The sequence below is a fragment of the Watersipora subatra genome, chromosome 5 (genome assembly GCF_963576615.1).
Source record: "Watersipora subatra chromosome 5, tzWatSuba1.1, whole genome shotgun sequence".
NCBI classification, from domain to species: domain Eukaryota; kingdom Metazoa; phylum Bryozoa; class Gymnolaemata; order Cheilostomatida; family Watersiporidae; genus Watersipora; species Watersipora subatra.
The window spans coordinates 48,454,630-48,583,510 of NC_088712.1; the positions used below are offsets into that span (position 1 = coordinate 48,454,630).

General features: G+C 36.6%; 3 protein-coding genes and 1 non-coding gene across 4 annotated transcripts; 1 reads left to right on the forward strand and 3 right to left on the reverse strand.

Moving 5' to 3' along the window:
* The first annotated feature begins 348 nt into the window (after positions 1–348).
* Positions 349–29,871, forward strand: LOC137396488 (transforming growth factor beta receptor type 3-like). Its single transcript, XM_068082783.1, has 11 exons — positions 349–649; positions 18,579–18,743; positions 21,846–21,984; positions 22,374–22,528; positions 23,287–23,361; positions 24,978–25,045; positions 26,214–26,336; positions 26,539–26,636; positions 27,264–27,408; positions 28,240–28,362; positions 28,895–29,871. The coding sequence occupies exons 2-11, from the start codon at positions 18,686–18,688 to the stop codon at positions 29,273–29,275; spliced, it is 1,365 nt and encodes a 454-aa protein (XP_067938884.1). The 5' UTR covers positions 349–649; positions 18,579–18,685; the 3' UTR covers positions 29,276–29,871.
* An 11,227-nt stretch (positions 29,872–41,098) lies between these two features.
* LOC137396229 (uncharacterized) lies at positions 41,099–46,624 on the reverse strand. Its single transcript, XM_068082414.1, has 2 exons — positions 42,733–46,624; positions 41,099–42,187 (listed from the first exon to the last, which is right to left on the reverse strand). The coding sequence occupies exons 1-2, from the start codon at positions 46,605–46,607 to the stop codon at positions 42,016–42,018; spliced, it is 4,047 nt and encodes a 1,348-aa protein (XP_067938515.1). The 5' UTR covers positions 46,608–46,624; the 3' UTR covers positions 41,099–42,015.
* Positions 46,625–46,652: 28 nt separating this feature from the next.
* Positions 46,653–58,304, reverse strand: LOC137397432 (uncharacterized; the record flags this gene model as incomplete). The annotated part of the gene is made up of 9 exons (XM_068083721.1): positions 58,185–58,304; positions 57,598–57,812; positions 56,171–56,354; positions 55,680–55,868; positions 52,700–52,804; positions 52,214–52,369; positions 51,252–51,406; positions 50,172–50,312; positions 46,653–48,852 (listed from the first exon to the last, which is right to left on the reverse strand). Coding segments are annotated over exons 2-9 (3,261 nt in total), but the record flags the coding sequence as incomplete, so codon positions are not given.
* A 67,688-nt stretch (positions 58,305–125,992) lies between these two features.
* Trnak-uuu (transfer RNA lysine (anticodon UUU)) lies at positions 125,993–126,065 on the reverse strand. Its single transcript has one exon. It is a non-coding gene; the product is annotated as a tRNA-Lys (tRNA).
* Between the last annotated feature and the right edge of the window lie 2,816 nt (positions 126,066–128,881).

Below are 128,881 nucleotides of genomic sequence, written 5' to 3' on the forward strand. Positions count from 1 at the left end.
AGCTAGTGTCTTAACTACTGATCCATGGCTGCACTTTCTGTTAATAATGCAATGATGACTGAGCACGAGCTAAAGACAACGAATAAATAAATTTGCGCTTGATAACATACTTGTATGAACTGTTTTTTTCATTACGAAATTTTTTGCTTCCTTTTTAGCAAAATCCCTAAAAAAATTCATTTTGTACTAGAGTTGTCTTCTCTTGCAAATTATTTTGGCAAATTGCCATTGACGCCTGCGGTCTTATCCAATGAAACGTAGCTAATTGCTAGTGAATGGCCAATCAATGCCGGAGTAAACAACAACCCAATGACATCGGGCAATCTCAACAGCACAATAGCACTTTGTATAGTAATGAATACCTTCTAGATATTCTACCGCCTGCGCATGCCAGCTTTTACATTGCATAACAACATAGTATTTAGTCTTCACGCTCACCGAAAATCAGGCATAGATCCGTAGCATCCAGCTTCTTCCTATACGTATATGTGGAATAGCTGACGAACAGCAAGGAGTACTTTAGTATATACATATTATCGTTTTCTGTTAGCCCTAAAGCTCTAAAAATCCTCAGTCTGACAAGCCTGGAGAAGGGATTTGGAGAATTTCAACTTACTTGAAGATTTGGAGTTGAAATATCTAGCCAAAGGTATTATTTTATATTCGATTGAAAAGGTTTTTTTAATAGAGTTTTCACACGACTCTATGACATGCCAGATAATGTGAGAAGCAATAATGAGTGTATTCCCAGTAGTCCAGTATTGACCAGTAGTCAATGATGAGTGTTTTCCCTGCGGAGTGTGAGCAAGCAACAGTATGTCTATTTGCATTAAACTTCCTTGAAAAAAAGAAATTTCTCATGTTCTTCATTGGGTTATCCAAGTTTTGAAATTTCAATGCTAGATTAGTTATTTCTTTTCCGTATCGAGTGTTGATTTCTTTCCCCAAGTTTTGAGAAACCAGTTTTAACATACATTTAGAGTAAGCTGCAGCTTTAATGTACAACCCTCTTAGCTTCATTTTGGTGTGTTTTAGCAAACTCTATTTGAAATACTAAAAAGCAGCACTTCTCAGTGAGTCATTAAACAGTTTCTATTTGAGTTCCATTTATCGAAGAGATAACAAGTCTTATAGATTCTTAGCTAAAATTTCACTCACTAGAGTTCATTGAGCTGATAAGTGTGAATATTCTTACACAGCTGTTTTAATACATCATCCCTCTTGTAACAGCTGGTATGAAAGTAAAGATGGCAGGGGATGACTTGTAGCAGCTGTCTATTATGAAATGAATCGGAGCCTCCTATATGCTGTATTTATATATATATCGTTGTTGGTCATAACACTTGGAACAGGAACTTGTTTTTTGTTAGCGTTTATAAGTTACTAGGTCATAACAGGGCAACCAGTTAGTATTCCTAGTTGAATATGATGTATTTTAGATAACATAACCACCGTGATTGTGACATTGAGGGCTTATCTTTTTCAACTTTGTGCCTAAACTAGGAGAGTATAGGAGGCTTCTCCTATGAACTAATCATATCTCTAAGCTGCTAGTTTGGCTCATTACTTAGGCATTCGCGTTATGAAGAGAGTGTAAAGACGAATGTTCTATTTACACACAGCTGCAATCACCCACGAGCTATGCGCTGCGCGATTGTGCAAAATCGAATAGCGACATTTCAATATCTATTGTAATGTCCATAATGAGCTCGGCTTTGGTCAATGAGATCTATTCGTTTGAAAAATCAAACAATGTCATCCTAGTATATACGGTAAGGTTATATCTTAAGCGCATTTCAATCAGCAGGTCTAGTAACACTACCATTTGAGGTAGTTTTGTACTATTTCTGCCAGTATTCTTATTACAATGAGGAGAAATAGTTTTAGTACTAAAGAAGTATTCAACACATTATCAATAGTTAGTATAACAGTAGTAATTAGTAGTTACAAGCGGTGTTAGTAGTAGCATAAAGAAAGTAGTAGCCGGAGAATTTAAGTTTAAAGGATATTGAATATCCAAAAGCTATATAACAGTAAGTAGTGGATTTAGTGGTAGTAATGGAGGTGACAGATGAAGTGACATTGTAGTTGTATAAATGATAGTAACAGTTAAATTACTATCGTAGTAATAATAGCAGAAATCGTAGTAGTAATAGTAGTGGTAGTAGTTATAGTTGTTAATGTTACTGTTGTAGTTGCTGTAGTGGCTCATAGTACAGTGTTGTAGTTGCTGTAGTGGCTCATAGTACAGTGTTGTAGTTGCTGTAGTGGCTCATAGTACAGTGTTGTAGTTGCTGTAGTGGCTCATAGTACAGTGTTGTAGTTGCTGTAGTGGCTCATAGCACAAAGTGTAGCTCACAATCTTGCTCATTGTAAGATCACTTATGAGATGTTCTACATATTTATAATGTGAAACAAAGTGCAGGCTTTTAAAAAGTCTTTTTCCTAGGTATATGTTTAAATTGGGCAAAGTTGGCTGTTGCTAAATTTGAAAATTAAATGGCGTCGCAAGATTTTAAAGTGTGGAACTTAACTTGGAAGTTTTTATTGTTTTTAATAGTTAAAAACAAAAACCATCAAAGTTTCACCAAATAATGTTTTTCATCTAAGTTTTCATCGACATCAAGAAGGAGAAAATTTGACTGATTTTGTAATTTTCTAATATGCTCAAATTTAAACCTCTGCACAATATCTTAGCTTATTTTAATATAAAGTAACAGCGCAGAAACTGGACAGCTATACGTTTTATTGACTATCGAAATGTTACCATATCAATCAAAATGTTACCATATCAGCACAGTAGACCTGAGAAGGATGTGTTATCAGACTTGCAAGATTAACTTTCAACAAAGTTTTATGACATTGCAACATATAAACATAACTCGGCTGTTTTAGCTTACACATGGCAGTTATTATATAAGCTTGCTTCAGTGTATTCAAGAAAATCGATTCTAGTTGACCAATGTATGTTTACAGGTCTGAGATTAGTACTGGCCATTGAATAAGATCATGCCCTGGTGTGTAACATCTTACTTTCTGTTGCATAGACATCAACAGGTTACGTAGTTTATCAGCATAGAGAACCTCAATTACTATATTTTCATGACAGGGTTGATCCACAAGCTTGCGGCATCCACAAGATGGAAGCTGCAAGTTCAGCGGGTTGTTTTTACTCGCAAATCTTTTTAAAAAGTTTTATGCTTGCGAAGGATGGAAATGACATTTGCAAATGATGGGCAAGAAGATACTGCGCAAGCTGTTCCATTTTAAACATTTTTCAGATTTCAGTCATTTTTATTTCGATTTAAGAATTTCCAAATGCGCCGCTCTGCCATCTGGCGTAGAAAACGTATCTTTTTTAACAAAGCATTTTTTGATTTGTACCATACAACTGCCCATTGAAACACTAATCTCACGGTAACTCAACGTGCACACAACTCCAAATCCTCATCATTCGCACAGTGGAAACATAGTGAATGACACTTGGCTGAAAAAAATCAGATGTTACTAGGTACCAGATTGATTGTAAGAGCTCAAATAGAGAGATTCCTTGCATAATATTACTTGCCATGCTTCCTTTTATAGTCGTTTATATTCAGCCTTCTTCAACGCCTCTTTTAACAGTCCATTTGGTCTAAATGCATGAAATGACCCTGAATTTGTATAAAACATGCGATTCAACTCATTAGTAGAGCTTGCAAACACTCCTGGCAGCAAAGGTAGGCAGCAAGAGAAATAGAGGACGATAGCGGAAATATTGTAGGATAATAATGGAGCATGATTGGCACATTTTATTACCAGTATCATTGTTTCCTGCAGCAAATAGCCCGTTTGCACAATAATAGAATAATTAAATAAAAATCTAATAATCTCACAAAGAATGTGAGCTGCTCCTTTCCTGTTTCTCTCGGCAGCGCTACTTTTCCCACTAGGCATAACCCTGCCATAGCTGCCACTTTTTATGGCTAAGCGTTATTACTGATTGACAGCATTGAGAATAGCCCCTTACAATACACACTCGTTAGAAATCACTCATCACACAATAAACTCTAGGAATAGCAGTTTTACATAACCATTTCTCCTTGCGATGATGTACATAAGTTGTAAGTAGCACTTAACATCGTTTATTGTAAAGTGAAACTAACTATGTAAAGTGAAACTATGTAAAGAATACATGCATATTTTTGAAACTGTATTGCATCACCGCTCACGCTTCTGAGGACTGATTACTAGCTGCCTATGGCAGAGGCCTTCACCTGTATTGCGTTAGTTTATTAAGAGAAGAGCAAACTTATTGGATCATCATTTGTTTTGGCAACATTCAGTATCAGTCAAACTTTTTTCGCTCAATATTTTTAATCTTGTTAATTACATTTGATAGCTGCAAGTTAATTAGCATCACTTTATGAATAAGTTCTAGCTGATCTGATGTCATCATCATCATTCTTTTCTACTGGTTTACAGGTTTTTCTTTGCAAACCTCTGTGTGATTATTTAACACTAATTTAATATAATGCAATTGAGACAAATAAATAAAATAATCATATGAAATCTTTGTTTATTATATGCTATCAATAATATTAGTTTGTTTTAAGTAACATTGTTATTAGTTTTGTGTGTGCAGCTTAGGCTGTTTATCATGAAAGAGATCCATGCTTAGATATAGGTCACAAACTGTCAATCAAAAATAATTTTTTCGTGAGTAAATATTTCTATTAAATAAACAGGTGTTTAATCTAGATATTTGCGCGCGTGATTCTCCGAGGCTGCATCTCATGATAATTTCGTGCACGTGTGTCGCGTAACCGCTCATCCTTGCACGAGAAGCCCATTTATTTAATCAGATTAAAACTTGATGGCTGCAAATTAACTGTAACAATTAATAATACCAATTTTTCAAGACCTCTTCGAGATTCCTGCCTGGTAAAAATTAAAAAAACCTGACCAAATATAGTAACATTACGCTGAAATTTAAAAACTTGTTGGATGAAAAATATATTAAAAACCTTTAAACTCAAAGCTTAGTGCATGAATTATTTTGTCATTTTTTAAATTATGTATTTAAATTTTGACGGTTATAGCATTTGTAAGATTAACGGCTTATATACCCACTGACAAAGATACTCGCTTGACGGAGAATTGGCGCCAGCTCTATCAATGGCTCTAATGTCAGAACTCTATGTCTGTCTGAGCTTTCTTGATGAGGATGTGAAAGTCTGGGTGTATGATTGATGATGAAGGGTTTTGATTTCAATGTTCACATACACTAACATAAGAAGTACTTGACTTGAGTGATGGCTGACAGCGTAGTGCTACTGTAGTGCTACCAGGAAATCTGCAAAAAATAAATAGCAAATAATGAGCCGGAAATATAGTTTCTGTTTGGTACAAATTTATATTATCAGCATCTTAGCTACAGTAAACCACAATAATAATAATAACAATAATAATGATTCATCTGGTTGTTCATGAGATCACATGTCAGGGTCACACAGAGGTCAGATAGAGGCGAGAGGTGGCAGAAGGGGAAAATGTTTGAGAGATGAGAGGCAGAGCTAGATATAATCTAAGAGACAGTGAATGTATGAGGTGAGCAAGAAGGGTGTGTAAAGGAAAAGTTACGAAAGGTGGGTGAAGAGTAAATTACAACAAGTAGGGGAAGGGTGAGAGGCAGAGAATAGCTATTGGTAAAAAATGAGTCGAGAGGCTCTTATGGGCGAGAGCTGATAATGGGTGAGATGTGAAGTACAGAAGACGGTTGAGGTGTGAAAATTGAAAATAGAAATGGTAGAATAGGCGGAAGTGGGTTAGCTGTGAAAGGTGGCTTCGATGAAAAAGACAGAGAATATATGAGGTCTGAAAGATTTGATTCACAAAAGAGAGATACTAGTTTCAACTTCAGCTGCAAAACTTAAACAGTTCTACTCAAGTTTAAGTGCAAAGGCAGCTTTCCTAAGACACAACACTATTGATATTTCTCTAAGCTTGTAAGGGCACAACTCTTCGACAAACTTTGATATGAAACTGCATACAGGCGGTGAGCTAAAACTTTCTCAGCTGAACTGAGACTTGACGTTTCTAATGTTTTGTCTCCTTCTCAAAAAGTTGGTGATGATTATTCTAGTGTTTATGCTTGCTGACATTTTTTTGCAGAATTTTAGCAAGTTTCTGCTGCAGAAAAAATTTCCAGCACCCGAGACATGCGCGTAGCGCCCGCAACAATAGCAGTTATTGATTAGGATATTGTTGTATGTTTGCTAACCTGATATATCTACTCTAGCTTAGTCTTGCTCTTCAAACAATATTATTGCAGGGAAAAGCCTATTGCGCTAGTCCACACGCTAAACAAGGGCTGTACTGTGATCGTTCCCGTCTTAAAAAGTTTCCGCTAAGAACTGAAGCTAATGCTCCTATAACAAATCGCTTGTTCTATTTGAAGAGATTGGGCTAAAATGCACACATAAAAGATATCAGATTTCGTGAATTCAATGCAAACTAAGAGCTCTGTAGAAAGACTACCCACCATAGAACTGTAAATACATAAGGCTTAGAATTTGACCTGCTGTTTGATACTAGCAAATGTATTCAATGCGTGTTAGCAGTTGTAGCAGTTTGTAATAGTTTATTCATATTGTATATTACCATGTTCGCGAGATCAACTTGCAACAGAAATGTTATTGTAGAACATTTAGGTATACAACTTGCCTTTTATGCGAATCATGTTTCCGTCATGATTATATATGCATGAAGTTAGACCGAGAGAAACATAAGCTCAAGAACTCTCACTCATTCATATGGAGACGTTAGTTAGACAGCCCTATCTGTGTTGGTAAAATTTATGTAGAAGATTGGCTTTGGATATATTATCGAAAGGACAAAAACAAGAAAAACAATTTGTTCTTAATATTTTTACACGGCAGTTCATTAATGACACCTTTGGTTTAAAGAGTATGTTTTTGTTAACATACTTATTTTTATAATATATATTTATAATATATATTTATAATATACTATTATAATACTCTTTATAATATTTGTAATAAAGCGTAAAGCATACTCATCGACAACCAGATAGCCAATCATAAAATAGCTGTAAACTATAGAAAACAAGTATTACTTCTTTTACTCCTACAAAAAGAGTAATTTGGCACATATCTGTTAAAATCATACCAATCAAGTAACCAAAATATTTTTCTTGCTGGGAGTGGTAGTGCACTCTTGTAATCCAACTACTTGGAAGCTAGGTTTGGTGGTCAACTGCAGAAAAATAAGAAAAATCCCAAATTCAAAATACAGAAAATTACAGAATGCAAGTAAACATGAGCTTGGATGTTTCCAGTATGGGTTGAGATTCTCAACTTTGTTTCTCATGTATATTTATGTATGAGAAAAGTATATATAACGTATGTATACATATAATGAGATTATATGTATACATATATGGCATATACACATTAATGAATCTGACATAAATTTAATTAAAATATATTATGTATGTATAACCTTTTAATGGCATCAGTAGTCATCAACAAAATGATGTTTTTTATGCCAAAAAATAAAAAATGAAAAGACAGATATAAAAATAGTTGAGTGAGTTGAACAAAAGTGTTTTAAAAGTTAATAATTTAATTGTATTGTAGGAGAGTCAGGATTGTGAATTGTAGGTTGTAGTAACAGAAAGTTCATAAACTGGAACATATGATGGTGGATGTAGTATGTTGGTGTCACGGAATAAAAAACTTATTAGTTCAGAGCCAACAGAAGTCATTTTTAGATAGTAGAAATGTTGCAAATATTTGAGGCTACAAATATGTATTTCCTCACCCTTATGCAGTCTCTTTAAACCAGAGAGCCATTCGCTATTAAAAATTCAGCTCATTGCGATGCTCTAAACAGATGTTTTAAAAAACAAATAAAATTGGCCACCACACACAAATATAAATAATCTAAACATGAAACGTAGTACTTTTTAATTGTCAAGGCACAGAGGCTATTTAGTAGATCTGACTGATCATCAACAATTTAAGTTATTGTTACATAGCTTGTGCTCCAATGTTGTTGAGATACACAGCAATAGGTATTTTTTGAATTAGTGCCAGTGTTAATTAAACTATTTACTGTTTTCAGCGAGGCTGTCTTTGTTCCACAGTAGAACATAACTTTCCTATAATATACCACATCGCTAACACAATTCCGGCCCACAATGCATATTCCTCTTCCCACAATTCACATTCTTTGCCAAGATATGACATAGGTCTGTAGAGTAGGCTAATCTGTATTTGAATTGTTGTTTTTTGTGTAACTTTGGATTGATATCAGAAGCTTAGCTGAAGACGATGTGAAGTTGGCTTATATATTTTTAGGGGAGTATTAATTTTTTGTCGACAGATAATTAATCTATTGTTGATCGCTTTAGGTGAGCCTGGCGCTCCTCCTGTTTTGTTTTTGTTTTCATCTCTTTCATCTGAGCTCATTATAAAGCTGTTATTTTTGTCTAAGCTGATTTACTTGGGCAATGGTCGAAATAAGCCAGAAGTGGTTTATTGTTTATCATATAGAATACATTGTGATGTCAGTGGTAGAGGATTGATGACTTGTAATGACAATGGGGTAACCAAGTCTATATGGACTTGCTTTTGCTGGATACAATTCATCTCAACCATTCTCATGTTGAAAATGCCAGTTTTTGTAAAACTACAAATGATAAATCATTCTAACCAATGAAGCATAATTCTAACTATTGATTAATTTTATGCATGTGGCTTAATAGAAAAAAACTCTAAAATCTCACAATTCGGAAGGGAAAGGTACTCTATATTCCTTTCACTGAGAAGATTTGGGTAAACCATACTGACACCAGGTATTCTGCCTGCTTATGAACAAAGGTCTTTGGTGTGGTAGACAAAAAATAGTTTCCTTTACCACAAACCATTTCCACGTATAAAAAACATTACAGTGTTTCAAAAAGCATTTGACAAGCTTCACCTTCTATTCAAATAAATGCACATCTCTACTTCAAATATTACTTAAATATGAAATTAACAAAATAATCATATGAAATCTTTATTTATAATGTTATAGATAATATTAGTTTGTTTTAAATAACACTGTTATTGGTTTTGTATGCGCAGCTTAGGTTGTTTACCATGAAAGAGACCCATGCTTAAAATAGGTACCGCATTCACAAACTGTCAATCAAAAAATAATTTTTTGTAAATTAATACTTGTATTGGATGACCAGGTTTTTAACCTAGATATTTGCACGCGCGCGTGATTCTTCGAGTCTGCATCTCATGATAATTTCGTGCACGCGTGGCGCATAACTGTTCATCCTCGCACGGGAAACTCATTTATTTAAATGGGGGATTAAAACTTTATTCTTGCAACTTAGTATTTACTAAATAGTATTTCAGAAATTTGTTTTCTGTTTATATCAAAATTAATTATAATCTAGTTTGTTTCTTGTTATTCTATCTAATCTTGCTAAGTTATTTTTGCAAACTTTATATTCTTCACCCTAATAAAAACCATACATAGTTATAAAAGTAATAATTAAGGTACACATTTAACTTGATTTAAAGTTAATAAAAAACTAAATAAATAGATATTAATCTAATAGATTATTAGATTTTAGTTGCTCAAATACTATTGAAATTTTTCTGCGAATAAAAAAATTTCTATATTATTAGGACTTGAAAAATAAAAATCCAATTGCAAAAGCTTTCTGTATCTTCTGCATGTTTTTCTTGCTGTGTGCTAAACTGTGCTAAACTGTATGTGTGCTTCAATAGTTATTGCTCGGAAGGTATTAACCACCTGCAGTGATTAATCCACGTATGTAACTGGAATAATTCAGAAAAAAGTAAATACGATTTATTCTTGTCAGTTTTATGAAAGATAATCATGTTAAAATAATCTCTTTTCCAATTAAAAAGTCATTTGGTCTATTTCTGAGCCTAAAAGTGCTCAACTCGACGTATCATTAGCTGGTTCTAACCAATCGCTGCCTGTTTATATATTTTATGATAAGAGCGATTCTGGAGACCACAAACTCCGCGGGCCATTCTGCACTCCGTGAACTTAATAAAATATTTTCTCATGATTCAAGACTTGCTTGAATTAGCCAACATTTCTAAGAAGCCTTTTATATTGGCATTCTTACAATCAACTCGCATTACATTTAACAAAGACTATTTTGCAAACATCTACAGGCTCTCTTGGTCATTCCATGATCACCAATTATCTAGATCCCCTGCAGCCCTAATTTGTTGTTGCAAGCGAGGCAAAAATGTTAATTGATTAAAAATTGGTAGGCCAGGGAGTAAATTCAATATATATTGATGTTGATTAGAGTTTGGTGAGGGGAGGAGAGAAAGGAATTGATTTGTTATGACATCTCTAATGTAAATACATGAGGGTCTCTCAGGCTTTTGTAATCAAAGTGATTCATGTTTTCAGTTTCCTTGCTTATCCACCATCCACTCTGATTGGTTTACTGTTTTACATTTTACAGTTCATCACTACGTTTTATGACAAGATTAACTTGTTAATTGTTAAGGTTAACTTGTTAATCTGTGTCATCCACAAGATAAAATGGCAAAAATTTGCAAGTCAAGCGAGTTTTCACAAATTTTTACTGCATGTTTCATGCTTGCAAAAGATGGAAACAGATTGGGGATGCTGCGCAAGAAAATGCTGTGCAAGCTATTCCATTTTAAACATTTTCCACACTTGATTCAATCCTATTTCAATTTGAGCAGTTTAGAATGTGCCCCTATGACCTCCGGAGTAGAAATCACGATCTTTTTTAACAAAGCATTTTTTAATCGACATGTCCATTGAAAAACTTGTCGTACAGTAACTCAATGAGCTTACAACTCCAAATTCGCATCATCCGCATTATGGAAACATACATGTAGTGTCTGCTGGCATTTGATGATATTAACTGGATCTATAATTATGCAACTTTCATAGTATTAGCCTACCCACATATATCAGCTACCAGTATTATATATTCATTTACGGTATATATATTATTTCCTTTTGCGGTTCAAATTAATTAAATAGTTTATCAGATATTTTAATACTGAGTAATGATTGACTACATGTATCATATAAAAACACCATTTAATGCTTTGCACATAGCAATCACTGAATCATCAGATTTGAATGCATAAAATACTCAAAAACACTGTTTTTGTGAATATTAATGGAACAGCCAAAGCAGTAAAATGAACTTTTCTCACAAAGAGTCAAAACGAAACTATTTTGAACACGTAAGAGCTTACTTATAATAAGCCTGTTATAGCCTCAGCATCTAGCAACTCGTCTAAACGATAGTAAAATTTGAGGCAGCATTAGTCAAACTGGTTTTAAAAATTAACGGATTTTTTATTTGTTGATTTAATTAAATTTCAACATACACCGATTGGTTCGGTTGGATCAACCGGTATGTTGTTTTGTGGCTTAAAAGCTCCAAATGCAAAGCTTTTTAAAGGTGTTTCCATTTTGGAAATTTTTAAAGGTGAGTTAGAATTCTCAACGCATGATAACATACGGCGTTATCATATGATATGTCCATGAACTTTGAGCTATCCTACATGCCACTTTCAGCCATATGCAAAATACACAGCAATGATTCTATTAATGATGACTCTAATTAAAACCTTTTTAAAATACTCGAGAAGTTGTTGCAAAGCAAGTGTTTGACTATAGTAGCTTAAGACATTAGGATATTTATAAAAATCGCAAACCACAGGTTTTGATGATGCGCCCTAACAAATGCACTTAGTCATCTCTTAGTCATCATAAATAAGTGTTCCCAAACTCCACGACCTCTGCACCCTTTTGTACCTCAGTCACAGCGTAAGTTACTGTAACTAGTGCCCTAGCAGCCAGCAGGAAGGAGAGATCATCAGGTCTGCTGTTGCCCAGAGAATAAGTATGTGCACAATAAGTTTAGTAGATGAACAGTGAATGTTTGGAGCATGTGGTAGCAGGTAGTAGCAGGTGGTAGCAGGTGGGTGATGTAACCTGTTGTCGCAAGTTTGAATCCTGTATGATGCAACCTCTTCTCAACCAATCGTGACTCTTCGCTTGTTATAGCAAAGATTTTTCAGCTATTCACGCACTCCATTGTGTCCATTGTGCTTAGAAAACACGAAACACCATTAAGCTTACTCTATGCCATTATTATACATATTATTATATATACTATTATTTCACATATTATTATTTCACATATCATTACACATATTATTATTTCACATATTATTATACATATTATTATTACACATATTATTATTTCACATATTATTATACATATTATTATTACATATATTATTACACATATTATTATTACACATTTTATCCCATGTATTATTATTATTATACATTATTACATTATTGTTAGTCTCAGATCCTCTTTGGTTAGCACATATCTGCTCAAAAAATAAGTAAATATTTTATTTGATGCTGGCTAATCAAAATTCTAAGCTTTCTTCATGAATGGCAGAATTATTTATACCATAAATATTTGTCATTATTTTGGCAAGAAGGTGCTACATTTATAGTTTCCCCTTTTTACTCAATCAAAACCTGTTGTGATTACAAAGGAGAAGAAAACCCACACTTTAAACAACAAACCAAGAGAAACACTACTTTATTTCTCACATTAGACTAACCTCCAAAGGTTCAACAATTCTGACTTGAGTCAAATGACAAGCGAGAGCTATTAATTGTATCCCATACTATTTCTCTATGGAGTGTACCAAACTGATGCAACCTTGATCTCCTTGCGTAATAGCGTGCTAATGTCACCGCTGGGTCACAGTGATGCTAACTTTGATCTTTATTGTCATGGAAACTGTGTGACAGCTGGCGGATACAGTTACAGGATACTGCAGTTCTCTATGGTTATAATGACAACGAATGCAGGTGCTCATGATATGCATTTTCATTCAAGCATGGTTAAAACCTGATTAGCCTATTGACATCCCTTTAAATTAGACAGATTAGTTTTTATTTTCAGTCTGGTTGTGGGTAGGAAGTCCTGATAGACTTTTACTTACGTAAAATTACAGTCAAAGTGATAGCATTAACTCTCTTATTACCGGATTCACAAACTGGTACTTTATATCTAAAAACTTGTTGTTTTGCCGGCCGCCTAATTTCTCACCATGGCTGATTAGCTTTCCAACTTCTGCTTTTAGCTACTATGTTTTAAATTTCAGTGCAATACTGTAATAAATTTTATAATTGTCACCAAAGTAGATATTAAAGCATATGAACTTTGTTAGAAATCTATTAACATTAATCAAATAAAAACAAATGGTTCTTTTTTATAAAGGTTAAACTAAGCGTGACCAACAAAACGCATATCAAACAAATGCTCCTCTTAAAACCAGCTCAGACCTAGAACTTATCACTTACGTTGTATGAAATTAGAAACACAAGTTTTTGGTTTAAAACATAATTTTTGCCTTGAGTATACCTTTACCAATTTTTAGTGAGAGGCAACAATACAACCTACATCAATCGCTCAGTTTCAGCTATAATTATCTTTATAGAGTCAAAGTTGGAATGTTATATGGTTCTATAAATTAAATTTCTATCTATTTGATCAAATCAATCTCCTTTTGTCTAATAATTATGTTAGATAAAGAGTTGCTGTTTAAGGAAAGCATTTGTTATGCTTTTTTCTGGATACCAAATTTGGTCATGCAGCAACTCAACTCAGCTGCCTTTAAGTAGTTTGTAATAAACCTTCAATCAATTTTACTTGCATTTGAGGTACTAGCAAAAAATAATAAGTACTTTTTTGTTGAGGTCATTTCTATAAAATACTTGGATGATAAAATATTATTATCCACCGGGATCAGTTGGAGTACTATTTGGCTTCCAAGATGATAAATTAATGAATTATAAAACTTATAAATACTTTAGCAAAGTGAGAGGCTAAGTTCAAGTAGTTTACATCAGCAAATCATCTGCTACTCTGCACTACAATACAATATATTATATATATTATATATTATATGATATATATTATACAATACTTTATATAGCTAAAAGAACCAAATTTTTTATGGTCATGTAGCAAACGGCTCGGCAGAACTTCTGGCAGAAAGAGGATTACAGTGTGTAACAGCAATAAGGTCATTCAAAACAGAATCCACTGCATAAACAATGTTTTTTATAGAACTAAAATATTGGTTTGAGAAATCAAAATTTGGCAGCTAACAATAAATGTAGAATGTATCTTAAACAGGTTCCGCAATACCAAAAATAGTATTTCTCTATTTTCTTTTCTGTTTTAATCAAAACTAGTTATAATCTAGTTTTTTATTATTATTCTATTTAATCTTGCTAAGTTAGTTTTGCAAACTTTATAATCTTTATCCCAATGAGCACCATATATAATTATAAAAGTAATAATTTTACAATAAGATTTATATACCTGCAGTAGTTAGTTCTAAATTTTTTTACACAAAAACATTATTATTCATATTATTATTACATTATAATAAAACTTATTATTCATAATATTTCTGTTTACAAGTAAATAAAAATATGACTGTGACCAATTATTACATAACATCTTATCTCAGAAAGTTGATAAATTTAAAACAAAATAAATAGTGCTTAAGGAGGTTGGTTTACATCACTCAAGGAGCCAATTATGATCTCTCTAGCAAACTTACATCACTCAAGGAGCCAATTATTATCGCTCTAGCAAACTTACACCACTCAAGGAGCCAATTATGATCTCTCTAGCAAACTCGTTAAACTGAAGAGTTTAGTTCAATACACACGCAGCACTAACTGTGCGTAATGGTTCACCGATGTTCACCTTTAGATAATTGCTTGTGAACTAGTTGTAATGAATTGCCAATTTCAAACTGCAAACTTTGGATATAGCGAAAGTGACTGGTACAAGACTAGGATGCCTAAGGTGTTCTCAAGTGTTTGTCATAAGGAAGATAAGAATTTGATGCGATCCTGGTTATCCTATGATTGACCGCATTTTGCTAGAAAGTATAAAAGATCGGTTGAATTGACAGCTCATAGCAGGTGTGTGGTAGACCGCTAGTTTTTAGCAATGCAGTAGATGCTCTTTAATGACAACTACAACCAGCACAAGCAGGCCTTTCTTAGAAACTCAGACAAATGCTTGAAAATTATCTAAACCTCCGGTAGAGAAATTAAGGTTTTTCCAAATAAAAATATCAAAAAAATCATCGTACTACCGAAAGCCTAAAAATACTTCACTAACTATTTTTTGCATGAAGGTTTGGAGATAAGAATCATCAATTTTAAAATAATATTAATAATAACACTTTTGCCTTTCATGAGCCAACATTGGCCAATTCCTTGCTAATTACATGTCCTCTGACACAGTTTGTTTCAAAACAGCAAGTTATATATTTGGTTATAGCTGAATTAGATATGTACATGTGTACATTTACATGTACTCTGCCGGTGTGACGCCTTAGTACAAGGCTAAAAGGAGTGCACCCTTTACCTCACGCCTTGGTATAAACCATTGATGTTACTAAACAACAATTGGTAACGGCATGTGGTACAAATATGATATAGTAAACTTTGTAACATTGGTGCTTAATAATAGCAGTGTTCAGGCCAAGAAGCATCTAGAATGTTCAGTTCTTGAGATAATGATAGTTAATAGTTCTGAATTGCGCATGATGATAGTTTAATCAGCCGTAAGTGCCAGGAGTGTGACAACGTATAAGTGTGTATCAACGAGTGTCAGAAGAGTCAGATAGTGCAATGAGTGCCAGCCTGTGTCCAAAGTGTCAGGAAATTTGTGGTGTTAGTGCATGTCAAAAGTGTCAGCAAACATCAAGAGAGCCACAGTGCCAGCAAGTGTCAGAGAGTGTCAGAAAGGCCAGTGCATGTCAAAAATGTCAGTAAGCGTCAAGAGAGTCAGAGTGCCAGAAAGTGTCAGGAGGGTCAGCATATGAGTTGACTCAGCTAAAAGAGTCTATGCGAATGCATTCCATCAAATGAGCAGAAATGATATTGATTCAAGCCATAGGGAAGTCACATTCTGTTAATCTCTCTATTACAGTAGAGAACAAGTTATTGGCTAAACTGAACCACATTATTCTTCTACTGTCAGTGATCACGCAATCATATTTTGGAAAGAACATCTGTTACAAATGGTACTTACATTAATAAAAGTGGGCAACCAAGTAACAGAAATGGTGACTTAAAAAAAGGCACTGTTTAGAGTTCATCATCTGAAACATGAGAAGATAATCACACAACTGTAGTAAAACTGAGCCTTTCTGGTTACCTTCTGATAACACCAGTCACATCATCTTGTGAACATTTGTTTCACCAACTCATAAACATCCAGCCTGACAACTCACAACAGCCTTGTGAATATCAATTACACTCCTTTGTGAACATCAATCTCACCATCTCATGAGCACATCATTATTTAGCCTTGATGGATGCAATTGAAAATTTATTAGGCTCATGATGAATATTTCCAACCCGCAGTCAATGCCCATCCCTATGGCAATAATTGTTCGAGGCACAATACGCTACTGCGCGCTGCCTGATTTTGGTTTGTTGACCGAACAAACTAGGGCATCGGCAGCACTTATGGTCACATATTTTTCAGTGATTGGTTATTTATTGGCTCTCGGCAGCAGCTGCAACAGCAATCAATGCTGTTATTATCAGCACAGAGCAGCGCAAGAGAGACCTAAGAAAACACTTTAAAATAGCTATTCACTGAGGATTAGATATACTACGTAGTTTGAATTCATATCTATTTCAAAAATGTCTATAATTTGTTTAAAATAATTTTTTATTATTATATATCAAAAAAATATCTTGTCTAATTGTAAATGGCAAACATAAAACTTACCATTTATTAAATTCTCATCTCCATTAACGAGGACACTGAAACCATTTTTATCGCCACAAAGTACCAAAATGTTCAAGGTTTTTATGATGATTCGGTCAGATTGATGTAGATTTTTAACTTTTTTAGTACTATAAATTTGATTGCAGATGACATTTGGTGCAGGTTATGTTGAAAGGTTGGTGCAGTGAAAATAAGTAAGTGATATGCATGGCGACCACTCGCTGTCAAGTGCCACACTCGATATACTGCCATTTTTGTTGGCTGATCAAGTTTTTAGTGACACTCTTGGGTCAGTGCTCTTTATTATGTTTCTTTAAGGAACAATACGTGACCTGTTGAAAAGGCTTCTCGATCAGCTGCCGCAACTGACACCATCTACATTACAGTCCTTCAAGTTTAATTCACAAATGATGGTTATAATTTCCTACCTACTTCCACACTAACTCAACTTACATATCCACTAACTGCCCTATGAACTACTTCCATACGTTTCTCGATACAATATAGATCTTAGGCTATTTGTTTGCTAAGCCATCCAACGGAACAGTATCAGCATTCAGCAAGAAAAGAGGAAAGCTAAATACTTGTAGCCCCAGGTCATTTACCAAGAGTTTAGGGTTGATTGTAATGCCATCCGATAATTGCATGTCCAAAACAAAGGCCGCATTGATAAAGGGTAATGATTTCATCTTAAGTTAAGTGGGATATCTTACGAACTCCCATGGGTGGTAGAAAAATACCCTATTGATTGCTCTGTGCGCTATGAAGTCAACTCACTTGTATGAAGGTCTCGAGATGAACAGCGTTATTGTGCTGGGGCACTTGTTATCTCCTGCCAGACATCTGCTCTCCATTTACACCTGATGACAATTCGCTGCTGCGTAACCCGCACTGATGCAATGTTGTTCTACATTAATTGATAAGACACCGTGATCATATTTAGGCATGCTGCCCACATGTCGTGGTTACACTGACTTTTGGTATTGCGTGCAAAAATCTAGCACAAGTTTCCGGTACTTTTCAACGTATGCGAAGAATTTTCATAACTCAATTATATTTTGTTGTGTTATGTTATTGTATTATGATGCATATCTTTTAAAACATGACCTTGATTCTTTAAATGTTTCTCACTAAACCACTATATCTAGATATAATAAAATGGCTACCACAACCACCTGCTATCATCTGTCAAAGTGAATATTGTATCCGCCTTTTTCTGATCTCTTACTAAAATGACAGCGTAGGCGTTTAACTGTGTTGAGCTTAAAATAGACAAAGAGGATTCAAAAGCTTTTCCACTTTCAAATATTATTAAAGATTAGGTCAGAATAATGACAGATTGTTGTTCTGTTATATATTCGAGTAGCTAGCACACGCATCATAAGGGTGGCATCATACTACACCCTCACCACTTGATGATCTCATGCTATACCAAATATACAGGATGTTAGAAATCCGTGGGTTTGTCCGGTTGAAGTACATTCATGTCATAAAAAGTTCATTCTTGTATTGTAGCACAACATATAACAACCAGACACTGACTATAGCTAAGTTATCAGAAATAACCTCTACTTCCTAACATGTGACTTTTGGGTCTGCTAAACAGTAGTTTCAAGTTCCACAGGCTATATTATTTGCTATGACAAGTATATCTATGAATCATTTCGACTGTTTTTAGATTGTAAAGAGCGGATGAGTTTGAGAAGCAGAATGTGACAAAAGAGTTTCTACAAGCGCATTCTATTACCGGCTGATCTCAATTTGTTTCCCTAATCAAGTTCAGACATGAACAGTACTACAGCCCTACAGCTAGTCACGGTTATGGCCGCTGCTATACACATGGGTTAGTCTGCCTTCTCTTACTACGCAAATCCAGCAGTTGAGGCGTGTTAGTAAGTTTTTATTTCAGCGTATCTGTTGAGTTGTCTTCTCTTCGTGAATGACTATGCTCAAAAATACTTGAATAAATACGCTTGAAACATTATATGTTACTTTAAGAAGACTATTTAAACAAAATAAACTGTCTAAACAAGAAAGACATGCTTCTAAAATTTTTGAATTACGTCTTCCGTGGTGTCACGCTTTGTTTGAAATAGGAACACAAGAGTTTTATCAAAGATTTTCTGTGATAAAGAGACAGCATTTAATGTGAACTTTCACCTCCAAAACATTAAATAAGAGAGTTAAACATTATACAACATTTGTTTAACTAACTTTTGACAGAAAGCTTGAAAGCTGTGAAAAATATACATTTTTGCAATAAACATACTTGTAGGTTATGTAGGTAATAAACATATGTGTAGGGTGTGTAGGTAATAAACATACATGTAGGTTATGTAGGTAATAAACATTCATGTAGGTTATGACATAATAAGTAGTTTGGCCAACAGATCACTCACACTTTGGCATTTAGAAAACAGGTTTTATGTTATTTTGAGCTGAAATATTGAAGTGCAATCTAAAACAATTAAATTTACTTATTTTGATAATGACATCCTCCAGCTTGTGTTAACCTGTTCTTAGCTAGAAGTATTGCTAAAATTTAGGCAAAGATTTAGTAATCCACTTTACCAAAATTTGATAAAATGGATTACTAAAATCTTTTTTAGATAAATATTTTGAGGTAAAATTTGATAAGCTGCTTTACCAAAACCAGAAAAATGATAAAATCATAAAAAACAGTGATGTCAAATTTTTTACATTCTGTCTTTTTTATAAAATAATTTGTTGAGACGGATAACCAATTTATAGTGTATAAAATGTTTCAAATTAAGTAGGTGCTTATAAAACAGCTGACCTCTGTGTATATGGGCAATTCTATAAAAACAATATGTTAAGGTAGAAGTTCTGGCCTAAGCACCCTCATACGATGCCTGAGTTAACCATCTCTAACCATGATAAGAAAGACACTCAGAGCTCAATTTTTAGGTGTCAAATTCACCTGAACCATTGGTAACAAGGTAAATTACCAGCCCATTTTACTTCAGGCTTGCCATCATCCGTTCATGGTGTCAGTTGGTGAAAACTGGTGGTTGCAGGCAATGGGTTATGGGTTTGAGCTCTTCCAAGTGAAGGGTTTTAGGTTAGAGCTCTTTCAGGCAAAAGGTTAAGAGTTAGAGTTCTTCCAGGCAAAGGGTTGAATTATAGCCCTGTCAGGCATAGAATTAGGGTCAACCTTCAGGTGCCAAACATCTCTCCAAAAGAAGTAAGAAAGCGTTCAACTACAGTTGACATCAGGAACACCCTCAATTATTGTCACCAAATTTTAAGATAAACAACAAAATCTACCCACTCTGAAAACTAGCCAGCTCAAAGTAGCCATTATTTCATAATGATTAGCCACTGGACATCAGGCTTTGGGCTCTAGAATAAGTAGGAAAAGTTAAAAGTATATCTCCATGGTTACTTCTGCTTTATCTAAATAATCAGCTAATTTGTGCTTTACACGTATGACCTCTTCCTCCATTGGCATATCCATATAAAGTAAAACTGAATGCTGGAACCAAGCGAATATCTTGATGAGATCTTTGAGCGATTATCTCTCAATCTTTGGTCAAAAAGAATCATTAGCTTCTAAGCTGAGTTGTTGCGTCTATTTTTGGCAAACTTTGAGAAAAATGCATAGAGTTATGAAAATATGTTTGTACGATATTTATCTGCAATTTCACAAAAAGCAAAAGCGTTTGTAACATCCTGAATGTTTGCAGCTATAGTTTAGTGGTTGAAAATCAAACCCTAAATTTACAAAAACCAAGGGCAATTACCAGTTTCATCATTAGAAACAATACATGAACTAGAGATTTTATTGAAACTCAGATATGTAAACAATTTGATTTGGCATAAATATATCACTCTTTGTCGGTGACAGTAATGTACAGCAGCCAACAGCCATTTTACAATGAAAAGATTCTAGTATGCTTTGCTCACTTATTCGTGTCATTGCAATTATAGTCAAATGTATTTGATTCAAGGCTCAATGACAATACCTTGTTTCCTGTTTCGCATATCAGTAAAACCTTACTAGTAGTAGCAGGTTGCAGTTGCATCAACTACTCAATGAGTCACCCCTTTCTTTTTGTTTGCCCATTATCCCAAATAAGTACCAATTGACCTCTACATGATACACATCTTCTTTGCCCACTCGATTCGCTGACAGCCAAAACTGGCCTGAAGCATTTGTTTATTTCTAGATGCGTTCTTAGAAGAGCTCAAGCGGTGAGCGGCCATTATTGGACTGGCCAGAGATGGGAGACGCCGATGAAAATGGTGTAACATTGTTTAGCGGTTGAAGTATTTGTCATGGGGTGCTTAGTTCAAACATGAGTATTATTGGCCATGTTCTATGCATTGAATTATAAATCTAGTTTTTTCGTTATGATCTGCACCGAAAGACAAACAAACGGAACACAAAAGGCATAATTGGCAAGCTTTTGTGTTCTTGAGTAAATACTTGCTCAGCTATTTATCCATTCATGCGCATAGCCAAGGCCTTTATAGCCGCTGGCCTTCCCTTAACTACAACCATTTGTAATTGTATCTCTCTTCTCAAGTTGAACTCACTAACACAAACGGCTAGAAAGAGTGATGATGAAAACAGTGGCTAATTAACCCTTGTAGTCGTGATTCAGGGTAATAAATTCCTATGACAGCTACAATCTATATATTGCCTGTTCATAGAAATATTGTACAACAGTGTGAGTTCGGTCAGAGAATCTGTAATAACAATGGAATTTGAATTTCCGCTGCTTTTATAATGGATACGACAACATCTTAGATTTATTTATAACCATCTTCTTTTTCACTGATGAGATATGACCATGTGGTCACATTTGTGACCATATCTCTAAACAGTACAATTAAAGCTTCATAAAAAGAGTGGCACGAATTTAAGGTATAAGTCTGCTTGTTATTGTTTGTTTATTGTTTGTGAAATGACATTTTACAGTTGCAAGCCGCTCCAAACATGAAGAAGTATTTTTGGATGAAGATGCATTCCTATATCGAAATATCCACAGCACAACAAAGGTTCTTAAATCATCTATGAAAGTTGATTGCACAAAGGATGAACTAGATGTTTCTTTTCGGTAAGCTGTGTTTTCTTGAAAAACAGGAGAAGATAAATCTTGTTTTATTTTAGAAATTGTAAATAAGTTTGCAATAGATTTTTAATTAGTATTTTAATATTAAAGCATTTAGTATTCGTTTTGATACTCTTTATGATGCAAATATTTGTTTTATAAACAGCAATCTTTGCTGTTTTGATGTGGAGAAAGTGCAACATATAACCTGTGTCAATGCTAACAGATCTGAGTTCTTTTGCGCTATCCACAAACAAAGTTCACAAATTTTTCTGCAAAGTTCTATTTAGATGTTTCCAGCATTCTCTAAAAGTTTTTTAACAATAATAAAGCACTAGCAAAACTATTTACAGTTTGATGGATAATCTTTTAATTGATTCAATTTGTCATTTTAGCAAGATTCCAAAGGTGATTGAATTGGGAGTTGTCAACCCAACACAGCTGAGCCTGGCTTCGTCCGAGTGCAAAGCCCAAGTCAATCAATCACACTTCAATTTGCACACAAAGCTTGAAGACTGCGACACCAAGATTATATACAGTAGTAACTATAGTGAGTAACATACTCGATAGGATGTCTTCAAAGGTGTTTGTGCGCAGTTCCAGCATCTGTTGAGCTTGCTGAATTCTATCCAAATATGCTACCATATTTAGAAGTCTATTGTATAGTCTACAATTAAGTTTCATATAAAGATGTTACTATATGGGGTTATTTTCATTAAATTATCACTCTTAACCTAGTTCTTGAAACCTGATACTCTTAGTAGCTCTACCAAAAATTAGGAGTTGTCTGACCTTAGATTTAGAAGTAATCCCAGTTAAAAAAGGTTTCCGTTGTTATTAACATCATTCAAGAAACTTCCTTGTAACCATTATCATTTAATAATAATCATTATTATTTCGCCAGAGTTGTTATTCTTATCATCACTATAGTAAACATTATAATTCTTATTATTGATCCATTTCCTAGCTGTTGCTAGATATAACACTGCTATCCATTCAGAACTATTGAGCCTAGATAGACAGCACCTTTTGTAAGTTGTTTAGCAAGTCCAATAGAGCAGTTTATTGAATGTTGTCTAGCTTCCTCTATCGAATACCATTATTATTTTAGCTTTTGTTCATACCGTATATATATTCGATTAGTTGATATGATGATCATCAGCTGTTGCATCTTATTAATATATCAGCAGTTCCAGTTTCCTAAATTTGAATATCGCTTAAATTAGACTTTGTCTTAGACTATGGTAGATTGAAATCATTGACTTCTGCCACATAATCTATTTGTAACACACTTCTTAATACTTACAGCTGTTGTCACAATAGAAAACAAGGTAGTCATCACAACGTTAATGACCTCACTACCGGATGATGAAGATGCAGCAGGTAATTAGAAGCATGTTTGACTCATTTAAAATCTAAGAATTTATAATCTTTTAATCTAAATCTAATTTCAAAAGTTTAAATGTAAAAAGGAAATAATAAATTATGTGTTTTAACTATGCTTTGAGTGTAATTGATAAACTTACAAATTAGGAGCGATGACAATCAGTAGCAAGCTGCCAGTTTGTTGAAGTTACTTGACCTCTGACCTGGCTGCCCTTATGCAGCTGTGACTCTTATCTGATCAGGTCAAAGTTCCTTGAAGACAACATTTGTAAATTCACAAAGATAATTCCTAAACTGAATATTTCTTCTAAATATTACTTACTGATCATCAAAACACACGAGTGATTTTTTCCTGTAGTAAGTACAGTATTATTATATTTAAACAAAAAATATATCGCTATGGTAATAATGTCCGCTGGTCTGACCTTGAAAAGACTAATTGTCTGCATTGCAACTAGATACCATCATGTTGGTCTTGCTGTCGCTGCCAGCTGTGTCATATTTTGAACATATCAGTTGCTCTTCTTGCATCGATGCCAACATCATTTTGTGTGGCCTTGTAATATCAGCCTTTAAAGTATAACTAAAAATCATTTGAACTATTTTCCTTGCCTATTTTATTTACACTTATATATCTGACTTGTTCTATTCATTCCTAATTAATTAGTTTATGCTCGAAGCTAAGTTTTTCGTGTAAAAGACTTTTCTCACTCTAAAAAAATATAAAACTTAAATATTATTAAATAACCTTTTCTGTTTTGACACTGGTGTGTTGCTTTCTCAAAAATATTTACTCGCTGCATTTATTGAATGTTTTTACGTCTGTTTGTCTATATAATTATATAAATCTCAAAGTCTGTCATTCGGTGTGTCCCACTATATCTATTAAAACTTAAAAAGAAATAACCACTTCGTGCTGGATTTGATCTCGGAACCTCCTGATTCATCGGGCAATAACCTAACCAATTCAGCTACGCGAGATGCAATGATTCCAGTGGGCAGTATGAGTCGCTATGTTGGTTAAAATACGGATAGCACTCTGTGTTAGACAACATCACTAAAGCTTGCTCTCACTGCTCATATGAGTAAGTTTAGCGATACAAATAGTAGCTTACTCAAATTAGTTATTTGCAACGTGCCAGGCTAATGGCAAGTAGCAGGCAACTGCATTACCTACCACTGTTTATAAGCTGTTTTTTAATACTCGTGCGATGCCGGACATTCAACTAGTTTTAAATACAACTCATTTGTGCGCCATCAATGGTCTTTTTATGATTCTATTTAACGATATTTTGAACACACTAAATCGTTCAAATGCTTGTTATCTATAGCTTTTTTATATGCCCTAAAGCTATTTTAGGAATTTAATAGGCAGTTAAAACCCAAAAACAAAATTTATTTAATCGCTGACTCATTCACACGGTGGCCATCTTCAGGACATCTTATGATTTTAGCATATTACAAATAAACGTCCGCTTTTTCAACTGGTTATCGAAATGAGACCATCTGATTGGCATTTCAACTGCCATTCTGGTATGAGTCAAAATTGCTATTATTATTATTATTATTATTATGTTTTGAATTGTGTTAATATAAAGCCTTAAATTTTGCAGAAAGAAATGTTCCTGTAGAAATTCCCATCACGTGTTCCTTTGGCAGTGGCAGGAAACCACCTGGTTCGGTAAGTTTTTATCTTTCTTCCTTTTACATGTACAGGTATAATATACATGTAGCAACAATATGACTACTGCAAGAAATCTTGTTAGTAGTTATCTTCTCTTGACAACAATCAACCAATCAATTACAGCTCAAAAAATAATTTTGAATATAAGCTACATAAACAACAATTTGTATACTACTATTTAGATGTTATTAATTACTTGGGTAAATTGTTAATTTTCTGTATCCCCTTCGTGATACCAACATACAACATCCACCATTGTATGTTTTAGTTTATGAACTTTCTGTTTGTACAACCTTCAATTCACTATCCTGACTTCACAATACTATTAGGTTACCAATTTTTAAGACACTTTTGTTCAACTCACTCAATAAACTCACTTCACCTCCGAAAAGTACGGTACCAATGCCAATAAAAGTTATACATACATCCATGGCTACATGATTGTAACACCAGTTGTTATATAATATCCACTTGACATGGTGTGAACAGTATATAAAAAATACCTAATTTTATAGATTTGAATAAAAATACAAAGCTACTTATGTATGAAGAGGTTAAATAGAATTATAAAGATTTTTACGTAACGTAGCTTTGCCACAATTTTACCGAAATCTACTTTTAGCCAATGCTCTTTAATATTATATAATCTTACTAATTGAATTCCTGGCCTTGCATAGGTAATAAAGTAATTACCCAATAAGTTTCAGTAACTTACCTGGTAAGCTAGTAACTTAAGCTAGTAAAAATCTTACTATAGCAAGAGCCACATCAGAAGCCATCTTTATAAACGTTATGTCTCGTGTAAGGATCAAGCTTGCTAATTAATGACCGATAGTATTTTCCAAAGTTCTTTAAGTGTGCCTATCTTAACCAATGGAACAAATATCTGCACTATTATTAATCCCTATGGCCCGCTGGTCACATATTCAAATGGGTTGGTTAGCCTGTCTACATCTGAAGACCTGGAGGTTCCGAGGTCAAATTGTCTGTGAAGTGGACTTTTTGTTTCTAAAACTTCATTGTTATAACTGAACAGACAGACAAACACTGAGATTTACAAATACATATAAACAGTGACAGTCGGAGTTGCCCACTCTTTATTCATGTTTTTCTATGATTACAACAAGTAAGAAGCATAACTTGACATCTACGCATGAATGTTTAGGAAGACGATTCTCATGAATTGACGATAGAAAGAGCTGCTATCAACTTGTACAATACGGATTCTTATGTCATAGAAGTGGACACAGAAAGGGGTATTCCCAGAGGCACAAGTTTATATGCAAAGGTAAAGGGAAGACCATAATTATCACTGGAAATAAAAAGCTTGAAAACTTGAAAATTTTAAAAACTTCAAACTGAAGTTTTGAGATTGTTTGATGTTTTTTATAGCAAATAAATAGGTAACAAAACGCTTGAACATCAGTTTTAGCCTGTTGACCACAATGATATAAATATCAGATTTAATAAGTTCAAGAATTGAATTGTAGGTGACAGCGTGGAGCGCTGACAATAAGGAACAAAACTTTGTACTTCATTCTTGCTACTGGAGCTGTAGGAGGGAAGTCCACTACTTAATAAAAAATGGGTAAGTCCTTCCACTCTTGTTTCCATTCTTGTCTTTCCTTCAGCAACATAATTCCAATTGATCTGAAACAAGAGAAAGCATTAAGGTCATCATTTGCTATAGCTTTGAAAGTGCTTATGTAATTGATAGGTTGCAGCTTTACACTTATGACCTAATCGGAGTTATACCATCAAACCTTACATACAAAGTTAATTGATTCCGAGATTGCTTCATATCTTAAAACCTATCATATGTTAGATCAGGCATTCTTATAAGAATGCCCCACGAGTCGTTTAATTTGTTTCATTGCCTGAAGACCTTTAAAAAAGTAATGACAAAAGAAATGGCATGAAAGTAATGATATAGAGCATTGAAACAAATTCACTAGATAAAACTATGTAAAACAACTTATTAAAAACTAAATTTATGTAAACAACTATCTGAATAAAAAAAATGAAATAAAACAGATGAAAATGAAATAAAACAAAAAGAATATAACATGAGTATATATTATTAATCAATATTAAAGACATGCGCATAGAACCATAGAATTGATGACGTATAGGATCATGAGTGGAGGCGGTCATAGCGCTACCCGTTGTGACTTACTCAAAACTTAGACTAGATATTTTTTCCTATTACCTACAGGTGTTCAGTCGACAAAGATGTACAGTTTAAAGAGGACAGCACTGAAGCCCCCAGAAAGTTTCTACTGCGAGCCAGAATGTGCGGCAGCAGACCTACGCAGTTGTACTGCACTCTCGCTGCCTGTTCTCCTACGCAAAGCGCTGAGGTATGATGAAGATAAATGTTAAAACTCACTGCTACAAAACAACTCAATCGCTTTTTAGAAAAGTGTTCAATGAGAGAAAATGTATAAAAGGCCTAAGATGCAGTATTATACCAATAGGAAACTGGCTTTAACCAACTATTATTAGATATATTTATCCTACTTTTACGTCACTAATCTCTTAAAGGTTGATGGCTATTTTTTATTAAACCAGCTTGTCTTTGAATAAAAAAGCTTACCAGTTTTTTCTTGGTTTCCTCCCATTTTCAAACAAACATGAGCTTGAGTGCTAAGATTACAAAAACAATTAAGAACACAACTCCCGAAGTCAGATAAGGTGCCAATGGTTAGCTCTTTATATAGAGTTATCTGCTCTCTGGAATTCAATCAATAGAAGTAATATTCAATTAGATGGATCCTCCATGATCAACATATTTTCTGTCTACACGTGTGTAGCTGTTATCTGTTAACACACACTATAGACTAAACCAAGAGATATTCATGCAGTGGCCAAATACCCAAATGTGTGTGAGAAATCACTCAAAGATCGAAAATGATGTCTGTGTAGCTTACTGCTATGCAGAGGCTGTGTATGTTTTTAATAGCATTGTTGCGCAATCAATGGTTGTGTCATCTTGCTTGGACATGTCTGAGTCCAATGGCAAGTGCACCTTGACGATAGAAGAACTTGCCTAGTTGCAGGCGAATTATTTAAGGTTGGATGTGATTCTTTTTTGTAAATAGAATTTCAGCCTGTTGTTTGCAAGTCAGGTATTTAAACCAGTAGTCCGCTGTTAGGCTATCGCCTCATGTAACTCAATTGTTTATTTTTAGTGCGAGACACAGGAAGAATATTGTAACAAAGAAGTCAAAACAGATACGCAAAGAATGATTGATGCGTCTCTCCCAGACTTACTAACAGTTGTTAAAAGACCATCTCGGGTTCCACAAACACAGGTTGGTTGCGCTGGATAGAAGTTTAATAAATCAGACATGAGCTATTGCTGTGGGTTGAAACTACTGGGAACTAGGTACAACAGGGGTTGAATGCCGGTGGATGGCACTTGACCTTAAAACAGATAGGTACTAGTCGGGGTGAAACCTGAGCATAGCCCCTGAGAAACCCACAAGGAGTTGTGGTGAACCAGGCAAATTTTACCATATTATGGTAATATAATTTCACCATATGATCGTCAAAAAAAACTCATCCCCATCTTTACAAAACTCGTGTTTTGATTCTGTTAAACAGTACTGGTTGCAGTTCAGGAACAGCTCAGTGGCCAAAGCTTAACCCGTAAGGCTTACCTTGACATTGGCGTTTAGTTGACCACTAAGAGAACAAATGTATGTCAATGTTATGTACTATAAAAAATATCACAAATACAGTAGACACCCCTACAACGTAGATAATCCATTATAGGAGTGTTTACTGTATTTACCAACTTGTTTTCTTTGTAGCCACAGGTGCATGAGTTTTTATTATTTTTAGGAGAAAAATCATGTAAGAACTCCTTTGCTGACCACAGTCCGAACTTCTTCACATATTACAAGTGAAGCTACTTCCAATCGGCCCAAGAACTGCACTCCTGTTGAGCCCGAGTTCAATTGTATATGCAACGTGCCGAGTGACAAAACTGGGGCGACGATGGTCTCGCTCGAATGGACCATTGTCATAGCTGTCTTTTCGTTTCTTTTTGGAGTTGGGATTACCGCAATGGTACGGTTTTGCCATGCCAAAACTGAGCCTCATAAAACAATGCAATCCGTCTCCATATCTGATGATGGGCTGTCATCGCAAGACAGCGCAGCGCCTACAGAAAAGCTCATGAATGGACACATGGAAACAACGAGCTCTGACGAGTCATCATAGAGAAAATCCTTTTTGATTTAACAGAAGCTTTTATGCTATTACCTCAGATTCAATATTTTTGTTATTCGTTACAAAAAGGGGCATTTATTCACTTCAATATTTTGTCAAGGTCATGATATTGGTAGGATATTTCGTACATACTCAGGGAAACACTTAATTCTTGTAGTCTGTTTATACAATAGTCAGTTTGTAGAATATTAGCTGTATAAATGTAGGTAGTCTACGGGAGTGCCCCTTGTAACTTTCTCAGGGATACACAATGCGAAGTTGTCCCCTCCTCAAACTAGTAAGTAATAACTCCCATGTATCTCTAATGTGTCATGCAACACAGTATCTACTCTATTGTATATTTAGGGACTGATTGTACATTGCCTTCATTTATCTATCTGTATTTTATTGAAGATACATATTAATAATTTTGGTCATTCATCGCCTATGATTCTAGCAATTTTTGAGTATATTTCTTTAGCCTGAGAACCTATCTATATTTTACAGTGTACCTCACAAATATGAGACCAATGGATAATTGATTTTTTTAGGTAAAGTCAAGCTAGAATATATGTTAATTTTTACTCGATAGATACTGTACATAACTGTTATACTCTATGTTCAATGTGATGCTCTACGGGTAGTTGTTTAATACAATATATTAATGTATATTAATCTCTCGAGCAAGTGACACTGGTTGGTATATTTTATAACAATCAAAAACAGATTTTGTTTACAACAAATGATATGTATGAGCAAGCCCATGTGATGAGAATGGCTTTAATAAACCACAACAATGGTGGGAAGCTCCTGGTAAAGTCAATGAAAATGACCGCGCTAAGATCCTCTGGGACTTCTACATCCGGACTGACAAGCATGTCCTAGCAAACCAACCAGATATAGTGGTGGTGGACAAGGAGAACAAGAGAGCTACTATAATAGATATAGCAGTACCCAATGACTACAATATAGCCAGCAAAGAAAAGGTAGAAAAATATCTCCCTCTTGGAGAAGAGATTAAAAAATGCTGGGATGTAAGAACAACTGTAATTCCAGTAGTCATTGGGGCACTGGGCGCAATAACACCGGCGCATAAAATGTGGCTTGCCCAGATACCGACAGCAATCAACTCAGGTGAGTTGCAGAAAGGTGCGCTATTGGGAACAGCTAAGATCTTGAGGCGAGTGCTCAAACTCCCAGGTCTCTGGTAGGAGACCCGAGTTAGAGCAAAAATTACCACCCATATGGGTTAATCGGGGTGAAGAAAAAAAAATATATAATACACTACATTATCTCATAATTGCAATAATTTGTTGTTTGATGCAACTGAAATATTCATATAGCAAGGCCAGGTCAATAAGCAATAGTCTATTTGGATAATCAGTGTTCGTCTGTGGGATGGTTCAAGGTTCCAGCGATGCACCAAAAGTGGGTTGGCTGAAAGTAAATTTTGTACAACCACCATGACAGAATGATGGTTGTTCAAGGAGCAGAATAACATATATACGGTAATCTTTGGGAAACAATGACCGTCTAGCTTAACTATAATCCGGCATGACAACAACCTCTTATCCAAACTGTTTTAAATCACACATCAGCTAGCCTCCTATTCTTCAAACAGAAGCCAACCATTAACTACCTGTGAGGCAGTTGCAGGGTATAAACTACCTGTTGAGGTAAGCTTTTGCTGTTTCCTAATAGTTTCATCAGTTTCATAATAATATGAATTATGAAATTTAAAGTTCTATTGTACAGTATATTACATTACCATAACATAAGATTTTATTACACAATAAAAGTTACAATACTTTTATGTAAACAGATTAAGTCTTCAAATCTATTCGCAGCAATTAATATTTTAATAAGAGTAGCGTTCGTCTATCCAACTATCTGTTTGTCCGACTGTCTATAGCCACACTAAGCGCATTAGGAAAAAACAGCCTCACACAAAAATAGAACTAAGTTATTCCAAACTACAGACCAGCGTACTAACCACTACACCACTCGACCGTGCTGCAACTTTATTAAAGAATTATGTGCATACTGATTACTCATTACAATCTCTCATGGTACACAGGACTGCCAAGTATTGGGAACTAGTATTGAGTTCTTATTATAATAATACCAGTACAATGGCAACACCGTGAGCCGTGAGAGATCATCATTGATAATAAGTATGTCCACAATTATTCTGTAGTGCTGCAAGGTGGCTCAATGGCACAGTTGGTAGTGCGCTTGGCTGCAATTTTGGGTGATTGAGTTTGATTCCCGCTTGGTGTAATCATTTTTTTAACGCTCTTAGCGTGGCTTTGGATGGAGACATGAACGCTCTTATTATAGTAAAGGCTAGCTGAACGCTCGTCAGTGCATGAGAAATAAAAAAGTTTTTGCATAAAAAATTTATTTTTAGTCAACATATACAACATTTACCATTCTAACTTGTAAACGAAGGTATTTGTTTATTTCTGAGTGTCTAACCAAATCATAATTCAAATATTAGAAAGCCCGAGGCAAAGCAAAAACAGAAAGAAAAAAAATTTCTTACTTCTTATGCTGCATATTAGCTCAAGGTTGAAAATTTAGATTTAAACAGCGGCAGGTGATGTAGTAGCAAATGGTTAAGTTTCTTTACTCAATGAATTTGAGTAACTTAAGCTAGTAACTTGAGCTAATATTTTAATATTTACTATAATAAGAGCCGTGTCTGTTCAGAGCCAGCTAAGAGCATTAGGAAAAAATATTGCACCTCACAGGAATTGAACCCACACATGTGGAGCCAGTGCACTACCACCATAGATATAGTAAACATAGATATAGTAGTAAGGTTTACTCTATCTATGACTACCACTTAACCATGCAGCCAACGGAATAACTAGTATATAATTGCACATATAATCATTACATGTCAGGATCTCTCACTGCACCCTGAACAGTAGACGCGCAAGCGTGTGTATTTTAACCAATCGCAATTAACTGGACAAACGAACGATGACAGACAGACAAATACTTGATTTTATATAAATATATAGATGGACTGTGACTTGATATCATCTCATAGTCTTTGTATTGTCTGTTGAGTTTATCAGTTTCTTTACTGCAGCTTTATTTTTGGTCGCAGTTACCACTTTTTTTGTGTAACACTTGAACTCACGCCTTCACTTGATAGACTGAGTAATCATTTTACCAATAGAGTGTTTAATACCTCTGGTATATTTTACTTCAATACCTTGAATCTTTCCATCTCTATGTTAAAAACCCATGCTACGCTATGCGTACTATATATAGAGTGTAAGTTTGCTCTCTGACAGCTGACATACGACTACACATACATGTACTTGCCCTGCAATGTCTATTGTGGTATCGCTATATAATATAATACAATTATATAATATATATAATATAATAAAATTATACAATATATATAATATAATACAATTATATAATATATATAATATAATACAATTATATAATATATATAATATATATAATATAATACAATAACATACACAAAAATCTCTGCTTATTGCTTTAGTTTTTAAATTTTATGATATAATGTAAAATTTGAGTCAATTAAACTCTGCACCAAAAACAATTTCCAATCCAACCCGTCTGAAAAAACACCTGTTTTATAAATGAGAGGAAAGACTGAAGGCGAATAATAAAAACAGAAAAATTAAAACACAAAAATCGTGAAAATAGGTTAATTTAAAAGTCACATAATATGAGTTATGAATGTTATATATGTTACTACTTTTAATTATGTCCACTCTGTCTTTTGCGTTGCTAACACTACATTCTATGTTCCCCTAAAGTGAGGTGACAATAAAAATATCTTTCTATTGACTCTTACTTCATAAAATTAATTTGTTACACACACTTTATATAATGCAATTGTTTTAATGCTATGTGTAATAAACTGCAGTCTTTCATTCCTGGCCCAAGAACTTATAGTAAGTCTACCTGTTTACAAACTTATAGTATGTTTTTAGGCCAGGAATGAGTTAATGAAAATACACCGTCTTGTAGTAAAAGTCATTGATCCAAGGCACAATAGTTTCGTTGTAGATTTTATGTAGAGATTTGTCTGTGCAGTATAATAGTAATAATAATAATAATAATGTAAACAAAGACAAAGTGTACATGAAACTACAGGAAGGTTCTGTCCCTCCCAGCCTAGAGAAGCTAGGTCAGAGACAAGAAACAACACCAGCTTATTCTGTGATAAAACTAATAATGATGTAATAATAAAAACAATATAAACAATGATAATGTGCTAATAAAACTACTCTATTATATTACAGTCATCCTCAGTTATGGCGTTATGGTTGGCAATTATCCCGCTATTAATTATGCTGACAAGCGCTGCCGATATAGAGACCGAGGTAAGACAAGTCAACAACAGCGCGGTTCCAGCTTTGTTTTCACACGCACTGAATGAATCCCTGCTTACTCTACTCAAAGAGGCTGAAAACAACCCAAACAGTGTTGTGAAGGAAGAAGAACACATAACCTATGAACAAGACAAAGACGGCGTTGGGAAAGTCTATGATACTATTGTTAAGGAGATTCTCAAACCAAATGATAACGGAACACAGAAAACAGAATTGCTTGTGGCTCCTAATGGTGCAGAGCAAATAAAAAGATTGCAGATGGCAAGGCGAGGACGTGGGATGAAGGGGGATGACAGAGGGAACAAACGAGGAGGGCGACGAAGGGGGCGAGGTAAAGGGTCAAGGCGAGGCAGACAGAGAGGACGAGGTGAAAGGAGGCGTGACCATGCTGGTGATATGAATATGGCACACCGACAGCAGAGGAGCAAGGGGAGAGATGCCAAAGAAAATATGACTATGATCAGGTATATATGCAGTGAGTGTGCAAGTGTAAAAATTTTTCATTTGCGTATTACTAACATTTATAGCTGTACAACTACTAATGAAAAACAAGACTCGCTAACATGTTAACACACCTGTTGGTAGAAGTAATTTAAAGGACGCATGACAGTTATTTTTGAATCTTAATAACGCCACACTGAAATACTCTAAATTTTACATAAAAATTGAATTGCTTTAAAAGAAGTTTAGTAATTTGAAATTACAGAATTAGTGATTTGCAATTGCGGAAAAAAATATTTTGCAATTATTTCCAATAGGTGACCTTCTGCATGAAGCCAAAGACAATAGAGTTGTCTCTCTTGCAACATGGCCCGTAACCAACAGTGTGCAGCATTATAACAACTAGCGGGGAGTTTTCTGCTCAAGTTTTCCAACAACTTTGGGAGTTTTCTGCTCCTTTACTCTTACTGAGAAGTTTTCGCCTCTATCTGTCTAGACCTGTCTAGACCTGTCTAGACCTGTCTACACCTGTCTATACCTGTCTACACTTGCCTATACATGTCTATACCTGTCTATACTTGTCTATACCTGTCTATACCTGTCAACAAATTTTGAGGTGAATTCGTGAATTCCTTCAAATTAGTCTCTTACGCCCTGCTTGCACAAAATGATCTCTTTAAAAGATTCTTAAATTTATTATTTCTCTTAAGATATTCTAAACACAGCCCGGTTCCATTAAAAGTCAACAAATGAGGACGCCTGGCAACATTTCTGTCTATATTGCTCACAAACTTTTAATGTTCTCTTCTATAGCTTAAAACTATTCAGAATAAGATAAATGATTATAGCTCTGCAATTTAAGTTTTTCTAGGATCTTGAGTTCCTTTGTTTTACTTTTATTGTTAAAACTAGCAGAATGCCACATGCGGATGGGAAATAAAACAATTACCCAATGAATTCGAGTAACTTGCCTCATAAGCTGGTAGTCTACATCCTTACTAAAACAATAGCAGTGTTTTAAGCCAGCTTAATAATCATTACGTTATGCATAACGATCAACTGTGCTAGTTAATAGCCCCAAGCGCTAAAAGAGTGAGTATTTCAACCAATGTAATTAATGTATTCGCAATCAATAATAACCAGGCCAGCTGTTGATAATGGCCAACTGAATAATCATAGTGAAGTGGTTGAGATCGCTTATATTTTCGATCAAGAGGTACCGAGATCAAATCTTCTGCAAAGTTGATTTTTCAAATAATCAACATAAGACAAACTCTGAGATTTATATATATATATAGACTAGCCAAATGCCGAAAACAGCTTATTGGAAAACAGCTTATAAACAGTGGCCGTTAATGTACATTATTTGCCTGCCACTGTCCATTAGCCTGGCACATTGCCAATGGCTAGTTTGAGTAAGCTAGTTAGTAAACTTACTAATAAGAGCCGTGAGAGCAAGCGTTAATGACTTGCGCAGTGTGGTATGCAGATTTTCACCCACATACTGACATATACCATCCAATGAATTAATCAAACTCAATCTCGCGTAGCTTACTTGGTAAGATATTTGCCTGGCGAACGAGTGGTTCCGAAATCAAATCCAAAAATGAAACGTATATTTTATTCCTAAATTTTATTAGCTATAGCTGGACACACTAATCCTGCAGAAACTTTGAGATTTAAATATATAGATTAGCAGGCACAATGGCGTCCTTATTGAGGCAGTCAGCCAAATATATAAAAACAACAGTTTCTACCACTTTTGGACGTAATAAAAATCAGCTACAGTAAAGAGTATTAACTAAATGGATAAGCAGCTAACCAAAAGATTTCTAACTGCACATTTACCAAATTGTGATGGTTGTTTTGGTTTTATGACTCTCCCGCTCTGACTGCAAACGTCTGTTACATTGTTTGCGAGGCTTAAATAGTATTATTAGCTTGTAAGAAGCATTTCAGGCTGAAACAGTAAAAATCCAAAGCCCAGTGAAATTTCCTCTTCTTGAGAATAATGGAGTGGTTAAGTATATTAGGCGCAAGCTTGTGATTTCAGATTAAGAGCTTGGGAGTTGTTAGCTCCTCCTTCTTTAGCTGTGCAAGCATTTCTTCTAACTTGTTCCATAAGTAATGGACAAAGAGGCTTTTTGCACGATTGACTATGATGCTGTTTGGCCAGTTAGTAGAGAGTTTTACACAAATAACACAAAATTAAGCGAAATATGTGCCACACTTTTATGGCATTAGTTAGGGTTGTTAAGATATTGACATTTAAAAATACTCATTACAAACTAAATAATTGGCTCACTGAATTGTGTTTCAACAAACGAGATATAGCGAGTGGATTACAGCCTCACATGAACACTCATCTATGTATAAACAAATAAACTACATGTATTTATAGAAAAATGATGAACTTTCATTACCTATAGGTTATTGTATGTACTAATCCTGTTTGCTTGTTTTATTAATGCTGTGTGTAGTAGGGTACTAGATCAAACACACCACCTTAACGTAGCTACATGTAGATGTCTCTCAGGTTGCCAAAACGCGTTTCACATCAAGGCCCGAAACATTTGAAAAAGTTTGAAGGGAGGGTCTTTGCTGCCAATGCGACCTTTTCAGATACTGCTGGTACAAGTGGAGGGAATAGAAGGATGCAGTCTTTGCATTGACATTAGATTACCAGATTCAGAGAGTACATAAAGGGATATAATAAAGGCAGACTCTAGAACTAACCTCTGAAATATACTTACTAATCGAAGGATAGTTAAATCAGGGAGATGGGGGGGGGGGAAGGGGGGACTTGGAAAAGCTAAAAACTCTTCTGAACTCCAAAACTGTTTTGGAGATCCAAATAATTTTTTGCTAGTACCCACTGCTCGTCTACACTACTAATACCCACTGCCGGTACCAACAGCTAGTACCCACCACTAGTATTAGTAGCAGTACCTACTACTAGTACCCACTACTAGTACCCACTACTAGTACCTACTAAAGTACCTATAGCTAGTACCCACTACTAGCGCCCATAACTGATGCTATGGTCGTGGCGAGTAAAATTGTAAAGCGAAATGTAACCTTAATAATACAAGAGGTGGTGTGTAGGTGAAAATGTTGATGGAGATACACAGCCATTCTAGCTTTGGCTATTTGGTGTACAATTAAAATAATTTACATGTATATGTGCATATACAGTTTTTGTTTTAATGTTTTAGAACTTCAAAACATTATCTTTGTTCTTCATTTTTAACCTCTTCATTTTCTCTGATTTCTGTCTCTTCTGAAGCATTTTCATTTTCTCCTTTTTAATAATTGCTAGACGGTAATAATAGACTCAGAAGATTTGTAGAAAATAGCCAAAAGTGTCTCCTCACATTTTTTCTATACTTTCTAGTTTTAAGTCTAAGGAGAACATTACCTTCTTGTTTTTGTCACCTCTACTACCACCGCACCATTGAGGTTCATGACAATGAAACTAAAAGAAGAAGAAATTATTCATTTACGGTAGAACAGATCTATATGAAGGACAATTGCATCCATAGTTTACAAATTTACGAAAAAATGTTGTTTTCTTAAAATTACTTCAGATGCTAAGAAATATCTCTGCTATAGTTTTACTTAGAACCATTCAGTGATCTATAAATACTAATAATACATATACAGTAAAACTTTGACTTGTAATCACCTCAACAAACAAAATTTTCAACACAAAACACAAACTTCGAGTAAATAACATCAACTTTGTCTCATCATGCTATGTTATTTCTAACATACAGTACTGGATATTTTTTAAAACATTAACATTTTTTAAGTGCAAGTTTAAATCTAATAGAAGTTAAAAGTAAACTGTAAAAAAGCACATAAAGTAGGTAAATTTTAATTATATTTAATGTAACTCAAGGTAAGTCAAGGTAAGTTACATATGTATTTCTATCATCTACTCCTCTACGTAACCTAAACTTAGGTTAATGTCTCAAAGTCAAAATAACAACGAAAGCTGTTTTTATAGATTAATTTAGTTTTGACATGTAATTTAGGCTTTACAAGTTTTTTTTGAATATTTTCAATCTTGCATTTGTTATAATATTATAGATAGATATTAACTTTATTTACACTGATCAGTGGTGTTTAGAACAAATCAGACCTTGAGACGAAAACAAAAGTAGTAAAGTAAATTATGGGTATTGAAAAAAAAGTTCTTTTTACATAACGCTGTTCTATAATGCAAATTGACAAAATGTTGATGTCTGGTATAAAAAGTGTTTCGGCTTTTTTGGGTAAGTAGAAATGTAATGGGTAGTCAGGCAGATTGGAGACAAGATTAGAATATTTTAAACAGTAAATATTTAAAAACACATTTAGCTCCTCAGCATTAAAGATAATATAATATGTATTATATGTAAACAAACGTGATACGTACATTTAAATTAATCATTACCGCAGCTTGGGTCTAGAACCAATTAAACAATATGATGGACATATGGAGCAAATAACACTATGGATTAACTTCGTATGTTGAAGGTTAGACTGTGTGAGAAAATTTTCGGCTATTATAAAAGGCTGGGCAGGCGTTGATCCAAACAGTAAACTGCTGAGGACTATAAAGAAATTGAAAAAGTTCACTTTCCTCAAGTAGCCCTCGTGCAGGGCTCACAATATGATATGATAAATACTGACATGGGCTACGTTGCTTTTAAATATGATATAGCCAGGTAGAATTGCAAAGTGAACGATAGAGCAAGCAAGCAAGAAAATTGAATAGTCATTGTTGCCTCTATGCTGTGTTGTAGTCGCCTAATGGCCAACATAGCGCAAGAGGTCATGGTCAGCTACAACAACCAAGAAAGTATGTTTGACAAACTCGACAGCGGATTTGCTGCCAGCAGCAAACTCATGCCAGAAGAATCAAACCTGTAAGAGACTGCAACCAGAACGCTGTCACTCTTTAACATCTGACAATAGACGCTGGTGCTTGCAGGTGACAAGAGAAGGTTCAATGGCATCTCTTCAGTCTCTGTTACCAACTGATATCCTATTATGCAAGCTGTAGTCATATAATATGATTTGGTGGAGGTCAAATATCTGTTTATAGACAATTATTCATCATTATTTCTGTTTGTTGCATCCTAATGTTTCCTCTATGACATGTCATCTCTAGAGTAGTGTTTGCTGTGGCTCTACTTGCTCTTTATGACACCTCATGACGAGTGCTTGTTGCATGTTCATTGTACACTCTAACTGTGGCATGTCATGAAAAATTTCCCTGCTTTATTTATACCATAATGCACTAACATGACAAGGAAATAATGTGAATGCTGTCTTATTTGTTTATACTGCTTTCAACATTTTACAGACAGGTTAACACTTTGTAGACTAGTTTTGTATGTACAAGCATCTCTCCCGATCCTACACTGTATTATAAACTTTCCATCAACTGTGAAAGCACTTATAATAGCACAATCCCTTTTGAACCAAATACCATATTGAAGCTACAAGCGTGCAGAACTCAATGAAAACAGAAACCAAGTTGAGTAACTAGTTTTTTCCACTCTTTCAAAAAAGTTATGTTTTAGAGGTAACTAAGGAGACAACGATGGCAGTATATCGAGTCTGATCAAGTGTGTAGGTTTTCTATGAATGACAAAAAACAAATAAGTTTTATTGTAAAGCTCTTTTTGCCGAGGAAAACAAGTTTTCTGACTGCCTAGTTTTGATCTTTTATTTCCAAAAATCTCCTCCGGTGTGGTACTCTGTCAGCAGCCATTTTTTGTTTCTCGGTCAGTATGAAGTGCCTCAATCTCTAAAAACTGACAGGCCAATCAATTCCAAACTTCGGAATTGAGCTCGAAACGTGCTATGCAAATCTCGTAGTCCAACGTAAACCAGAAGTGTGGAAAGTACTCTGCAGTAAAATCAGGTGGGAAGACAACTCCCCAAATTATCTCAGGCTTCACAGCGCTCAAGTCGTTTCCTGCTAACAGAACCTCACCAGTGAGGCCCCCGTCCTGCTATACCAAAGCTTGAATTTCAAGGCTAAATCAGGAAGTTTTAGCATTCGTCACCTTCAATACCATTCATGTTCCTAACAGACAATTTTTTAGGTTTTTGCTAAGGGCATATATTGCAACCCCGACAGGTACAGTGCATTTATATTAAATTCCCCTAACTACAAAGATATGAATGAGCTCGTAGATTTTTGACGGTATTCATCATGATCTCATCCATCTGCACAATAAAAATCTCAAAGGATCTGCAAACGCACCAAACCTTAAAGATATACATAAGCCCACAGGCTAACTCAAACTATTTATCACTGCCCCGGAATGTGTTTAATCGATTATAGCAACTACATTGGTCTTTTTCATGTTCTTATAGCCAGAGTACCAACTTCATGGGAATATTCAGGTGGCAGTGATAAAACATTCTTACACAATTCACGTTACCATGAACTGAGGCTACTGAATGAACCTGCTCACACAAATACAATGAATTTTTATAGCTGTTATGAATGCAGGCATGATAGTCATAATCTCAGAGTACATGTATGTGAGTTCTCAATACTTATCTTAATAATAGTTTAGTATAATAATAGAAGGAAAGTTTGAGTAAGAAAAATTAGCTCTATGCCCATTCCTCATGTTAGATTTGGGAATTATAACGCATTCTACTGATTTGTCTACTCATGAACATTGGCTAATATATCAAACGAGTCATAATTGTATAATATAGTTCTATTTATATACACATATAACAACCTGCGAGGAGCATATTGATTTACAGCATTAGGAACTGAGTAAGATTTTCTATAACAAACTAAAGAGTATAAACTACTTTCCGAGCATTTATATACGAGTATATATACCTTTATACTTAAATATATTTAAGTATAAATATATTTGTTTTTATATATCTAAATGAACTTAGTACAAAGTAATTTCCCATTTATTTGATATAGACAGTGATCTATAGATGTAGCTAGCTATTATAGACAGTGATCCATAGAAGTAGCAAGCTATAGACAGTGATCTATAGACATAGCTAGCTATAGACAGTTATTTATAGGCAGATCTGGCAATAGACAGTGATCTATAGACATAGCTAGCTATAGACAGTGATCTATAAACATAACTAACTATAGACAATGATCTATAGATATAGCTAGCTAGAGAGAATGATCTATAGGCATGGCAAGCTATTGAGAATGATCTATAGGCATGGCAAGCTATTGAGATTGATCTATAGTCACAGAGCCATAGCAAGGTATAGACAGTGATCTATGGACATAACAAGCTATAGATATAAAGAGAGATACGCATGGCAAGCTATAAATATAGTGCACTATAAACAAAATCAACAAATCATGTATAGTACAAAATCCACATAAGAATCTTGAAACTATCGAAAACGTGAGACAAATATGACAAATCTTTGAGTATATATTCTCGGATAAAACATATCAACAGAACAAATTTTCCAATGTACAAATAGAAACACAGCAGAATCCACTGCGGTACACTTGCATACAGTAACAAATATATAGTGTTTTAGGCATAAGATATCTCTGAATATAAAAATATTACAAGACAATATTTCAACGTCTCAAATAGCTGCAGAACTGAAAAAATCTAATGGCTAACGTGACCTGCAGATTGCGTATGATTTGTCAAGAACACTAATGCTATACAAAGATGTAATATATTAGAATGAAAATACAAATAATATTATCTGTATAAAAACTACAAAGCAATGCTGTTTGCGCATTGATACAATAAATATATATTTATTTGCATGTGATGGGTACAGCTCACAGATAAGCAAGCATCTGGTCATTTGCCATTGAAAGCTGAGTTGTCCGCCCTGAGCTAGAATGAAAGTTCAAAACCGACTGTGAAAAAGATAATATTAAAAAACTGGATGTCCTCAATGTGGAGGCAAACCTGTATACTTTTTTCGAAATCCATGCAAGCCCTTCAAATACCACGAGTTCTCACAGCACCGCGGAGAAAGGAGGAAGAAGAGGGCGACAATGAATATTAGAAAGAAAGACATGGCAGCGAGGCATCGTACCAGCCTCGGCGTGAAACACCTTTTCCTGCAACAGCCAGTACACAAGTTTAGTATGCAGCCAAAACTCTACCTTATGTTAGGTTATTTTTCAACTATTTTCCAATTTTAAAACACGTCAACGATTTAACAAGTTAACATTCACTGTAATTAGATTGTAACAACCCATAGCAAAAACTGCTTTTCATGAGGGAAATTAGGTCTATATGCTTGTGATAAACATTATGATGCTATTAATCATTTTATATGTAACTATAAATAGTAATCCAACTGCGATCCGCTTGCCAAATTAATTCTTCATTAACTGTAAATTTGTAATGTGCAAAACAAAATACCTAACTCCTTCTCAGGAGGCAATTGCTTTAGCGTACACCCTTTTTAGTATCAAAGCCTTTAATAAAAAAAATTGGTACAGTAATTTCAAAAGATTTACACTAATCCTACGTGACTGTGGGATATTCTGCCAATGTTTGATGATTATTATGTAAATCATATAGCAATTGTCTAAAGATTAAAGATTGTCTGATTCAGAGACAGGCAGTTCAATGCCTGAGCACAGGCTACAACATTTACCTTGGCTTTGGTTTGTCAATTTGATCCGCAGCAGCATCGACATCTAGATCCGTCGCCAAAGCATCCGGTAGAATGGGTTTATCACCACCGAGGGGCAATCGCCTCCTTACAGTCATCTCCTCATCTGCGATGTCATCTACCAATTGGCCACCAAATAATTCTTCTGTTGAGCTATCTAAATCATGTGTGCTACCTTCTCTAGACCGTCTCTCCTCATTAGCATATCGCCAGCCAACTGCTTCTTCCTGTTGCTCTTCAACTCGAATCATCTCCTCATTATCCAGAGCCATCGCTAGCTCAGGATCTCCAGTTGACACCCTCAATTGATCAGACAGAGTTAGGGAATGGCAAGGAGAACTGGTACATGGCGCTGAGCTAAGACATGTTGGAGGAATGACAGACATATCAGTCGAATCACCAACATATGTCACCATTTCTTCTCCTGACATTGAACCGATCTTAGTTCGCTGGTGATCATCTGCATAGATTTCAGCTTGGTCTGAACTAGCAACACTCCCTTCCAGAAACAATTCACCTAGGTGAACGCGAGCTTCGGGTTGACCACTTTGCAAAGTCTGTACCTGACTGCTTGTGCCATTAAGGGAACCACTTGATTGGTTTGGACTATCAATATCCGACCTAAAACTGTCCATATGAGCCCTCCTGTTGAGTAATGGTCGTTGGTCAACTGCTTCCTCTGTTTGAGAGTTGTCACTGTCAGGCATAGATTCTATTGGAGCATTTTTACGCTTTCCTTTTTTTCTGTGTTTTTTGCTTTTTTTGCCTGGCTTGGGTACTGCCAGTTTTTCCTGATTGATAGCAAGAACCGTTGAAGGACAATCTTTGACTGTAGTTAGAGTATGATGGTTGCTGGACATTACCTGTTTATTGGAATCATCAACAGCCAAATCGGCAACAGAAGCAAAGTTCGATGGAGTTTCAGTCATGTCATAGAAAGAAGCAGGAGGTTGGTCTACATTACAAGACAATTCTAGATTTCTTATTGTTTCTGTGTTTTCTTCTTTCTCTTCCACCATTTGTTGGCCGGCTAGTGGTTGTTGACTAACCGTTTGAATACAATCTTCATTGCCATTAGGTTCAAATAGCTCTTCCTGACCTGAAGTCATAACATTCTCAACCTCTTCATTTGGTTTCATTCCTAAAGCTGCACCAGTCATATAATTTTCCAAAGAGACTGCATGAAGAGAAGACGCAGTTTGTACATTTGGCTGTTTGTCTGTATTCTGTTTTGAAATATTGACTGAATCTACTGTAAGCGATTTAATGTTGTCAGCGACCTTTTGATGTTCCGCAAACTCATCTGAAGAATAATGAGAACTGATATTACTCGAGGGAGTAGGAAAGCTTGTCATTGGCATACTAAGAGTGGGAGAAAACAATTGACATGACGAGTCAATTGGCATTGAATTTGGCAGTGATTGGGAGCTCATTCTTAGTTCCGAGTCAACAGAGGGATAATCTGACGGTGCCATTACGTTTGCCTGTTGTTGGGTATAGCACACAGACTCAGGGTTAGTAAATGCTGACTGGTTGGTAAACAAAACTTCTGTTTGTGATTGCCAATCTGGAAGAGACTCAGGGTTAGTAAATGAATCATCTGAAGGCTTTCCATGGCCTGGCTGTTGGAGGGTGTTAGCTACACCAACAGAATCAGTATGTTGCGATTGATCGGTTGTACAAGTACTACATGAAAGTTCAGGAACGTCTACTCGTTGCTTGCTGTTGTCTGTGAATTGTTTGATTAGGTAAGTAGCGGGTTGTTCTTGACTGCTTATACTGAGCTCTGTGTCACTTGAAATATCTGGATAGTTGGTTTGGGGCTCTAAAGTATCTATAGAAATTGGATGAGTGCAAATTGGATGTTCAGATGATTCTTCTACATAAGCTCGATTAGAATCAGGCATAAATGACAATTCAGTGTTTTCTAGCTGCTCAAGTTTGTTCATGCCATTTGTTCTGGTATCCTCCACTTCAGTTAGTTTCTTTTGAGCACTAAAAGGGAAAGATGGGACCAATTCTTTAACTGTAGATGAAACCTTATCCTCACTAGGTACTTGTTGTTCATCAATGCTGATACTTCTAACCAAACTGGTAACAAGAGTTGAATGTACTTCTGCGTCAGATTGCATTAAAGGTGACTCCGAAGTTTTGTCCAGATGCAAGTTCTCATTGTCTCGCTGCGATGTGACATCATTTTCAAATTCTTGTGGAACTCGCTGAGTGTCTCCTGCTGTCTGTAACTTGAAAACTATATATGGCTGTTCATCTGCCTCGGTCGTGTAATCTTCCAGAGACTCGGACTGCATACTAATTGGAAACTGTGTTGCCATTTCAAAGGGGTTCACTGGAGCCAACAACTTCTCCTCAAGGGCTGAAGCGTCTTTAGTGCACTCCTCGGTAGACGAACAAGGATCAGAGGCACCAGAAGCAGTATGCAAGCTTTTCTGAAGCAGATCATCATTGTCAAGAAACCTGTCACCTAATCTGTGAGATGGATAGTTAGCTTCTTGCAAGTGGTTATTTGTACTACTTTCAACATTGCTATCAGAAACAGTTGCGATATCTGGCTTCTGGAATGTGCTTGATAGCATAACTTGCTCCCCAAGTGCTGATTGTGTAGTTAGATCATCATCTATATGGAGAACTGCAGCATTGGGACAACCATCTAATAGAATTGTGCTGTTCATACACGTTAAGGAGCTGTTGACCAAAGCACTGTCAGAAGTTTGACTAGTATCTTCCTCAGAATGGATTTTTGGTGGTGGATGTCTGTTAGCCAATAAGTCTTTTAGGTTTGTATCCTCATCCTTTTGTTTAAAGTTGCCTTTATTGACAGAATTATTGCTGGCCAGTTGCTCAGAAGATTCCATTTGCTGAGATCCGTTAGTGTTAGGTGCAGACTGAATACCCCTGCTTTTGTTTTTTCTTTTCTTTCTGTTCCGTTTTCCTTTTTTGTTTAGTTGAATTGCAGCTGAGTTTTCTTGATTGGCAGTAGGATGATTTGGTGCCAATTTATCTGTTGTAGGTGGAATTTGATGGCTGCTAGAAACCTCATCTGATTCACTGTTAACATTCGCAACTATACCGGCAACAGTTAGTGAATGCAATTGTGTCTTTGAGTGAATTACATCAGTGTCATCAAGTTTATCCTCTGTAAGAGAACACTCCTGTTTTAGTATTCTCTCTTTAAACATGCTCTCCTCATTCATTTTTGGTTCTTTGTCCAAATCTTGCCGATCAATGGCATTGTCATCTGATTCTTTGTTGCACTGCATCACAATCTCATCTTCAACGATAACATCTGTAACTTCTCCCAATGACTGTAACCCTGAGGTCACTCTAGATTGTTCCTCAGCACTGCCCGTATAGTTTGTCAGAAAATCACTCTGCCCATCAATAGGAGATGAAGCTGCCATATCAATTGAATGTGCTAGGGATGTGGGCGTTTGAAGGCCAGAGGATACAATGACGTCGGTACATTCATTCGTGACAGGAAAACTACCAGCTTGGTTTGGAGCAGTAAAAACAGTCATCTGAGTTGGATCAACATTGGCAGGAAACTCGTCAGCCAACTTGTCACTTGTATGGGAAGCTCCCTGCATTTGGCTGTCCACAAAAACTGCTGCATTATTTTCTGGATCCTGAGAAGTGCTGTCTTTGGTGCCATACTCCATCAAAATAGATGGGTTAGTTGTGACAGTATCTGTATTTTCTAGAGTTGAGTCATCATGACCGCCATCTAAAGAGCTTGTGCTGTCCATATGCTTCAAGACATGGTGGTCCGGAACATTGTCAACAATAGTTGGTTGACCAGGTGAGCTTGTACCTTCATGGCTTGATGCGAGCGATTGCATATTAGCAAATGAGTCATTTAGGTCCTGAAAGGTGCTGTTTTTGGTGTCATACTCCATCAAAATAGATGGGTTAGTCGTGACAGTATCTGTATTGTCTGGAACTGTGTCATCATGCCCACCATCTAAAGAGCTTGTGCTGTCCATATGCTTCAAGACATCGTGGTCTGGAACATTGTCAACAATAGTTGGTTGACCAGGTGAACTTGTAGCTTTTAGACTTGATGTGAGCGATTGCGTATTAGCAAATGAGTCATTTACGTTGGTCTTTTCATCTTGCTTTGAGCTGCTCATAGTGACAGGAGTATTGATGGTTAGTTGCTCGGCTGATTCGGTTTGTTGAGATTCTGCAGAACTAGGTACAGACTGAACTTTAGTACTTTTGTTCTTATTCTTCCTTTTCTTTCTGTTACGTTTGCCATTTTTGCTTTGATGAGCCGCAATTAACTTTTCCTCGGGTGTAATGGAAGAGATTGAAGGCGATTCCTTTACTTTGGGTGAAGTATGATAATCGCCAGGTACTACCTCTTGACTGCGATTATCGCAGACATCTACAACCAAACCAGCCACTGGAGCTGAATGCAACTTGTTTTCATGTTGGACCAAAGGTGACCCATACGTTTCAACATCCTTAAAAGACTGCTGTGTCATCTCAATTTCATTAAACATTTTTTCATCCTTCATGATCGGTTGTTGGCTAAGTTCTTGTTGTACACGGCTACTTTCAACTGACTCCTTGTTTTGTGGAACTGCAACCTCCTTTTCATCTGATACTTGTGCCAGCTCAACATCATCCAATGAGAGTATATCTGAAGTCCCAACAGGTTGCTCATTTGTACCCTGCATGCATCTTCCCAAAGATTCTGCCGGCTCATCAATCCCACAAGGTGATGCCGTGTCAACAGGAGCTACTAACTCCGTAGGCTGTTCATCTGTAGAGGGTATCATGATTTCAGTACCTTCATTAGATAAAGGACAAGGGTCAAGTTGGTTTGGAGCAGTAGGTAAGCTTTTCTGAGTCCAACCAGCATGGCCAATTGGATAAAGAAGTTCTAGCAATTGGTCATTTGCAGCATCAGCATTGGCATCAGTTGTACTTTCTGGTTCTTGAGTGTCACTAGTTAGACTACAAACTGATTTATTAGTTAGCATGGTATCTAAATCAGATTGGCTAGGAGTGACCTTAGCTATACCATTAGGAAAACCATCTAGAGATCCTTCATTGCCCATGTTCGCAAAGGCACTGCCTACAGGTAAATGATCGGTAACAGCTAGTTGGTCTGTTGGCTCAGCATCTTCTTGAGGTCGGCTTTGTGTGAGATGTGTGCTCATCAACGACTCATCAATACTTGAGTTCTCAATTTCTTGGTCAGTTCTGTCAACACGGACAGGTCTATCGAGGTTCACTTGCTTGCAGGATTCGTCAGGCAGTAAATTGTCAGCACTTGATCGAGACTGAACTTCAGCGCTTTTCTTATTCTTCTTTTTCTTTCTGTTCCTTTTGCCTTTTTTGTTTGGTTGGACCACATTTGGTTTTTCCTGATCGGTAACAGGAATGGTTGAAGGTAATTCCTTGACTGAAGATGAAGCCCGACTACCATTAGAAGCTGTTTCCTGTTCCTTGCTGACACCCTCAACTAAACCAGGCATAGAGTGAGACTGTGTCTCAAATGGCACTTGAGCTGAGTTAACTGAAGAGGAATCTGCAGTGATAGATGAACAAATAATATCTGAAGACGAAGCATCAATTTTTGAAGTGACATTCAAAGGTTGTGGAGAAGTTAGTGTAGGAAGTGATGAAGTATCACCCACAGAAGGAATTACACTTTCTGTTTGCTCTGCTTGAATGTCTTGATACATATCTAAATGCGTTGATACCTGGTTATAGCTTTCACTATTATCATCCAACACCGATCGTTCGGTATCCATTGTAGAAAACCCACTCTCCATACTAGATTTGTGTGAACCAACTTTCGCTCCACCTAAAGTTAACTCAGAAACTAAATTGGCATCATATGCCTCTACAGGAAAAGACGATCTCTTATAAGCTTCTTTAAGTGTCAATTCTTCAGCATCAACAGGAACACTTTTTATCTCGTCTGCTTTGTCTTCAGCCTCTGGCACGAATAGAGAGTTGAGATATTGGAGTCTGGCACCAAGAGAGGCTAGCTTCTCTTCTGTATAGTTATGGGCAGCTGTAGAGCATACAGAACTGTAGTCCAGAAAAGATGCTTCCAAGCCGAGTAGCCTAAAAAGCAAAAACAATTTGTCTTACAAGTAATTCCGTACTGACCTTCTTCAGCAAGCCCAGCAGAAAACAAATCGTAGTGCACAGCTACCCTGCTAATGCGTGACTGGTACTATGCAGAGTATTAAGTAGCAGACTATGTTTATATAAACATCGACTATATAAATAATGAGCGGTTGACGTAATGAATAGGTATTCCTACAAGTTTCAAATAAGTCAGCTGTAGGAGTTTAACTTCTATGCAATTAGAAAACAATAGTTACGCACATCTATTATGCTGAAATGGACACGGATTGGGACAAAATGAATGAGAAAATTTGTATTGAGTTCATTCACAGATGAGACAAGCAAGTCATAGCTAGTGTTCAGTGAACTTCTGCCAGGCTCGAATCCTAAGCTTCAACTGTGAGTAGACAACCTTTTAATTTTAATAACGCGAACACCTATTCTATATCAGGATTCATGAGTGAACTGCGCTGCAAGTGCCATACTGCACAAGTGCCATACAGCGCAAGTATCGTACTGCGCTGCAAATGTCGTACTGCCCAAGTGTTGTACTGCGCAAGTGTTGTACTGCATAAGTGTCATACAGCGCAAGTATCGTACTGCGCAAGTGTCATACTGCACAAGTGTCATACTGCACAAGTATCGCACTGCGCAGGTGTTGTACTGCGCAGGTGTTGTACTGCGCAGGTGTTGTACTGCGCAAGTGTCATATTGTAAGTGTCATACTGCCGAAGTGTCGTACTGCATAAGTGTCGTACTGCCGAAGTGTCGTACTGCGTAAGTGTCGTACTGCGCAAATGTCGTATTACATAAGTGTCGTACTGCATAAGTGTCGTACTGAATAAGTGTAATACAGCATAGGTGTCGTACTGAATAAGTGTAATACAGCATAGGTGTCGTACTGCACAAGTGTCGTACTGCATAAGTGTCGCACTGAATAAGTGTAATACAGCATAGGTGTCGTACTGTACAAGTGTTGTACTGCATAAGTGTCGCACTGAACAAGTGTAATACAGCATAGGTGTCGTACTGCACAAGTGTCGTACTGCACAAGTGTCGTACTGAATAAGTGTAATACAGCATAGGTGTCGTACTGCATATGTTTCGTAGTGAACAAGTGTCGTACTGCGCAGGAAACTCATTCATAAACCAAAATACACCATAAATAAAATATATTGATGACTAGCCTATGATGCTAGACAACTCATCGGCATATGCTGAAACATATTGTTATGACTGCAATGCTATTTTTACAGCATTAACTAGCAAAAAAATAAGAAAACTCTTATTGAAAATCAATTCCATGGACACACCTCTCTTTGCATTGACTTAGCTCCTCAGGCTCTATCTCATTGGCATGTTTCACAAGAACACCCTCCAATTCTTGGCAGGCAGAGTTCCACTTGTGCCAGTAAATGAGTGTATATGAAAGCTCTGTGACTTTCTTTCCAATGCTATATGATGACATGAGAAGAAAACTTTACTAGCAATCAGTGAATAATAGATAGAATGATAAGGTCTGAGAAAAGCGCATAATGACGGCTGGAAGCCAAGGAAAAGGCAAACACTGAAACTGCCGGACATCAGAGACGCGATAAGTTAGGAAACTACAGCTCAATAATGTTTATTTTTCAGACAGAGCTAAATAAGTCACGAGTCCTACTCGCACAGAACATGTTGGCAGATAGACAACTGACTAAGATAACTAAAAGAGTCGAACTGAAGAAAATTATGAGGATTTATCTACTCAGCAACAAGAAAGACATTTACCCAGCTACTCGACTACCAATTAACCGACTACCCACTCGCTTGATTTGACTATCTGCCAACTTCGCTATCCACCAATCACCCTTCCAGTCGACTATCCACCTACTCAAATAACCAATCATTTTACGCACTCATTTGACTATCTGCCGACTCACTATCCACCAATCACCCTTCCACTCGACTATCCGCCTACTCAAATAACCAATCATTTTATCCACTCATTTGACTATCTGCCGACTCACTATCCACCAATCATCCTTACACTCGACTATCCACCTACTCAAATAACCAATCATTTTACGCACTCATTTGACTATCTGCCGACTCACTATCCACCAATCACCCTTACACTTGACTATCCGCCTACTCAAATAACCAATCATTTTACCCACTCATTTGACTATCTGCCGACTCACTATCCACCAATCACCCTTCCACTCGACTATCCGCCTACTCAAATAACCAATCATTTTACCCACTCATTTGACTATCTGCCGACTCACTATCCACCAATCACCCTTTCACTCGACTATCCGCCTACTCTAATAACCAATCATTTTACCCACTCATTTGACTATCTGCTCACTAAACCAACCAATCGGCTAACAGCAAGCTAGAGCACCCACCTGAGACCCGTAGACTTGATGCTCGCGTTCAGTCCATCCAACTGCTGCTTGAACTCAACCATTTTTATCTTTCTGTTTTCCGACTCAAATACGATGATGGTGTCTGAGATTTGCTGCAGTTTCAAGTTCTGTGACTGCAGATTCATTTTTAATGTCTGCAACAAGAAATGATCACAAATATGCAGACACAACCACTCAGGTGAAGCTGCAACACAGAGAGGACTTCACTTAAAATCTATTATGTATAATGGAAACCCTTTGCTAGGTGCCAACAAACTCACATGTAAATATACATACACACACAAATGAATATACATACAAACATATTTCTGTATGGATATGTGTATCTGTAATCGACGACTCCCTGTATAGGTACACCATACATATGTTGTACCTATACAGGGAGTCCTTGACTTACAACATTGATAAGTTCTTAAGGCGTCGCGTAACTCGAATTTCAGTTTAAGTCAAAACATCATAGGTGTATTACTCTATATGTACTAGTACACAGTTGTACTATAATAAAATGTAACGAATAATACGAAAAAGCGCTTTATTAGAAAAATAGAAAATGATTCCTTACAACATGAATTTATGCAAGGTTTAATAAGATGGTGTACAGAACCAAAATGGTGTACAGAACCAAATTGGTATACCACTGAAACCGAAAAGACATCGCTGAAACTTAATGACACAACAAAACATAATTACTTTGTTTACAATGCAGATGAGGTAAATGAAACAATGTCCAATATAATTTTTTTATTTTCATCGGGCAGGTTTGTAACCTTGAAACAGCGTAAATCAGGACTGTCGTAACTCGAGGACCTCCTGTATACATACACACATACCTATGCCTATAGACGTATAGGTTGACTGGTGTCTCATATAATTTAGAATTAAGTCCACCTTCTCATAATCAGCTTAGTTAAATAGATAGCATAAAATATTTCTTTACGTACCTGTAGAGATCGGAAATGACGTTCAAGATGCCCGACATCACTAAACTCTCCCATGGTAAGCTGCTCCTCACACTGCTTCACTAACTTTTTGCCAGACAGAATATCATGATAGATACTGCACAGGGTTGAGCTCTGTTGAATCCTTTCCGTGGCAACCTGAAATAAAATACAACTTGATGAAAGCAAAGACACAACCGAGTAATTGGTTGTGTCAGAGAGCTGGCATTTATCGATTGGCTGCGTGAAGAAAATAATCTTGTCAGATCTGGCAACATTTTAAATTGATGACAACAGTAAAGTATGGCTGCCTCTGTCACTAAACAATGATATAGGATGACACTAACAGTCTAAGCGACTCATTAACTGAGTAACAACATTTGAAACCGAAACTAACATTTGAAACTGAAACTAACATCTGAAACTGAAACAACGAAGTAAAACTATTTTTTGAAACTAGCATATGAAACAAACTAGAAAGTTACTCACTGGTTCTAAAGACTGCCATTTATGAATGAGGTCGAGCACCTGTCGCGTGTCATCATCAGTGAGATTATCCATACCCTGCTTAGCCCCCAAAGTTTGTTGAATAGACTACAACAAGAATAGCTTTAATATAAACACAGACCACACAAGAGAACTTTCATGTAGAAAAAGACCACCCGAAGAGCTTCGCTGCAGAGTAGTGCCGTACGTGAGAGCTTTACTAAAGCTAAGCACCGCAGGTGGGAGAGCATTTGGAGTCAGTGTCTCTTCATGTACTTTCAGTTCAATCACTGGGCACATAACTGCAACCCTAGTCATAATACCAACAAAACATTAAATGCGAACTAAATTTTATGTTTTATAGCAAGTAAAATCTCAGTAGGATAAGAGGGTCACAATCAGGTCATGCCTCACCGTATAAGTTTAATCGCTTCAGAAATTTTTTTGTAGAATCCTAATTTTGGTCTCACGGACACGCTGCCATGAAAGTTGCTGCTGTATAGCCAAGCGCTGCCCACTATTCTTTGAGCCTTAGGGCTATGAAGTTCTTATTCAGGAAGATAGTTCTATATTTTTTATAATCTTTAATACAATATTTTTATGTCAGTTATTGTGATTCTGTTTTCACTCTTGCTAACAACATCTCGTATTATAAAAGACATTAAAAATATGACAATACAAGTTGCAGTTTTACAGTTGCTGTAACAAATTCAGTTCAGTATATCCAGCGCTGCTTCATAAGGATATTCCATTTGACTGATTGGATAAACTTTTTAAACCGTGACCATGTCTTCCATCTGACACGTAGCAGCAAGTTGCTGTGTATTTGAATAAACCAAAACTTAAGATAGTACTTTAAAGCAGACACGTGTGGCAGGATGTCAGGAATGCGTGTGTGTGTGTATGGTAAATGAAAATATGTCAAAGGCCACTGCATCCCAGCTGGTGATCAGCAAAAACTAAAATGGCTTTAATCCTTTCAATGCCATAGACGCATTTATGCGTTTTTTATGGTCGACTGCCGTAGACGCATTTTTGCGATTTTCCAAGCAATTGTGGAGTAACTTAATTTATTATTTGTTGACAACATAACCAACGATCTTTAGGACTTTTATGGTATTGACAGTGTTGTCCGAAGATTTCTCTATAAAATTAATCTAAAATAACAAAGCAATTTTAAATTTTTGTTTGGGAATTCCCAACGTAAAAATGAACATTTTTTTGTGTAAGTTTTGTAAGTACCTCCCGACTTAGAAAACAGATAATTACTTATGTTGATGAAATTATAGCCAATTAAGATTTAGATTTTTGTGGTTCTACAGATAATTTAAGTAACAGCACTGACTCTGATGAAAGTAATAGTTTTGTAAGAGTAAGTAACATTCTAGAGGATCGTGTTAGCTTCGTAGCGATCATAACTTTGGCAATGCACAATGTATAGATACATTAAATTTTTGGCATAGCCCTATTTGTTATTAGGTTAGCAAAAATATATATCACAAAAGTGTTCTAGATAGAGTTTAAAGTTGAAAAATTGTATCCATATCATGAAGCAAAATTGGCAATTTTTGGTAAAATGGCTGGCAGTAGGCCGATAGCTAAATTTGTGCATGAATGGCAGTGAAAGGGTTAAACAAAGGGTAATCATGATAGTCGTAGCACAATGCTGGGATTGTATGAAACTTTGCTGAGAGCTTAGTCCTTTGCACATGGGTTACGCTTATGTCTAAACCAATCTGTGCTTATGCCAATCATTAATACATTCTCTCGATGTTTACTATTTCTAAATCAGAATATTAATACTGACAGCAGTAGTACTGATGCACTGACACTGCTGTCAGCACTGCCAATAGTACTGGCACACTGACTGATGCATGATTGAGCTCTGTATAATAAGAAATACTTGCATTTTGGTTTTAATTGGAGTTATCTACCCACATGAGCAAACAAAAAATTATTTAAACTCGGTGCTGTAATCAGCCCAAAAGCAATTTAATTATATAACTATAGTTATGTTATGTAGTACAAGTTTAAAAGATCACTAACCAACCAAGACTTTTTTAATCGCGAGCTTTAAAACCTAGTAAATATTTGCAAAAACAAGAATGCAAGATGGAGCTAAGCAAACCTTGCAACAGTAGACAACTCTGTGCTGCTATTTGAAACGCTGATGGGCTCCCTGACTCAACATGTATTGGGCTAACATATATCATTGACATTCGCTAAGTGCAACACAAAAAGCAATTTAGTAAAATTGTTAGTGATTGTCCTTTGCACATGGTGAAATTACGAATAAGAAAAGTTGGCAAAATGACCCAGTTAAATAGATGACCCAGTTAAATAGATGACCCAGTTAAATAGATGACACAGTTAAATAGATGACACAGCTGAATCGAGGACCAAATTAGATAAATGCCCCAATGAAATGCTTTTACCAAATCAAATTTTGTTAAATCAAATTACAGCACCTGCTCATTGCCGAGGAGCTCAAATTAAAAGCAGCAAAACTGGACTCACCTGAGAATGCAACTTCTAAAACACCAGCTAATAGTGATATTGCATATCTCTAGTAGGCCTACTCCCAAATGATTAAAAAAGTTTTACAAAATCATAATAACTACTTAAAATACACATATATAAATTGATGTCTATTGCATTTACAGTTCAACTGTATTTAAAACAACTCAGGATGTCCTTGGCAATATATGCAACGGTTTTTAAAGATTTCTGTACACAAACGAATGATGAATTGACTAACAATGACCTCTAAACGCAATCAGATGTAGCTATAACCTCAGCACATGCTAGCCATTCTATTGTTATTTTATGAAATACTATTTTTGAATGGTATGGCAATAGTTGAATAGCAACTCAGTATTGTTACATGTATCTAAACTAGGAGCTGGCATACACGAGAAGTTTTCACTTTTTTCCCTTATATATATTAATGCATTCATCATGATCCAACTCCTTAATAAAATACCTGCAGACATTTGATGTTAGTCTGGCATGTGGCTTGCCATTCCATATACTTTTGCGGATCAAGGTAGATGCCGCACTGCACGACATCTTTGTGAGGTTTGTTGAGTGCCGATTTGGCCCGCGAGAGCTGATCAGACGACTCTGTTAGTACATGGTGTAGCTCCTCTATATCCGAGTCTTCTGAGTCACTCTCTGGACGGGCAGCCATAGCAGACCCACCAACCTGTGCAGTAAAAACAATGCTACATGATTAAATATTACCCCATTAGCAGCGAGTGATGAAAAGTGAGACATTCTTGTCATAGTAGTGGTGAGTACCTGATACGTATGTCATGTGTTATAGGCGCTACCATAGTTAAGGCTCTAGAGACCATTTATATGTACAAGATACACAAGGGGTGGATATCATGTGATATGCACAGGATATACAAGGGGTGAATATCATATGATAGGCACAGGATACAAAAGGAGTGGATATCTTGTGATATGTACAAGGGTGAGCATCCTTACATGAGTTCTCTGAGCCCGAGTGCTCACTTCTACTGAAGGTGTGTCAATATTTGCTTCAAGCTCATCGTCCCACTGGAGGACACTGTCATCGAGCTTAGGTTCTAGGTCTACATCAAGATCTGGCTCTGTACCAGTGCTGTATGGAGGGTCCTGTGGTGAGAAAACACTTAATTGGAGGATGACGCACCTCATAACTAAGGATCATTCTTGGCCATCAAAGTGTCACATATTTTAAAATGATATACCAAAGAACATGGAGATACCACTAGAAACAGATGACTTGTGCAATATGAGGTGTCACAGGTAGGTTCTGTTCACTCATATACTGCTGCAGGAGGCAAGCTGAGTCATCTTTATAGCAGCAAGATACCAATATAGCTGGTTGAACAGGTGAGCTCTCGGTGAAAGTGAACAAAAATCATAGCTCGACCTCTACTTGAGTTGCATGACTACTAACTATATCAGACTCGTGGGGGTAGGGAGATGGCGCGATACAACACAACATGCCTTATAAATTCTTTTCTATCAAAATCTACAGCTAAGTTTACTTAGAAAAATGAAAACGTTTCCAACGCCATTTTTGGTAAAGCATATCTAGGCGTAGTTACCCCACGGGGCCCCTTTCGTTATAAGAAGGACCAGGTGCAACACATGCATTAGTGACAAGATAGACTACACATTCGCATGCTTTGGGTTTATGAAAACTCTTCATGCATCCTCTACTATAGCGGTGCTCATGAACCTTAGCCTAGAGGCAAGAAAACCCTAGCCCTAAAGTCAAGCAAACTCTAGCCTAGAGTCAAGCAAACTTTAGCCTAGAGTCAAGCAAACTTTAGCCCGAGAGTCAAGCAAACCCTAGTCCTAGAGTCAAGCAAACCCTAGCTCTAGAGTCAAGCTAACCCTAGCCCTGGAGTTAAGCAAATGCTAGCCCTAGAGTCACGCAAACCCTAGCCCTAGAATCAAGCAAACCCTAGCCCTGGAGAAAGCCTCAACATAGAGATAAAATGTTAGTAGATGCATGTTAGTTCCCCTGATGCATTATGTTATGAAGATAGTGAAGAAACATTAGCCTTGACATGAATTGGCTAGCGAGAGTAAGTTTCCATATTCTATGCTACATTTTGAGACTATCGATTAGGGGTGATAGGTGCTAACGTTGTGTGAATGGCAAAATTGAGAGACAAGTGAAGCAATGACCTAGTTAATGCTTATCTTGACCCGATTGCAGCTCTAGAACTAAATATATAGCGGGACAGTTGAAGATTACCTTGCATGTCAAATGTGGAGCATTCTTTGCCTGCAGGGAAACCAAACACATTCCATATAACTCATTGCTAGATTATAATTTAGCCACATTTCAGCAGCGAACCAATAAATCTACATAGAGCAGTAAGAACAGCACGGCACACACCTGCTGACAACTAGAGCTTACCTGGTAGTAATCCCAGTTGGAGCCTTCCGAGAGACCAGCAGGATTCTCAGCGTCCTCATTGTCAGTGCTAATAACGTCAGACACTTCTCCATCATCTGTTGAGATCATGGGAGAAGCGGGTGGCGATAGCTGATTGGGCGAGAATGACCCGGCTGCAGGAAATGTTGGTGATGTGGCTGGAGACTCTGCTCTCTGATACACAAATTAAAAAAAATGATGGAACACACAGACTGAGAGTGAATGATGCAAGACATAGACCTTTTACAAAACATGACCGTACAACTTGATACAATAGATCAATAACACTAGACATATTAGAATAATACTACTTATATCTATGATAGCCAAACCAGACAGCTAATCGACCAGCTTAAAGGACCAGGCGTCACTTCTTCCAGGCCCTATAATAAAATGAAAGCTACGTAAGTCACTTGCTGTGTTTTTAAACGATAGCTAAGAGTCGCCCTTCCTTTCCGTGTTATTTCCAGCGTATAATAAATTGTTAAAACAAACCTGTTGCGATGGGTTGTCATGACAATTCAACTGCAACAAAAGATAACTTACAGGTTTCGGCGATCCAAGGAGAGTCTTTTGTTTTGTTCGCTTTTTCTTTCGGAGGGTGCTGGATCTGCTAGATTGTTCTGGAAACCGGTTGCCTCTGTTGTCAGCAGTAGCAGCACTTCTTACAGTATCTGCGCTTGACTCCCTATCAATCTAAAACACACAAAGTATAGATTTGTAGAATTGTGCTTGTTACTGTATGCTACACGAACGGTTTAAAGTACTACTTGAGTGATATTACTTGATAGATGAGAAGAGGACCTAGAGTTATCCAACTATTTAAGAATACTAATTTAACTGCAAATAGTGTAACTGTCCAAATAGACCCATTCTTCACTCTCACTCATCGACTTAATCGGTTTCAACTTTTTCCGTATGCAATTTTTTTAGCAGGGACGTAATTTATTTTTAGAAACTTTTCCTTTGGACATGGGCTGACCTGTTTTACCATAATTTCTAAAGTATTAATCAAATTGCTACGATATGAAAATGAGAGTTATCAGTACATTTTCTGCTACAAAATGGACTAGTTTTAGCAAGAGAAAAATAATGGTAAAAACATTTTTATATTTAAAATTTGAGATTAAAAAATATACCTCTCCATGAAATTTTTCTCTCCACTCAACTTTCCGTGTGAACATTAGCTACAACAAAATCACAGTCCCCATCCGAACCATTCGATTTACTGCGATTTTTACTACTAAATGAGGACTCAGAGTTGCAATGAGATAAAATATTTGCATCGTTTTTATGCACAAAGTCGAAACGTACTTTCTTCACAATCAGCATTCACCTTGAAAACAAAATTACAGAATCAAACTGTTATATATACCATATTTCCAGTTTTAAAACGAGTATAATAATTGGTCAAATGAAATGTTTTATTTACTCTTGGTAAAAAATTATAGGTTTACTCGTAGTAAAAGTCCAGCAATACAAATTTTCCTAACAAAGCATCGAGCGGCTTCCAAAAGAGCGTCCCGTATGGAATAAACTATGCCGCACGCAGAGTAGTTGTAGCAGTAGTTGTATGCAGCAGGGATAAGCACTTAAGTTAACTTGCTTGCTCGAGCAAGTCTTAAGGCTTACTTCACAAATGAATTAAAAAAGTCGATTCTCTGGTATCGTTTACTTACAGTAGAATTGCATTGACTCGGACTTACTATTCAATCCTTACTAGTAGCATCCTACTGGTAAGAATTGAATCTTTACTGTCACAATGGACAACTTGATTCGATTCTTTATTTTCAATGAGCAAAATGACTCGAGCCAAAATGCACCAAACCTTCCCTATATAATTACTGCGTTGACGGAAAATCCATCACGGATAGTAATGTCCTTGGCAACACAATCTGTTACTTGATTTGCGCCAAAGCGAAGATGTCAGTGTAGTCCCAGGTTGCCGCCCCCGCGTTTCAAAAGACTTCGATATCACTGTGTATATTTTATTGGTCCATGATATGTACTACACACTAGCTCTATGGTTTGCCTGTGCACTGACAATAAGCTCATTTATAAGCTTTATAACTGCTCGCGAATATCATTCACACTACTGAAACGCATTTATAATGACTTGCCTTTGTACAAAAACAATCATCACGGATCGCACAGTTATCAGATCCACCCAAAAACTTTGCCACAATAAATTTAGGAAGTTAGGTTATCACTGCGACAAAAATGAATCAGTGGCATAGTTTTTCCTTTACTCATGAAACAGCATAAAATTATGGTTTTCATTTTTTTTAAATTTTCGGTAAGGATGAATGAAAAAAATATTGTAAACAGCGACCTAAACTTATTTCTGCAGCGAAATCCTTCAACGTGGATCAATGATATTTCTGGCTACTACATTTTGATATTAGATGTGTGTCTGCGTTTTGGTCAAACAGCAAAATGATAGCGTTTTTCTTTTGCCGCCGGTTTCACCAAACTAGACAAATTTAAAAACATTCCTTTTATTTGTCAAGTGCATTGATTTTGTGCAGAATATTTTGCTGATTCTAAAAATCTCTTAATTGAAGTTATATGACATCATATGATGAGTTATATAAACTCTGCTTTTACAGCAAAAATACTGAGTGTATGCCAGCAAAAAATGGTAGGAATAACTTAATTCCACCCGAAAGAGCAATGAAATCCCGAGTGAAATAATTGATATTTGCTATACAAACAGTCAATAGACTGAGATAATACTTGTAGCTAAATTAGCGATTGCGGGTTATTGCTATTTTGATATATTGTCATAGGCCAATTTTTGTAAGAGTTGGTAAAGAATTGATATTGTTTATTTGGGAGAATTGAATCAACTCATTGAAATTAGGATAGCTAAAGAATTGAGAATTAAATTGTGATGTTTTTGCAATGAATTTTGAATTGAATCGATTCTTACACGGCATGTGACGCAAAAGAATTGGGAATTGAATAGTTAATTTTTTGATAAGAATTGAAATGAATGGAGTCATTTTTCAAAGCCTTATAAACATCTGTCAATAAATTGGCGTGTCATGGCGAAAGAGTTAAAATCATTCATTCCTTTTGCAGCAGAATTGTAAGCTTGTAAATTTTCTAACTTGTGACGTTTTTTTCGCAATGCAATAGTCTCTCACAAACAAATCAACGCATACCTCTTCAGGGGAAGACAATTTCTCTGGTGTTGCATGATTGGTATCAGTTTGAGTGCTCGGCCATGGAAATCCTGCAAACAGAGTTAGGCACTGTACACAATCAGTCCACACTCGACATACTTAAACACTAATAATACCCTGACCCATCCCTCCACATGAAAACTTTCAAGTGCAGCATTTTAGAATTATAGAGGCAAAACATAACAAGATACAAATCTTACTGTCTTTGCCAAAAAAAAAACAAAAAAAGAACAATCAACAAGGAACATGCTGTCACTCAAACCTAGTCTTCCGGGTGGTCCAGTGTCTTCTCCCTCACTGCTCTCATCTCCGTCAAAAGCATCGCTGTCAGAAAGAAACAGGGTATTGCGCGATATAACACCGTCACCCTTGACAGGTTCTTGCAATTCAGAGAAGAGATCCAAGGTCACAGGTGGTCTATTCTCTAATGCCAGCTGACCGCTTTCTACAGCCATATCAGTTTGGGCAGGATCCTGATTCGTGATCACTTGGGAATCATTCTCTGCATCGTCATTGCTATCTGACAAGCGCAATTGATCAACACTTTGAGGTAAGGGTAACCTCGTCTCTACAGGTTTGCCACTAGCCTCAAGTTTCTGAGACTCGTCCAAGTCATCCCCTATCTGAAAAGCACCGACGCTCTCGAAGACTGACACCACAGGGCAGGTATTACTATTATCCTGGGAATAATCCACTGGGCGATCACATGTGGGGTCTTCTCCAGAAGAATCTGAGAGAACTGATTCTAGCTGTTGGAGAACTTGTTCTTCCATGTTGAAACTAGACAATTCCTCAGGACCCTCATTAGTGATCATTTGGGAATCATTCTCTGCATCATCATTGCTATTTGACAAGCGCAATTGATCAACACTTTGAGGTGAGGGTAACCTCTTCTCTACAGGTTTGCCAATAGCCTCAAGATTCTGAGACTCGTCCAAGTCATCCCCTTTGGGTAAAGCACCCAAGCTCTCGAAGACTGACACTACAGGGCAATTATTACTATTATTCTGGGAATAATCCACTGGGCGATCACATGTGGGGTTTTCTCCAGAAGAATCTGAGAGAACTGATTCTAGCTGCTGGAGAACTTGTTCTTCCATGTTAAAGCTAGACAATTCCTCAGGATTCACATCTGTAGATGGTGTTTCTGGGACACCTTCTTTGTCTGGTGTAAGTTGCTGTACAATCTGAAGGGCTCCATTGGCAGATTTCTCGCTGTGAGAAACTGGGTCAACCGCTATATATTCTTGAACTGCTGAGGTATCGGAGATGTCTACAAATGACACGGTTGGTGATGTGTCAGTGTTGTTGTCTATGGGTGGTCCGATAGATGTCAAACTGTTGACAGATGACAGAGCGGGTGGCGCGGAACTGTCTACTGCTTCTGATGTGATCGAGTTGTCCACTGTTGATACAGCTGGTGATGCAGTGAAGTTGTCTACTGTTGATACAGCTGGTGATGTGGTGGAGTTGTCCGCTGTTGATACACCTGGTGATGTGGGAGAATTTTCTGCCAATGGTATGGCGGGAGACAAGCTGGAGCTGTTTAGCGGTGGTACTTCTGGTGATTTAATTAAGTTATCTAGTGATGGTGCTGTTGGTGATGTGGTGGAGTTGTCTTCCTCTGCTATGTCTGATGCCAGGCTGGAGGTTTCCAATGAAGGTAACCCTAGAGATGTGGTGGAGTTGTCTACTGCTGGTGACAAAACAGGGTCATCTATTGATGTCAAATCTAGAGATTTAGTGGAGTTGGCTGCTGATGTTAAAGTTGGTGACAATATGGAGCATTCTACCAATGGTAAGTTTGGAGATGTAGTAGAGTTGTCTACCTCTGGTGACATCTCTTCAGCACGGTCTGCTTCTGGGAATGAACAGAACAAAGAATTTTAGTTACAAAAGCAAGCGGTATCACATGTTGAAATCCAGAAACACTACTAAACCAAATATCGGCTACAAAACAGCAATAGATGGACTCACCATCACACATTACAACAAATATAAATATAATATATATTTTAGTCAATATATTTTATCGTTTGAGCTAAAAGCTATTAATTATTTTAATCAAAAGCAATAGCGAGCAAGCTGCGATTTGGTTCAACATTTGATAGCATGATTCATAAGTGTTTAAAAACAGTTGTAAAATAAAAACTTTCAAAAAAATATTTTAAGACGAAAACACTAAAAACAAAAATGTATCATTATTTATTGGTTGTATTTTTTGGTTTAGTGATAAAATGTAAATAATGAAATTAGTCCTTACAAACTTCGTGAAAGTCTGTTTCAGTAAAACTAATCACCAGCAGATGACAAGAGGACCTTTAAAAAGCTTAGACTTACCTAAATTTGTGGGCCAGCCTGTCATCTGCCCTCCATCTTGACCAATCGTTGATAGCAAATGAGTTTCTCCTGGAAGCTGAACTTTACTATCGTCACAAGATATTTGAACGCTTGTTGGCTGAGAAGTGCTCAAACCTTCAGAGTTAATTACGGGCTCATTCTGATTCCAAGACAGCTGATTGTCAACTCCGATCTGATCAGGCAAGTGATAGCTTTTGTTCTCCTCAACAGAACATCTCTCTAGCAGCGCGAGATGCTCTACTTGGGCAGCCTGATTGGTGGCAGCAGACACAGTGTCAGCATCAGCCAGCTCATGGTTCAGCTCTTCCACACCAGAAGTACTGCTTCGGTGTCTACAGAGTTCTGCGCTACTGAAACTAGGCTCCTCATGCACGGTAGGCTCAAGAGCGCATAAACTTACATTAGGAGTTGCCTGCTCCTCCATGACTTGCATTGGTTCGTAGTCAAATGTGACATCTGCAGAGGAGCTAGCTTCTCGACTCCTTTCAAGTGAGCTTAAGCTGTAGTTCGGAGGCTCAGCGTTGTCAGAGATGCTGCTGAAGACATTGTCAGAGACTCCCATAGACTGGGTGTTTCTGTTGGTCTGTGGGCGACGAATTGTTTCAGGGTTAGACTGCAAAGGAACACCAAAGCTAGCAACAACTGGATCGATTGGCTGAAAAGTATGCTCAGCGCTTTCTGTAACGAGTTTAAAGGGCTCAGTACTGTCAGACTTGTTGACGACTTCATGAGAGAATGGCTCTGAATCATATTCAGAGCTTCCAGTTATTGGACGGAAATAATTGTCACTATGTGTTTCCTGTTGAAGGTGCTCGTAAGGTGGACTCCCAACTGGAGAATTTGGAGGTGAGATGAGACCGTCTTCACTAACAAATGAATCATCTGAATTTGGATTTGTCCTCTCTCGTGTGATATTAAGAGATGTTTCTGCACTGAGATCAAAGTCAGGTACAGGGCAGGCAGATTCAACAGTTAGAACTGGGTTCAGTTGCTGGAGAATCGGACTTCTTGATGCTGACAATGGGTGTTCGGCATCTAAAGGACGAGAACTGTTATCTCCCTCTACATCCCGCGATGTTTCTGAGAAACTGTTATCCTTTACTACTTGATCTCGCTCGAGATGGATAACTCCACTAGTCGATCCGTCTTGGAATAAACTTGAAGGGGTCTCTTCCGCAGCATCAGGTGGCAAGTGGGTCAAAACTGCATCATCTACTGACAGATCTGAGGGGGTCTTGCGAGCTTCCTCTTCAGCAGCATCAGGTGACAGGTGGGTCTCAATTGCATCATCTACCAGAGACAGAGTAGCCTCTTGAGTCAGCTCTGCATCTACATACCAATAAACAAACTTGTTAATCCAGTACATACATAATGGTAAGGACTCCACTCAGCAAAAGCTGCCTTTATTTACATTGATGATGTTGATGCTTAAATGAAATGTCTACTGCTGCATATAAACCTGCATGACACTCTCTCACAATACGAGTTTCCACAAATGATATAATGATCAAAGTTTAGATAACATAAGTATTATAGAAGTCATCATCCATTCTGTAGTCATATATTCTCTATCAATTTTCTCATACTAAGTAGTCAGGAGTATTATGAACCTGGAGCTACATTGAGGAACATTAATCATATATATATATATATATATATATATATATATATATATATATATATATATATATATATATATATATATATATATATATAGAGTAATGTCACGCTTCTCTAGCATAGTGCTCTATTACTGGAAGTAAGAGATGACTAAAAATGAGTTTTTATTACTAATAGTTTCATGTACAGAGTACAATCATCTTACTGTTGCATCAGACATCAATCATCAGACAACAACTCATGCATGAGTTGTTGTCTGATGATTGTACTCTGTACATGAAACTACTAGTAATAAAAACTCATTTTTATTCATCTCTTACTTCTTTTATATATATATATGATTAATGTTCCTCATCCTGTATATATATATATACATACATATATATACATATATATATGTCAGTGTTTGTCTTTTGATGAAATAGAATACAGAATAGCAAATAGTTATTACATTGGTTAAGATACTCCAGCTTAAAGCGCTAGCAGCCTAGCACTGTTGACGTTAACGATCGTTAAGCTGACCAATAACGAGAGTATTGATTTAGTAAAGATTTTAGTAAAGATCTAGCTTTCCAGGTAAGTTACTCAAATTCATTAGGTGATTATTCTGTTATGCGTGCCCGAGCATTCACCTAGTACCCTATGAACAGTCCCAGCTGCCTACCTAGCTAAATGCATTCTATGTTATGCATTACACTTCCGTACCCCACACACTTACTATCACGCTTGAGAAGCCTATGACAAAAATAGAAAAGAGTTGCTTCCCCATGTGCATACTTATCCGCTGTCCCCGGGTGCAATAATAATCAAACCATGAGCCTTGACAAAATGGAGTCGCAGCAAAAATTGATAGTACAAGCCCATCCTGTACAATGTCATAGTTTGACGCAATCATGCACTGGCCAACCCTGTATGCTACACAAACCTGTCCGACATCACGTGTGGTAAGTCTGCAAATGTTTACTCACCAACCAAACATGGAAACAAGCATGAGAAAGGAGGTGGGACTTATACACAGTAATACCTTGCGATATGAGCTAATGCATTCCGCGACCAAGCTTGTATTTATAGTGCTGATAGTCGATGATGAATACTGAAAAGACAACTCCTACATATGACGATATTGTGCCAACCAGCCTTTAGCCAGGCGTACTTGACTAACTTTCCCTTATTATCTTCAATAGCATATTTTTATAACATAGCGATGTCCATTTCAGTGCGCATTCCTCAGACTCCACCGGCAGTATTATTAACACAAAAGTTCAATTTCCTCAACATGAAAAGCTGACAGTAGCAATGGCAGTTCCAAGGGAAGTTCTCTGACCAAACTTAAGAAAACATATTCACTTACGCTATTGTGAATTGTGTTTGCTGCAGAGTTGAAAGAAGAAATTTAATTTATAATTAATTTATTCCTGAAGAGTTTTACTAAAACGAATGCAGTAGCCTATAGTTAGATGTCGACAGGCAACAGGCATTTCAAGTCGACAGGTAAGTTGATTTGAAATGTACTCAACTTCTGATAAAATGCGGAAATTCAATAAAATTGTCCGTGTATACTACTAATTGATAGGTGATCAACATGTTACAGGTCAATTCTCTCAGCTATAAAGACATGCTAAGCTATAATATATTCTCAACACCGCTGAGATGACTGTTAGCTGACTAACTTGCATGAGTCAAACTAGTCACAACTGTCATACCTTGTTACCCACCAACGAGTGCGCTAGTAAAATTAATTAACCTTTTGCTATCTAAATGACAGGCTAGATAATGGACAGCTTACATTACTCACGGGTCCAAACTAGCAAAATTACAAATATGCAAAGTAGACTCCATCTCATATATACACAACTGTAACACACAGTTTTCTACCCACCTGATTTTGTTGTCTGGCCATCAGAAAGATTGGAGTTACTATCTATAACCACACTGCCATCATCCAATATCCTATAAACAGTCCCAGCTTTGGCCTTGCGTGACTCTAGCTCCGTATCTCCATCTTGCTCACTGCAATCAAGTTTATAGTAAATTGATGGAAACTCCAAGAGAGCCTCGTCACAAACTAGAGCGTGGTCACCCACGAGCTGCCCATCAGGGATATCCTGATGACTCTGTGAAGTAAAGTTCCTAGGTAAGTCATTAAACTGGGGCGCCGAAGAAAGCATACCCAAGTGATACATAGGGGAATTAGGTACGTGGTCAGTTTGGGACGGTAATGAGATCTGAACAGTATGAGATGATTGTGCATTTTGCAGTTCACGAAATCTTTCACCATTAGACCTCGTTGGGGATAGATACAAGTGATTTTTAATTCCTTTGCCTTTTTTGAGGTAATTGAACTTTGGACGTTTTTTGTACTGTTGCTGACAACAAGTTCTGTAGCATGAAGCTGTTGTACTATGATTTGCATGGACGGCATTAACTTCACGATGCATGTGCATTTTACTGCGTGTTTCAGTTGGTGACATCGTACTATTCAATGAAGAGTCAATAGAAACCCCAACCACCCTCGGCGAATTTGTTGAACAGACGTGGTCACAGTTCTGTTTCTTATTATTGCATTTTCCAGAGTGATGATGTTGTTGAAGACAATCTCGATAAATCTTTCGTTTACAAAAATCTATTTGGTGTGCATTCACGCTTTGGAAGAGATGTGGAGAAAGGCTTCGACTTTTCCTGTAAGTAAGATTTTCAAAAGAACCGACTGAATTGGATCGGCAATGTTTCTGTGAGCTTTCACAGGACTCTGATCGAGGACTGTGATTGCCGTTTGCTATTGAAATAATACTGTGCCTGCGTGTCATTTGGAAACCGCGCCCATAAAATAAGTCTCTGTCAAGAACTAATGAACAGTCATCATTAGCATACTTAGACAATGTCTCTCGATAACTTTCTTTCATCTTTGAGCCATTTGAAACTAAAGGGGAGATATTTTGTCCATATGCAGAGTGACTTCCATTTACTAAGCTCCCAGAATGTGGTGAGAAAGCAGTTCGAATGTGCGCAGGAGACGATGCACATGGTTGGTAACTCCTATTGCAACAATCTCTGTAAATCCTAGATTTGTTGAGATCTCTTTGATAAGTTTCCACAGATTTGCGCAAAAGTTGAGGTGATAAGCTTCTACTTTGTCGGGATGTATTTGGTACTGAAGACGCAGAACTAGATCTAGATATGCTTGGACTGCTGCTGCGCGGGGAAGACCGCCGTAAAAATTCATGCTTGCTTCTGAAGGTATAGTTGTGATCACAACATGACTTGATTTTCTGGTAAGCCGTCTTTTCACAGATTGTTTGGTTTTCTTTTGGAGCTTTACAGGCAAGAGCATTCCGCTTCCGCAAGGTATTTACCAATGTTAGTTTGACATCGTCCGTGTAGTTCTCATATATATTTCCAGAAACAAAATCTTCCTGTAGAAGGTCATCAGCCATCGAGTTCTCAAAATCGTAATCATCTATGTCCTTAAGCCATGTTGAAATAGAGATATCCTTGTCATTTCCATTTCTGTCTAGTATTGATGGTAGATTGTCCAATTTTGAAGTCTGACCATCAAAGAAATAACCTCCATCATTTAGTTCCAAAGTATTATTGCCCGCTATCCATAAACTGTCATTCCACGTAGCACTATTGATCCACAAGACCTCTTCATCCTCCAGCGAACCTTGGCTAGACATGACTGATGATGGGGGGATGTTTTAAGCAGCCTTGTTAACTACCTAATTGCCATTTAAGAACTCCAACTCCATTAGATGTAGTTTCAAAGTGACGGCGTCACGATGTGGCTGATTAATAGGTTTTTCCACCCCCTAATCCATGTCTTAATACTCCGTATACCCCGCAATCCAATTCATGCCTCTTGTACAAAAGTGGCTGATGCAATTGTTGATCCAAAACGTTGATAAGTCCAGAAAGCACTAGTAAATCAAGGCAAGTAGCCAGAAGATAATTCAATCAGTTCAATAATGTAAAACAAACTGTGACTGATTGCCACATGTTCCTGTCTCCTGTTTCCAATAGCGGATAAGTGCTAAAAAATTTAGCTTTCAAACACGTCCTTTGACAGAGATGACTGAGCAAGTGCCGAGTTGCACAACAAGCAAACCCTTCTAACAAGGGATAAATCCTGATAAGGCACCTCTTATTGGACTCTTCCCAACCGTGTCACTGTATCATACGGCAGTTATGCTTATTCAGATTAGCTGATTGTGAACAACGACTACCAGACAATACAGCGACACGCTCGTATTATGGTTGTATAGAATGTAAACACATTAAGGGCTAATTCACATGTTGTTCTTTGCTTATAATGTTTCCTCTGACTGAGGATACAACAGCTTCAAAGGTTACGAAATCGGGATCACTAAACTAGCCTCGAGTTTGTTACACCGAAAGTCAAAAGTTGACGACTTCAGTGGCTATGTTATGCTTTGTTATAAGAATAAATACAGCGTATTCCAGCCTGTAATTTTAATGAATTGATAGAATAACCGTCGTAACTACCAACTGCCAGGTGCATAAACTAACAATAACAAAAGAGTGTTAGTAAAGCATTGTGAGAATGTGCAATTGAAATTCTTCGCTGAGCAAAGACAAAACAGTAGTATTTTTTATAGGTTGATCATGATTATTAAAAAGACTAAGGCCTATCCTTTCTACTGATATGTTCTCAACCGCCTTTCTTGTTTCAGTTTTCATAACACAGATTGAAAATGAGTAATTATGTTCATATCGCAAAAACAGCTGAGAATGTGGCTGCGAAGTGGTTCATTTTTAAGGTACACTTTGAATTTAAAAACTGGACCAAAATACTCAACATTATGGTTTTCTGCAAAGTATAAAGGCAATTTTAGATTCGCTACACACCAGCTTACATAATCAGTACACAAGTAAGATGTTCGGATTCCAATCATGTATTCTTACCAGTGTCTCAGAATCATGGTAATGTTTATCTTATCAGAGCAAACAAGGTTACCAATAACAGAGACAGGTAGGGTCCGATAATAGTGAATAGGTACGTGTGTCGATGTACAATTAAAGGATTGGCTCAAGTTCTCCGTAAATATTGTAATTTATGAAGGCCATAATAACCGAAGCATGCCTTATAAAAAACGAGTTCCGCAAATGTGAAAAGTTTTATTGGTCGTGTTGGCAGGTCAGCATGTCACCGATAGCGGAATATAACAACTCTGTCAGTCACATATCGTTGAAGGCGGCAAGTGATAGACAACTAAAATTTTCTGAATAAGCGTACGACTAAAGGCAAGCTGATCGAGTGCATACCCAGCTTGCCGCACACACCTCACTAGGGTATGAGAAGACAATCCAAAAGCACCATGAGGGATGCAATGTTGGTTCTCTACGTAAATCACGGCAACTACGAATCCTGTCTTGGGTCCAGAATAACTACAACCCTGCTATCGATTGAATTCACAAGATAAAAGCTGATTGCACTAAAGAGCTTCAACAACCCTTACTAACAGATGAGTTCAACAGCCAAATACTGATTATCGCAGGGTGCTAAAAGCAAGATGCATAAGCCCTATAATGAACATTAAAAATCCAATGCGATGTCTCAAGGTAATGACTGACAGCACCCTACCAAACAATTTCATACCATTCCATTATCTTCCTTCCAGATAAGATTAAAAAAACTTTTCGGAGAGGTCAATGCAAACAATGAATGACTAGCAGCTGTTTCTATTCACTACTATGATAGCCTATACCCGTACTAGTGACTGTCAAATACATTCTGGAATGTCAGAACTATTCCAGTGATTGCTAAAGAGCCCCCATTCAACTTTTTTAACTAGATATCTGTTAAGGCTGGTTTACACTACATCGCTGTATCTGGCGCTAACGCTGCAATACTTCAGTGATCGTCGGTGATAACAATTTTCACACTATTACATACCCATCTGCATTTGCATCAGCGAATACTCCTTGACGTAGTGTTCTCAATTTTATTTTTAATTTTTCGCGATAAAACTTACTTGCTGTTGCATGCTCAAATCAAATACCTGTCTGGCAGCAAATATCATAAACAAAATAATAAATCATGCTACCCTCAGCCGTGAATTAATATCGTCAAAATGGTTCACATTGTACAGGCTGTCGTCGATACTCGGTGAAATATCAGGAGTTTGACAGATGCCAACTTTATCCGCGAATTCACATTGCTTCGTCGATGCTATCGGCCTCCGATTCACATAGGCCTGCTCAACGTTGAGCACCAAAAGGAAAATGTCGACATACGGCGAAATAGTGTTCCAGCCTTTAGTCAGGTATAGACGTGAGTAGACAATGAACAGCAACTTTTATTGATCAACAAATCATCCTAACCACAAGTCCTTTCTCTGAGCAGGAATGAATATCCAACCATATTGATGACACTTTTATAGAAAACTAAACCGCTAAAGACATGTAAATAAAATGTATTTAGTTAACTGAAAACATTCTATAAACAAAGACGAAACGGCAATATTTTTTACATGTTGATTATGATTAATCAGAAAAATTATGGCATATCCTTTCTTTTGATATGTTCTCAGTGGCCTTTCATGTTTTAGAAAACATATCGAAGAGAAACTAACTGCATAGCAGAATTAGAAGCAATAGAAATATGCTGGAAAAGCAAGAACACGATAGACTATCAATTTGGTGTTTACTATCAACCGAAGAGCATGTTGTCATTCGTAACACAAAATGTACGAGCTGCAGTTATGAGTAGAAAAGGTCAAAGTTCAACCAGGTATGTACATGTATGTATTGTTGTTGCGACTTAACAACTAGCTGATATCAGTTGCACTGATCTGCGGGCCTTAACATTGCTTTACAATTGTGGCCAAGCTTGGCTTCATATGCAAACATTATTCCAGGATAAGTGCTATGAACCAGGTACCTATCTACAGCTGGAGCCTCCAGTGATGATATCATCAGCTATTATTAGAATTTTACAAAGTTAGAAATATGATACAGCACTAAATAGCTCGAGAGGACGTCAGCGATTATAAAGATAACTGGCAGGAGAGATTACTTCTGTCTCATGAGTATGTGTAATGGAGAAATACATGCCAGTCAGATTCCAGTTACGCACCCCATAACTGCTGAAGAATTATGGATAGGTGACGGTACTTCAGCCTAAGTAGCGAAAACTCATATGCGAAGTTTCAATAAAAACATAGCCTGAGATCTTCATCAAATTTTAATGTTTACAGACTATGAAAATTAATCGCTAGCTGTATAGACAGCATGTTTGGAAAATACTCGAAATACATACAGTATCCAATTGATAAGCCTTGGAAGAAGTATGCATTGATAAATTTGTGTTTAAGGGTGATGTGTGTACGCCCCAATGATTGCCTGATGCATAGACCCAGTCAACAACAACTATTGTTACTTTATTGTTTTATTTCAAATGTACCTGAGATGGATACCGATAGGATGGATACTGATGAATACCGAACCCAAGCCATACATTCAGCTTATCTTAAATTCAAGACTTCAATAAATAAGAGAGCTGCAGGTGAACTGACTCAGCGCAGCAGATGGCACCTTGATGGAATGATCAGAGAATCAGAGCAACAGAGAAGGTTTGACCATTACTAGCAATGACTAGTCCACTGACTCTTAAAGGCTGGCTCACACGGTGTCCCCATACTGTACGCCGATGCTGTCCTCTCGGTGATTATTTGTCGACTACCCTAGGACACTTAAGTATTCGCGGCATCTAACTTTCGCGTTTTCGCGGAGTCATCATCACGCGAAAAATTCATGCGCGAAACTAAACTATCATAACGAACTAGCGAAAATTCGAAATTAAACAGCTATGTTCTACACAGGCCTGTATTCACTGGTTGCAAGTTGGGGGGCTAATGTTAGACGACTAGTTATGAACATCTGGGGTGTGGAGAAGGAAGGGGGTGCTGTAAGCTCCCAACAGGTTTCTCTTATGTAGGGCCTCAGCCGGGCCTCTCACGTGAAGTTTTAAAAAATTTTATTGGCAAGTGTCAACATTTTTTTATTTTTTGAGATTTGCTTTGTTTTAGCTGATGTGACTGACAAAACGTTTTAAAATTAAAACAGGCAAAACTTGTATGCAGTTAAAAAGCTCAGAAAGAAGACATCTTTTTCTTTTAAGCGTTTTAACAAAGATCATTTTTGCCGATTTTATTTCAAGTTCATTAAGTAGGATATGGGCAAGCAGATGTTTGCTAAAACTTGATATTTTGCAAACCTTTATAAAAGTCGTTAACAAGAATATTTTGCCGCTGATGAAGATAATAATGACGCCTAAGAACTACTAAAAGTTGATGTTTGTATCTATGGCTTCGAATAAAGTGATATTCTACAGCGATAAAAACCTTTCTATAGCCGTTGGACTATGAAATTCCTAAAAAGTTGGGGCGTCTTAGCCGGCCAGCTGTCCAAGGGAATACGGCCCTGTAGTTCATTGATATCCACAACGAAATCGTGATATTAGAAATGCAGATAATTTTGTGTGTGATGGAGCTCATTGGGAAATTTCTAGTAAATTCGTTAATACACCGAATGAGCAGCATGGCAAAGCAAATTAAGATAACAAGTTTTTTTGGAAAAGCCAAGACAAACGAAGAAGATGATGATATCAGTTTAGTCACCGAATTTGTAACTGATGAGGATGAAAGTCTGGTAGGTGAAGTCATACAATTAAATAATACTTATTGTAGTGATGAATTTTACTGCCAACCAAAAACGATAACAACCCTCACCAGGTCCAACCATGTTATACAGTTCTGGTTGTGATGTTGGTTGTTATCTATTTTCTTTTTTATAAGACATGTACTGTATTTGATTTTTTTAAATTTGAAATATTGTGAACTCAAAACGTGCCATGGCCATCGCTTGCTATAAATACTTGAGATCTAATATTGGTACCATATCGCTCACGACGGAAAGGACCGAGACGTCATTGATAGTCCAGGAAACAAATGGCAGCAAGCGATCACGTTGAATTATCGATTTCTGCCATACATTTATACCTGCGGGTTACAAATACAAACTAGTCGCAAATATAAAAACTTTTTTTACTAGAGGACCGGACCTGAGGAATCTAATTTGTTTGTTCCACTGTATTTATTTTCACATCACTATATTTTCGCACTCATCAGAGCTGCGAAATTAAGTTGCAGCGAAATTTTACTCTGTGTGCTACTCACGAAACTAAATACTAGCGAAATATAAGTGTCCTAGGGTATGCGCACAGTAAACTCATGGCATCGTCAAACAGCTGTCAAACTTTTCCGATAGTTCGTTGAGCATGCACAATGACCACTACAGCATGCGCAATGCGCACCACATCGGCGATAGCCCGATCCATCTTTTAATTTACGACAGTTGCTACAGGACTAGTATTTTATCGTTTCTCCGACCGCATCGTTTCTCCGATCGCATTATATCACAAGAACTATTGCATGCAGTGGACTAGTCGTTTATGTAAATCTGAATGGATTTGTGATAGTGTGAACAGTTTTATTAGAGACGGTGACAGAAGTATTGTGGTATTAACACTGACATACAGCTATATAGTGTAAACCAGCCTTTAGTAATCGCAGAACATCGAGAGAGATCAAGAGATGTAGGCTGTTTACTGTAGTACACGACATCTGATGTAATGAGAGGGAATAAGATGAAAAGGAATGACCAGATAATCACCAGGTCTTAATAAGCCACTGCACTAAACTGTTTCTAGACTTTGATTAATTAGTCTGAGACCCACATGGGGTACACCCACATGGGGTACACCCACATGGGGTACACCCACATGGTGTACACCCACATGATTAAATCTATTACAGAGAGCGGATAAAAGTTAAAAAAATTGTACCGACCTACAACATTAGTTGGCAGAAATATGAAGATATTTTAAGTGCTTCAAGAATATGACAGATGTTGGCAGATGGACAAGCTGAGCCGAATATCATAAAATGATAAAAGATTCGAAGAGAGAACCTAGTGAAGTTGCACCCATGTGAAGAAAGGAGATGTAATCAGTCTATGAACTGAGACACGTATCTCTTGTGTAAACATGGTCAGGAAACTGAATAACTTCTTGTAGTTCTTATACCTACATGTATATTAATAAAACCCAATTTGTTAGTTTGTCTGTCCATCTATCAGTCTGCGTAAATCTTATTGATTTCCACATGTTTTGGCCCAAGTTCATCCAAACGTTACACACATAATAATGACAGGTCATATCATTTTCAAAACAAATGAGGTCAGGTCACAAAATTGTTTTTTAGCCCTATGTAATAGGGAAATTTCTCAGCCCTTCAAAACCGTTTTCTAAATTGAAATCGAATCAATTTAACTCGAGATACAGCTTTTTTCATACAATTTCATATAAACGTTACACACATATGCATATGCTCTGCGTATTACATTTGGTCCCTAGAAATATTTGGTTTCAAAATTCCATCTGATTCCTGAGAACCAGCCACTAAAACACCTACCTGCAGGCTACTAGATTGAAAATAAAAGGCATCGCCAGACTTTCTTGCAAAGACACACAAAAGATGCTCCAATTCAAGGTCAGAGCCAGTTATTGTTAAAAAACACCAACACAGCATGATTGTCTGCATGAGAGAACAACTAATAAACTTCTAAATAAGAATAAACCCTACAAACGCCTCATTTAATTTGGATCCCAAAAACAAAAGAATAAAGTGTGGCTAAAAATCAAGTGGACTTCATGTCTTACCTGTTGTCAATAGATTCAGTAGTGAATATAAGCTGTGGAGTTGTGTCCTCCTGACTGGGTAGAATCTTTCTAGAGAGTATAGTGGCAGATCGGGATGTTGCGGGTGTGTCTTTTTCCTCATCCTGAAGGTCATAGCCTTGCGTGCCTCGATCATGCCGGCCAACAAACTATAACAACATTGATGAACCTACATGTAACTAATGATACAACTAAGGAGCTTTATAATATTACTAGGTGAATGCCCGGCGTTGCACGGGTAATAAAGGTTTTCGCGCAGAAAATTTATTTTGAATCAACATACACAACATTTACCATTCTAACTTTCAAATGAAAGTGTTTGTTGATTTTATGTGCGCTTTAAGTTTAATTTTAGCTACAAGCAATAAGTTATAAGCTATAAGTTTATGCTATATATACGTATATTTATAGCATTTTGGGGAAGTCCGGGCACTTATTTTTTTTAGTAGTTCAAGCGTACTATCTGAATAATGAAATGTGCACATTTTAACCAATCACCATTTAAGATTGGCAGGTGTAAAAAGTATGTACAAAACTATTCCATAATAAGACAACGTGGCCACATGGCGCAGTGGTTAGCACTTGTTTGCAAAGCATTAAGCTTGGTTGGTCCGAATTCAGTGCCAAGCGGTTTTTCATTCATATAACCTTTTCGCTACAACACTCATGTGAGTATTTTCAGATCAGTTGTGCTGACAGCACAACTGAGGCCGCCACTTGCTTCTCACCAGACATTTCCACCAACATCCACAAAACAAAAGACCATTTCGCAACAAAGGAACTTCGTATTTTCTCCACTAAAGCATCGATTAACTATGGTTTGCTACTGCAGTAAATTAACATAATACACATCCATGAGAAGACAACTCTCACCTGCAGAAAGAGTTGCACACGGTATATGAAGAGCTATGCACAACGCATTCCCCTTCAAGGAATGCGACACAAGTGAGATGCGCATTCAAATAAGAAGTGGAGTCAAATAGGTTGTTTATTGAAATCTATGTTTGAAATAAACTGATTTTGCAGTAAAATAGCCTGAGAACTCACTTTAGATGTAGCTATGCACTCCTCATACTCGATACGAGTGCCAGGAAGATAATCAAGCTTAGCCTCAGCGGTGTAGCGAGGATCTTCTGATTGGGATACCCGTTGTGAGACCTCCTCCTGATCAACTACAAGCAATAATGTCAGGTTAAAACCTTCCCAATAGTTAGCCACAAGTTAAAGACAGAGTCGGACAAACTTTCAACATTCAAGCTGTAACTACATTCATAAGCTATGATCCCTACATTTCAACTGTAGTTCAACATTGCAATGACATGCATGTGAACTAGACAAACAGTGGACAACCCAAATAGAGTGAACCGCTGATACATTGTCACTCTGAAACAGGATTAATAAAATTACATACATTTTCACCAACACTTGCATTGGCCATAACTTTGAGACTCAATAAAACTTGTCAAGAGGCAATATGTATGCAATCATATGTTGTACAACCTTATAAGAGGCAATATGTATGCAATCTATGTTGTACAACCTTATAAGAGGCAATATGTATGCAATCATATGTTGTACAACCTTATAAGAGGCAATATGTATGCAATCTATGTTGTACAACCTTCAACCTTTAACCTTCAACCTTTAATCAAAATTCAATGTTTTTAGAGTCAAGAAAAAGATTTTTCATTCAATATTTCTGCCGCAAAAGGCAGCATGACAGCAAAAAATTAAAGCAAGTATTCAGAGTCAGCATCGAATGCAAAAATCAATTTAGAATTGTGGGACAAACTATATGGAAAGTGCTTTTATATTCCCTACGAATTAATCATATACAAGGAGTTATCCTCTTTATCATTTTATATGATGTGCCGATCACACAGTAATTCCTCTAATGACTAATTGAATGGCTTACAAACGAATCCTATAAAACCATTTCTAACACATACCAAACGCCTTAGTTATTTGGCAAGCGTGTGCAGTTATTGACGCCTATATGCATCAACTATATTAAAACAAACTTCTGCCATAATTTTTAATGTTGCATTGACAACTCCATGTGCTTATCCACCATCACTGAACCCTACCCGGCTAGGATGTTGAGTATCCTGGTGTATTAACCCATCGCTTACCATGAACTGCTTAGTGCAATTCAGTAAAGCGTTGGTGTATGAATAAGAGCCGGGTGGTGCAGCTTCAGTAAGCTTCATACAAAACGTTTGTCATTAGTGTATAGCTAAGTAATTAGCCTATCATCACTTCACTTGAACAAAAGGAGACTATTTTCTGCATGCTTTGATCCAATAGAACACATGATTACAACCCATCCTGAGCATAAATTCACTTTTTACAAACGTTATTTTTTTATTGCAATTTCTTAACAAAGCTAACCGGTGTCAGACACAGCTACGAGGGCTTCACAATTTGTAGATCAACTGACTTATGGTGATTATCTATTGCATAATAATCCTGGGAACAGCGATTATTTTATGTTTAATAATACAGTAATGCCTCGAGCTATAGTAATAGTGATAACCCTTCTGACTCGTAATATGTTCAAAGTGTTATTCAAAATAAAAGGAGAAGGGGTAAAAATGTCCGCCGAGCTCATTCTGCAATACCTTTGCTGACTTGCTTTTATAGCATCAGCTGACACAAAATTAAATGCTAATTAAGTCGGTGTCAGAATGTTCAAAAGTTATAGCAACTTATATCTGCCATTGTCAAATACATGTATTAGGTTTTCCTGCATATTTAATTACAGGTATTAGTAAACAATTATTTGAGTAGCAAGAGTTAAAGCACACACATTTGTATATCTTCTACAAGATCCATTGTGCATCCCTTAGAAGTGGGTAATCCCAAGATTAATTGAGCGATTTGTAGGAACATTATAATAACAGGAATTAGTAAGCTTGAAAGACTAGTAAACGGCATAAAAAATCGGCGAAAAATCTTACAGATTCACAGCTTTACCAAAAATTTTATAAATAGTTGATCCTTTATGGATGCATCGATCCAAATCAGTCCTTTTCGTACCAGAAAATACAGCTTGACAAAAGAGAATGTTCACCATAAATAATGCTATTAACACAAAACCAAAAGAACGTCTGACCTTAGAATATTTACATGATACACAGCAGTGGTCGCACAACTCCCTATTTTTCTTTTGTAGCTGACGAATTTACATGCTATGAAGAAATAACTGTTGTACAACACCGCGTTTCTATATTAGCCTGTTGTGCTTTTAGCTACAACAGGGCACATATGTTATATATAAATGTCAATGTCAAAATGGATGAGACGTTTTTCTTTCAAATTCGGAGTTAATCTTTTTTATTCCTTAGATAATATTTTTAAAACACGTGTGTTAAAAACAGAGCTGCGTGAGGATGATGTAAAGACACCCCCAATGAAGACGATGAAAATCCAACCTTCGATCACAAAGATTTATGCAATAATACGAATATTGATGTTTACATCATATGCAATACTTCGTTGTTGATACGATGTTTTTAAAAATACCCCACTTGAATCAGAGGTTTAAATCGCTTTGAAGAATTAAATATGCAACGTTTGAAACCATTTACATGCTACCAAGATGAAAAATATGACAAAAATTCGTAGCGTGTAACACTAGTGAATATCAAAGGATGCCTTCTCTATGTTTCCATGAAAAAGCTGGCTACAGAAGATGAGTATTTCGATACTATCTACGAGCCTACAGGAAGTGAATCATGCCCAACTTCCAAGTGAGGTTAATAATTATCGTACCGGCAGCAGGACGACTGAGAGAGATGGTAGTGAACTCATGAGGCTGGTACGCTGCTGCACTTTCATTAATGCTGCCTGCGCGTCCTCTAAGCGCTTCACTGTATGCAATTCCTGTATTGTGACTCGCAGATGCCATCTCCTGCCCAGTAATAACATTAGTATCATTGTATCCATCAGGCCTGATGAGGGTGAGTGCATCACTTCCTGTGCGACCTCCCTTGATAGTGGTAGTTATCTGCTCGACGCCTCTGACTACAGCATATAACGAATATTACATGATGTATGTATTACTATTGACACAAGCTAAGAGAAATTATAGAATAATAACTTATTGCAGATAACATGTTTTTGGTTATTTGAACGGACAAGCCTGAATTATATAAAATACTTGAAAATAAAATAATAGCAGAAAAAACCTTCAGCTTTTTGAGGCTTTGAAGCTGGAGGCGGGCTACATTATGACCATCAGAGAGAAGACAACTTTTTGCTACTAAATACAATATAAAATACAATATACACCTCGATACAATAATAGCCTTCTATCCGTACTAGCAGCCGCTCAGGCTATAGGAAATGACCAATCCTATCAATGGTAACCAAAAAGTCTTACCTACGGAGCCGCTCCTCTCAGGAGTTGCGAGCACTTGTTGGTCAGAGTTGGTTATCTCGGAGGGATTGATAACAATAGTCTCACTATAATCGGCAAGCTGGTCTGCTGGGGCGCCGACTGATAACTGTAGGTAGAAAGTCATCAATAGATAAGGTCTCAGCAGAGATAAGACTAATCCTCCTCAAGTACTCAGAAATGGCAAGGACTAGTGATAGAGCATCTATTAGAAAATGGCTGAACAACCTGGTGCCTACTGCGGAAATGAGAGAGTGAAAAGAGCAACAATGTGCATCTTTCATATCCATAGAATGTGACTGTGTATCCATAGAATAAGTCAACATATCCATAGAATAAGGCAGCATAAGCATAGAATAAGTCAACCCATCCATAGAATAAGCCAACATTTTCATAGAACAGGGCAACATATGCATAGAACACCACAGCAATAAAGTCTAAAAACTACCTCTTAGAGAGAGAGAGAGAGAGAGAGTAAGACAATCCAGACTTTCAAAAGGATTTTTATTAAACACACGCATATGTATATAGCTGTATCACACTACATATCATTATAAACTAAAATATTGCAAGGTTTGCAAACAATGTTCGGCAGAAGGAGACAACCACACTGTATGACTATAACATCTCTCAGCCTTGTAATAGCTGCAAAGGGAAAGACGAAAGATCAAAAGGGATGAATATCATGTTTAATTGAATTATAAGTCAAACTCGTAGAGAAACAAGTATAACAGCCAGTGATCCAGAGGAAACCATTTATGCCTGACATACAATGATTATGATAGACTGAGAGTCCAAAGAAACAACAAATATTTGACTATATTGGTAGACAAGAACTGCTTAGGAAAAAAGATTTGAAAATCAAATTCATCCCACAGTTCCAGATACTGTATCCAAGTCAGTGCTTGTTTTTAGATGAGCAACCAATAATCAGCAGCAGTTAAAACAAAAAATCTTCGAGCAATTCCTTGATATAAAACAGGAATCATATACCAGTAATAGTGGAGGCTGATACGTTCCGCAGGTCTGTGTATCTGTTAGCGACAGTGTTTAGCTCTTACTGAAACTACTTGCATTGAGGACACAGATAAAAAGTGTCTGACAGGAGATCAGGTTACAAAGTTACTATGAAAAGTAAACAGTCATTATGTACAATGACACCAGGTACAGCATCAGCGCAGAGATATAATGAAGTGATAGCTCATGGAGTTATCCCTGTTGAGATCTGAATATGCTAGCATCCTAATAATACCTTTGCATGCATGCACAAGTATGCCCATGCAATGGTATTACTAGCATACATGTATTATACTAGCATACATGTATGCTAGTATACATGTATCGTATGCATACTCGTGTATATGCATACGATACACGCATACTAGTATATATGCATAAATGCGTACAAGGTGCTTACTTTCAAACGATCATGCACGTATAATCGCTGCACATGAGGTGACAACTTCACAAGAACATATGTACTGTATATTTACTGCAGAAAAATTGTTTTCTTCCTCATGAGCACGTCTTACGTATGTGAACTGCAGACGAGGTCGCTACTTTAAACAAAAGTAAATTTTGCCAAAAGACAAGACTTGAAACTATAGCATTGACACACTCAGTTATTTAAGCAGGCTAATGTTAGCTTGTTTGATATTAGTAAAGTACACGTGAAACTTGGCAAGACTTAAGAGGTTGACTTGCAACAAAATTCACATTACAGTTATTTGTTATCAAAAGATTCCCCATGTCTCACTCTGCTGTGTTGTAGGTGCAAAATATGTGGATATGTGATTACAAGTTTTTAAAAGCTCAAAAACGAACAGTTAATCCCAGCCATCACGAAAACGCCGTAGTTAGGAATCCCCTTCCAAAACGGCTCAAATGGGATGAAGTTGAACATGATGGCTTCTGTTTACTTTCATGCAACCTCATTCGCCAAAATATTTTTGCATATACAGTCAAACATGGATAACTCGAACTTCACAGGACCGAGCAAAAGTGTTCGAATTATCAGAGCGTTCAAGTTATCAGAGCACTGTCACAAGTCCATGTATTTACTTATTTATTAGTAGATACATGTACATATGAAAACTATAATATAAATCAAAAGCACAAATGGCTTGTTTCAAATTAAATGCTTCTAATGTAAAGTTTAAAACGTTTTTATCAAAAAGTATAGAGATTTTTCTATCACTTGAGATTGGTTTGTTGTTTGAGGTAATGTTATTGCCAGGACGTTTTTTTAGATTGACATTGGCAAAACTTGATCGTTGTTGAAATGCTCAAAAGAAAAGACATCTTTTTCTTTTGAGCGTTTTACCCACGATCAATTTTGCCGATTTTTCTTGAAGTTTATGCAACTTCAAGAAAAAGTTACCAAAGAAAAATCCCTTACTTTACCTGGGATTCGTTAAGAGCAACACTCCGAGGCAGTTCAATTAAAAGTTTTACGAGGTTTAACGGTACATTGTATATCACTCACGCTTTTTGAATGGATACTTATTGAATGTACACACGTATTCTGTGTTTAGGTCAAACGATGAATAGTTTTTTAGCTAAGACAACGTATACGTTTAATAAAAACAATTTTAAGACGTTTTAAACATTCAACATTCCGACGTTGATTCAACACGGAATCAACGTCGGAAAACTATTCGTCACGGGCTAGCCGGGTCACGCACTCAAGGATTTTCGCCACGCACATACAAAACAACATGCTGTTTTTGTTTTGTATGTGCGTGGCGAAAATCCTTGCGCGCGTGACCCGGCAAGCTCGTGCTATTAATCGTATAGCAGTATAAATCAAATTTGACCAAACCTTTAGAAAAGTCGTTGACAAAATTATTTTGCCGATGGTGGTAATAACAACGCTTATGAATTACGAAAAGATGAGGTTTACCTCTATGGCTTTGAATAAAGTGATTTTCTAAAGCGATAACAACCGTTTCGGTAGCCGTTGGGCAAAAAAACAGTTCGAATTAACAGTGTTGAGTTCGAGTTATCTATAGCAATTTATCATTACGTGGGAACGGACCAAAGAAACCGTTCGAATTAACCATGTGTTCGAGCTATCCGTGGACGAGTTATCCATGTTTGACTGTATATACTTCATGCATTCAATAAAACCATGTCTATTGCCCTAACGCGTCTATTTCATCATCATTGTAATGCTGTCACTTTGAGCACTGATATCTCAAAACCTACTATAAAAACTCGTTTAATTTTTTAACCTGAGCTCCAAGGAGTGCATATCATCCTCTGATGAACATGAAGAGCCTGTTAGTTACCTGTGATAGTCGAAAAATGCTGCAGAAATTGTTCGCGACATTTGGCAGGAAATATGGGTCACATGATCAGATTGCGACTAGATAATTAGACCAGGCTGAAATGAAACTGTTGAGTAGCGAACATCTATATTTGATACGGGCTTTCCGGTAGAACCCAAAGTGTTTGTCATAAACTAGTGCTACGAAACGTTTTATATTGAGCCTTTTATTGGCCTTTAATTTTACGTGATGACATCACGTGTCAAAACAATAACCGCATTGTTTGAAAACGTCATCGAAATAGAGCGGTTCTAAACTACGGCGTTTTCGTGATGGCTGCGATTTACTGTTCGTTTTTGAGCTTTTAAGAGCTTGTAATCACATTTCCACATATTTTGCACCTACAACACAGCAGAGTAAGACATGGTGAATCTTTTGAAACCAAATAACTGTAATGTGAATTTTGTTGCAATTAAACCTTTAAGGATAGGTACATCAAGCATGGCCTAGTCTTGTCAATTAGGGGAGCAACAACCGTGTCTTTTTAATTTGACTAGAGACAGAGAAAACAACTCCAAAGGTTATCACCTAATGTGGTTCCCAAGTTAGCAACTTTCTATCCTTGAGATGGTTAGGAGCTCATATAAGAGAGGACAACACTAGTGATATAGAGATAAACTGGGTGAGCAATGACCTACCTTCAGATAAGACTTATCAGGAGTCAGGTAACCAGTTGAATATGATTCACTGCTACTACGGCTTCTCGGTAAATTAAGAGGTGGGAGGGAGGATAAAGAACCTCCTCCTAAAACATAATAAGACCATTGATGCAGGAGCTGGGCTACGCAATTCCTTCACACAGTAAAGTGCACTAGGCACTATTACAGCAACTGTAGATAACTAGGGGCAAGAACTAACATTGATACTGATATCGGTACTAGTCAGGTTAAGTGTATCTTGTTCTGCAGTGTTACAATGTCTTGGTAAATCATTCATTTGGCAGGCAAGAAGCATTGATAGTGCTTAACTACTACAAGAAAAATTTTTCAACCTTTAGTCTAGGTAAGGTGCAATCTTATAGCAAGGGAATGAAAACGTTGCGAACAGCGCTGCGAGCAGCTCAAAGTTGATAGCAATGAGATACGTTTACACTAAAAGCATGAATGTGATACATTTTAGTATCTTGAAATCATTTCTTGCTGGTTTCTAACACTTGTAAAGCCTGATTGTCACACTGAATTTTTTCACACTAAAGGAACTAGCAAGGGCACCACATATGTGATTGGTCATGCAACATATACTGTATATGTTACTCTCAAGGTGGCAAAACTACCTGCTGGCATATACAGTAATTAAATAAAACTCTCAGACTACCACCTGCTTGGGGCATACCACGAGTGTACCATGTATAAAAAAGATTATTCTAGAACCCTCTTGGGGCGTGGATAGCCATCTGAACCACTAGTCTCTAACAAGTGAGAGAAGAAATCTGTTTATATTAATAGAGTTAACCATCTTAAACTGACATTTACAGTCTAACAATAGAGCTTTTACTCTACTGTTAAAGTTATCAGTCTAACAATAAAGTTATCAGACTAGCAATAGAATTATCTGTCATAAACTGTTATTTACAGCCTCACAATAAAGTCTGCATTTTAGTGCTTAACTTATATAGTCTGAAAATAGAGTTATCAGTCTAACAATAGAGTTATCACTCTAACAATAGAGTTACCAGTCTAACAATCAAGTTATCCGACTAACAATAAAAACTATTCATTAAACAAATAGATTAATTGTCCTGAAACAAAGTCATCAATATGGAGCTATTACTGAAACTATGGAGTTACAAATATATTTATCATCTTATCAACAAATAGATAAGTCGACCAATAGAGTAGACAGATGATCATTAAGTATGAGAAGCATCACTAAGTATGAAAAGCATTCATGAAATTTGACCCACGGATCAAAACTGCATGACCAACCTTTGCCCTTGGACAGTCACTTTTCGAATAACACCCTACTCAATTCTTTATATTGATAACAAAATACAGTACATTGTGAAAGCGCCCAATGAGCCGTATTAGCTTCTGTACACGAAACAGCTTGCCGGTACAGCCCATCCGTGTTAGTGAATAGCACATTCTCTTAGTAATTTAAAACTATCACATAGTGAAACACGGAGGCGTAATATTCTTACTGCATAGCCACACTGAAGCATTTTATAAGACATGCAGTTCTAGAAAAGGATGCTTGGAAAAGGGATAGTTGGTATGGAAAGGGGTTGAGCTTAGGATGACCCGCAGCCCGAGTGATTTTAAAGTGACTTCTAGTACATTCCAAGATTTCCTACATCACTGCTTCCCATTCTTAAAATAACAATAAATAAGCTTAGTGGACAAACCGATACTTCTCCGCAGACATAGCTTTGTACCTGAGTTCATGTTGACGGGTGGGTTGCCATGTGTCCCAGAGACCACGTAGCCTTGAACTTGTGCATTTGAGCTACTAAGTTGATTAGATATGATGAGAGTTTGGTCAGGCACCAGATCGCTAGATATCATGGCAACGCCTCTCTTATCACCGCTTGCATCAGAATCGCCAAAATTTAAAGCTCGTGGTTCGGCGTAAGGATAAGCAAACAAGTCAGTAGTAATAACTTTACCAGGGGTTAAAATTGCACTCTCCGTTAAAGATCTGCGTATCCTAACAGTACCCGTGTAAGTTCCGTGCTCGGTAACATGATCCGTGAGAGTGAAACCTCCCCGAGATATCAATTCTGCTGGAGATGCGATAGTCGCGGCCCGGTTCAACCTTGCGTTGGGATTTGGAATGTCAGCAAGAGTCGAGACATACACGGGTGACGCTGAAGATTGTGTAACTCGAGGTTGTTGCGAGTCGACTTTCCTGTATTTCCCTGAAGGTTCCCATGATGAGTCATTCAGACCTGAAACCGTGATTGATCTAGGACCAGTAGGGTGGGTAGGGTGAGTCTTCTCATTGTATGTAGAGCCCTGATTAAGTCTTGCATCCATTTGAGATCGGGATGTGTTCGTGGATGTAACGGAATCTTTTTCAGCTGCATGCATAATATGATTGTCTCGCGCATTCGACTCTACTGACACCAAAATGGCCAAGCCTACAATACCCGCAGTAGGTGAGTGAAGTGCAGGTTCTTCAACAAATTCAACAGTAGCTGACGTATTTTCCGCTAAATTAATTCGATCTTTTTGAAGCTGCTTCAATTTGCGATGCTCTGGAGTACCAGTCGCGGAAGGATCTGGTATCTCTGAGAGAGAGGAATGTGTTGAGGCTTGCACAGACGCATCCAATGTCGACTGTACCACTTCTCTTGTAGGATTGATATCCTCAGTTGTCTCCACTTGGAGAGCGGCTGCAGCCTCACGCAGGTGGCTTGGAGAAAGACTACGACGCTCATCCATTTCAAAGTCTGAAGAAACCAGGCTATCACCGGATAGTAGCTGAGATAAATCCTCTCGTGGCGCGTACTTATTTAGATATAAAGAGCCGCCGGCTCGAAGGCGAGTGAAGTTACTATCTCCATACGCCGAAGAGTTAGATGATTCGTAGTGATAATCATCACAGACGTTATCGACTTCCTGTAATTCGTCAGACTGGAGCTCGCCCTCTCTACCTGAGTAATAAATACAGATAAGATTATGTGAACTAGATGAGTAAAAGCCCCGCCTGTGGATGTTTCTCTCGATAGCTATTTGCACGCTAGCGACTAACTCTTATTGTACTGTGTTTGTAGATAATATCAGCACAAGCAGAAAAGTTATGCTCAAACAAGTCTTCTGACACCTCCCCCGCAGACTATGCGTAACATGACCTCAGTCTAGCTAAACGCATAACTTTACATACTGAAAATAAGGTTGATTAAACACGAATAGGCTCAGGGCAATAATGAAATGCAGATAACAAGCCAAAGGCGAGAGTGAATGGGAGCGAATGAATGCATGAATATAGTGAAGGCACTTTTGTACAAAGCCATAAAGGACTTGCTGTGATTGAGCGGGCTGCCACAATGTTACATTTTTTCATTGTAGCGAGTGTCTCAATTCCTGCAGATAATAGTTACATGTAGTGTTGGGTTGACAGCTGAGGGTTTTACAAAACTAAAAAATTGAGAAGTAAGAATAGATTTCAAAACGGCCAGAGATAATAAAATGCTCTATAAAAGGATATATCTCCTCTATAAAATTTTATCTCTTACTATATAATAAGGAAATCTACTATATAAAAGGGTATCTCTTACTCTATAAAATGCTATCTCTTACTCTATTAAAGGAAATCTCCTACACTATTAAATGCTATCGCTCACGCTATAAAATGATATATTTTACTCTATAAAAATATGAGTTATGGGTTACCTACATTTACCTATTTACAATAAAAAGTAATTAAACTTACAACAGTTTGTATAGCTAATTAATAAGAATGGTTCCAGTTATGAATCAGATATCTCATCAACCAGTCAAAAACTTTAACAAATCCTTAGTCTTTTAAGGATGGACCTTTTAGGAAAAGCTTTCTTCAATGATCAAAATTGTGTAACGGTTCAGCTGTTTAAAGCATAGAAATGCAATGATTATCAACTAGCCTAAGAGCAGAGGTTATGATAGCCTGAGTGAGAGTGCAGAAAGCAGCAATGCGGTGAAGTACTAATGATACTATCATGTAAAGTGTGTACAGAGCAGACTACGAGAAACGCTAGCAGCTAACAAGGTGTGCGGAGTAATCATAGCTCAAATACACAGTTAGTGTTAAGGGCTAATATAGCCCAGATGGCTGATACCTAATCCAAGTAAAGCATACTAGTTCTCTAGTTGATAATCACTAACAGAGAGCTTACAAGATTAGTAGCAACTCCTAAATAGAAACGGAAATGTGCTAAGTAAAATCTGAAAAACTTTGTAAAGCTGTTTTACACGAAAGGTTAGTTTACACTGATTCTGTTTATGGTTTGTCTCCTCGTGAATTACAGAGGCTGCCAATTGGTAATCCATTTGTCCTTGTCTGGGTGATTTATTCCAATTAAACAACCAATAGCAGGTTAGTTCCTTTATCATACCGTCTTACGAGATTTGAAAAATAAAAATTTTGGGCTTCAACTTTTTCTTCATATTAACTGTTCGGTGCTGAATTCTGTTTAACCATTAAAGAGCAAACAATTCCCAAATGCAAATGTTGAGCTGCGTGGCATTTTTCCTAACTAACAACTCAACAGCAACTTGCTTAAACTTTCCACTGAATCAATCACCAAACATTTAACGGTCTATAAAAGATCTATATAACTCTATCATATAGAGACATAGAGATCACTAGAGACTAGAGAACACTAGTTATCTCTGTCTCTATCTACATGTATAGTGTTGTGATAGGCATATCACAACCTGAGGGTTACAGGATGCAATATGACACAACACAATTAAAAACAGTAGAACAATCGATTAAATTAGTATTACTTTGGTGTTACAGCATTTCATAGAGGTTCACCTGCCACTTCGCTACATTCTAAAAGCAGAACACGGGTCTTCATAACTTGAATTAAATTAAAAAAATAGAATTAATGGATCGTAACTAAATGAGAAAAATTAGAATATTTGTAAATGAAGCCAAATCGAAAATAATTAGAATGTTCATAAATTAGACGAGGGTTTGTCTTCTCCTTACATATCTGCCAAATTTGAACAGCCTTATTAAAGATTATCCGAGCATACTTATAACGAAATGGGAGTGGAGTTGACAGATATTTTGCACTATTACCGTGAGCAACGTCAGAAAGAGCGTGAGCAACGTCAGAAAGATAGAATAGGCTTCACTTTTAATAGAATGAATGTTTACATAGACGAGACTGAGTTGCGTCTATCAGAAAATAAAACCCTCTTTGAAATTCATGAATAAATATAAAATGAAAGGTTTCAGGTAACACCTAATATATTCAAAGACACTCCATGCATATCTGATCAGATAAGATGGATGCGAAATAGCTCTATAGGATAGACATACTGAGGTACTGTTGTAGGAAGACACCTACCTGTGAGTGTCACACGGTGTTGTCGAGTTACAGAAAGATTCAGCCGAGTGTCACATTCTTCGAGCCTATAGAGAGAGCGCTGGGCGCGAGTGGAAGTGACCACAGCCCCTTGAGGGTTAGACATTACACTGTTAGGGTTAAGCTCAGTAGCAGTGGTTAGAGATTGTAAAGCGTGTGGAGGCAGTTGACTGAGGTCCTTAGATAGAGCGGCATTGTTATCTGTTAGCAAGAAGGTAGGGTAAAGGTTGAACAAGGGTCTCAGGCTAAAGACATATTTGCAGAATCTGTTTCAGTTAAGGAAGTTTACTTATACCAGAGGATGCTGTTTTAGAGCGGACAATATCCCCAACAACTATGACAGGTGCTCAGACAAGTATGACAGGTTCTCAGACAAGTATGACAGGTGCTCAGACATTCTTCAGGTTATATCATGACTAACACTATCAACGACACCTTTTTATGTCTGACACTCAATGTATGTATCTTCCTCTAGCCGATCGATCATATAGAAGGGATTAAAGGGTAACTCACATCAGATTTTAATAAAACTTACTATAGGTATATTTTTGTCATTTGAGATTTAGTTTGGTGTTTTAGGTGATCTGATTGGCATGACATTTCAAGACTAAAATTGACAAAACTTGATTGCGGTTAAAATGATCAGAAGAAAAATACTTCTCCAAAAATAGTCACACTTCCTGCTTGTCTCTCTTCTTATGACACCAGCTACTGCCTCCAAGTTGCTGTGTTACACGCCTCTATTGACAACATATTATATTTTGCATTTGCTCATGATGGTCAGAATAAAACTTCAAATATAGCCTCAGATACATTTCCATAGGTGTCTCAAATGATTCCAATATAGGTTTGTTAGAATTTGTCCGACTGTTTTTCTGTAAACACTTCGTAATCATGCGAATACCCAATGCTGATGAGATCATATATTCATGACTTATAAACAATGCATCACTATTGACATCATTTTTGGAAAAGTCTGGGCACATATTTTTCTCCTGAGTGGTTTAACTACGATCAAGTTTTGTCAATTTTAATCCTAAAACCTCCTGGCAGTCAGATTACATAAAACGACAAACAAAATCTCAAATGATAAAAAATATCTCTACTTTCTGCTTTAATCTTTTAAAATTTGATGCGAATTACCCTTTAATCAAATAGTTTGACATGATAAAACTGTGGACAAAATCCTCTGTTTGCAGCAGTCAACTTTCGTTTCACCAAAATGCACAGCTGTCAACAGTGGCTTATATTCAATCGGCTAAACCAAGACATGCATCTCCACGTGGAGCAACACTTGAAGCATATTTATTGCAAATAGTTTGTTTCAGTTTCAAGTCATCCATCTAAGTGGCAGCTGAGAGAGTGGAATTTCACAGGAACTAATCTGGTGAGCGCATGATTCAGATGATATGAGGTTCAACATATTGGCGTTTACTGAGAATGCTTCAAATTTACTTGCATCTCGCTGGCTAATTGTTTCGCATGTATAACTCTTTATTGGTGTTGATAATCATCGACTAAACGAGGTTTTCTGTCGCATGCCAAAAGAAAAATGAGAAGACAGAACTCGGAAATTATTGAGTGATGAACAAACTTTTTAGAATTTTGAAAAGATAAGCTAGTCATCATAGTAATTCATTTACAACTAATAAAAATAGCGATTACAGTAGGAAATGACCTTTAACCTCTAATTTCATTGGTTGATATTCAGCTGGCGGAGATGTTTTTGAACCAATGTCATAAAACATCTACTTGTATATATATAATTCTCAGAGTTTGTAAGTCTTTCCTTCGGCATGTCCAGTTATAGATATTAAAATTTTGGAATGAAGAAATCATATCGCGGGAGATTTGATCTCGGAACCTTTCGCTACTCAGACAATATGCTAAACCACTGAGCTACGCTAGATTGATGAATTCATTAGGCGATATATGTCGCTGTGTGGGTGAAAATACGCTACCGCTCTCTGCTGCGCCGTCATTCTATGTATTAGTAAAAGCTAGTTGATATCAGTTGATAAACAGTTGATAACTAGCTTTCTTAAATTAGCCATTGGCAATATGCCAGGCTAATGGCAAGTGACATTATTTATAAGCTGAGTTTATAAGTGTGGCTTTGCTATCACTGCTTATAGGCTGCTTTTTAATACCTGTGCAACGCTGGACATTCCGCTAGTCATTATATATGAATAAACTCTGTGGCCAACCCTTGTCTGAGCATTCATTATCATCACTAACTTTGGGTTGGACTTACAAATGACAGAACAAAGCGGTTGAAGCGAGTTACTTCCTCTGCCAACTACCACCAAGCTGTTAATAGATCAGAAGGAATGATATTTATTGACTCACCTACGATGAGCCGCCCATCCTCAAGCCTGAGATTTCCCTCCTCAACCTGTGACTGCGAGTCGGACTCCATGCTGGAGTCCTGCCTTGCCCCAGGAGGTGAACCAGCGGGGCTGATTGTGTTACTGAAGCTCTGCAGCTGCAGAAACCTCTTTACTTTAGGAGATGCAAAAACCTAGATAAAAATTATGAAGGTGATAGAGTTCATTGCGCAGTGCAGCTACACGGTGTATGCCAAACGTCGACCACCCTAACCGATCGGTCTAAACAAACTCCAGTTGCAAGAGTGTAATCATCCATAAACATATCTAGGCCACCCTGTTCTTACTTTGGACTCTTTTTAGTGAATCTTCTTTTACCCTTTTAACTCTACTATTACAACATTGTTCATTAAATTGGTGAGTTTCGATTTGAATTTCATGTAATGTAATTAAACAACGCCATTAGCTCATATACACATGAATGCAGCTCGAATCAAATTTAGACCAATAGAAAAAAGTCAAACCAGTTGAACTTTTCAGCGATATATTATATAAAAAATGACCCATCAAGATGCAGAAAGAATACAATGCTGGGCTCACTAACAGACAAAAAGGATTTCAATGTACAATGGTGACATTCACAAACAGGTGTGCTTCAACCAACTGTGAAATTTAATAATAAGTTCTTGTCATGCAACATCTATCCACATCCTATGATTACTTAAAAGAAACAATCAAAATCTTTTAGTATTATCTGACCGAGAAAACTTTGCTACAAATAAGAAATCGCATATCAAATATACTTTATATAATATAATATGTACGCACATCATATAAAATAGACCTTAATGAGGTCTTGCAAGAGGTGCAGCAGCAAAACAGTAGATTTAACCATTAAGAAGGCATAATCATCTTGTGATTGGTTAAATCTTGTTTCTCGTCATTACACAATCACACCAATCTTCGGAATATTATATTTTGTGATCGACAAAATAGTTGAAAAACTTTTCATTTTGTAGATATATGTTTATTTTCACATGGCTATAAAACATTTCAAGTAGAAAATAGTTTTTGCATTCTAAAAATTTTGGAGTATGATTGAAAAAAGCAAACTCAACAGAAAGTGCTAATAAATTGAGTAGATGAACATGCCGAGAGATGACAACTCTTTTATTATGCCTTTTCAAGGAGACTTAATGGTAGATCTGTTTATAAAAACCAATATTTTACTAGGAGTGCAAATCAGAAAATTGCACGAAGCTAATAACAATAAATTTGTGACAAAAGTGGATTTTTAAAAATGCGATAGTGCCGGCAGCAATGCAAAGATCAGAATCTATAATATCAAAAATATGTTCAAAGTCAAAAGTATAACCAAATAGTGAGCCTGCAGCTGATTTCCTGTTTACAATTGTATATAATAAACCTATAGATCTTGGTGAACCAAAAGAATAATTTACATCGAATATAACAATTATTGAGTTGTGTCCCTTACATACAAGGAAGGACAACTGATAAGGGACACAGAATCAATGTGATTAGTTGCTCGTTAGACACCAACAAGAAAGGATATATGCTGATAAAAACCAACTACCATGATAACTCATAGGAAATGAAACTGGACAAGATTTACCAAATGGACTGTTGGTACAACAGGTACTTTCTGGAAATAGACATTCAGCACTCCTAATAGAGTTATATCCAGCTATTGTTACTATACGACACACTTGTGTGCATAGACATGTGAAATTCAATCGACTACTACCGAACGTATTTTGCAGCAAATCTATGAAAACTACTCACTGACTGAGGTTTGTCCAATAGACTCAACATTTTCCTGCATGTATTTTAAAGTTATTCCTAGTTACAGTTCACAAACTATTAGAGTCTAAATGTTCCACAAAAGCTCACAAGAGATATCATGGAATTTTAACTAGCTTACAGCATAAAATCTTGCATACCTTTTAGAATAAAAAAATGACTTAAAATCTCATTCGTATAACTCTGTCACAGTGTGCATTCCATTTTTCGCCAATTATAGATGTAGATACAAATGGCAAATTAGACAAAAGAACTCAAAATATCAGGCTTAAGGGAGCAAGAAAAAGCATCCATATCTATCTGTTTACTATCAGCTGTGGCAAGAAATCACATTGCATAGAGCAGTCCTTACTAGATCTCGTACTATCATATTAGTACTCTACTGCTACTACTAGCGTGCTGCCAGCGCTGCCTCACAAAAAAAACAGTTAGATTTGTACAATGTTTCCTTTGCTATCACAGCGAGGAAACGATTCCCATAACGTACCAGCCTGCACTTCTGGCAATTTATCCTTATAGATTCTACAATGATTTTTAGTGTGTTTTTATCAAATTATTACAAATAATTTGGAAGCCTTGCACAACTAGACATGAAAAAGTAAGAGAAAAAATAAGATGAGAAACTTCATGAAAATAACTCAGTCAGAAACCATTTATGTTACGAATTTTCTTCCAATAATAATAAATGGCAGACTATTATCAACTGAATGGAGAACTTACAAACATTAAAGAACTTAATCATATTTTTAAAAACTTCTCCAATTTAAAAAAAACCTACACAAGAAATTTTAGTAGATTTTATCAGAAAGTATCAAAAGTTTTCTATCATTTGCGATTGTTTTTGATGTTTGAGGTGATCTGATTGCCAGGATGTTTCAAGATTAAAATGAAAAAATTTGATCGCGATTTAAATGAATAAAAAAAATATGTCACTAACTGGTTTCGTTGCTACAACTGAGTCAGACCACCTCGAACATAAAAAACAATCTCAATTGATAGAACAATACCAATACTTTCTGATAAAATTACCTAAAATGTTGTGTAAGGTCATCTTTAGAAATGGTTAAAATCTCAAATACATTACGTAAAAAGTGTTGTTACACTCTTTACAAAATCTCCCACAAAAGCCACAAAGTGTACATCCAAAAACTTACGCTTAAAATTCGAAAGACTGCACCTACCCTTTCTCCAGATGAACGCTGTGATCTGTTGGGACTAGACATGTCTTCTTCACTGTCTACTTCAATTACCGATTCCAGACCAGTGTCAGTCTGTTAATATAAAATATACTATACATACAAGAAAAATTATAATATAGAGAAAAAAATGTATCAGATGTGAACTGAAAACAAACATTTGATTTGGTACATCGACACGCTAACCGCTGCCCCCCCTCGGCCACCTACCATCTTGAAATAATTATGCGCATAATCATTACACATGCTGACCTCTTCTGTCCCACGAGACTGTCAGCGTACTAGCTTATATGGTTTGATAACTATCGTATGCAAAGTCATAAAATTTAGTAATTGGGAGCCATTTAATATTCCATCACTTTTAAATAATTTCAACCTTACTTTATCATAAATGAAAAAACGAAAATTTTAAACATCTCACGGCACATCTTAACCACACCTAATAATTAATCAAAAGAACCAAATGACCTGGAGACTGCCATGTAATCCATGACTGATGTAACTAGCTCTTTCTTTAGAACTTACTGAGTATTTAGCTAAGTTATAAGAAAGCCGCTCGGTGCCAGATGAAGGGCAGAAGAAAAACTCATCATCGATATTATCATCAAATGACTGGTAAGTTTTGAGCTCTGAAGCAACTTCCTTCAGAAGTTCTTCTGTTTCATCAAAGAGATCCTCTGAGTCCTCTGACAGCCTGTCTATGGATCCTACAGTAAGGATGTAAGATTATATACACACGATTACTAAGAGAACAAAATCTACGAAAAAAAATCTTGTTGGACGGTAAGCGTTGTTTCAGTACAGTAATATTAACTGTCAGTTATCTTCTCCTTCAGGAGCCAAAGAAAAAACAGAACACAACTCTTGTTTATCAAAGCCATCTAAAGTATTGTAGCAGTATAATAAGGAAATAACTTTTTGTACGTAACAGAAACTTTCAGGGTTACTATCAGTGATTCGAGTGACAAGGCTAGCATGTGTTACATATTACACATTTGAATCAAATTTTGTTTCGTAGAGAGTGATATATGTAATCTGACAAAAAGTAATAGATGTGTTTGCTAAGTCACTCACGCTATATAGCAACTATATAGTTGATATATAGCAACTATATAGTTGATATATAGCAACTATATAGTTGCTATATATGGTTGCTTTATGGTTGCTATATAGCAACTATATAGCAACCATAAAGATTAATTTGCATAGTGGGATAACCATAATCGGAATAATAATGGGTGTTCCTTTCTGCTCACTTACAACAGCAATTAGATAAATTATTATTCACAACTTATAGCAGAATATTCAGCCCTGTTTGGTCATGAGTAAGTCTAACAAAATACAACTGAACATTTCAACTTATACCTGACCGGTTAAAACAATAATTAGCTGATGAAGTCATGGTAATCTGTTGACCTCACTTTTTCAACCATAACCTGACATGTAAACTTATATAGCTACAAACTCCTCCCTCTAACTGCACTCACCTGAGGAGACGGATTGAGCTAATAGATAGTGTTTTCTGAGATCACCTAGAGACTTAGATCTAAGGACGGGGCTGTTATCAGCGGAAGAGTCAATGAGTATATGCGCTGAATCGCTGTATCGTCTTTTACGATCCTTGGAACACTGTCTAGATATAGCTATTCCTACAAATTACAGAACATAACTTATCAGTAATTGGAACAGCCACTTGGCAACAGCAGGGATATGATGGTGCTAAAGACTTGTGACAGTCTCATTGCAAAGACATATTTGGAGTTATCCTGCCTTCAAGTTAGAAATACAATTTATTCCACCCCAATTAATAAAAATAACGAAATCATCAACAAGCGCAAGTTTGCGAATAGACTGTCCCTTGGCCATGACTTGCATCAAGCAAAAATGCAGCCTGACAACTAAACATCAGCAAGCTCTATTGATGCGTATAACTAGCTGCTGTGATAGCTATTGGTCCAAACAAAGTGAAACTATTTACTCGACGATTGCTGGTACATAACTTGACTAGCAAACTACTAGCATACCAAGGAGGAGTGTGAATCGAATGCTAGAGAACACTCAGACTACCTGGTCGTGCTCCGACATCGGTATCACTCCAGTGACGGACTTTACCCTGTTCAGTAGTAGCGCTGTCTAAGTAGTTATCTACACTCTCTTTATCATCTACTAGCAATACATGTGTGTCAGGATCAGGCAACTCTAAATATCTCTGTGAAGCTTCTACTTCCTCTTGTTGCGCAGACAAGTGAAAATCTGCGTGAGCACTTTTGTCTTTTTTCCTGTCCCGGCCTAGTGTAGATGTACCTGAGGAGATATTGAGAAGGATGAGAACTAACTGAGCTGGCATAGTTTAATCTACTTACATGATAAACTCATAAAATAATTTCTCAATATAATTATGGTATGTTACATTTCAGACTACGCATAAAGTCATTATAATACAATATTTAGTCTATGAAAACAACGTGTATGACAATAAATATTAATAATAGTCTTCAACAGCAGCAAAACTAAAGATAAATGACATAACCTTCAAGATAAAATGGCAGCTATATTTATTTCTACGTAAGGACTATCAAGCAGCATGAAACAATTTTAGCAGAAAATCCGCTCAACCTATTATAGTTGTTCTGCTTTTTGGTTAATTTTGCATAGACAGGCTTACTGTTTACTTGTATCTAAATTTAATTTTAGTGCAACAACTTTTAAAATAAACTTATTGAAAGTCGGGAAACAAAGAGATGGGTTTGGTTCTCCTTTACAGACATTTAGTCATAATGTAACCATGGTAATAATAACAACAATATAATGTAGAAATAATATTAATCAAACCAATTAGTATACCATTGGCTATTACTAACAGCAGCTTAATACCTTCAGCTGGTTTAAGTTTGTTAGGTTATCAACTTTTTACATGACTATTCTGTTGGTATCATGACTACTTTGTTGGTATCATGACTACTTTGTTGGTATCATGACTACTTTGTTGGTATCATGAGTACTTAGTTGGTATCATGACTACTTTGTTGGTATCACGACTACTTTGTTGGTATCATGAGTACTTAGTTGGTATCATGACTACTTTGTTGGTATCACGACTACTTTGTTGGTATCATGACTACTTTGTTGGTATCACGACTACTTTGTTGGTATCACGACTACTTTGTTGGTATCACGACTACTTTGTTGGTATCATGACTACTTTGTTGATATCATTGCCATATCGAACTGACTATGGGAAAACAGTCACACGAGATTTGTAAACTCAAAACCTTGCAAATAACTGTTTTACCCTCACAGGCAAAACCCCTCAAGTCATGATACAACATTGAGACCTGTTGTGTTAACTAGCACAAAACACACTCAAGTCATGGTACAACGTTGAAATTTGTTGTGTTAACTACAATAAAACCTACTCAAGTCATGATACAACATTGAGACTTGTTGTATTAACTAGAATAAACCAGTTTACTAAAAGCTAAAACACAATATCCACAGACTGGCAGTGGCTTCAAAAGCTTCAACTCACCGGGTGAAAACGCTCTATCTTGGGTTACAGTGTGTGCGTTGGACGTCTCGGATATGACAGAAGATTTGTCATTCCCTTCTTTGTCTTCCGAATCACTAGAGCTTTTTTCTAACTTTGATTCCGAGTCAACAAATGTTGGTTTACGTTTAACTTTGAGAAGCGCGTCTCCAAGAGAGCGAGAAAGAAGACTCTGAAAAAAAGTAATAAAACTGAAAACGGATTCATCAAACAACTTGACGTACAATAATAATATAAAGTAATATAGACAGATGTTATCTAAACCTGAGGTATTATATTTGGTTTAATAAAACACACCTTATGCATTATATATATATATATATATCTAAGCATTGGTTTGTTTTTCATATGTACCAGAAACACCGGTTTTGTAGACAGGCACACTAACTACTACGCCACGGAGCCACATTGCCATACTATGCATTAATTGTGGACATTCTTATTACACCTGCCAATCTTTAATGGCGCATAGAACTGCCAGTGTACTAGAAAAAATACGCGCCTAGATTTTTCCAAAATGCTATAAATATTATGTAACTATAGCATAATCTTAATTAAACTTATAGCACACACAGAAATAAACAAACACCTTCATTTAAATGTTAGATCGAAAGTAAATGTTGATTTTCTGTGCAAAAACATTTTTATTACCCGTGCAATAACGGGCATTCATCTAGTTGTCTCTATTTACACCACTAACAGTAATATACAGTCAAACCTCTACTTGGAATTACCTTAACATACAAATTTTCCAAAATGTAACTCAGTTTTATCAAATATTTGACTTTACATCCAAACTACGTTCCAACATACAACGCTGGAAGTTTCTCAAAACATTATCGGTTTGTGAATAGAGGTGAAAAGATTGGTGCGAATTGAGAGATAAAAATGTATAAGGTGAATTAGTCTAAATTTCACCTGGTTTATATGATAATGCATTACACCGTGTACTTCTATATCACCAACTCCACTCTATTTGCATCATTCAATGATGAATTAGCCAATTGCTGTACTGTGTATTAACAGAAAATCAATAAAACTGCTCTTGAGAAAATATTAGCAAATATGCTTGGCACTTCAAAAGGGAAATAAAATGGCTGCGCAGTATAATTTTATTCAGACATCCATGTCAGTGCCTGACAGGGCTTGACAGAGTTAACTAACTTAACAGCTCTAACTGTTGATGCTACACCAGATGATATACCGACAGCTGTAGTTTTATAAGGCTGTGACATGTAGTGCAAGTGTTTGATTAGGTTGTGACATGTAGTGCAAGTGTTTGATTAGGTTGTGACATGTAGTGCAAGTGTTTGATAAGGCTGTGACATGTAGTGCAAGTGTTTTAAGGAGAGTTTAATTTCAATAAAATCTGGAAAAACCTCTTCACTGCCCTGGCTCCTCACCAACAAAAGTTGTTACAAAGTCTATTGCATTTGCTTTATGTGAATATTGGAACGACTTGAAGTGAATTTTGAACAAAAGGCTAATGGTATATAACAATAAATAAAAATATCACGAGGCAAACTGAGAGATACAAACAGAATAAGGGCGGCCATGTTTAATCCATAAGGTAGAGAGCCAAGTCTGGCTGCACTTCATCTTGTTGAAACTGCTTAAAAGATTAAATTGCCTTTGCTGACTTCAAGCAGGTGAAAGACGACAGCTTAGCGAACTTTATACAGCAATTAGTTTTTAATATTTGATATTATTTTAAAACCAACTTTAAATTTGCCATATTCCGTCTGCCCTTTATGGGATGGTGCATTTAAATTCTGGTAATTATACACTTTTTATGCTGCCTGCGCAATTCTCAATATAAGAATGTTTATCGAAAGATTGATTGAACATATTGAAAGATTGATTGATTTATTGAAATATTGATTGATTTACTGAAAGATTGATTGATTTATCGAAAGATCGAACATATCAACTGCTTTTGTATTTTTGAAACACCTAAATATTGGTATATTTGAGCAAATTTAATACAGATGAAACAGAAATTTTGGTGATACAAAACTTTGCCGACTTTTAATCTATTGCAATATTGATATATTATTGATCATATTGATATCCTATTGATCATATTGAAAGACAACGATGGCAATTGACTCGAAGTTCATAGCAATGCTCAATCGAAAAACGTAGCGCGACACCAATTCATCCACAATTCCTTGCGCAGCAGGTTTGATGTTTAGGACGGATATTGGGTTATCTTAAACCGACGATAACGTAATGATGTGGTATTTAGAGCATTACGTTGTTTCATATAGCCAAGCAGATATCCAGCTACATATGAATAACGGTGATGTATTGTGTTTATCAATGATTTGTGTTGCTGTTCGGGTACAACCACGATGGAAAATTATAACTCATTACACAATTATTCCAAATAACTCACGATTAAAATTTTCTGTTCTGTAATAGAATTTCAAGAAAGTGTGTAGGCTTTTTCGCTGTCACACGACCTTCGATTGTCAGACAACTATGATTCCTGTCAACTGTTTTGTCAGGATGCAAGACAGTCTACATAATCCATAATCAATTGCTTCTTGGGTTGAATATCAAATAAAACTAAATAATAACAATAATGCTTTTCCCATGAGTGCTTCATATTGATTCTATACTAAGACAAATAGATTACAGAATGCCTAATGATGTTCCAAAGAGTTGGATCCTGTATAAACCTACAGCCAAGAACTCTAATCAATATCTATGCCTGTACAATATGACATATATACTTTGACTTCAGCGAAATGGCACAGACTGTTTATAAGTACATATTTGCACACAGACTAGCTATAATTATAAAACACGCTCCGGTAGAGTTGGCCCTAAGCGAATCAAAGAAATAATGGAAAACCAATATGGTTTGAGCGCCTATCAAACCAATGCAAACAGCGACATCCTTAGCAAAAGTTGACTCACTGATAATATTGCTATCAACTTATTTATGTCATTTAGTAGCTAATATGTGACACCTTGAGATGTAGCAGCAGATCATAGCTAAAGTCCGTAACCAATATAAACTAGAAACATAGTTACACATTACTACTTTAAATGCTAGCCTCCAATTCACACAACAACAGCTAGTTAAAAGTATAGAACACAGGCATTTCTATGACAAATGACAGCAATGGCAGGTGCCATCATACTAACCCAGACACTCACGCAGCCTCCCATGAGCCCATCCCACACCCTCGTACAAACTGCCGAGCAGCAAGCAGGTATCACTATTGATTTATTGATGAGCAATAACAAATGGGAACAACAACAATTATAGCGGTTGTCAGTATAAATGCGAGTAATAGCCTACTACCATGAGTTTGGAAGAGAATGGCTGAACAATCTGATTTCCAGCGAGCAGACAAACGGAAGCTAAAAGTCCGAGAAGAAGATTTTCTGAAGCCGCATTTAGGTTGAAAACGATGAGAGTTTGTCGTTGCCTCCGAATCCATTTAAATAAATGCGACATGACATCAATAATTTGAACTAAGCACAGTTCTGATTGGCTCTTTTCAAGTTGACAAGATAAGATGTGTTCTCCTAATCCAAAGTGGTCCAAGTAGAAACAGGTCCAACAGCATTCGTTATACTTGAGTCTTTGCTATCCTCCATGTTACGGGTAAGGTGAGAGCGAGTGTCAACTAGGTCCACACCAGCTGTTACGTTATACCAGCGTAACTAAAGAGAGCCCGGTGTGTACTCAACTATTAGCTGAATTCCAACAAGGATAAAAGAAATGACTAATATATCTCTGAGTGATTGTAGGCGATTGTGGTTGATTAATTATAAAAATCTTTCACATCTACAAGAGAACCGGCTTACAAAGAAACATTTCCCCTGCGTCTAAGCGACGTTTAGCCCATTCCTCAAGGAGTGGTGATCTACAGCTTCTTTCGGACCGATAACCGACTTGAGTGCATTTGAGTGCCGCCTCCTCTTTTACAATAAACAAAACTGAAACATCTTTAAAAAAGTTTATCACTTATCAAACCTTTTTAATGCCCGTGACATACAATATGAGACTCGGCGGAGAAGCTGCAAAGCAAGTTATGCTACAAGGCAGCAAGAGCGGCAAATTGCAATGACTAGGCTAATGAACAAATCAATAACTTTTTAGATTATAACTATACCCGAAGGCCAGCATGTTACATGGAAAGGTGAACATATATAACAGAAACTGATAGAACACATATAAACAAATACGTTTAACATTGGAATTATCCATTTCCTTCGTCAATTATGATAGAGACTGCCTTCAACTCAGTTAGCTATTGCTGCCACATATATATTATACATGTATATACATAGGCCTATATTATACACACAATATATATATATATATATATATATATATATATATATATATATATATATTGTATCTATATATATAAATCTCAGTGTTAGCTTGTCGTCTGTCGTTCATCTGTCTAGTTATAGCGATGAAGTTTTAGGAACAGAAATCGGCTTCGTACAGGATTTGAATCCAGGTCCGCAGACCGACGAGCTAACCCAATACACTACGCTGTCCTTCCCATACTATGAAATAATAGGGTACTTACTTATGCTCGCGGAAACACTATTTGCCAACTCGACGGCTATTATTATAGTAAAGCTTTAGACTAGCTTAAGTTACTAGCTTACCAGTTAAGTTACTCCAAGTCATTAGGTAATTATTTTATTACCAGTGCAACGCCGGTAATTCAACTAGTATATATATATACAATATATATATTTATATACATACATACATGTTATATATATATATATATATATATATATATATATATATAACATGCATGTATATATATACATGTTATATACATGTATATACAATGTATATATGTAGGATTGATCGCCTATCCAAAGCATAAATAGAATGTGAACGCGATCAAACTGTCATCAGCTGCCAGTAAGTGCTAGCACTTCTTCATCCTACTTAAGTTTATGGAATGTGTGAAACTATGTATAATAATAATAAAATGCAACGGTCAGACAATTCTTAAAATATAGGCTCCTTGGGGCGAGGGGATAATTCCCACTTTACTGGAGCAGCTAAGAAGCCTGTTTTAGACCTTTATGTTTTTGTCGATATAGTCCATAACTGGAAACCAATCAGAGTTCACACTGTGCTGTTGGCAATCAATCAACTACTTGTGAAATCAATCGTGTAGTCTAGGTGTTCTTACAGTTGAAACGGATAAACGATTGACAATAAAATCTATTGCGAGTCTTTCGGAAATCCTTTGAGATTTCTTCTTGTCTACAGCCATAGCTTGTTGCAGGCAGTTGCCATGGAAACCAGACACTTCACACTCACCCACACACCAGTACTTGAGTCATAGCCAATAACACAGCCAACGAATGACACGTGAAATGAGGAGGGCTATATGATTACCCTATATTATTATACAGTGTACCCTCGAGATATGATTACCCTGATATACGATTTTTTCACCTTACGAAGTCGAACATTGTGAGATCTTCACCTCGCTATACGAATTTTATTTCACCATACGATTTTGAAAAAAGTTTTGCTTGTGTCAAAATTTGGCGGTCGGTGTGCTCATAACGTACGTCGAAATAAAAAAGACGCCGAAATATAGTTTGCCGAATACATTTTCAGAACGTTTAGAAGAGACACAATGATCGACTTCTCTCATGGCAGCATTCCGCGTGGAAAATTTCGTGTGAAATTCACAAGCGGGAGCAAATATTCATTTGTAGCGTTAAAATATATTTTACTATAAACTTTTAGTCAGCATACGTATACAACTACAAGTATTTATATTTCATTCGTTAGCTATGGAATCTGAGACCGATACAAACGTTACAAAACGAAGGAAAAATGATTTCTATGTCAACAAAGTTGGACGTAGTAAATAAGAAGCAGGCACACGTATTATTAACACTGTCAAGGAATATGATCGCAACCAATCAGTATTTGCAATTATTATCAAAACAAGAACTCCATTAAAGCAAGCACAGGAAGGAGCTTATCACTGAAGATTCGAAGGAGTTAGAAGGCCATGCACGCAATCAGCATTCAAAATGAGCAAGCATTTAGCAAGGGCGAGGAAGTAGAAGATACAGAAAACCCCACATCGACAGAAATATTTCAAGTGATTAATTTATTGATGTGGACTGGTATATTAAAACAATGCATGTATAATATTTTATCTCTTGTGTGACATGTTTTTCATATTTTATTCATTTTTTTTGTTTCCTTCTGATTTTATGTTTTATTTCCTTGTTTAACCATGTCTTTGCAGGTGGGCTTGTTATCTCCTATGTGAATACAATTCATCGTATGTATGTAACTCATATAACTAACTACTCAAGATAGTTGACGCATCCACATTACTTTCCGAAACTTGTTAAAGCCCTGTCCTCTACGGTATAAATATGTACAAACTCTGTACGTATGGTTACATTGATTCTTGTGCACATTTCATACAAGAAGAAATACTGTAGCACCTTCTCTGGATCCTCCTACAAGAGTTAGCTAGCTAGCAGTTTTTTTTCTTTTAAACCAGAAGAAAAATTGGACAGGACTAGACAACTTCTTTTAGCCTGCTAAAAATTCCATTTCATTATGTATTAAATTAATCTTCAGGTGTACAGCAACATAATTTGCATTGATACGTTTTTGCCTCCTCTCTGCTTTATTTGCTATATGTACCAGTTAAAGTCAAGTTACTCCAAAGGTATGTACGTCCTGTATGATAAATAGAATTTCATTTTTCTTTTCGGAAGCCATTAAATGGTCAGGCGCGTGAGAGGCCGCATTCGATAACTGCATCGCTCGGCCTTTCTTATTAATTCTGGTTGAAAAAGGTTTCAACCAGACACGCTAAATTTTATAATGAAAGTGAAGAAAGAAACTTATGCAGGATAAAAATTCATGATAAAAAGTTGAAATTCAGTAAAATAGTTCAAAATACATACTAAAACTCAGTTTAAAGTGTATGTTTGGCAAGCCAAACTCATTCGAAGTGAATTCAATGTTTATGCGTACATTTTGAAGGTAAGAACTTCTTACCGTACGATCTGCATTTGGTAAACAGATTATAATTTTGCATTTTACAGTATTGCGGATTATAATCACTAGGTGCACTTAATACAGTGCAGCTACTGTATGTAACTATAGTTACTAAAGTTAGCATACTATTTTGTTACTAATTTTCAATATGTACAGCATTTTTATAAAATTTTGGACGATTTTTACCTTCTTTTTTTCATTGTATAATTACAATGGTTTCTATACCCGGACATACGATTTTTTCACCATACGATGCCAGCCTTGGAACGGATTAACATCGTATCTCGAGGGTGCACTGTACTACTATTAATAAGTTACTACAAAGGTTATACCCTACAGGATGAAAATATTCGTTGGTCATAAAAATTCGCGATTTCGCGAAGTCAATCCCGCGAATTATTAAATTCAGTGAATAATTAGTTCTATTTTTAATCACAAGAGAGAATAACTACTGCATCAAACTGAAAACTAGTCGCTAGCCTAGTTTTTAATGTAAATACTAAACGTAATTGAGTTCCAAAACATTTTTAAAATCATTGTCTGAGCTTTGAGCTAACACCATTGGCAATGCATCACATTGATTTACAAAATTATTCGAGGTTGTCACAAGATATGCAGAATGGCGTCATCGCGAAAATAGCCGCGAGGCAAAAGTACTAAACGTAGCCGAGTTCCAAAACTTCATTAAAATCATCGCCAGGCTTCGAGCTTTATTGCCATTGCGCCAAACTTTATACAAAATTATTCAAAGTTTTTACAAGTTATTCGGCATGGCTTCAGCATAGCAAAAAAGCTCTCCTAGTCTTTTTACATTAGAATCAACTCCATCAATCTTTAATACCGAAGTCAAGGACGATCATGATTCTGATCTGGACATTATGGTATGTATTTGATTTGCAGTGCAGATACGTTTTTCCATAATCAACTGCATTAGTTAATTCTTTTGTTTAAAAACTGATCGCTTTCATCAAATACTTCAGCTATTGTTTTTGTACTTCCTCAACACTCGTTAATATTTTTTCTTTTTTGTGTTTACTGCAGGTTGACTACGAAAACTAGAGACAAGTAGTAATAATATTCATCAAGACAGGAATATTGGCAGAGAGGCAACCAGTCAACCTAGACCCCCTTCATCGACAACAACTCCTTGATATCGCTGTAGCAAACATGATTAAATTATATATTTTATTTCATGTATAGATGTATTATAATTTATTACAAACTTGAGTGTACAAATAAAATGTTTCAAATACAAATAAAATTTTACAAACGATGAATGAAATAAATATAAACAGTTTAGTCCATATGGCGGTTGTCTAGCAATAAAATTAAACTGGTACTCTTGATATGTGAATACTAGCGTGTAATGATGCTTTCTGACTAGTTATTTTGGCAATAGCAGCTTTGTCGCTGTCACCGTCTTGGGTAGGTGTTGAAGGAGATTCTCTCGCTACTACATGGCTGGTAAGGAAGTTATCATCAGAACTCTCCTCGTGGCTTACTATTGCAAAGTTCTGCCGGTTGGCCAAAGATTTGTGCTCGTAGTAAAGGCGTTTTTGTTCCTTTTTAAAAAAAAGATATATTCTTCTCGTAAGTAGCCGCGGTCACTTCAACCTCAATTTCCAGACCTCCCTGAATGATTGGTGATCTTCTAAGAATGACATCTACCACCTTTGCAATCATTGTTCTTCGGTGTATGATGAAAAATCTCTCTCACACTAAAACAAATAATGAAGTAGTATGGATGGAAAAAATTAATATTGCGTTTTACCGAAGAGCCAAAGTAAAATTCAACTAATTTAGTACATGTAAAAAACTCATTACTTACCACAAGTTGTCGGCTTATCAAAGGCCTCCAAAGCGATAAATATTCGTGAAAACCTCTGGACGCAGCAAAAATTGTTTACCGTAGAATAGCATGATCGCCTAGCAGTTGTAAGCTAAATATAAACCGGAACACGCGGTGTGCGCATGCGTAGGAACATCTATTACTAGCCGCAATAGAGTTAACTTTTCCTAGAGAGTGGCAATTTTCTGCCGCGAATAAATTCATCCGCGAATATGCATGAAAAGACAACTTTCGCGAAATATAACTCCGCGAATGAATTCATCCTGTAGGGTAGTAGTGGTTATAGTGGGCTTAGAAAAACCTAATTCTGCAGATCAGCCGACAAACCATAACAACTTTTATGATTAAAATAAACATAAAAAGCCAACAGGAAAGGAAAGCAAAGCCATACATTGCCATGAAGAATCTCGAATCGATATTTTAACTAGGACAGGGTAAGACAAATCTTAAAGCTTCAAATCCAACTAATAAGTCGATGGAGACTCGATTAATACTACCCATCATGCAATGAGAAAAGCTCAAAAGATATTGAACTGAGCAACTGACTATAACCAGCTATCCTCCCCTACGGTAGTTTTTGATTGATATAAACAAATTTTGACATTTACTTCCATTACAGCTGGCCAGCCGCAGCAAGATAGCAGTTCCTCCATTAATTAACCTAGAAAAGGAGGCTGCCTCATGCCAGGGTACACTAATATATCATGACAATATCATCTCACATTAATACTTAAAAACCGCCACAGATTGTATGGAGAAACACTGATATTAACTCCTTCGGAGAAGTGCGTGACAACAAGGCTGAACCAAAGCTGACAAGTGCTGGTGTAATATTTCACATTTCGGGTATTCAAATCACAAAGTAGCTATACAATAAAAAACACTTATACAGACTTTAGACCGTGACATGCCATATTGTCAGTCTATCAGAAATATCAGGTTAAAGCAATTTAGATACATAACACATTAAACTCAATCATATTCTAGAATTCCTTTAAAGCTACATTAGAGACATGGTATGCCGATGATTGTGATGGAAACGAGGCTGTTTCCGTGTGTCTACTGGGACTAGAGATCAGGGGCAAACAATACTATTGCGCCGAATGGAAAACCGCTAAGTTATTTAGCAGGACACAAGTTCCAGTCTATTCTGGTTCCTAATAGTTGTCTTCTCTCTGTTGGTGCTCTAAGTATAATATATGGTTCATCAACCTAGTAACAATTAATAATAAAATTATAATCCAGTAAACTAATTCAAAAAAATGAAACCAATTCATAATTATTACAAAATAAGAACAATATATATTAGTTTTTTGAAACTCCTTGTCATAAAATCTTTGCCTTTTATATACAGTCGTGGCCAAAAGTAGTAACAACCCTCAGAATTTGGAGATCAATTAAGTTTTTGCTCTTTTATCACCACTCTGTACCACGCAGATCAAACAATATGATTATCAAATGATTCCTCAGAAAATTTTCTTTCCTTTAATAACATTTATCTACGACAAAAGCTATTCCAGCAGTCTCTGAGGGCATGTGAAACCAGATTTTGTTTTAGAGCAAATATGGAAGTGAATATCTGAGGCCAACTCCTCAATAAAAATGCTGTTATTGTTAGAAGTAGTTTTCATCTCATTAGAAAGATTTGATTCTCAGCGGTCTAATGATGTGCAATACGCTTAAATAGATTATGCAGTAAGTCAAGTCTATTCAACATTAGTCCAATTTTTGTACACACACACGCGCACCCATACACACACACACACACACACACACGCACGCATGCACACACACATACACCCATACACAAACGCACCCATACACAAACGCACCCATACACACACGCGCACTCATACACACGCGCACTCATACACACACGCACACACACACGCATGCACACGCACTCATACACACACACACCCATACATTTTTTTATTTTTTGTGCTTTTCATTTACGGAGTCTGCACAAACAACGATTTAATCATGAAAATTCATACAAGTAAATACATACAAATACTCCAGTTGATACTGACAGGGTTTATATTATAACGACGCTACGCTTATACACACAGACATGGATAAGCTAGAAAATATGACATATATCACATATTTTACCCACGTTGTGTGAAGAGCTAAAATGTTAGCTAGGCTTGAATATGATTACTCGCAGATCTCTTAGCTCATCAGAGCAGCTCTATTGTAAAATAATGCCATAACTATTACGCCACTTGGCCAAATACATACACTTACACTACCTACAATGTTATCAGATATTGACACTTCCTGCTAGCCTAGCTTCACTGAGCCACTGTCTCACCTTCCCTGCTATCTGCACGAAGTATCAATAGAAATTATTAGCCTCGCCAAACATTGAGGAAGCAGTTATGATAATAGCCTGAAATCCAGTCATACAGGCAATACAAGCGTCACTAAAAGGATAACTTTTTTACTCATGTTATGCTATTTGTGTAAATAGTAGTTTAATATAATATAATTATTTCGATATGCAAATCCTTAATTTTGGCGAGTCCAATTTGAAATGAACATTTATCAAGTTTTAAGCTGTTGTGATTGAGCGGATAATTCATAAATAGAATAACAATTAGTTGATTATGCTCGTTTGTGCAGTCACTAAAGGTTGGTTCATGCTATATCGCCGTATGTTGGGTTTGACCCCTCGGTGATTATTCGTCGACTAAGTGTACCATAAGTCGATGGCATCGCCGAGGCAAAGCAGATACGACAGAAAAAATTGCAGCTGCCAAAATCCACCAAGCATCCGCAACAGCCTGTAAAATTTGCATAACTTCGGCGATGGTGATTGGACGTCAGGGATATCTTGATAAGTTCTTTCATAACAGTCGCTGCGGGACTAGTATTTCATTGTTTCCACGACCACATTATACACTACACACGGATGGGTTTGTGATAATGTGAACACTATCCAAAAAAATCACTGAAGTATTGTTTGATCAACTCCGACAACTGTGATATAGCCGGAACAAGCCTTTACATCTCCTGAGAAATGATGTGGCAAATTGATGTCTGTTTCATCATAATCAGCAGAAATATTCCGAGCTTCTAATGCCTTCAAATTAAAGATGGTCTTAAACTGGTTCTTTAGACAGCCAGTTCACCTTATTGTACCTGCTAGAGGTATCACCTATGCGAACAGAAAAAACGAATCGCGCCAAAGCCATTCCTGATCCAAGTCAAGGCATACGTTGGAGTTGTGACACCTACACTCAGCAAACTAAAGCTGGTAACTCATTTGCTCGGACACTTTCCTGTTAAGATGTAGGTAGATAATCAGGTGAGATATTCAATGTACGTGTAGTAAAGGTCAAGGATAAATAGACCAGCCAACAATCAATTAACCAGTCAATAAAATTTAAATCTTCTGAAAAGTTAGTGATTTATATTACAGACTTGTCAAACAATAGGATCAAATGTTGGTGAAAATATATTTTTTAATTCTTGTTCAGAGGAACAAACTGCTTACGCATGAATGAATTGCTAATAAGTTGACAGTCAAACAAATCGATAACCTTTTCAAACATGAGCCTTGCTATTAATACTACGAGGACAGCTGCAGCGTTTAGAACCATCCAGCTCTCACTCAATTATAAATACTTCCACTATCAATGTAAATCAGGAAACAGCCCCACCCATCCGAGGCCGCACTGCATTCATAGTACTCCATAAAGATGATGCTATCTTGATAGCAAGTAATTACTCCTTGGAATGCTATCTAAATTGATGCCGCCACGCGACCGCTAAGAAAAGGAAGCTAAAAGCATAGTCAGCATGTAGCCCTAACGCTGGTCAGCCAGCGACTTCGCTCATAATAGCAATGAGTTTGTTGTTTGCATTTCTACTAGTTTATTCATATTGATCCGAATGGAGACTCTCATTGTGTAGTCTGTTTACACAATTCTGAAAAAAATTGAGTAATGACTGGCAGGCCATGCAAGAAGCAATGTCGTCCGCTATGAAGACAAGATAAAGGGAGTAGATAGTCTCTATGGACACTTGTCTTACATTTAGCTAGCAAAAGGATCACATACCAAAGTTTTTCTGATTTTCATTTCATCAAATGACTAAAATTACAGGAAACAATCAAAGTCAGCGAATCAAAAGTGCATTATCTTAAAGATAAACTTGCACAACATTTCAGCAGATTTTATCAGAAAGTATAAGTATTTTCATATCATTAGCGATTGTTTTTCATGTTTGAGGTGGTCTGATTGCCAGGATATTTCAAGATTAGAATAGACAAACCTTGCTCGCGGTTAAAAAGCTCAAATCAAGTAAAGGTGCTGTTATGATGTCTATAGTTGCAAAATGACTGATAGAACAGAGATGTGTAATGCTGCAACTTGAACGCAATAGCTGATTGCAGTCAGATCACCTAAAAACGTCAAAAACAATCACAAATGATAGAAAATTATAAAATACCAATATTTTCTGATAAAATCTTTGAAAAATTTTAAGAAAGTTCATTTTTGAATAGTAAGTGACTAACGAGGTTACCATATTGTTTTATCATAAAGTGTTTGGCAGATTTTAGTGGAGAGTGGAATGTGAAGATTTTGAAATGTCAAAAATCGATTTTTTATTTTTTCACGCCCTTTTGGCCTATCTACTATCTGTACGTATGAAAGAGTCAGTAATTTTACACGGCAGTTCAAAATGTGGGTATTGATGCCTTGCGCAAAAGCTAGAAACATCACCTTGGCTTAGCTACACTAAACAGTAAGTCCTGACTATTTACCATGCTTTATACGAAATGGTTATATTACAATAAGCCATCTACTCGTACATGTATACTAAAAAATGAAACTCTGTATTCCTATAAGTTTTAACAGATTTTATTTACTATCAGACATGGTATCGCTTTTAGTGACTTTCTCAAATGTTACATAAACTGTACCAAACAACATCCTAACAGACTTTAAAGAGAAGTATTGATCTGTGTGGCCAGACCTTTGGGGTCACTTAAATCTGCTAGTCAATGGTAAGTGATATTATGACATCACAAAAAAAACAACAAAGGTGGCACTTGCAGAATTAGGAGAATTCTTAACCTGTTCACCAAATCTTTGATGCAAATGACCCTTTTTAACTAATTATTTTTACAAGCGTGGTAATAACACAATGTTGATTGAAATGAAAAGAAACAGGTTAAATCATTATGACACCATTAGGCTGTCTTGAACAACCACTAACATTTCTGCGTCATTCGATTCATTTAATAAAGCAACTAGGCAATCTATATAATTATACAAAGTCAACATGAAAGGAAATTGGCAGCCTCCATCAATTAATTAGCTGTATCTACAGCTTATAATTTGTTTATAATTTACCTGCAAGTACAAATACTATAAGAAAATCAATAGGCTTTAAGAATAAGAAAAATAATGGGAAGACCAATAAACACAAACCAATTCCATAGAGTTCAACTGTCTAGCGATCAATTGTACATTTATTCATTTGAGACAAACAACTTTCTACAGTTGCACTCGGTAAGACAAAAGTGTTCAAACAAGCATCACGCTTTTTATGTACTCACACTGAAATAATATTCTAAATTTTTGTCCACAATATAACTCACCCTCGATATACCTAGTAGACAAATATAATATAACTACAATGGAGACTATACAATGTAGTATCGATGTAAGGAGAATACACTGGTCTTAGCTAAAAGTCGGTGAGGGTACAACAAGTTCTCTAGCCAATTCCTAGACAATGTAAGTTCTTATGTTGTTGATTGAATAAATGAATGCAGTAATGAAACCCTAGAAGACTAGAGGACTCTGAACAATCTCATCTTTTTCAAGAGAAACTTCACAATAGCAACTAAAGCTTTTGTATGTTTGGTTAAACCGATGGAGTGGTAACAATCTAACACAGTGAAAGAAACATGCATACATGTTTGAAAAAGCTCCTTTCAATATCCTGATGAAACCAGCTCAAAACCCTGAATAGTAGCAAACATATACTAAAAACTCAATCATCTGAAACTAGGTTATCTTTTTAACAGCATGAATGCCTCGAGGAACTCAGGCATTAGAAAAGTTATACAGAAGCAACCAATTACCAAATGATACAATTACGAACAGTGCACAATATATGCTACGTGCTAAATTCAATTCAGCAATTGGTCTTATCTTCAGACCCAGTCAAACCTTTTCTACTAGCGCCTGGCATGATAACGAGTGGAGCAATCTTATCTCATGCATAGCATACAAGGGTTCGACTATCAATAGAGTTACACAACTGAGTGCCCTCAGGGGATGAGTAGTTTAAGTGATGATGCCTTGAGCTTAAATCGATAAGATTAAAATACAGTATCACAACAAAACTAAAACTGCGACGGACGTAAACGTGTTCTAAACTGATGAACCAGGAGGAATATACATGACACTTCTAACTAAACTCTGAAAAAGCTGAGAAGTATGAAGCAGAGAACTACACCATTCTGCAACATGACCTCCTATTGACCTTCTATGAACAACTGATGTCATGAGAAAAATGACACATGTCGTGACACATGTCGTGACACATGTCATGACAGATGTCATGACACGGTCATGACATGTGTCATGACACGGCATGACACGTGGCATGACACGGCATTACATATCACGTGGCAGGTAAAAGTTCCAAGCCTAAACACTTTTTCTGAGCAGGCATCCCACATCACACGCCGAGACTCAGCATATACGACAGAATGTAATATAAAACAGAGTATACACCATAATATGAACAGAGAAATGCTGTGCAACTTACGTCGATGAATTAATAGAGTCTCACAGGTGAACTTGTGAAAAGCGCGGTTAAACAAAGGTGTGGACAGGCAAGCTATACAAACAACCAATGTACACACGCTTACTACCCTTTCACGCATAATATTATATGACCGCATCTTGATAACAATAGGAAGGCATTCATGTGAGCGTGGCCTTAGCACCAGGTACATCCTTCATAAGGCAGACAGAGTAATCAGCCTCGGGCATTAACAACGCCTAGGCTAACCTAAACTGACAATCCTCAAAGGATAGATGATAGCAGAAATCAATAAGAGCTTTTATTTAACCTAAAATTCAAGTCATGAGTGCCAAAAGAAGGGGTGGGCACCGGCCCTACCCCTACAGATGCTCATTGATTGTGATAGTGTAACGAGCCAGAAAATAGCTAAAGCTGATGCAGTGCTAAATGATATAGACAATTACAGAGTCATTCAACAAACCATAGTTGTTTCTTTGAAGGTGCAATGCGCAACTTCTAATGCTTGTAGAATAGACATTGTACAGAGCTCACTTGCATGCTCACGATAATGGCACAACAATGAATTCAGTGAGTACGCTAGAGTTGTTTCCCCTTTTATAATAACAGCCTCGCGTAACTCAATACTTCATGTCTATGACATTTCCTATTAGTGGCACGACAATGAATTCAGTGAGTACGCTGGAGTTGTTTCTCCAGTTACAATAACCCTCTCACATAACTTGGTACTTCCTGACTGTAACATGTCCAAATATTAAAAAGGAAAAACTATTTGCCTGCAATCACTCCTGTTTTAACATTGCTACTTGACAAGGCATAAAGTAGATAAATAACCTTCTTGGCAAAACTAATATAAGGTATGACAAAACTGGCCAGGATACAATAGGGTTCTTTTATCACCAACCATTGACTTTCCCAGTGATAATGAATAAAATCACCGTACTTTATTACACTAAACCATTGGCATGTCAAACTTTATCAAACCTCTCAAATGTTTGTTAACCAATTTGAACTTTAAAAAACCTTTGATATTCCCTAGAATAGATGCTTGACAGTATCTAAGAATCAGAGTCACCCCCCAGTTAGTAGCTGCACTAACCGACCTAATACCAACCAGTCAAGAGGTTAAACTGTGTTTATAATGTGTCTAACTCTTTCGTAATATCAAACAAGGTACAACCACAGACGTTCCTACCCGTCACCTTACTGGCACCTTACTGGCACCTTACTGGCACAACCATTTACCGTTAGACAAAGTTTTAAAAGTTATGTTTATTCTTAATTAATTTGAGTAGTTTCACAGGCGATCATAAGCTTTTAAACCGATTGCTGCTGCGTTGTTTGAAATTGAAGAATGAATTTTGACTGGCTCTCTTGCACCGGCTGTAACATAAGTGATGCGCTGCTGCCAGCTATCTGAAACAAATTCTACTAACAGCGGTAAAAGCATGGCTGAACATGATAAAATAAAAATTGAATACATCCACGTCCCTCAGTTACATTAATAACACTGATATATCGGTATATCGTACTACTCATTGTGTGCCCAGCTTAATCTCATATAAATGTCATCGTTATCGTGATCAATGCTCATTTATCTTGACCACTTTTTGCAGTTTGATCAAAGTGAAAAGCGAAATTAAAAAATGGAATGGCGGTGACATAAAACTTTCAATCCGCTGTTGTAGTGTGGTTTTTATCAACTGAATACCAGTAATTGCATTAAGGATGGTTCCCACTGTATAGCAGTATGTCTGTGTTAATCTCACAATACATTGCTGATCATTTGTGATAACAATGTTAACACTATTACAAACCAATCCCCGTTTACATTGGCGAATCATTCAATAACAGTCCATAGTGTTGTCATTATACAACACGGTCCCCGTGACGACAAAATACTAGTCCCGCAGCAACTATCATGAAGGGAAATACAAATTGTGCAACTCGCGATAACCAATCACAATCGCCGAAGTAGTGCTCATAGCACAGACAGTTTTGCATGTTCGGCAAAAAATCATGAATGTTTGACAGCTGCAGTGTTTTTCCGACAGATCCAGTATCTCGGCAATGCCAACCGTTTACGGTGCACATAATTAACCAATAATCAACGAGAGGACAACTCTGACATTACAGCGTTAGAGTGTGAACCAGCCTTTAGAGACCAGCCATAGTTAGTGAGTCATTATGTTTTAATAAAGTACCCTCAGCGGATCGAATTATTGCGGAACATCAGTTAGGAGTCCGTCAAGAAAATAAGCACAAACAAGGGCTTTAAGATTTAAGGAACAATTCTTAGCTGGCTCAGGCTTAAACTATGCAAGAAAGACAACTGCTGAAGTCTAAATTCGCTACACAGAAGAAGAGAGAGAACAAATTAACTGCTGGTTCAGTTAATGAAAAAGGAAGAACTAGCAAGCCAATGAACGGAATGATACGGTTGAAGCATTGCTGGGTAACGCAGATATACATTGTATTGATGTACACTTCTTTGCTTCGGTATACATTGTACATAGGTACATATACAGGTACCTACATGTAGGTATCTACATGTACCTACATTGTGCATGTAGGTACATATGTACAGTTATGAACTGTACATATGTACCTACATCAGTTACTTACTTTTTGCTATGAAATTCAAATCTAAAATGTGAAACATGTACATATTGAATGCATAGGTATATCCAAGTTTTCACTCATATTGATATATCCAAGTTATATTGTAGATAGAGTATCAAGATATGGCGAGTCAATTGTTTGGTAGCGACTTTTAAGGCAAACGGTTTGAAAATCGTCACCATTTAAAAAGATGACCAAACGATATAATCTTGGAATGGCGATTTATCTCAAACCTGCCGACTTTCAGAGTGAGCGATACTGGAGCAGAAATGCATAGGCCTTCTAGTCTTACAATAAGCTCCTTCCATGTCCTTCCACACACACGGACATTCATAAAATAAACGTTTCTAATTATCATGAATACAAAACAATTTCTTTTTAAATAAAAATATACAAAAAATATCCATCGTTCTTTTTGATGTCACCAAGCCGTTTGCACATGCGCTCGTTCACGAGAAAGCCGTCATATTTGTAGGAAACGATCGTTATTCTTTCATTTAATAGTACTTTTTGGTGTTGTTTTGATACTATAATAAAAAAATTGCAAACAAAAGCAACGTTTTCAAAAATTCATTGCAAAAGCTTCGTGTTTTTAACGATAAAATTGTCTATAAAGATGGCCGACAACGATAAAATGACGTCACGAAAAAACGAAAGATTGAAACAAAATTTACAAGTTTTTTAACATAATAATATCGTCCACTTGTAATATTAAATTGTCTGGGGATTTTTGGAAATAGTGAAGCTCAACCTAAAGTTAGACACCCTGAAGATAAATAACTAAAACTTTAATCCATATAACACACAGGGTCTAGGCACTGACCAGCCTAGCTACTTTTGCGATTAGCTTGAACACTTACTGTTCGAGTGTTGACAGCCTCCTCTAGCCTGCATTGCCACTCAAGACTCTGCAGCCAGATGCTATGCCACCTCCTCTCCAAGTTCAGAGCTGTTATCTGCAGTTCCTCACCAGGAGAACTCACTGAGTCATCGGCCTTGTGGAGTCTCTCACAAAGCTTCAGCACAGCAGATACCACCTTTGAGTGACACTCGATGTCTTGCTGCAGAGCCTGTTGACAGCAAATACAAAGCTGGTAAACGAAACACAGGCTATGTAATAATCAGAAAAAAAAACAATACAATAGTGAGAGGTGTCTACGAGGTCTGATCAAAAAGTTCCCGGAATGGAGTTGTATACGCGTGCATATTCACACGATGGAAAAACCCATTGCAGGGTTGGCTGGGAAACACCTCTGGAGTGTTGTCACAAAATTTCAGGTTGCTATGACAATGCGTTCTCATGTGAGCTAACGATATGTCAAGGTCTGTCCGGTGCTTCCGTCTTTTTTTTATGAAGGTAGAGACAGCACGGAAGATGACGCGAGGTCTGGCAGACCAGCGTCGGCAAGAACCTGCTCGTAAATTGACAGTGTGAGGTCACTAGTCATGCCAGATCGACATTTAACCATTAGAGATATCTTGAGAGACTGGACTTAGTTTTGGAACTGTTCAAAAAGTTTTAACTGACAATTTAAACAATTTTTTAACAAATTAAACGAGTCGCAGCAAAGTTCGTGCCAAGCTTGCTGACTGATGACCAAAACGCGCTCAGGATGCACGCTTGCAACGATTTTAAAGAAGCTTTCAAGAATGATCAAAACTTTATTTTAAAGGTCGTAATATCCTTGTTTTTCCTAATTTTACACAAAATTTAATGCAATTGCGCTGTTCTGATTTATTAGACATGACGATAAAAAATTTTTTTAAAAAGACGGAAGCACCGGACAGACCTTGACATATCGTTAGCTCACATGAGAACGCATTGTCATAGCAACCTGAAATTTTGTGACAACACTCCAGAGGTGTTTCCCAGCCAACCCAGCGATGGGTTTTTCCATCGTGTGAATATGCACGAGTATATACTCCATTCCGGGAACTTTTGGAACAGACCTCGTATGTCCAACCAACACTTAAACAGGCCAATATATATTGTTATTGAAAGACACTAAAAACATTGATAACCATTTATTTGCATTATAAAGCAGTATATATACTGCTTTATAATACAAATAAGTGGCTATATATATATACTATATATTACTAATATAGGGGGTCCTCCCATGTTTTGTGACGATTCTGACGACAGGGACATTTGAAAAGTGACAGACGAGACGACCATTTATTAATGTAGGTGACGAGGTGACGATGATTGTGTAAGTAAGATTACTAAAGGTACGGCTACACGTAACGAATTTTTCGTTGGTTCGGAGTTCTGGCTGAAATCACGAAAAACACAGAATTATTCGGTCGAAATTCACAGAATTGTTTGAGCTGTGCATGCCCACCAAATTCGTCGACGAAACGACTAAACAAATTATTAGCGAGCATGATTCTAGCAGCTTTAGCAATTAGTATAGTCCAAGACAAGTATTGCGACACACAATAAAAGTACGAAGGCAATTCAACACACGATGTAACTGTTTAAGTTGTGCTATTGTTGGTTAGCGAGCACGATTAAAGCAAATTTTTAAATTTATGTAGTCCAAGAACATAATGCGACACGCAAGAAAAATATCACGGCAATTCACCATAGTAAATACGATGCAACCGACTTGATTGCGCTAAAGATGGCAACATTTTCTACAACAAAACTTTTCCTGCTAAAAAAGAAATTTTTTATTATAAAAAAAACAAACTATTTGTAGCCATAGTGTCGATAAAGCCATAGTAAACGATAAATACATACAATAGCGCAGTCTAAGCAGTTGCATCGTGTGTACTATGTTGAATTGTGTTGATACTTTTATTGTGTGTCATTGTATGTGTCTTGGACTATACTAATTGCAAAAGCTGCTAGAACCGTGCTCGCTAGCACGATTCTAGCAGCTTATTATATATTATAATTATATTAACTATAATATAACGATATGATATAATAGAGGTACCTGGTGAGCAGTGAGCATATCCTGCAGTTGCTTTAGACTGAGAGAACTGTCTAACGCCTTTGGTTGAAGTGAGAGCTCAATTCGATTCACCCAAATTTCTAAACCTCTCAAGTCCAAGGCTAAATCTACAACCACCATACAGTTATTGAACATTTGATATAATTACATCCGAAGCACCTTCAACCAATATATGTTGAATATTATATTACCATTGCCAATAAAGTAATATTTATGTATTACTTTATTATATATTACTTTACTTATATTATATATAATATATATTACATATATAATATATATATATATCCATCATGCAACATATAATATGTTGCATAGTGGATGAATTTTTATGGGTTTAGATCAGCATGCAAGTATACCTCAAATTTATCTTTATATTTCTCAAAGTTGGTCATATGTATGTCATTCCAGCTTTAGCTTTTAAAATCTTGGATTTAAAATTCAGCATTCTGATGGATTTGATCTGACGATGAATGCATCCGCAAGTTTGTTATCCAAGCAATCTACCACTGTGCTACATAAGGCATCTTGATCACTTACGTTACTATATTCCCTATAAGTATGCACACGTTAATTATTTTAACACTGCGCCTAGGCATTACAATGTCCCTGTTAAGAAATATTTTTCGTAAGATTCAATTACTATATTTGGGGTCAAGGCCAATTATTCTCCCGCGGACAATTATATTATCTCCGTAGGAAGAGCCTCAACATTCTCTCTCCGTTCCGTCAGACAAAGACAGTACGATCTCATTTTTACATTTGTACCAGTATTGAGAGGTACCAGTATCGAGAGGTACCAATAACGTCATATTCAAAGTTTTGATGGATAGCTTCTGGTGGAACAGTAACCTTTTTTATACACACACTTGTATGCAAGAATTGTTATTATTAATTCAACATATTCAGGATTTTTATTGTTTTCCCAGTTTTTATTAACTGTATCATTACCGAATCATCTTTTATTGTAATCGTAGCAAAACCGACTTAATTTAGCTATTACTTGCTAATTATTTCCCATCTATATCTAAACCCTTTTATAGTTGTCTCATTTTTTTAATTTATTTGACCTGCACAAAACATTTTCCTTATTATATGAAGTTTGAAAGCTACAGTTTTTTGACAGAAAAACTTTACAGTTGTTTTTATTTTCTTTGAAATTATTTCAACTACACAAAACACTTCTCTCATGATATGTAGTTTAAAAGTTAGAATGGCAGTTGTTGTTATATGTTAAATACAGATAGATTTTCTGACCAAAGATATTTTATTACCCGAGCAACGCCGGCTAGCACAGCTAGTAAATGTATAAAGGAACTAGTGACACTGCTATATGTGAACCAAGGCCATTGCTGCGAAATAAGCCCAGACACACCTCTAACCATAGTATCCCTGTCCTGTAAACCATCACTCGGTGCCATGGCCTTCTGCACGCGCTCCCATTGGTTGTTGAGGTGCGTAAGTCTTACGACTATCTCATCCCTCATGTTTGGGTATCGCCGCATCAGCTGCTTGGCATAGTCGTTGAAGAGCTTTTTTCGAGGAGAACGATCAAGCATTTCCTCATAGTATGACTAGATAAATATCGGACAATCTCTATTGGCGAAGCAAACAAACTACATTGTAGAAATATAAAGATGATGCCTGACACACCAGCCAGGCGATAAATCAAAAGTGACTCAACGTTGGTCAGCGGAGTGATTGGCAGCGACAACAAGATAGTTGAATTGGTTTGCAATACAATTTTATCAATGCACAACATGCCCTAGTAAACCTACTCAACTTGTCCTGTAATTTGCTTTGTATGGTAGATTCTAGCTATCACCTGCTTCAATGGAATTCATTGTACATGAAACAAATTGAAATATAAAATAAAAATGCAATGTATTGTACATCAAGCATATGTGACAAGAGAATTTTACAGTTGATGGTGTATTAATCTTTTCATATCCTGCTTTGTTAGGCCAATTCTAGATTTGTCTCCCTTCATCTGTTCTTTACACAATGTGTGCAAATAGAGCCAAATATTACTCCTACTGCAATACTCCATGTAGAAACTTGAAGCATCTGCTGTTTTCATACATTAAGTGCAGCTAAAAATAGCAAGTTTTTGTGAACTGTCTTTGTAGCATTTAAATACTAAACAAGTTAAAATAAACTAAATGAAGTAATAATAAGCCATGTTGACTTCCAAACTATTACAGTAATGATACAATATTGCTCATAGCGATAGGTAGAGACAATGTCTAAAATTTGTAAGCAAATACATTAATGCAAGAAATGATTTCTGTGACAAATATTACAGTATTATAAAACATGTTCCATTAGCGTTTGTGAATATAGATGCTGCTGACAGTGCAGTTATTTTTAGTGCGTCAGGTGGACACCACTTAAATTTCTGTAACCATTGATGTTGGCTCCTGCCTTTGTACAAGAATGCTTAATGATTAAAGGCTGGTTCCCACTATATCGCCGTATCTCGGTCAGCGTTGATGCCACAATACTTCGGTGATCGTCGATGATAACAATGTTCACACTATCACAAACCTATCCGTGTTTGCATCAGGAAAAACTCCGTGATGCAGTGTTCCCATTTCTCTCTTTCAATTTTCGCGAAAAAATCTCTTCGTTTTCGCGTGCGGAAATTAAAAACTAGTTCCGCAGCGACTATCGTAAACGAATATAAATAACTCACGGTATTCGCGACCCCGAATTGCTATCGCCGAAATGGTTCACATTTGAAAGGCGATCGTAGATGCTCGGCGAAATATCGACAAAGTTTGACAGCTGTAAACTTTCTCAATGTGTCTGCATTGCTTCGTCGATGCCATTGGTTCACGGTTCACATAATCGACAATGTACGCCGAAAGGAAAACGCTGACAAACAGCGATATAGTGTGAACCAGCCTAAAGTAATTATATGAGGAAATAACTCCTGATTTAAAATGCTTTATAATCAAGTTCGCAAACTGCATTGCATTGACATCTTCTATAAAATTATTTTATAAGCAATTAGTCAGTCAACATTAGAATAACCTCATGCTGGAAAATGCCTGTACATAATATTATCCATCGCTTAAATTAGGCAACTATAAACACCTACTAAAATCTACCTAAAATATGCTGCATATATTTAAGCTTAAACACTCAGCAAGCATTGAGAGAAGAAAAGCAAAGTCTACTAGAATACTCAAGCTGCTCTCACCTGATTCAGATACTTCTCACTCAGACTGGAGCCCTGCCTCTGGATAAACATCTGCATCTGGTTCAGCCACTCCATCAGCTCATTGTATTGCTGGATGAAGTCTGTAAACGTCACTGTACTTTTGACCTCTTCGTCATCCCAAGAGAGATCACTGTCCGTCGACTATGTACATAAGCAAACGTGCAGGTTCCATAAAATTAAATGGTCTTTATAAGCAGGGTAAGTGAATTTGTAGATCTGAGTATCAAGTTAAATAGATGAGACACTAGTTATGCGGTTATCTGTAATAATATCGCCTAAAGTAGCGGTAAAGACAAGAGAAGTCTTGCCTGAGTTGAAGACTGTGTCTCCTTCAAGCCCAACTACGGTGCGTTGGGCAGGCTGTTAGACAGCTGCTAAAAAGTTTTGTGATCTAACAAAACCATTTATATAATCTTTTACATAATATTTTCAATGTAATAAAATGGTGTTATTTGATAATTTACATATTTGGATTCAACTCTGACCAAATATTCACTGCAGTCTTGTTTTAGTCCAAATCAATTTTTGAGTAAAGACTCTTCAATTTCTTGTTATGTTATTTCTAACTAAAGACTCACTGTACAGTCTAGTTCCAGTCCGAGTCACTTCTGACTAAAGACTCACTATACAGTCTAGCTCCAGTCCGAGTCACTTCTGACTGAAGACTCACTGTACAGTCTAGTTCCAGTCTGAGTCACTTCTAACTAAAAACTCACTATACAGTCTAGTTCCAGTCCGAGTCACTTCTGACTAAAGACTCACACTATACAGTCTAGTTCCAGTCCAGTTAATTCTGACTAACTACTCACTGGACAGTCTGGTTACAATGAGTATCACCTCTAAGGAATTAAACTGTTTAATTACACTGATTAAATGGTTTTGTTAAGGCATGAGCCACCTCTAACGAAGCAATTGTTACCCTGGCAAGTAGAGCCATTCTTAAAGGCCAGATGTCCACTTTTTGCAGGTATCGCTTAAGTAAAACCAAAATACAAAACATGGCATAGACTTTAGATGTATGCTCTATTCGTATTACAAGTCATGCATGAAAATTAGCCTATTTGTCGACCAATAAGATGCATTTCTGCATAGGAGGCAGCCCAATTTCAGTAGGAAATCGAATAAAAATGTTCATAGATTTTTATATGTATTTTCGTAAATTACAGAATCATAAAATATAACTGCTACCTGCGCACGATTATGAAAACTATTTGGGGAAGGAGGAAACATGGTTCTAAGCGAGCATAAACGAGCTAAGCGAACGTAAACATAGAAAACTAAATTATCAAATTTTACTTTTCTTGAAAACCGAAAAACTTGTTGTCGCCGTCGTAGCCAGAACGCAGTAACTCACCATCTTAATCATCATCACGGTTTCCTTTCTTCCTTCCTGTAGGTTATTGTTTGCAGCCACCAACAACATACCATTTTTTCAGTTAAAGCCCAAAAATAACTCGACCAAAACTACACTTTTCAACATCGATAATTTACATGACTGTAAATAAGCAAAAGTAATACATTATTCTATAATTCGACTATTTTAGAATCAAAACAAAGATGGCTCCTCACACCTGGTTAGAATCATAGAATAACAAAAGAGATGATAAACCGAATGAATCTGTAGATATGTAAATTCAATGAGAGAACAACTCTGAATAGCAGCAACTCATAATAAAAACTCAGTCAACTACTTCAAGAGGTAATCTTCACTGTTCTAATCTTACCCTGCATTGCTCAATGATCTCTCATAACCTTACCCTGCATTGCTCGATCTCTCCCAATATCATCCATCATTGATCAATGATCTCTCCTAATCCTATCATGCATTGCTCAATGATCTCTCCTATTATTACCCATCATTGCTCAATGATCTCTCCTAATGCTATCAGGCATTGCTCAATGATCTCTCCCAGCCTTACCTTGCATTGCTCAATGATCTCTTCTAACCTTATCCTGCAATGTTTAATGATCTCCCTTAATCTTACTCTGCATTGCTCGATGATCTCTCCTAACCTCACTGCACTGCTCAATGATCTCGCCTAATCTTACCCTGCATCGCTTAATGATCTCTCCTAACCTTACCCTGCATTGCTCAATGATGTCTTCATCCATCAAATAGTGATAATCCGACTTGATAGCTCGCCATAGTTCATCCTTTTTGTATTTCCTTTTCAGCTCTTTCCTGATATTAGCCTGTGATTCTTGGGTGGGACTGTGAGCCAAGCTCGACACATCGCTAGAGTTGTCACTAAACTCTGCTGTCAGGCTACCATCAGGGCTTAATCTAACCAAAACAATGTAATAGCTCATGATAGGCAAGAGAGTATGTCACAGCTAGAGTGCTGTCAGATTAATACAAAATAGACTGAAAGTAACTGTAAACATGCAAATCATGTTTTAATAATTTATATTATTCATTTAAAAACATACAAATATGATCTATATAGAAATATCGAAAATGCATTTGTTTTCTTCAACAATTCTGGTTAAGTAAAACATATTCATATTAGCCAATTCTAAAACTCAAAATTAAAAGGATAAACAAGAGGCTCGATTCATGTGCACACAACTCTAATCTCACATAAGCGAAATGATAACAAGCAACTTGACTGATATCACTAGGAATATGGCTACATAAATTAAAACTCATACACGTAGCCATAAATATTGAGATTGCACCAAAATTATTGCTAAAAAACTAAAACTTAATTTTAATGTCCATTTTAACCCTAACTTAAAATACAACACAATTGCCAATGGTTTTAATAGTGGTTGTCAATTTCTCTTTTTCAATTACCTGACGATAAGGTGACATGGGCACCTTGCAGTTGTTTGGTATCAGCGATGAAATTCAGCGATAACGAACTTTAATCATTGCATTGCATATCATACTCTGCTGTGATTTGCACGAACAGCACACAATGTCATTTAGATGGGGCTTGAACGCAAATTTTTACAAAATTTCAGAGATTAGCCTGAATATCTTTATCGAATAAAAGTATATATTTTTAGGACACGCTGGTATATGTTTGTTAAAAATAGCAATGTATGTTTGTTAAAAATATCAATGCATCTTAATTATCAGATAATTATTGCAACATTGATGAGGGCTTCAGGATGTGCAACTAGTTTTAATTACTAAACGTAACATGCTGTCATGTTTAATCGTTAAAATTTTATTTTTAGTATCGTCTCTATAACTATAACTAATAACACGTGCAATAAAACCGAGCAGAAAACGATTTACACGAATAAAAAGATTTGTAAACAATCGTCGATTGTCGAAAAAGGATACGCCCGAACAGGGACTCGAACCCTGGACCCTCAGATTAAAAGTCTGATGCTCTACCGACTGAGCTATCCGGGCACTCGAAAATCGCAGTGTTAATTCTTAATACAGCTATTGATACAAAACAATTCTTTCAGTTTAACCAATCTATGAATTTTCCATTAATAATAATTTTTCTCCAGTTTTCTCATTGAATAACTCATCAGTCTAGTAAGTGATGTACTTAACATTTTTAGACCATTTTCCAAGGCTGAACAAGATTTGCAACCAATTGATGAACACTATATGCCTACCATTTCTTTAATTTATCTCACAGAGCACATTTAACAACTGAAGCTACCATTGTTAGCTGTAAACTGCATTCTAAAAGTATGTCAAGTGTCTATGAAATTATCGTTTGTAATTTAAAACGAGAAAACTGCTCTAAAATAGCTCCCTACCTAAACAGAAGGATTTAGAAATCCAAATACAGAAGGCACTCCTACCTAGTGCTGGGACGATATTACGATATTTCGGTATACCGTCGATATCACTTTCTGATACCGACCGTACCGAGTGCTTTCTGCCCATATCGAAATATCGGATATCGTCGATATTTGACGATATCAACGATAGTATAGATCCATCGGTTTTTCATGTCATCGTTCTGTTTGCATATGCGCTCGTCTACGAAAAAGCCGCCATCTTTGTATAAACCGATCGTCATTCTCTTGATTAATAGTGTTTTTCGGCGTTGTTTTAATACTAAAATAAAAAATTTGCAAACAAAAGCATTTTTTGCAATAATTAATTGCAGAAGCTTCGTGTTTTAATGGTAAAAGTTGTCCATAAAGATGGTAGACAACGATAGAACGATGTCACGAAAAAAATGAAGGGTATTCTACTCGATTTGATACCCAATTCTTCAAAGAATTATACTGGTACATGGATTCATTAGGAAGTTGTTCTCCCATGGCAGTTTTCTGACAAAAAAGACAACTCCGAATAATGAAACCGATATATCGGATGACTACGCCATCATATCGTACTAAAACGAATTTTTGATATCGTCCCAGCACCACTCCTACCACGTAAATAATCCGTTTAAGGAATGTTTACGGTATAGGGATTTTACGTTATATACTGTAAATACTGCAATTTACAGTAAAATACTTGTAAATTGCTCAATCCATTTCAAGATTTTTCCCAACTCACTCCTTTGTCATATAAAAAAGGGAAAAACTAGACTTAACTATTTAATCTATGGGCTGTACCGTAACTGCAGTATTATTAGTTTGCATCAACAACTTTTATCCTTAGTCTGATCAATTTCACTTATTTGATAGAATATGATTGCGGTAATTTAACAATAAGTTGATAGGAGACGCACATCTTCCATGTCCATTTACAATGACTTTTTTTTAGACAGCGAAGTCTATTCCGGAAAGAAAACCTAATAACCAATATTTTATACACCTACAACGAAACAAAAAAATATTTTTCCTATAAAAAGCAGCGTCTACCTGTTCATCGTCTATCTGTATCCAGGGGGTCAGGATTAAAGGTAACTTTCGACAATACTCTAACTCGTGACATTCAGATTGCTAGACTAGACTTGCGCCAATCGATCGCCTTTAAGTATTTATGAACGATTGCGCAGCGACTGTTCTCAATTTTGTCGACACATCTGACGATCTATCACAACTGAATAAAATGTCATTGAAGTTGTATATATAATAAATACAATGCTATACGTATGTCATTTTTTCTCTCAAGTGCGGCGAGATATTTTACAATTTAAATCAAATTTGAGAACTCGCCCCGATTTCGTTATATGAATTTCTTACGTAGTATGAAGCAAAAACTTCGCAGAAATTTATTACGTTATCTGGAATTTATGTTATAGGAACGTCTACTGTATACCAATGTTATGTGTGGTAGTCCAAAGAACTGAAAGAGAGCTAACCTTCCAAGTCCGCTGTTGTTGGTCCCGAGAAACTTCCTGATTTCAACAGGAGTCTGGGGAGCTGCGACAGCACCTTGCACCGGGGTTGACACATCTGTTGGGTTGAACTTCCCAATTGGCGTCTGTAGTGTGCTGAACCGCGCTCGGTTGCGAGAGGGTGTGGATGCACCTGATCCTAAGTAAAAATAACCATATGCAGCCAATAGAAGTAAAATAGCATGAGATTTATTAGATGAGACGTCACAGCTAAAAGTTTAGCTCTATAAAAATAGCCCGACTGAATAGAACGACAAAAGGTTCTTTGCCTAAAATTTCTGAAAGAATATATCGGTACATTATCAGCCAACAAATTCAACACACTTAGTGGATTGGAAGCACACAAATAACATCAAAAACATGATACACAGCATCAAGAGCAGATAACTCCACAAACAAACATGATGCCAAGAATAATTGCTCATACTTCTACTGGATTCCCACTATGATTGGAATACTGAAATCGGCTACACAGGTAAACACTATAATCTCCTGTCACATGACTACTTCATCCACGTAATAGTGAAAGCTGAATGCGTTGAGCTGGTGCAAACTGCACCAGCAAACTGGATAGTGCAGTTTGCTGTTTAACCAAGTAATTAAAAGTTGCAAAGTTACTGAGTTTACACTAATTCAGGCTTTAGATTGAACATATTTTCAGCTAATCGTTTTTAGGGGTGTAACATGAAAAAAACTTCATCTTCACACTTGAAAAGAGTTGAATATAGTAAAGAAAGTGGAAGTTAATGTAATCGCTGAACCTTCTGAACTAAAGCGGTATCTTACAATAAATCCTTTTGGTGAATGAAGTAAAAACATCATCAAAGTAGTAAATATAGTAACACATGATAACCGATTATGAGTTGTAGATACGAAAGACGACAACTTCTATTCGTTATTTAAAATATCCTTA

Excerpts from the sequence above, each read along its gene's own strand:
- LOC137396488 (XM_068082783.1), top strand. The coding sequence starts at position 18,686 with ATGAACAGTACTACAGCCCTACAGCTAGTCACGGTTATGGCCGCTGCT. Across the intron at positions 22,529-23,286 it reads TATATACAGTAGTAACTATA|CTGTTGTCACAATAGAAAAC; the intron begins GTGAGTAACATA and ends TAATACTTACAG. Across the intron at positions 27,409-28,239 it reads CTCCTACGCAAAGCGCTGAG|TGCGAGACACAGGAAGAATA; the intron begins GTATGATGAAGA and ends GTTTATTTTTAG.
- LOC137396229 (XM_068082414.1), bottom strand. The coding sequence starts at position 46,607 with ATGCAATCGCTCGCATCAAGCCATGAAGGTACAAGCTCACCTGGTCAA. Across the intron at positions 42,188-42,732 it reads ATTGACAAACCAAAGCCAAG|GAAAAGGTGTTTCACGCCGA; the intron begins GTAAATGTTGTA and ends TGGCTGTTGCAG.